The following is a 121,896-nucleotide window of genomic DNA, read 5'->3' as shown; positions in this document are numbered from 1 at the left end:
TCTCGTCAGTGCGGATCATAATTTCCTATACTGTAATTTCTACTAAAATGACAGTTCATTTTTAGTAGAAATGAAACTAAACCCCTCAAAAAAAAAAAGAAAAGAAAAAATTATCATCCTTTACTCTCTATGATGTCATTCCAAATCTGTTATATGGACCAAGGGACATTTTTTAAATTAAAATCTTCAAAATATTTTCATTTATGTTCCAAAGACGAAATAATGGCATACAGGTTTGGAACGACACAATAGTAAGTAAATGATGACAGAAGTACCATATTTTCTCTTTAAAAAAACAGACACAAATGTTGTCAGAAGAGCTATAAAATGAATGATCATTTGTTCTAAGAAGATTATAAATCTTTGATGTTATATCCAGACTTCTGATTTAATGTCTTGGATACCTTAACAGTTGGAGACACTGTTAAGATGTTTCCTGAAACGCATGCAAGGTCTGAGAATCTCACTGCTGTCTCAGAGAAACGACTGAGATATTAAGAAATGATTTATCTTTTTATAAAATCCAGGTGTCCAGAAGAAGTTGAGAGAGACTTAAAGGTAGAGGGAGATCCTGGTAGAGAGGAGGAAGGGGAAAGTAGGAGGGACAGATAGAGAGAGAGCGAAAGAGAGCAACTGTGTGTATCTTTCAAGAGAGAGGGTGGGTTGGGTTAAACTGGCACTTAAAAGAGCCGACTGTGGTTGCTCTGTGCCTGATTATCAGGGGAAAGGGGGAAGGAAGGACACAGATAGGAAACAATCACAGGACAGGAGCATCCAGCAGTAAGAGTGTCAAGACGGCTCCTCTGGGAACTTTCATTCCTGCACTCTTCCCATTCCTCACGTCGCAGCTGTGGTCCATTATGTACCGGGCAGTGGTGCTGCTGACTCTCGTCAGCACGAGCGCGGCTCTGAAACCCGAGTGGATCCCGGAGGATTATCATATGACAGAGGCAGGGGCTGATAGCTTCGTGAGAGACTACAACTCAACCGCCGAGGAGGTCTTCTACTTCAGCACAGAGGCCAGCTGGAACTACAACACCAACCTGACAGATCACAATGCGCAGCTGCAGGTACTGTAAACGAACGGTTTTACAGACACCCATTAACACTGCTTGTAGTCTGACAAGCTACAACTGCACAAAACTTGATGTAACACGATCCATGATTGACTTGTATGTGGAGCGGTTGAATTCAGGCAGCGTGGTTCTGCTATAAAGCCTTTTTTGCATATAGGACTGATAAATCAGCCATTTGGACAGCCTGTAATAAAACAGCTTAAGACAAAACATCACAATTACATTCTTACATTACATTACATTACATATCTTCCACTGGGTTTTATTGTGGGTATTACGATTATTAATAGTAGACAGTTTGAGGACTCCTGGAAAGTTTCACTAAATCGAGTGAGCAAGAATTGTGAGATTATTGAGTAACATTCACTTGTGTTAAAAGGACATGACTAATCATTACAAGAATATATACATGTGTCATAATTTCCGTGCTCTTTCACAGCTTATGAGAAGTTGGGTAAAGTTGAGTAAAGGATCTAAATGCAGCAGGTATTTGTTAAAAAAACAAAAGAAGGTAATCAAAGAATTCCTAGTAATCCTAAAGGTAAATGCACACAGTCTTGTACACAAAGACGACTGACAACTCAGTGAACAAACTGTGCTATTTATTCACACATTGGAATAAGTAGGAACTAAACGAGACACAAGTGTAACTAATCACAAACCACAAAAACAACCAAAGACAGACATACTGTATAGAAACTAAGAAAACAAGAACTAAACCAAACCAAACCAGACATGGCGTAGTCAGATGTGTAACACCAGTAAGGAAGAAGTGGAAGGGAAAGGTGATGACGAAACTTGGTCCATGTGGTGAAACGTGGTCAGAGCTGGAGACCCCCATGGAGGAGCCAGCAAAAGAGAAGCCCATGGTGGAACCGGTGGAGTGGATGACCAAGGCAGAGCCATGAAATCGGAAACCTGAGGCAGAGCTGCTGGTGGAGACCAATGAAGCCAAGTACCAGAGCAACGTCACAGGCTCGGAGGACTGAGGTGAAGCCGGTGGGACAGAGGACAATGGTGGAGCCTAGGGAATGGAGGACAACGGCAACACCAAGGAGCAACCTCACTAGCTGGACAGGCTTAGCTGAGAAGGAAGGTCTAGGTTCCCAGACAGAACCGGGGAGTCTAACAAGCCAGACAGAACCGGTGGAAGAGGAAGGGCTTTAGGAGTGGGCATCGAGATGGGACTTAAATTCAATATGGACAGGTCAATATCAATGCTGTCAAGGAGAAACCATTGAGATGTTGAAATCCCATTTGGGACTTTCTTTCCTATGGAATGTCAAGTGCTGTGCATTTCATAGTGCAAAAGTCCCAATCAAACGCAATCAGACGCAAGTTATGCAATCAGATCATATTTCCAATTTCCAATATTGATAAGCCAATAATTATTTAATGGACAATGTTATGGGTGATTAAAAAAAAAAAAACTCAATTCTAAATAAATTATAAAACACTATGTTGTCTAAATTAAAAATAAACTGACAACACCAATAAATTTAATAAAAAAGGTCTAAAGTTTCCATTTTTTAACATTAGTTAACTAGATTTGTTAAAATGAACTAACAATGAAAAATACTTCTGAAGCATTTATTAATATTAGTTAATGTTGAGTTCAACATTTACTAATTATTAAAAGCAATACATTATTAATATAAAAAGTACTTTAATATTATTTAATGGACCTGAGAACATGAACTAACAATGAACAGTTGTTACAACATCAACACAAATAAAAACAAATACAGTAATAATTGTATTCATCACTGATAGTTAATGGGATAGTTCACACAAAATCAAACATTTTGTCATCATTAACTCCCCTCATGTTGTTCAGAACCTGTATGAATTTTTCTTCTGTTGAACACAAAAGAAGATATTTTGAAGAATGCGAGTAACCAACAGTTGAAGGTCGCCATTGACTTCCATATTTATTTATTTAATTGCATACCATGGTTTGGAAAAACTTGTAGGTGAGTAAATGACAGATGTTCCTTTTTGGGTGAACTATATCTTTAATGCATTAACTTACTTAAAATAACTACTGGGAAAAGTTACCAAAATATCAGCCAATAACATACTGTATATAGTATCAAATGTTATTCATCCCTATTAGATACTGGTAGAAAGACAAGCTTATAACATCTCAGCATGGTTAAAAAAAAACTGCTTACTGAATCTGTTTCTCCATCCAATTTGTGTTTAAATGATAAAGGACTTCAATTCAGTTCAACGCAGAAAAACAGAAGTTGATATAGACTGTGAACAAAAGTTTGACCGGATGCCAGTGTGATGAATGCAGAGGCGAGGTGGTCACACACACACACGCTCGCCTCCTTCAGACAGCTGTCTCAACACGGTTTCACAGCTGTCTCAACACTCACTCACAGCTTTTCAAATGGGTGCTGGCACCGCTAACAGCTCAAACTCGCTGCTCAACATCTGAACCAAACCTCAACACAAAAAGCTGTGAAAAGAGTTGATAGAGAGCTGGGCAGAACCCGAGCGATGCCTGGTGTGATGTCTATTATTTCAGACACATCAAACGAGGTGATCAAAGAGCCTCTGTTTTGGGCATCTCTATTGGAGGCGGCGGGCGCGAGGCCAGGTTGTTGCTGTGAGCGGGACTCACCCTGACTTCGTATGAAGATAAAGCAGCACTGTATGAAAGCAACACACCCGTCGCACTCATTCCACAGAGACCGGCGTCATGGTTGCTGGAGCAGGTATTTTTGGTTTCGCAGTCATCATGACCGTAGGCATGTTGGTGGTGTGCATTCAACAGATGGTTGATGGAGGTTATGCTAATGCAGCATATGCTGATGTGCCTTTCAGGCACTGTTGATGACTGCAGCAATTTAGAATAAAACAGGCGAGAAGTGTCTGCAAATCAAATTAGATGAGAAAGTTGAAATTTCCAACTTCTATGCAGCTTGGAAAACTTGGATTTCGTAAATTAAAAACTTGTGTGGAAAGCCACGACCCCAAATGAACCATGATGCGATGCATGACGTCATGTAAACATGATGGCACCCATGCAAATAATGACTTAGTTTGAAGAAAATAAAATGCATCAACGAGTCAAAATTGCTGCATTACATTATTATGATCAAATCGTTTCGTAATGTTTTAAAATGAGCTTTTCTGTAGATAATTCTCAAAATGTACGGCATAAACTGACATGGAGAGTTATAGAACATTATAGAACTGTATTTTTTCTCTCTCTCATCTGGCAGGCACTTTTATCCGAAGCAACTTGAATTTAATTTATGTTTATTGCATTTATGTTTCCTGAGGTGCACCTGTAATATTTTATGTTTCAAAAATAGGGGTGTAATGGTTCACAAAATTCACAGTTCGGTTCGTTATAACACAGTGGTATCACGGTTCGGTACGTTTTCGATATGGGGGGTGGGGTAATTGGATACGTCACAATGTTGGAAATAAAAGGCAAGCCAATGGATATCACACAAGCAACCTGCAAACTTTGCGCAAGATTTATGCCAGTGAACGTCTTAATCTCAGTCAATTCAAAAAGTGAAAGTAAAAACGCAATGACGGAGTAACTTAATGACAGAGAGACGAATCTACTTGAACATATGCTGATAACTGTATATAGCTAACTGTTTTAATTTATTCCCTCAAAATTTCTCTTGTGGCCAGTACATAGTTAAAAACAAAATGAGAACAAACGCATTTCATGTTAAGCAGGTTGTTTTTGAAAGTCGGTGCTTGAAATAAAACTTTTTAGGCTATTTCACTGATTTTTATTGATGACTGCAGTGTTAATATTTTAATTATATGCCTATAATTCATTGTATAATAGACATGTTTTAAAAGACCTTTTTAAAACATTTTAATCTAGGAATAAATAGCCTAATCTTTTAACCTTCTATGCAGCATGGCAGTTATGTGGTAATTATTGCAGTGCAAATTAATTGTAATCTTAAATTAATAATAAAAGTAACTTCATAATAATAATAGGCAAAATAAAATAAGAATGTAACAGGTCTATATTCATTGGAAATGCCAAATACTCTTAATACTGCCAATATCAATGTTTTTGACGATATCTCTGGCTATCGTCGACACAAGATCATCATCTTCGACGCAACCCAGCAAGGGGAGGTTATCGTGGGGCCTTTCACAGCGTGTGCCCTACATGCCCATCCACTACGCCACTGGCACAACTGGCGCAAAACACGTTGCCTGTTACGTAGCTTGGGCTTTCGGTAACACTTTATTTTGATGGTCCCTTTTGAACATTCTGTTGACACTAAGTAATGTTGCAACTACATGTCAACAAACTCTCATAAGAGTATTAGTACACTGTTTGCTTCATATCTACTAACTCCTTATTGTGTTGATCTCCCAACAGATATTCTACTGACTATAAGTAACTTTACAAGAACGTGTCAACTTAATCTAACCCTAACCCTACCAGTCAACTAATACACTACTAACACTCTAATGAGAGTTAGTAGAAATGTAGGTGCAACATTATTTATAGTCAATAGAATGTGTTAAAGGGACCATCAAAATAAAGTGAAACTGGGCTTTCTTGTTGAGCGCAGTGGTACTGAGAAGATTATATTTCACACACTTTAAGCACATACAGTCCAAAAAAAGAATAATAAAAAAATTAAAAATATAAAAAAAATACAAATTAAGAATATTAATATGGAATGGGTATTGATTGTAGTTCTTTGTCTTCTCCATTCTCAAATATTTTGATTGAACTTTAACAAAACATATCATTCATTAGTCACATACTAATTTCTATACATAAAATTAGAAAACAGGTTAGACTAAATTAACTGCTGGGTTTCCAATTTAAGTGATATTCAGAGATTTTATTATGTTACTTATTATTGTGACACTTGCAAAGACACTGAATTATTATTTAGAGAGTGCAGCAGTAGAAACACATTTGAAATTGGCCTAAATCAGATGCCAAAAATCTGATCTGTGCCAGATGTCTGTAAAAAAAAATCTAAAATGTTTATGTAAATGCGTCCCTAGAGTCTTCCCTAGAATTCCACAATCCGATTTACTGCCGTGCCATGCCACTCCCATACATTAGAAACACTCTTTATCTCCGCTCAATTTCTGTGGCAGAGTGGCCATGTGTAGCCCATAATTTCATTTCTGCTTTGAGTGAGGCCAGTCAGTGCATCAGATCAAACAGCAAAAGAGGCTGGAATCAGTCAAGAGGTCTTTTAATTAGCCTCTAAAAATAAAGCTCTCAGAAAAGATCCCTTTAAAAACAATTTAGATCCTTCAAAGACACAATGAGGTGGAAAACAAGTACAATCTGCTTGGAAAACTCACATTCCATACCCATCAAACATCTGCCGATTAGAGAGGGGGAAGTGTTTAGGGAGGTCTGCAGGGATGTTTCAGAGCCAAGCCAAAGCACACCAGACTGAGCTCATCACGTTTTTTATGGTGTCAGTCACAAGTCGTTATGAGGTTGCTGTTTAATGTCAAGCCATGAACCTTGTACTACGTTCGGACTTATCATCACATTCTTGCATAAACATGACAGAACAAATGGGACCTTGGAAGAAGAGGTGAAAAAACAAGAAGCTAGCCGTCTTTGTCTCTGAGGAAAACCGAGTGTGAACATGCAAGTGAAGGATGAGAGATAATAGAGATAAATGCACGTGTCACCAGCTTGTTAATCAGTGATGGAAGCTCATCTCCACTCGGGTCAACAAAAGCATCACCTCATGAACTAATGAGCGCAACCGCTGTGACAGGGTCATCGCACCCTGTGGTTATCATAACAGAGAAGGGATGCTGGGGTCAAACCTCCACAGCAGGAACGGGTAAAACGTCAAGAAAGAGTGACGCACCCAAGTCCAGGATACAATAAACCTTTAGGAAGAATGTACACTAGAAATGTAAGGAATTTTAACGGAAAATAATGTAAAAATGCTATCTTAAACCTGCTGTTGCTTTAACATATGTGATAAAATAAAATTAAAAATAATTTAAAAAAAACATACATATAAATGTACTGCTATAATTTTTTAAATAATTGTTTTATTTTATTCTTAAAAATCTTTTTTATTTTTTATACCTTTTTTGGAAGTATTTGGAGTATAAACCACCTTTAATTTACACCAAAATAATATAATATTTAAATAGTTATGTATAGTTTGTTTTTGTGAGCATTTATGCTCATCATAGGATGTTGCATTTTATGTTGTTTAGTTCAAGTTTATTGCACTATTTTAGTGTTGCGTGTCATTTCTAATGTGTGTCCTGGAGAATCTTGTTTTTGAACAATTAGTCTGTAAAAATCTTGCTTAAAAAAAGTTTAACATCCTGAAGTAAACGTACACACTACAAGTTTCAGGAGTGACAACTGCATTTAAATGCTGGAGTGAGTCCCGTAAATTATCGTTCCAGCAGTCACTCCCACATTTGTAACCATTGCAACATTTTGGTGAATAAGAATTTAGTCATTTGGTATCCGCCATTTTTTTTTGGCTAAATACTCTTTTTGTCCGTCGATTTTAACTAAACTACCGCTGATAGACGTGCTGCGCTTTGTTTATGTTTGGGAGGCTGCTTTAGAGAGTGCTGTCTTGCTGTGTTGCCATGTCCTCATATTTACAAGCGCTTTTAGGCATGTTGTTTGGTCTTAGCTCATAAAGATTTATGGAGTTAATAAAGTGGTCTGTTGCGGATAGGAAATATATAATTTTTTGGCATTTGGGTTTTTTAGTGTTTTTTGTGCTTGTTTGTTGTTTTCTAAGAAGATCTGGCAACACTGACACTACCACAGGGCTCATGAGCGCAACTAGTCCTGTGTCAAAATGTGCTAAGGTTAAGACTTCTATCGCTGTTATTATCTCACATACAGACGAAGATTTGCATTTCTGATGCGTGTTCAAATACGTCATTAACAACTAGTTGTTCAGTTCGGTTCCGCACACACTGCGTAGAATTTCGGTAAATGCGGTCGTCACTACCTGTATTTTTCGGGAGTAAATACGGTTGTCGAATGCGGTTTTCACTCCCGTATTTTAGTGAATTAAGTGTGTACAGAATGCGATTAAGGAGTAAAAGGTGAACTGACAACTGAATTTATCTGCAGTGTACACGTGACCTAAAAGTAATGATAACTCAGTTCCGCAAATGAATCAGATCTTGATTCATTAAAGGGATAGTTCACCCAGAAATGAAAATTCTGTCATTAATTACTCAACCTCATGTCGTTTCAAACCCGTAAGACCTTCAGAACACAAATTAAGATATTTTTGATGAAATCCGTGAGCTTTCTGACCCTCCATAGACCGCAAGGGTCCTACCATGGTCAAGGCACAGAAACGGCATGAGGGCGAGTAATTTTCATTTTTGTGTGAACGATCCCTTTAACAGCTCTGGCAGGTTCGTGACTTCATTTAGTGAAGGATTCATCAGATTCATTCAAAGAATCAGTTGTACGTGAATTGGTCCAGAATGCTTGTTTTTCAGGCAAGTTCACAAGAACAATTCAAATAATTAATTGTTTCTCATTTGGACGCAAAATCACGTCCACAACTTGGTAGTCATATATGATTTATTTGGCGATGAAGCACCATAAAAGCCATGCATGCATGAGACATTGGTTGAATAGACTAATCTCCACTTCAGAATTTTTTTTTAAAAGGGATGATTCACAAAAAAAAAAAAAAAAAAGAAGTGAATTCTGTCAACATTTACTCACCCTCATCATTCTAAAACATTATGACCTTCTTTATTTTGTGTAACAAAAAATATACAGTATATTTTGAACAATGTTTTGGCTGTACAATGGAGGTCAATGGTCACCAAAACTGTTTGGTTTCCAACGTTCCTCAAAATCTTCTTTTGCGTTCTGCAGAAGGAAGAAATTGTACAACATGAGGGTGCGTGAGTAACATGTAAATCTTTGGTGAAGCTTTGAAATATCCCATCACAAATGACATACATCCAATTTCACCTCTATTTCCCCACATCCCTCACCCAGCACATGACCCAAGTCTTTCAAATACACAGAGTGTGGAAGAAATCATTGTCCCTGACAATATAGCCACATTCTCAGCTCAATGATGTCTAACTGACTGAAATTTAATGGCTAAAAGGGTCTCCACAGGCACACTAATGTTTTGTGAGCTAGCAGGTGCCTTATATCTCAGTCTGGAATGTTTCAGGTGCTATTTGTGTTCCCCAAAAGAAATTATTTCCTGTCAGGATCCAAAGAAAAAAACTGATGGATGGTGTGAACTCAGTCACCTCATTTCATCCCTTGTTGCTACAAAAGCAATTCAAGGTCTTATTGAAAACATAACAAGAATGAAAGAAACTCTTAGAGAGTTCTACACTTGAGCAAGAGCCAGAAATCAGATTATTAACAGAGAATGAAAAAAGAGGACTGAAAATCATGGGAAGAGAAAGAGATACGGTGACATTGCACAACTATATAAAAATACTCAAACGTCAAAGCATCATGTTAAGTCAGAGCACTTGTAATAACTGCTAGGACTACATGCCAAGACTAAAAAATAAAAATAAAAAAACCTTTTTGATTTCCAAACAAATGGCTCTTGTGGGTCAGTTCTTTTAAGTGAATCAAAAATATACAATGCATGCTGTGAATTATGATTCACAAACAAATGACTCTTATGAGCTGGCTCTTTTTAGTGAAACCAAAATATGCAGCATAACTAGTCTGATTCTTAAACGCATGACTCTTATGAAGCGGTTCTTTTTAGTGGATCAAAAATATACAGTGCAAATAGTGTAGTCTGATTCCTGAACAAATGACTCTTAATGACCAATTCAATCAATAGTTCAAAAGATGAGTTTGAATCAGTCTTACAATCTTTTACTGAACTGAACCAATCAGAGCAACATCAACATCTGCAAGTTAGCATTGGTATCAGAATTGAAGTTTTGCATTAATATAATTCAAATTAATGAAGAAATACAGTTTATATGCTATATAACAAATAAATATGATCAGTTTTCATTTAATTAAATTTCCTTAAAACATGAAAACTGCTTTAATTTACTTCAGATGAGAAAAATCCATGCTATGGATATTTATTTTATTTAAATTTTTTAAGATTTAATGACAGTTTGTCTCACTAATAATGATTTGGGCCATTTTGCATAGAATAATCAGACTCTCCTCATTGATTCCTTCAGGTTGCTGCATCTTTGGAGGAGCAGGCTTTCACAGAGGCATGGGGTCAAAAAGCAAAGGCTACCTTCAGTGATTCGGTCATGGAGAGCTTCACTAATCCAGACCTGAAGAAAATCATCAGTAAGATCAAAGTTCTGGGACCCGCCAATCTCCCAACCGCAGAGAGAGAGCGGGTGAGTTGACCACTTGGGCTGAGGAAGAAGAGCTCTTGACGACGCATCAAGATGTGTGTTGATCGCTCTCTTTGTTTTCTTAGTACAATACCATTCTGAGCCAGATGGACAGCATCTACTCAAAAGCAAAGGTGTGTCCCCCTTCAGAGGAATGCTGGTCTTTGGAGCCTGGTGAGAAACGCTCCCAACACTTTGTTGATGTGTGTCAGTAAAGGTCAAAATGAAGGTGAAAATACACATGCATACGCACAAGGAAGTACAAGGGCTTGTGTTTCAGATAAGCTCGATGCTTTAAAATCTATGCACGTGGATCAAGCTAAGAACACTAATCACAACTGAGAATGAAAAATTAGTGATAACACCTTTGCAGACAGATTATATTTAAAATAAAGAACATTCAAACATTTTTTACATTTTTTACATTCTGCAAAGGGCAATTTTGCAGCTTTAAAATATGTTTATTTGTACCTAAAGTTGCTTTTTATGCTATATTCAGGACAACTGCCTGATTGCGAGTATGATATTGCTTTTACACAACAGTTAACAATAAAAAAAGAAGTTAATACTTAGTAACTAATTGTTCAGCCAACAAAATATCTGAGAAACATACAGTAGTGAAGGATTCAATGACTCACTGAAAAAAGCCATTTGTTTTGCTCCTTGTTTTGCTGAGGTCACATTTACAATAGTTCGGCCAATTTTTTGCAAGCAAAATGCAGTAATTACAATGAGAATCCAAGCAATCTGGAATTTCACACGAAAGATTTCCCGACGCAGATTTCGCAACAGGTTCAGATTGGTCAAATGAATTTGCAGCGTTGACCAACAGAAAGCTTCTGGGTTTGAGAGTGCTTCATACATCACTAGACTATCGAGAACCGACAATGAACCTTTTTTGTCTGCGAAATTAGCAAAAGTGTCGCTAATGTGACTGCATCTTCAATAACTTGAAGATTCACTCATAAAAACTTGTCACACCTACAGGTATAACTTTGGGTAACACTTTATATTTAAGGACCAATTCCCACTATTAACTAGCATGCCTATTACTAGCATATTGGCTGTTTATTAGTACTTATAAAGCACATATCAATGCCTTATTATGCATGCCAATATTTTAGATCCCTTAGTCCAAGCCCATACCTAAACTTAACAACTACTTTATTATTAAGCAGCAGGAAATTGAGGCAATTTTATTGCGTTTATTGAGGCACAAGTCTTTGTTTATAGTGAGAACTGGACCTTAAAATAAAGTGTGACCTAAGTTTGTAACCTGCTGAAAGAATTCTTGTAAAATCCCCACCACTTGACCTCATTTGCCTTATTCTCAACAATTAATTTTACTAAATATTTGTTTACATTAGCACTGTTAGGTTTATGTTTTTTTCCCCGAAAAAGAACAGAACATTGCACTTGCAGTTTTTAGCTAATCTTAAAAGGTTGCTTTTATCTGAAGAGTGCATTACATTACATACCGTGTCACAACAGTTTCGTATTTGCTAATAATATCATTGATCTCTATAACATTCAAAATCCAAATGCTTATTTGGATGAAATCGCATGTTTGTTCTCACAGTGTTTCATACATGTGCACTTGCTTATATCTGCAGCGGATGTGTGCTTTTCCCATCGCCAAATACATCTACACCAAAAAAGCCACAAACAAACAGCAGTAAATCTGACTCTGTATGAATACACAACTCTAAATTCTATCTGATGTCCATTAACTCTTGCCTACAGTTCCTGTCCTCCACTTCATAGATCCAGTCATATGATCCAAAGCTAAAATCAACATGTACAGTATTGTGTCCTGTACTTCCGTTCAAGGCTCTTCCTGAGAAACTGCACTGATTTAGCTTCTATGGACCACAAAAATCCGGAACACAGTTGTAAACAAACGCCCTTTCTTCATCTGGGGCTCATTTGCAAGACTCAGCAAAACCTAAATCTTGAACTAGAAGTTGTTTTACTGCAGAGTTAGTATTAGTAATAGTTCACTTAGAAATGAAAATGTGCTCCCTTTCAGGCCACCCAAGATGTAAATGAGTTTGTTTGCATTTGTTATTTATGTGTTTTTAGAGCTCACAGAAATCATGGCTACCTCAAGAAGCTATAAGAGGCTTCTGTATGCCTGGGAAGGCTGGCACAACGCCTCAGGGGTCCCACTCAGATCCCTCTACCCTGAGTTTGTGGAGCTCAGCAACAATGCATCTCGGATGGACGGTGAGTGAGTAATTCTTGGAGAGGGGAGAAATATAAAGAAAGAAAGATTTGACGCCCCGTTCTTCTTATCTGTTCTCCCCAGGCTTTGACGATACAGGCAATTACTGGCAATCCTGGTACGACTCTCCGACCTTTGAGCAAGACCTAGAGAATCTGTTTAAACAGCTTGAGCCTCTCTACCAAAACCTGCATGCTTTTGTTCGCCGAAAGCTCTACAACTACTATGGTCCTAAATACATCAACCTCAAGGGTCCCATCCCCGCCCACCTCTTGGGTAAGTCGTTAGATTGCGAAAAACACAGATTTGCGAATGACTGAAGATGGTTTATTATTACTGATATTACACAACTAGTTTTACAAAGCCAGATTTTGACATAAAGCATAAAATCTGGTCCTCATTTCAATATATTCTGGCCAAAAATTGCCCACTTAGACAGGAAAATAGATTCAGACTGCTTACATTTACTGTACAATTGTGCATTCAGCAGACACTTTTGTCCAAAGCAACTTACAATAGAGAGGCATAAGTAATTTGTCACATTGGTAACACTTTACTTGAAGCCTGTGTAAGGGATAATCAAAAGCTAGCTGTGCATTAAACAATTTGAATGCACAACGTGGAGGCGAAGAACCACCCGATGCGCAGCCTCCGCGAAGTGCATTCAAATCGTTTAATGCACAGCTAGCCGTTGATTATCCCATTTATGCCATGGTCATTTGCCAGCATTCACATATTAAAGATGTTAATAATATTTGTGCTGCAATATTTGACCGGAACGATAAAAATGGTTATTTTCGTCTGTATTACTATTCAACTGTAACTGTATGTTACTATGGTTACCAATGTTTATAGGAAGTGCATTAATATAGAACGTGATTAAACTGACCTGGAACTACCTGTACAGTTAAACAAATTTAATCAACACCTGCCAGCCAATCAGAATCCAGTATTCAGACAGACCATGGTATAAATATATATAATGCATTATAAAATGATTATTAATGCATTAATTATGCTGTGTAATGCACCTAATAATGCATGGGATGATCTCATAAATAACTGTTATAAAACATAATAAAACTATCCTAAATTAAATTATAAAATCTGTATCTATATAATGCATTGAAACACAGCAAACAACCAATTTCAGATGTAACAAGGAATATACAGGTAATATAATGCATTTTAACTTCGGTGACAATTGTTTATGAAAAGATAAAGAATGAACTAATATTAAGTAATTAGACCTCATTGTAAAGTGTTATCATTTAGCCTTATTTTTACCAATAATGTTAAAATGGTATAAATTCTCACCATGATATTAGACAGTACATCATTGGAGATATAAGCAAAATTGCAAGTTAAATCACACAAATCTGACTTTGTAATATAATAATGCAATTTCATGTATTATACATACAGGCTTCAAGTAAACTGTTACCACCTTTTCATTTTCTCATTGTGTTTGGTTTCTGTTTCAGGCAATATGTGGTCACAAACGTGGAACAACATTTACAACATGATGATCCCTTTTCCTGACAAGCCCAATGTAGATGTGACAAACACCATGCTTGCTAAAGTAAGTGAACAGAACTATATCTTGATGAGTGAATAATATCCTGAGCACTCCAGAGACTGATAAAGTGATTTGCACCAATAGGGTTATAATGCTACTCACATGTTCCGGGTGGCTGAGGAGTTCTTCGCCTCTCTGGGTTTGCTCGAAATGCCTCCTGAGTTTTGGGACAAGGCCATGCTGGAGAAACCCACTGACGGAAGGGATGTGGTCTGCCATGCCTCTGCCTGGGACTTCTACAATCGCAAAGACTTCAGGTATGTTAATCGTATTCATCTCTAATCTAATAATCAAACGTTAATATAGCTCATATTGTTGCACAGTAGCAATCCTTGTTCTTTTTTTATTTAAGATTAATAAATACTGTAACAAATGTATTGCTCATTGTTATTTCATGTTAGTTTAGATAATGCTAGGATTATCTAATGTTACCTAATGAGGCATTGTTGTAAAATTTATAATTTAGCTTTATCAAGAGTTATTTCAAAAATGTGAAAATTTTCACCATGGTATTATTAAACAGTACATTATCTGAAATATGGTGGGAATTACACTTTGTTTTGAAATTTTCATCACTTTAAGAATAAAAATAAATAATTCTACACAGATGCATCTACATACACTTTTGTTAATGGATGAATTAAACTAGTGAGAGTGTGCAAAGTGTGCTATATATATTTTTTTTTAATAAAAATGTTTTCCTAACAAGTTTCAAACAGTCCCTCTAATCTGCTATTGTTTAAAAAGTACTCCAATCCCAAACTCACTCTCTCAGTTGTTTGAGGCAGTGTTGTTATGTCCAGCATAGTACAGCCGCTCAAACAAACATTATAATTTAGTTTGGTCCTGCAAAAACATAGAATATTGATTTTCCCAAACTCATTCCATCAATAGTCAATGCCTTATAAAAGTGACTTTGCAACTTTCATCTGATAATTTAGAATTTTTAAACTTAGAATTGCAAGTTTTTATCTTGCAATTGTTACAAATTCGTCATTGTAAATTTACATCTTGCAATTCTGTTTTCTCAAGTTATCAATTGTTCGAGTTTACGTCTTGCAATTCTGAGCTTACATCTCGCAATTTGTATGTTTTTTTTTTCAGGAGGTAAATTCACAATTCTGACGTGTATAAAATTCTACAAAAAATAGAATTGTGTGATAAAGTCACAGTGACGATTTATTCTATTATTATTACTATTTATTTTATTTATTATTTTAATTCTGTGGCGGAAATGAGCTTTCATAGTGTCAGATTGATCAGGATCATCAAATAAACAGAATAATTTCAAACTATAATGCTTTGTTTCAATTTATAATGTAATATAGGAAGGGATTGGCAGGGAATTACACAAATCACCATCAAAGATATTCTGAAGTAATATAGCAAAATGTGTGATCCTTGACAGAATCAAACAGTGCACCACTGTGACTATGGAGCAGCTTTTCACCGTGCATCACGAGATGGGCCATGTGGAATATTACCTCCAGTACAAAGAGCAGCCTGTCAGCTTCAGGAGCGGAGCCAATCCTGGCTTCCATGAGGCCATAGGGGATGTGCTGTCTCTGTCTGTGTCCACACCCAAGCATCTCCACACCATCGGTCTCCTGGACCAACTGACCGATGATGCTGGTAGGTCAAAGACGTTCAGAATGATACTCATCGTGTAAACCCAAAATAATAACATTATGACGACGTATTTGAAATTCTACAGAGAGTGACATCAACTACCTATTAAAGATGGCTTTGGAAAAGATCGCCTTCCTTCCTTTTGGATACCTTATTGATCAGTGGCGCTGGGGTGTGTTTAGTGGACAAACACCGCCTGAACGTTACAATGCAGAATGGTGGTACCTCAGGTAAAAAATAAAACAAAACAGGGTCTCATGATGTGGGTCAGCAGTCGATCGTTTGTGCCATTATAGCATGCCTGTCCTCTACTTTATATACTTGTATATTTTTATATACTTGAAGTACACTACAAGCACACATTTAATTAAATTAGGTGCACTTCTTTTTCACAAATGGTGGCTTATCTGTTTAATATTAAACAGGTTGTGATAGTTATGCTTAGGTAACCTACCTTTTTTATTGATAGGTAACCTATCGATTTTATTTATTTTTTATAATTTAAAAAAAAAAAATTCTGCTTACTCTACAATCTATGGAAGCCCGCTTCCACCACTGAATAAAAAATGAAAAAAAGGTTACTGTGACTTTTTATCTCACAATTCTGAGTTTTTTTCTCAGAATTGTGTGATATAAACTCACAGTTGCGAGTTATAAAGTCAGAATTATGATTTATAAAGTAACAATTGCGAGATTAAAACTCGCAATTCTGACTTTTTTTCTCAGAATTGCGTGATATAAACTCAAGTTAAAGTCCAGTTTTATCCCACGAGTATCCCACAATTCTGAGAAAAAAAAAAAAGTCAGAATTGCGAGATAAAAAGTCGCAATTACCTTTTAAATTTTTTATTCAGTGGCAGAAACTGGCTTCCATAACAACCCCTACCATTACAAAGTTTGGGGTCAGTAAAATTTTTATTTATGAATTTATTTTAAGAAATTAATACTTTTATTCAGTAAGGAAATATTAAATTGACCAAAAGTGACATTTATAGTGTCACAAAAGATATCTGTTTTAAACTAATGCTGTTTTATTGAACTTTATTACTTAATGATTCCTGGAATATATATATATATATATATATATATATATATATATATATATGAAGAGTTCAGATGCAAAAGCCTCTAAGTGCCATCTGAAATTTTCATCTAAAATGAGCATTTTTATCAGGCTGCTATGTTTAGGTTCAGTAATTTTACTCTAATGGCAATGTATAGGTCCTTTTCTGTGCAGTTAAAGTAAAATAACAACATAAATATAGGAGCCTGATAAAAATGGTCATTTTAGAAGAAAATTTCAGGCGGCATTTAGAGGCTTTTGCATCTGAACTCTTCATATATATATATATATATATATATATATATATATATATATATATATATATGTGTGTGTATATATATATATATATATATATATATATGTACAGTATAGAGAGAGATCATGTATTCCATAACAATATTAAACTGTGATAATAATAAATGTTTTGAGCTGTAAATCAGCATATTATAATGATTTCTTACTGTATTTTTGATGAAATTAATATAGCCTTGCTGACAATGAGAAATTTTTTTTTTTTAAATTCTTACCAACCCCAAACCTTTGAAAAGTAGTGTAAATACAAATTAAATCTCTTGCATTTTGGTGAGGGTTTTTTTCATGCTATCAGTCAACTAAGATAAGGTATTTGCATTTAAATGTAAATCAACAGTACTTTCTTGAATTGAATATGAATATATTTCCTTTTATTAGGACAAAATACCAAGGCATCTGTCCACCAACCAGACGTACAGAGGAGCATTTTGATGCTGGAGCGAAATATCACATTCCTGGAAACACACCGTACATCAGGTGGGCTTATCACCATGTGCTGCCCGTGCTAAATTAGCAATCAATAATCAAAACTTATGATGTACACAGAGAAGATAACTATTTTTTCTCATTTAACCTCTCGTAGATACTTTGTGAGCTTCATTCTGCAGTTCCAGTTCCATCAGAAATTATGTCAGGCGGCTGGACATACCGGACCTCTGCACAAATGCGATATCTACAGATCAAAAGAGGCTGGAGCTGTTTTAGAGTATGTATTGAGTTTAAAGAGCGACTGCTGGGGGTTTGAATGAAACCACTGTATAATCATGATCAACGGAAAGTCTGTACACTGAGATTAAGTGCTACTTTATTCTGTTTGGAAGGAAAGTCTTGAAGGCTGGCTCTTCAAAGCCTTGGACAGAAGTGCTACAAGAGGCCCTGGGCACTGACAAAATGGACGCCAACCCCCTGATGAGCTATTTTGAGCCAGTTACTACCTGGCTGCAGGAACAGAACGCGAAAACGGGAGAGACGCTGGGCTGGCCTGATTTTAATTGGGTGCCACCAGTACCAGAAGGCTACCCTGAAGACATCGGTAAGAACGTGTGCAAACTATTTTTTATTAGGACAGCCAGTTTAGCTTCATAATTGAGTTAATTATATAAAGAAAATAACATAACACGTTACAAATAACACATTTAATCATGCCCCCTGACCTGCACATAAATGCACCCGGTGGAAATGTTGTGTCTCTTAGCTGCAGAGTTGCCAAATCCATGCTTTTTTTTAAGCTTTTGAAAAAGAAGTGTGCTTAATTGTACTGAATATATGGTACTTGAAACCTTAAAAGTATATATATTTTTAAATGTACTTATAATGTGAAATTAACAAAATAAAATGCCACTTAAGTGTAACTGAGTGTACTTTCATGACTAAAGTTCTTAAAAAGTGTACTTTGTAATAATGTAAAATTATAAGTATATTAATGAATTAATATGAACTAAAAGTACATTTTAAGTCGTTATGTTTCAATAATATTTTTAACATTTTGTTGTGTTGGATAATATAATCTCTTAAGTTAAACTAACTGCATTTCATGTAAATTCAAACTATAATACATTTAAATTAATTGAAATGAACATGCAATTAAGCGTCCAACAACATCACATTTAGTTTGCACTTAATATATTGTTTGATTTCCTTAGTGTCACATAGCTGAATTACAAAAATAAAGCATATTTTCAAGCAACCTTTGCAAACATGCACTTCTATAACCAAATATTAATTTCCTTGAGGGAGATAAACCCATTATAGTAGTAAATGAACAATAAGCTAGTTTAAGGGAACGTATTTTGACAATAAATCTCTTAAACTTTCATCTTTAAGTACTCTTGCATTTAATAAGTACTCACAACTTAATAAGTACTCCTCTTTTTTTTAAACTACACCAAAGTGTAGGTTGCGCATGGTTTTTCCATAGGGACGATTTTATTTTTTCCTCTTTGAAGTGAAAGTTAGACATGATTTTGTCTTTATCGGCCTTGATTTATTTTTTACGATTCTGTTTTTGATATTTTAAAATGCTGCTACCTTATATATTAGGCCTACAACGCCTTCTCAGTGTTTTTTGAATGCCTCAGGTAAAATAACAGATGAGATGCTGGCCAAGCAGTTCTTAGAGGAATACAACAGCACAGCGGAGGAGGTCTGGAACGCTTACACTGAGGCCTCCTGGACCTACAACACTGACATCACTGAAGCCAACAAGCAGATCATGGTGAGGCCCGGCCTGCTCTCTATTCTACAACGCCACTCATTCTCAGAGTCTCATGCTGCAATTTTTGGCTTTAGCTGCAAAAAAACTTGGAGATGGCCAACCACACAAAGAACTATGGACTAGAGGCCCGCAAGTTCGACACCAGCGACTTCCAGGACGAGTCGGTGAAGAGAATCCTGACCAAACTGAGTGACCTTGAGAGAGCTGCACTTTCTGAAGATGATCTTATAGAGGTAAGACAAACAGACAGATGACAGACAGACAGACAGATTTTACATACTGAAAGATCAAAAAGAGTCATTTTTGACTAACATCTTACATGCTGACTGTGGTAACTTACAACAGGTTACAGTTGTTTTTGTTAGAGCTGAACTTGGACTTTTTGACAGACTACATTATGACTTCTCATATATTTTTCATGTCCATAGTACAATAATTTGCTAGCATCCATGGAGACCCTGTACAGTGTAGCCACAGTCTGCAAGGATCCATCAACTTGTCTGCCTCTAGATCCAGGTGAGTTCAATTTTATTCATTTTTATATACTGTTCAAGTTTGGGTGAAGTTTTATTATTATTATTATTATTTAACAAGAATGCATTAAATTGATCAAAAGTGACAATAAAGAATGTTACAAAATATATATATTTCAAATAAATGCTGTTTTTTTTTTTACTTTTTATTAACCAAAAAAAAAAAAAAAAAGTATCATAGTTTACACAAAATATATATTAAGCAGCACAACTGCTTTCAACACCGATAATAATAGAAAATTGAGCAGCAAATTAGCATATTGAACTTTTTCACATTTCTGGGTTCTCTAGTTGTGAATGGGAGAAATATAGTTTTTGTGTTTCCAAATAGCCCACAACAGTGTTTTCACCAACTTTAAAAAGAGGAAAAGACTAGAGTAAAAGGTGCTTACATTTCATCTTTGCATAACAGGAATAAATTATACTTTAAAATGTTTACAGTTCCTTTAAAGTGGAATAATATTTTGCAATACTGTTTTATTTTTGATCAAAAAAGGCTTTCAAAATTTTGAACACGTTTAGACAAGATTTTTAAGATTTTTTTTTTTTTGATGTTTTAAAAGTTATGCATACGCTGTGCAAAAACTCAATGTGGCCTTTTCTGCCTTTTGTTAGTTATGCTAACCGCAAACTGTTCGTAGTGGAACAGTGAACAATGAAAGTGCTTACAGAGTCTGTTTTTCATATCACAGCCTGCCAAATTGATTACTATAACCCCCTTATGCTGTTTTTGATGTGTTTGTGTTTTGTTTTCCAGATCTGAATAAGATCATGGCCGAGTCCAGGGATTACGATGAGCTGCTGTTCGCCTGGCAGGGTTGGCGTAATGCCTCGGGCAGAGAGCTCCGCAACAGCTACAAGAGATATGTGGAGCTTGCCAACTTAGCTGCAAAGAGCAATGGTAAGTGCCTGAAAATAAAGCACTTTTTGTATGAGTATCTCTTGCAACACGGGACAGCCGGAGAAAAATATTTAATTTCTTTCTGTGAATTTAATTTTCAGGCCACATTTTACAAACTTATTCCAAGTGGCAATAAACACTGACTCACATTAAGAATAGTTCCTGAGAGCTTTTAATGAAGCTCTAATGTTGATTGTTTATCTAATATCAGGTCACACGGATAATGGGGCATTCTGGCGTTCTCTGTATGAGACCCCCACCTTTGAAGAGGATCTGGAGGCCTTGTGGAAAGATCTAGAACCGCTCTACCTCAACGTTCATGCCTATGTGCGCAGGGCACTGTACAAGAAATATGGACCAGAACGAATCAACCTTAAAGGACCCATTTCAGCTCATCTGCTCGGTGAGAGATGAAATATACATAGTGTAATACAATTATTTTTTAAGATGCTTTGGTAAATAAACCAAAAACACGATTTACACGATTAACTGTAATCTAAACTCAGAACTTAAAAATTTGCTCCATTTTACTTCATGGGAATTGAAATTTGAATTAGGATCAGTTTTTAAAATAAAAGTCAACACAGAAAATCAATCGACAGAGAAATTTTGCTAGAAGCAGGTTTTATCCCAAACTTGTGTTTTGTGACGAAATCAGCACGATCTCACTGGAAAACGTACTGTATCTATTTTACAAGGTGGCGTTTTCATGTTAATTAATCATAAATTTACAATTTCTAGACAAAAAGCAAGCATGAAGGTCCACCTTTAAATATAACTATCACTGGGGAGTAAGTAAGGAGATCATATGAAAATGTACGAATAGGTCACCAATTTGCCAAAACGTGGCACCGGTACCTGATTTGGTAGCGCTGGGTGGGGAAGGTGGGGAATTCGTTTTTTATAATCATAAAGACATTTACATTGCTGCTCTTTTGCATTAACAAGTGCAGTTAGTAATAATATTACGTTTATTTGTTGCAAATGCACAACTTTTAACAACAGTATTTACTTTGTGTAATTCAGCCACAATGTGAAGTACCTTTTGATTTGCATGAGACTTTGTGAACTTCATACTTCAGTGCAAAAAGTTGATTGACAAAATTTTTTATTTCTTGACGTTTTGATATTAACAATCTACGCATTGGGTTGTGAGCAATGTTAGATCTGCACTTCTAAATTTCCGCTGGAAATAGTAAACCATCCAGAAACATTTTGGATACTCGTTACTCAAATAATGCTATGATTTGGGACACACTAATTCTAATTTTAAAAACTTTTTAGGATGGATAGTATGTGAATTGGGACACAGCAACTGTTTATGATTTATGGAGAAAATAATAATTTTTACCATAATAGAGTGGCTGTGTATACACACCTCGGACACACAATAATGTTCAAAAAATGTGTAAAAGTGAATGTTGCATAATAGGTCCCCTGTGAACTGACAGCAGCCTTATAAACCTGCTGCTGTCTGTCATTAAAGTCAAACAAAGAAAAGGGGAAAATCACTCAATGCTTTAATAAAAATATTTAATTCACACAATGAAGACAAGTTTACAGCATTTTATTTGTACACTTGACTATTCAGCAATACTACAATCCTTGAGATATCATTTTAATTGTTTTCATTTTGTTTATTTTGTCTTGCCATTTTTTGTCTTGTCTGCTCTGAGACATGATATATTCATCCATCAAGCAGTTGATACCATTTAATTAATTAATTAATTTATTGTTTGTGCACTGAAATACAATTTCTCTCATATATATATATATATATATATATATATATATATATATATACACACTGTAAAAAGCCTTTACATTATGATAGTCTTATCCATCTCATTTTAGAAGGCTTTGTGTCTTCACACATGCTAATAGAGGGGTACTAATGTACATGCGGGAAAACTCAGAGCTGAGTGAATCAATTAAAGTTTCAAATTGGTGCTCTGATCTGCTGCTTCTGTCAGTCTTTCTTTTTCTTTTACCGCCCTGTTTCTCAGTCTGACCGCCTGCACTTGGGTCTGAACTGGATGCGTCTCCATGTGGTGCTGGAGGGTGAAAATCAGGGTCTAATTTGATCTTTTTCCATTCACTGCTCACTGTCCTGCCATAATTCTTTCTTTTTCTTTTAACACCCTGATCCAGCTTAACTGGGCGAGATGTTCCAGGCTGTTCTTCATCTATGATGCACCCTTTCATTGGTGATCGTCCAGGTCTGACCTCACTATTGTTGAAGTGAGACAGTCCTGGCTGTTCTTCATAATTTCTGGAGCCCTTCACAGGTGATTCTCCAGATATAACCTCACTATTGTTGAGGTGAGACAGTCCTGGCTGTTCTTCATAATTTCTGGAGCCCTTCACAGGTGATTCTCCAGATATAACCTCACTATTGTTGATGTAAGACAGCCCAGACTGTTCTTCTTCATTTCTGGAGCCTTTCACATGTGATTCTCCAGATATAACCTCACTATTGTTGAGGTGAGACAGTCCAGGCTGTTCTTCATCTTTGCTGGACCCTTTCATAGGTGTCTCCACACATGCTGCTGGTGGGGTACTAATATACAAGCAGGAAAACGCAGAGGTGAGGGAATCAATCAAAGAATCAGATTGGAGGTCCAATCTTTTCCTCTTCCGCTCTACACTCTCTGATCTGCCAGATTTCTCATTTCTTCTTTTAACACCCCGTCTCATCTCAACCTGACTGCCTGAGCTTAGGTCAGAACTGGATGCAAGTAGTGCTAGTGAAGAAAAGCCTGAGCTGAGGGAATCCATTGAGTAATCAGAAGCAGAACGATGGTCAGATCTAATCATTTTTCGTTCTCTGCTCTCTGATCTGCCAGAATTCCCTCTTTTTCTTTTAACACTGCATCTCGTCTCAATCTGACGACCTGTGTTTCTGTCAGAATTGGACGCGTCTCCAAGTGATACTGGAGAAGAAAAGCGGGAGCTGATTCTGTTAGCCATCTGAGCAAACCTACTGGTTCTGGTAATCTACTGATTAACCGCAAACTGCTAGTTCATCAGAGGAAGTCTGATATTCTGTCTCTGCTGCTATGAGCGACTGACCAGGATGCTCTAAAGCTTCTAGAACGCTGATTGTGATGTCATAGGTGTGATCATTTGAATAATCCCTGTTTAAAAAACAACACCTGAACAGCTGTGCATGTTCTAATGCTCTTCTGTGAAGGTGTGTGTATTTAGAGCTGTGCAATATGTAAGGAATAATTGACTCCGATTAACTTGATTAATTTCTTCCGCATCTCATCCATCGCCTCTGTTGCTAATTCCAAAACGTCATTTTAGTCCTAGTAACGAGGCTTGAGCCGTTGATAACAGACTAATGCAGTTAATAACTAAGTTATTAGAGTGAGAGAGTATTATATAATTGTTTGTTCCTTATTTATATAATGGACAATGCTTTGGCAATACTGTGCAAGTCATGCCAATAAAGCTCATTTGAATTTGAATTTGAGTGAGAGTGAGAGAGAGAGAGAGAGAGAGAGAGAGAGAGAGAGATGTGTTCAGTTCTGGCATCACCTCCACCAATCTGATCCTGATTCAGTCCAATATAAAGCCCTCCTCGCCAATGAAACCTCAGCAGAATCTCATCCTCTAAACACGCTCGCTCTTCAGCTAGTCCATAAAACCCGGCTCCTCACCAACTACAGCTTCAACCCCAAAACCATTATTAAAGAAATTGACAAAAATCTAAAAGACACTCATATGATGAATCTCTAAAAATACACTTTGACCTTCAAAATAAACTCCAATGCTACTGAACCCTAAACAGAACCACTAAATTTGCCAATTATTTATTGATTAAACCATTTAAAGAAAGACAAATCCTCTTCAAATACAGATTAAGTAACCATGATTTAGAAATATAAAGACAGAGCAAGAGCAGAGGATCTGTAGACACTGTGATCTACAGCAAATAGAGAAATTCTAAATCATTTTCTATGTTGTTTTAATGCTTTGGCAATACAAAATGTATGTTTTTGTCATGCCAATAAAGCTTTATGAATTGAATTGAATTGAACGAGAAACACTTCCTGCTGATTTGTCCTAAATATCACAATGTGAGGGAAACATTTCTCAGATTTGAAGCACTGATCCCATCATTTACTGAACTTCGTGATACTGAGAAAACGCCCTTCTTACTTGGAGAAGATGATAACACAGCTGCACTAGCTGCAAAATATGTATTAACCATTCACAATGTTACATGTTAAACATGATTAACTTGAAGCTGACTTACTTTATCTTTTCATTTATTTAGATGGATTTATTATTATTTATGTTGTTGTTATATATATGTTAATGCTTTGGCAACATTGTGTTACACAGTCATGCTAATAAAGCTGAATTGAATTGAATTGAGAGAGAGAGAGAGAGAGCATCCCTGCGTCCCAATGTGCATACTATCCACCCTATCTGCCCTAAATAGTATTGAAAATTACTACTATTACTTAGAATTTAGGATGGATAGTATGCACATTGGGACGCAGGCCAATTAGCCTACATCTGTGAGTCTGTGCGTCTCTCCAAAGTGTTCGGCTAATGTCTCTTAACGTTACTAATAGTTCATTTTCTCCACGAACAGCGTCGTTGTTACCTCGCTTGTGAGAAGTCATAGTTTGTAAGTTGTTAAACTTACTGTTACTACTGATAAAATCGTCAGAGTAGCGCTTACAACATTAGCGCGTATATGAGCAAACTGCATGTACAGTATGTGCGTGTGTGAGGGAGAGAGAGCGGGAGAGATAGCGTATGTGCTTTCCGTACATAATAAAACTTCATTTTGTGGCAACAACATGGAAATGATCTGTTGTTTTTGTCATATTGCTTAATATTTATTTGTTTGGCCAGTGTGGGTTTTGGTTATTTTGCTGTTGTAAGACCTTTGAAATAACTGAAATCATTTGGCGAAGTGATATGGACATGTAATGCGGTCAAGAGCTGCCTGGAACTACATTCACCGTGCGCTTCCCAGAAAATAACTGCACACCCTAGTTCGTCTGACAAACAGATTCAAGCATTCAACGGCCCCGTAGTATAAAGACAAAATAATTACATTTCCATTATTTTCATGGCTATTGTAATTTTATTTGCGATTGTGGTATTTGTTTTCTCTTGTTCGCGTTACATTCAAATTTGTATTTCAGTGTACAGACCACATGCTTGATAAATAAAACTGAAATGTCATGTCTCTAGAACAGACGAGATACAGAAAAATACATTAATATTACAAGACAAAATAAACTAAATTAAAGGTTTGTAGTATTGCTGAATTATTAAATGTAAAAATAAAATGGTGCATAGTCATAATTGTATGAATTAAATCTACATTCATTTTTATTAAAGCTACTGAAGTTAAGTCAAAAGCAGTGAGTGATTTTCTCCTTTTCTTTGCTGGTTTGATGAACATTAGGCACACAGACAGCAGCAGCAGGTTTATTAGGCCTAATCCGATACCCTTGGGATTTCCTTCCAACTGTTTACATTCATTCAAAACATAAACAAATTTTTTACTCGAATACTCTCTATGACGGGCATGTTTTTTCATGGATTATTACGTTTAATAACTCTTTTTAGCATCAAGCGTGTCTCTCTTTTGATTTTCTCATTCATGCAAGTTTCTTTATCAGTCTAATGTAGATTACTTTGAGCAGTCCTGTGCTGGGCAGATAAAATGTCATACTGCAAAATAAACGATATAGCAAACCATGACAACAGCCTCAAGCCTTTAACTTTCAACCCTAAAAAGATCCAAAGAAAAATTATTTTTCTTAAAATTTATGTTTTTATCTAAATGATATAAAACTCTTAAAAGTCTTATACACCTTCCATAATTATTAGGCTCCACATGAAACTAAAAGAGGCGTTTGGAAATAAATAATACATAAACTTTATATTGATATGTTGTGGTCAACATAATATCCAGGCCATTTTCAGTGATTTTAATCGTTGATAAATTTAGCTCATTTCAGTAAATTCAGCAATGAAATACATTTCACACGTCAGGGCCGTTTTTACAAGAAAATTACAAGCTTTGTGAAATATCTTAGCCAATTTATTGTTCAATGTCTTATTTGACAACAGCTCATCATTTGCATTTAAAGAGACAGGCTCGAAAAACAGCGTCTTTCTGCTTCCACATTTTTGAACAACATGACTTTGTAAATGATTACAAAATGTTTATTCTTTGGGTTGAACTCTTATTTTCAGCCAAATTTGAGTTCTGCATCCATATGCATCCTTTGCCACCTCAATGCAAATACAGCAAATTATTTGATTTGAACATTTTCAAATCTTTTTCTAACCATGCATCCCTATATAATTCTTTAAACCCAAAGTTTCTTTCAAAGAAGTGGTTAAACATGAACAACTAGACAAAATCTACATAATTTCTGCTAAAAAAAAAAAAATCACTGTGTGAAATGTTTTTTATTGCTAAATTTATCAAAGATTAAAATCACTGAAAATGGCCTAGATATTATGGAGCTTTTTTTCTGCTAAAAAGAAAAAACAGTCCACATCTTTTTCTTTTTTCTTGAGGGTTTACATTGATATTCTGTAGTTGTTTGCGGCAACTCCAAAGCAATCGACAGGATTTAATGTGCTTTCAAAATCATCAAGCGTGACTGTGTGTGTGTGTACATATCAGAGGCTACATTTGCACGTTTGGGAAACTGTGTGTACTTGTGTTTGTGTGTAAGCAATGGTTCCACATGGCTGGAGATTAAATGGCTTGGAATTCCAAGCCCAGTGGTTTCCTCCAGTGCCATTGGTCAGAGATACTACATCTCTCACATCCTGCCTTTTAGTTGGCTGATGTTCTTCTCTGCTCGGTTTTTCTCAGGAAATATGTGGGCCCAAACGTGGTCTGGTATCATGGATCTTGTCATTCCATACCCTGATGCCACACAAGTGGATGCCACACCGGCCATGATTGCTCAAGTAAGATTACAACTAAAAACACATTCTTTAATATATTTCTATTCCGAGAGTCTGATTTCTTGGAAAAAGCCCCATTTTCTGAAAGCAGTGGCTGTTTACATTAGGTGTCACAGAAGGTAGATGCTGTTTACACTGAGTGCAAATAGCGGTAGAGACTGTTTGCACCAAGCCTAAATAGCAACAAATAGCATCTTGTTTGCATGGAGTGCAAACAAGTATGATAGACACGTTTTATGCCTCTGTGTGCATTCAAAATCTCATTGGATTATTGAAATACAAACATTGCAAACAAATGTTTGTTGTATGTTGTAAATGATATATCGTTTGATGAAGGCTTTGTACAATGGCATATGAAGTACATAAATGGCACTCATACCTGTAAAATGTGTGCATGTTGTCCTCTGATTGTGAGGTGCTCTTTGGTTCTTCAGGGTTGGGACCCTAAGCGGATGTTCGAGGAATCGGACCGGTTCTTCACTTCTATAGGTCTACTGCCCATGCCTCCAGAGTTCTGGAACAAGTCCATGCTGGAAAAGCCAACAGATGGACGTGAAGTTGTCTGTCATGCTTCTGCTTGGGACTTCTACAACCGCAAAGACTTCAGGTACAAGCCTCATATCACAGTAAGATGGTCCATACTAGGGCAGAAGAGGTTTTATAGCTTAGAGTGCCCCTATTATGGATTTTTGAAAATGACCTTTCATGCAGTGTGTAACACAGCTCTAAGTGACTGAAAACATCCTGCCAAGTTTTAAATCTGAAAGTGCACCGTGTGTAAATTTATTGTCTCTCAAAAGAAAGAGTTGACTCTGAATCATTGAAACGAGTCATTTTTAAAACAAATCCCAAGCCATGTTGACATCAACATGAAGCATTAGCATATTGCCCGCCCACTTGTTGGTCTTTTCGCATTGGTCTGAATGAAAATGCTGTACACAGTGGACAGTCAGTTATTCAAATCAGATTCCATCCGGATATGCACAAAATCGGATTTGGGCTGACAGTCTGAACGAGGCTTTTAAAGCAGCACTGTGCTCTCAAACCCTGCTTTATCAGGCAGTACAGACGAGATGAAATGAAACTGAGACCAATCGGACCAGTCACCGCAGATTAGCGTCATACAAAGGAAGGGGTTTGGAAAAATGAATCGTTGAACGAATGGTTTGGGAGTCATTGAGCAAATAAGGTAAAAATAAATGCATATTATAAGACAATGAAAGTGTTTTTTGGCCTTGCATACATGTCAACCTGTTGTTGGGGACTCCCAAAACCAAAATATGAACCTTTCATAACCCATAATAGGGGCACTTTAATAACGAAGGATGTGATACCGTTTGTAAAAAAAACAAAAATGATGTGAAGTTTGTCCAAAAATCTATCCAAGGTAGCAGAATTGTTTAATATAATTAAAATGGATATACACATGGATATTGAATGTGCATTTGTAGTGTACTTCAAATTATAAAATTATATATTTTTTTAAAACTGTACTTGCAAATAATATTAATGAAATCAAAGGTCACTGAAAGAAAGTACACGTTTATAATTAAAAAGTGTTCTTAGTAATGTCAAACTTAACATTTTTCTTTTTACACTGGTTTAATAATATTTTGTTGTGCTTTAAAGTACACTTATTTGGATGTGTTGATTAACATACTACAGTACATGTAAAATACTTGATTATAAATTTAACTTTAGTGTTATTTTGATAATTAAAGTTAGTGTGTTTTAACTGTAGTAAAGTGCAGCTTAATTACAAATTAAATGGCATACAAGTTTCACTAGAAGTGACACTAAAGCATTACATTCAGTTCACACTTATGTATATTGTTTTAAAGCATAAAATTAGAAAAATTAAATTGTAAAATATTGTTTTTCTGTACAGTACAGTGTTTGTTTTTTTCTTAATTCTGTCACTGTATAGACAGTACACAACAAGGCAGCAAGCTAGTTTTGGACTGAGCCTATTTCTCATGAACTGTCCTAATATGTCTCCCTGCCCAAACGAACCCTAATTTCAACCACTCCTGTTGTTTGTTTTTATAAAGAGAGGATGCTAGAGCTGTCTGAAACAACACATTTCTAGCCTTTTCCTTTCCACGTGTTATCTTGTGAACCTCACTGTTAACTTTTCCCATCTCAAGGATCAAGCAGTGCACGGTGGTGACCATGGACGACCTCATCACCGTGCACCATGAGATGGGCCACGTTCAGTACTTCCTGCAGTATAAGGATCGACCCATCTCTTTCCGCGACGGCGCCAACCCTGGATTCCACGAGGCCATCGGTGACGTACTGGCCCTGTCCGTTTCCACACCTAAACATCTCCAGAGCATTGGCCTGCTGGACAAGGTGGACGACAATAAAGGTACAGCTCATACATCTACAAAGAAGCTACTACAAAACACATAAAGTGCTAGTTCAAACCCTAAGTGTCTTACTGGTCTGTAGAAAGCACCATCAACTTCCTGATGAGCATTGCCTTGGATAAGATTGCCTTCCTGCCTTTTGGTTACCTAATGGACCAGTGGAGGTGGAAGGTGTTTGATGGAAGGATCTCAAGCTCAGAGTACAACAAAGAATGGTGGAACCTGAGGTGATCCTTTTTCCATTAATCAAAAACTAACTTTATTGTTAATAGGGCTCTATGATTTAGGTAATGAGGAAAACGTGGACAGACAAAATGCGGATAAATAAATGAAAAGTAGGGCTGTATACTTAATCAAATCGCGATACGGACTACTGTCTGTGAATATTAAAGCACAAAAGACTGCTATTTAAATATGAAGTCAGCGCCGCAGTTTTGTCCAACGTTAACTTAACGTACAGATTGAATCACGCGTGACGCTCGTGTCTTCTCAGCCTCTGCAGTCTCACCATATGAGGCAAGGCTCGAAATTGCGACCATTTTGGTCGTATATGCTCCCATAATTTAATCTGTGCGACCTCAAAATATATTTGGGCGCATTTGTGCGAGTGCATATAATTGTTGTAGTGCGACCTGTTTTCATTTCTCTAAAAACGTTTACAGTTATGTGCCTTCTGTGTGCTTACACGGTCTGCGGTTCTATCAAACGTTACATAATTTCATCTTTACGTTCTTAAATTTAATGCAGATTTTAGATTGGTTAATATTAGCTGTCAATCACTCAGTCACTGCTTTCCGCTATCATGGGAGCTAACTACCGCGGGAAATGCAAAGGGCTGAGAGAAAATGAAAGGAAACACTGACAGATTTCTTTTGTAAAATACCTAAAGTTAAAAATAATGGCGCTGGTGATAGCGATCATGTGGTGAATGTTGACCCAGCAGCCGAAAAGAAGGCGTGGTTGAAAGACTTCGAGTGGCTCCGCTATTAAAATGCACTGTGCTCTATGCACTGCATTCACTGTGAAGCCTGTGGGACGGAGTTTGCAGGTAACACTAACAGCATTCGCCACCGAATCTACACATTTTAAGCTCGAGAGCTTGGTTAAATACAGAGAGTGCCAAACACAAGAAATGCAGGGACAAGTATGTGGCAAAATGTTCAGGATCATCAGGTTCAATCGTTTCAAGGCCTTTAATTGTCAGGATGCTCACGTAAGGGGCTGCGATAATATCGTAATTGTTGTTTTAACGATGTGCGATTTGACATTAAAGAGTATATTGCACAAACCAAACCAAACCAAACCAAACACCTACAGAGAGTGCACGCATGCATGACGTGATGAAGTCTAGTAGGTTAGACTAGTGCGCGTGCGCTTTCACTACATGATTCAGCCTATTAAAATGCATAACAAAATTCAAGATATGGGGGCTTTATATCATTTCATATAGTTAATATCACACGAACAGTGCCGTTTTTTCCTCCAAAAATATGCATATTACAAATGTGATATTGATTTTAACAGTTCAATAAACAATAAGTTAATATTAAGAGACTTGCGTTGTAGACGCCATATTTCCTGTTTTTGCTCCATTTCGACAACAAAAATAATTCCAAACAAAGCCACAGCACTATTTCTCGTCTCTGAGCAACATGACGGCGGTTCGTTTCGTTCCTGAATGAATCAACCGTTTAAATGATTCGGTTCAGTCGCAGTGACTCACTTATTAACAGTGACTTGATGCCACCTGCTGGCGATTGTAATTTCACATTTAAAGTATCTTTTTTTTTTTTTAATTTTAAAAATAATTTCAAATATCAGTATTCAACGTTTTATGTTTGCAGTATTAAAACATTATATATGCATGTGTAACTGCAGGTTAAATTCAAATTCAAAGATGAATTTTGTTGATACTGATTTAATTTGCTTGATAACAGCCCAAATGTCTTATTATTCTAATTGACTGATTAAATGTAAGAATTTGACTCAAATGATGATGCACACTTTTCGAAAAAATGGCTTAATTGTGAAAATGACCATAAAAGGTAAAAATCTATTTAAACTTATTGGAAAAGATTAATTTCTATCACTGCTGTGAACTGACCACCACACAGAATATGAAGAATATCAAAATCAGCTGTCCACGGTAGTCCTTAAGACTACCAGCACAATAACACAAGCAAAATATCGTCCAATTCTCGTTATCGATAAAATCCTAGAATATATCTAGATATAATTTTTTGTCAATATTGCACACCCCTAGCTGCCAGCCGTTCTGCGCAATTGGCAGAGCTGAATGTAAAATTTAACACGGCATACACCACCCTAACCCTCGCCAAAGAGGAGCTCTCTCTCTCTCTGTTTAACCAAACTCAGATTAACTTCGGTGGTTTACGAAAGAAATCAGTCAGTGTTTCATTTCATTTTCTCTCTTCTTCAGCCCTTTGCATTTCCCGCGGAAGTTAGCTCCCTGTCACCTGACAGCTAATATATTAACCAATCTGCATTAAAGTTAAGAATGTAAAGATGAAATCTGTTAATATATAATTTGTAGTTATGGTGCTCATTAATTTTTGGTGGGTGCGCCTAAATTTTTGCTGGTGCTCCTAACTTTTTAAAGTTGGGAGCACCAGTGCTACCAAGTAAAAAAGTTAATTTCGAGCCCTGTGAGGACATCAACAAATGAACTTCATTTCCAGACCTTCTCTGAAAGGTACTTTACCAGCATTTCACCATCAAAACTATCGTCAGATAGTGACGGGCGCGTTTGAAGCTCTGCTTCGAGAAGCTTCGAAACCTTTGCGAATCATCTGTTTTCGAACCAGTGGTTCGGAGCGCGTATCAAACTGCCAAAGTCACGTGATTTCACTAAACGATGCTTCGTTACGTCATAACTGTTTCAAAAGTTTCAGAATTTCAATGGTTCGTATTCTTCATATTTAATTTCATGGTATTTAATGATTTGTTAATTGCATTTAAGATATTATCATTTCAATAAGACGTTTGGTTTTTGGGTTTGTAAAAGCCTGTTTTTGTTGTAGTTACACAGTTTTGACCAACAGGCGTCGCCAGCATGTGGTGTTTTGATTTAATTGATTCGAAGCTTTGAAAAGGTTCGTTTCTGCAATCTTTCTAACGGTCTTCGCGACAACCCTTTAAAATAAAAGTTCGGATTAGCTTGAAGAAATTATAACATATATTGTACAGTAAAATGTACCTCTCAAAATAATAATAATAACAACAATAATAATACAGTTCATAATTTTTTTTTAAAGAATATTAGCCTACATTAATTTTCATCCATGTTTTCCAAAAAATACATAGAAAATAAATAAATAGAGCAAGCCGTTTTAAAAATTAAGTTGTTTAAACTTTTCAAATATTTAATGACAGTTCAGAGGCAATGCAGATGTATCAAACGTGAGTGTCAAAATAAATGTGCATCTTAAAAAATACTGTATATGTTTTTTTTTTTTATCGATACATCATTTAACTGATGCATTGATCTATATCGGTGTATTGTTGCACCCCCAGTTGTTACTGTTGTTTGTTAATTAGTTATATTAACATCAAAGCAGTGCAATATGAACGGTTATACCAGAGCTGAATTTGTGTATTTTATACTAACAGAATGAAGTACCAGGGATTGTGTCCACCTGTACCGCGCACTGAGGAAGACTTCGACCCTGGTGCAAAGTTCCACATCCCAGCTAATGTGCCCTACGTCAGGTAGACAATAAAATATATCACTAATGTGGAAAGATCTTGCATCTATCATGTTGCACAACTCATGAAATCAAATAAGACTTTGGATTGACCGGTTATTTGGTTTGGCTCCAAAAGGTACTTTGTGAGTTTTGTAATCCAGTTCCAGTTCCACAAAGCCCTGTGTGAAGCCGCCGGTCAGCCAGCTCCGCTCCACAACTGTGACATCTACCATTCCAAAGAAGCAGGGAAACTCCTGGGGTCAGTAAACCACTGAGAACTGTTTCCAGTTTTTACAAGCACTATAGGAGCAATAAAATAGTAAGATTTTATAGATTCTCATCATTTTTGCTTGCGAGTAAAAGAGCTCTACTCCCTCCTCCTCAGTGATGTGATGAAGATGGGCTTCAGTAAACCCTGGCCCGAAGCCATGACTTTGATTACTGGCCAGCCCAAAATGTCAGTCCAGCCTCTGATGGAGTATTTCCAACCGCTCATCCAGTGGCTTGAAGAGGAGAACAAAAAGAACGGTGATGTCCTGGGATGGCCAGAGTACGATTGGACGCCTTACAAAAGTAAGCTTGAATCGTGAATCGACACTCAAATGTTGGTTTACCACTCAATTTCCTGTGTTTTATTGAAAAATAAATGTGCTTCAGCTGGGAAACTGGGATGGATTTCAGTCAAATTAATTGGAGCAGAGTAAAATTTTAATGTTAGGAAGCCAATCTCTATAACTTTCCAAGATACTGAAGCTCCAACTCAATTGTAAACCACTGGATTTGGGTGATTATTCAAATAAGGAAAGTTTCTTTTCTTTAAAAAAGATGTCATAAGAACTCAGAGATCAAATTTTCAATTAACGTACAGTATAAACAAAAGTATATGTTTATGTGCAATTTGATTATTTATAACAGAATCTCTGCCCCCAATACTGCTGTCATTACTATCACACCAATAATTTGTATAATATAATATATATTTATAAAATACATTTGTAAAAAGATGTCTTTAAGAACTTCATAAGGATCACATTTTCACTTAAACTTGGTACTGTATATGTACAATTGTATTATTTATAACAACAGAATCTCTGTCCCCAATATTGCTGTCATTATCATCACACAAGACTTTGTATAATAATATAAAATGTATAAAATACAATTTAAAAATAACTTAGTAAGGATACAGTTTTCAACCAACTTACTGTATATGCACAATTTGTAATATTTATAAAATAATCTGTCCCCAATACTGATCACACCAAGAATTTGAGTATCATTCCATTCCGTTCTGTTCTATTCTACTTATGATGGAAATGACAAGTGACAGGGTCAGAAATGTCATTAATATTAGGATTTTAAACTTCATTTGAGGTTTATTATAGTATATATGAGGTTAAATATAGTATATATTTATTCAGAAACAATCTTTTTTTTTTCTGTAATTCGAAGATACTTGTCTGCTAAGCAAGCACAAAAGTTAAACTACCTTCAATAACAAAAATCCAGACCATAGCACTTTTTAACACTAGTAAAATGCTCACACACTTCTCACCTGCTTGTTTCAGTCACTGCAGTGATGGAAGAGAAGCCGAAAGCAGTCAGTTTCCTGGGTTTGAGTGTGGATGAGGCAGGCGCTCTGGCAGGACAGTGGATTCTCCTGGTTCTGAGCATCGTCTTCCTGCTTGGCATCATCTATTTAGTCTACAGATACAGGAAGACTAAACGCTTACAGGACAAATCAATGTCTCAGATGGAGCTTAAGTAAAATCCTTAAAAAGGAACACATTCTATTCTTACCATGCAGTCATTACTTTTTGACAAAATCCACCTCTTTTTGAATGTATATTTATTATTTTTGGTCAAATTTGTTTGACTATGCAATGAAAGGTGACTTGTAATTTATTTGTAAAAAAAAAAAAAAATTAAATGTTTGACTGCTGTTTTCAAGTATTTGTATAGTCTTAGCTGTATGCAATTCTGATTGATTTTACTGGTAAACCTTTATAGAATATAAAGAATTATACAGACGTTCTGGCTTTGTGTATTGTCTGAGTGCAGGAACATTTTATAAAAATGAGCCTTCAATTTTTAAAAAAACATTTTAATATCAGTACAATATATATATATATATATATATATATATATATATATATATATATATATATATAAAAGACCTTACAGACCATCATGTTTTGTTTTTAGTTTTTTCTGTGAGGACATACAGTATATTTTCTCAACTCTATACCCAGGTCTGAGGTATACAAGCATTTGCTCAGAATGTAATGAACTTCAGTGGTTTAGTATCCAACTCCCCTCTAATAACTAAACGAGTCAACCAATGTGGGCACTCTAATCCACAACTTAATTATATTAAATTCCACTAAAATATAAAACTTCAAGCAATTAACCATGTGAACATTATACCATGTGAACATTTTCAGTATTCCCATTACTGAAAGTGGACTGATCTGAGCTGAACTGAAACCTGCAACAATCCTTGTGGTTTGGTAGTACATGTGCATCTTTTTTATAGAAATTATAGCATTTGTTCAAGCATAAAAATCAACATTCTTCACTTGTATGATGAATCGCACCAAAACAGTAGTTTCTAGTAGTCGCTGTTCTGCACAAAAATAAAATAAAATAAAATAAAATAAAATAAAAGGGTCAATACAATACTATTTGAGTAGAGGGTAAAACAAAAAGACATATTAATGTAAAAATCTGAAATGGACAAGAACAGAGTGACTTGTGTCATATTACACCACAAAATCATACAACAACAAAAAGAAAAAAAAAAAATTCTACATTGAGTCATCAAACATTAAGTGAAGTTTGGGGCAGGGCTATATATTTTATTGACCACATCAGCTTTGATTTTTGCTCATACAATACAAATGGTTTTTTTTTCTGCATTGCAGTAATGAGAATTTAATTGTGTGATGTATGTGTGTGTGTGTATATACACACTTTATTTTTTTGTAATTTGAGATTGACCCAACTAATGCTGACAGGAACATGATGGTTTGGGTAAACATTTTACTTAAACACTGTAGTCTCTCTCCATGGGAGGAAGCAGCTGGAAAAAAAAGAAAAATGGAGCAGTTCTTACACGGTTACAAAATTAGCGTCCAAAGACAAAACAACTGGAACTTGAAAATCAACTAGTTCGTCAGTGCTGTTTGATCAGAACTGGTTTCAAATCAGTTATAGCACGATGGAAAAGATCTCCTTGTCTCAATGAGTAAAATGACCCAAGGCTCTGGAAAGGGGAACTATTATAGTGACATAATTTTTTTTTACAATGAAATGAAATTTAAAATGCAATGAAGCACACAAAGCATATTTACATGTTCATGAAGATTTAAAACTAGGAAAATAAATCAGTTGCTCATTACTAAGTCAAGAATGTCCCAGACAATGCTCTGGCTTTGTTGAAAGCGGTTTAATGGTCTACAAATCATGATATTGCACACGGACCAACAAACATTTCAAAATGTTCTCACTGCGTGAATGGCGGCTGCAAACGCCAGTGTCCAGTGTCTGTTGAGTTGAGGCGGGGTTAATAAAAGATATCCTCCAATCATCACGCTCCCCTGGCTCTGGACGGAGAGAGGTGAAGAGGTCAGTAGTAATATTCACGCATTTCTGTCCAGTTGGTGACCCAGAGTTTCTTGCTCAGTTCTTGCTCGGGCTGAAAGGCCAAGTTATAGCGTTCCTCTTTGCTTACTTTCACTCCATGGTACTTTGGCATTATCCTGTAGTAAACGGTCCTTTTGAAGAAACCGCACTGCTCGAGACAGACAGAGAATCAAAGAAACGTCTCAGGTAAGAGTGACAGATATGCTTTGTAATGAAACTTTAAAAGTAAAAAAAAAAAAATAATAAAAAAACCTAATAAGATTTTAAATGTTAGCTTTTATTAACCCTCAAGACAACCCTGTAGCTCCATAAAAGCATCATAAAAGGAGTTCATAGGACTTGTGCTCTATATTTCAAGTCTTCTGAAGACATTTGATACATTTTACAGCTACATTTTCTCATGTTGTTTGTTCAAACTTGCTGCGTTGTGATTGGTCATGTGACGAATGAGAAAAGCTGTTTGCTAGCAAATTTTATGGTACAGATGACACATGAGACTTTAAAGATTATTTTATGATGCTTTTTTTTGGTAATTTTTGGAGCTTTGCAGTACTAATTTAAATCCACTTTTCTTGAAAAACAGCAGCATGAAAATTGCTTTCGGTTTGACAGAAGAAAATAAATAAAATGGCAAAAGGGTAAGTAAATGATGACAGAATGTTAATTTTTGGGTGAATTATTTCTTGGAAGGAATAGTTCACCCAGAAATGAAAATCTGCTCAAAATATACTCACCCTCAGGCCATCCAAGATGTAGATGAGTTTGTTTCTTCATGGGAACAGATCTGGAGAAATTTAGCATTACATCACTTGCTCACAGTGAATGGGTGCCGTCAGAATGAAACAAATCGCGTTTTAACATTAAACTGTTGATTATTATCTATAATAATGCTTCCTCCAGTGAAAAAGTCCATCCCCCATTGTCTTTGCTTTTAAACATTGCTTGATCTGTGCATATTTCGCTGCAGATTCAGAGAAATGTCTTTTTTCACTAGATAAAGCAATATTATGGATAGAGGATTCATGTTTTAGCCGGTTTGAAGTAAAAATGTCTTAATGATGGATTTGTTTATCACAAACACGCAGCTTTTCACTTCACTAAACGTTAATTGATGGACTCAATTCATGTGGATTGTGAGGTTTTTATCAGCTGTTTGTACACTCATTCTGACGGCACCCATTCACTGCAGATGATCCACTGGTGAGTAAGTGATGTAATGCTGAATTTCTCCAAATCTGTTCTGATGAAGAAACAAACTCACTTACATCTTGGATGGCCTAACATGAGTAAAATGTCTGGCAAATCTTCATTTTTTTGCTGAACTATTGCTTAAAGCACTGTTTAAAGGGTTGCTCCACTCCAAAATGAAAATTTTGTCATTAATCGCTTACCCCCGTGTCGTTCCAAACCTGTAAAAGCTTCGTTCGACTTCAGAACACAATTTAAGATATTATGGATGAAAACCGGGAGGCTTGTGACTGTCCCATTGACTGCCAAGTAAATAACACTGTCAAGGCCCAGAAAAGTATGAAAGACATCGTCAAAAAACGCAATGTTATATGTCAAAATTACGTCACCGCAATTTTACGAAGCTACGAGAATACTTTTTGTATGCAAAGAAAACAAAAATAACGACTTTATTCAACAATGTGTCTCCGCATGTCTTTCATACTTTTCTGGGCCTTGACAGTGTTATTTACTTGGCAGTCAATGCGACAGTCACAAGCCTCCCGGTTTTCACCCAAAATATCTTAAATTGTGTTCTGAAGACGAACAAAGCTTTTACAGGTTTGGAACGACATGGGGGTAAGTGATTAATGACAAAATTTTCATTTTGGGCTGGAGTAACCCTTTAAATGCATAGACATTAAAGAATGGGGAACAAAATAATCTTCATGCTTCAATTAGGATTAGTTGAAATTAGTGTACACAAACCATGTAAAATCATTCCATTAGTGGAAAAAGTGCATTGAGATTCCCATTTGAGCTGTACTTCTCTGGAAATATTAAGGGTTATTGAGCAAGACAGACAGAATGAGAAATGAAAAGATTGTTATTTGACTCTGGCAGGGAAGGAATTACGGAGGTAAGCCAGAAAAAAGATTTGCGAAGTGAAAAGGCGGAAAAAAGCGTATGGTAACTAGAGAGATCTCCAGAGTCTGCTTTACCGAAGGGCCCTAACAGTGCTGCCATAGCGGCCCGAGGGCCCCCGCAGGCTCAGTATTCCTCCGTCAGCCTCTCTGTCTCAGAGGGCTGGATCTTTATTTCTGCTTTCTGGGATTTGGCCTCATACATCTCCCTCCTGCTGGCCCGTCGGAAGAAACCGCACTGTGGAGGAGGGGCGGAGCCCAAGGCGGGACATTTATTACTGATTTAAATAACAAGAGGCAGTGACATTTCACATCAAGGGTGCACTGGGTCAAATTGAATTTCATGGACTGCAAGCATGTGGTTTAAATCTGTCCTTCCATTTGCGTTTATTAACCGTCCCTGGTTAAGTTATAGTTTAAAAAACTATAAAGTGCCCAAAAGTGGGCAGTGTGACCAAAATCTAATTTCACGCTATGAGTAATTTTATGTAATGGTACTTTTCAAAAGTTTGGGATTAGAATGAGTTTTTATTCAGCAAGGACACGTTCAAATCAAAAGTGACAAGAGATTTCTATTTCAAATAAATGCTGTTCTTTTGAACATTCTGTTCATCAAATAATCCTGAAATTATTTTTGGAGCAACAATGATCATGTGACACTGAAGACTGGAGTAATGCTGCTGAAAATTCAGCTTTTTTCACAGGAATAAACTTAAAACTGTAGTAATATTTCACAATATTACCATTTTTACTGTATTTTTGATCAAATAAATGCAGCCTTGGTGAGCAGAAGAGACTTTTCATAAACATTAAAATCATCTTACCAACCCCAAACTTTTAAATTGTAGTGTATATCACAATATAATCATTTGTTCAAATAATGTGCTTGTGCTCCTTTTGGATTAACCAGTGAATTAAATACTTAATCTTGTTTCATTATTTTCTCTTTTGTTTGAAAACTAAATGGATGCAAACCACAACATAAAATTATTTATAACAAAAAAATCTGGCATCAGTGAAAAAACAAAAACAAAGCTTAACCCAACATTATGCAACACTTGACTTAAAAACAAAATAAAACCAATATTATAAAATGTTGAACGTAAAATAGCTGATGTATACACGTTACCACACAGTGGAATTTTATGGTAATTTTTAATATAATAAATAATTGGGACGCGTCCTGATCTGTATCTGATTCTGCACAAACATACTACTGTATGCTGGGCTAGTGGAATTCCTTCTACGATCATAACACTTCCCAGCCCAATTGTGACCTGGATTTCAGATCATTCTAAACGATGGGAATTTTTTTTTGTAAAATTTTGATTTGATCTTGATGTCGATCAAATATGAAAGCGCAAATACCTTCCACAGAATGAGACTGATGATGCCTAATAACAGTATCCCTGCGACCGCTGCAACAATGATGATCCAGAGAGGAACTTCATACGGCGTCTCCTCTCCCAGCACCGGATCAATGTTTACTGAAAACTACAGACAATTCAATTAGATGAGCTTTCAGCAAAGCCATTAGCTGTTACACTGAGAATATTTAAAAGGATTTGTTCATCTAAACTTTAACAGTCTGCCATGATTTGTTCACCTTCATGTCATTTAAAACCCATGGAACACAGAAAAAAAACGATTAAGAGTTCATAGTGACTATATGCTTTCAAGCTCTGAACAGGACAAAAAAAGTAGTTCATATGACTTGTGAACGATATTACAAGTATTTTGAAGTCATTTAATCATGTTGTGTGAGGAACAGACCAATTTATGTCATTATTTACTAAAAATCTTCATCTTTTCATAGCTCTCATATCAGATACGGTGCCACTGGCACAGCTAAATATTAGTAGAATCAAACCTCATTGGCTCCTTCATGTCAAAATTAGTAAGTAATGACTTATATTTTGCACTGTATTTTACAGTTATCAAAACGGTTTCAGAAGTCAAGTTATTTTTATACACTTTGCACTTTATACAAAAAAAGCTTCCAGTAATAAACAGGAAAATACCCATTAATGTTGTAAAATTCAACAGTTATAAACTGTAAAACAGCGGTCATTATTCAGCTGAAGTGTTGACTCGGTTCACTAACATTGTTGATGTTAAATGCAAAGTTTATCAATAATCAAATCAAATTTCTTTCACAGCAGCTCTGCAGAAGACAATAGTGTCACGGTTCAGCTTAATTTGGTTCAATATTGATTCAGTTCAGTGTTGATGTTGCAGAGTTCATCAATTATGAAACAACTTCAAATTCAGCTGTGAAGCAGCTCAATAGAAGACAACAGTATCATTATCCAACTCGAGTTTTGTTCTTCTGATAGTGTCAGTGCAGTCAAAGTGATACTATTTCTGAATATTAATTGCCTTTTAAACCCCAGTTCATATGACTTGTGCACTAAATTCCAAGGTATTTCAGAAGACTTACAATACAGCGAGTTAAAGTCATCTAGACTACTTCCGTGGTGATTTACGGTGCATTTCTGGAGTTTGACAGTCTGTGGAGATTATGAACTATGAAGTAGATAAATCATTATTGGGTGAACTTTAATGCGAACAGCTCTGACCTCTCTGATCTGGTTGTCCATTCTGATGGCCGGTTTATCTGTCAGCAGTCTCAGCGTGGCCTGGCCCTTCACTTCCACTCGCAGGGCATTGGCGTAATCCTGCCAGAAAACCACAGAGAAGCATCGAGTCATTCAGTGAGCAGCATTTAGTGAGTACTTCACAAACAGCTACTAATACAAACCTCCAGCAAGGTGCTGTTCCACACGCGAGACCTGACTCTGATCTCCGCCTGAGTCGACATGTTGAGCAGCGGGCAGGAGAAGGTCATGCAGCGAGCCGTCAGCTTTGAACACTCCTGAACAGAGATAAAAGCCACGCTTTTTGACATTTGACATTCGGGTGATGAAAAAAACTGGTGGGACAGCATGAAAATCAGAGCAGACGCCTCCCTCACCAGCAAATGGGACACTTTACGAGGTGCCAGGACGGTGACAGAAGCTTTTGCATGGGGATATCCTGACTCCAGCTCTCTTTTGGACCGTTTGGTAGCTCGATCTGACAGCTGCAAGAGATGTTGTAGGTCGACAATTGAATGGAGTGAATGAAATTGGAAATGAGTTACTGTGGGCTGTTGTATTTCCTCAGACTCACTGAGAGGTTGAGAGGGTTGACAACCTTCCCCGGTGGGACACAACGCGACTCTGACGCTCCTTTGATCACTATCTCTGTGAGATACAGCAGCCATTTCCCATTGGTTACCTCATATGGCCATTCAAAGTCAATCATCAGCGTTCCCAGATCTCCCAGAGGTTCTCCCAGCACGTGCACCTGGAAAGTGGAAACAAAGAACATTTTTAGTGTTTTAACACTTTGAGCTGTTTAAAAGGAGCTGCTTAAAAGGGATAGTCCACCCAAAACTGAAAATTCTGACATTTATTCACCCTCAAGTCATTCCAAACCTGTATAACTTTCGTCTGTGGGACATAAAAATATATTTTGAAGAATGTGGGTACCCAAACAGTTTTGGTGACCACTGACTTGTATGTATGAACAAAAAACTTTTTTAACTTGTAATAAAATAATTTACTGTATTTTTAATAAAACAAATGCAGCCTTGGTGAGCATAAGAGACAAAAATCGGATTTGTAAAAATATTTTGCTGTTCAAACTGCAACCAGCTAAACTGATTTGAGCCTGATATCCCAAAATAAAACACATTTTAGGTGTGTGTCTGAAGAAAGCTAAAGCCACACTCACACGAAACACAAACTCCAGCGGACTCCCCACATCACTGGTGCTGTTCATAGCAGATTCACCAATCACACTGCCAGTGAACGACGTGTCAATCACTTGCTTTTCTCTGCACACGACAGAAAGAGAATGAGAATCACAGAATCAAAATAAGAGTTTTATCATCAGAACTGTTTTTGCTGCAAATTTGGAAATCTGGAATCTGAGAGTGCAAAAAATAAGAATATTGAGAAAATTGCCTTTAAAGATGTCCAAATGAAGTTCTTAGCAATGCATATTACTAATCAAAAATTAAGTTTTGATATATTTACAGTAGGAAATTTACAAAATATCTTCATACTTAATATCCTAATGATTTTTGGCATAAAAGAAAAATTAATAATTTTGACCCATACAATGTATTTTTGGCTATTGCTACAAATGTACCCCAGTGACTTCAGACTGGTTTTGTGCTCCAGGGTCACATATGTTTGATTCAGATTCAGTGAATTTTTCTGTCTAACATGCAAAGATGAATAATTTTTTCTTCCTTGTAAATTTCCAAATTTTTTCAGAATTTGAAAAACGTATATAAGTACGTACAAAGAAAAGGTAGTGAGGACCGTGTTCTTCACGTTTAGGGTGACAGGAACAGGATTCAGATCCTTCTGCTCACTGATGCTAAAGACAAACACAAACACCATTCAGTCAGTCACCATAAAAGAAAAGACCTGCAGTAATAACTTCAGGAAACACATTAGTTCAACACTGTGCACTGAGCGGAAACTTACACTGTAGAAACAAAAAAAGCATTTTAGTGAGTGCAGACTTACGTGGAGAGCTGAAGCTGAGATTCAATCTGCTCGGTGTAAAGCGTAATACCAGAAGTCTCAAAGATGATTATGAATGAGGCCTGTGGAGACGGAAATCAGGGGTGAGAGCAAATTAGCAAATCATATCAGCTGTCCAGTCTGATTAGCCAAGTTCATTCAAATGGCCCGTGGAAAAGGAGTCATCGGAGATGCTTTTTTTAATTAACATGCAAATCCTCAGAAAGGTCACACATTGGACATGTTTTCAGTAAGAAAACAGACTGCTACCTTCTGATTGCTTTTAAATGGGTTTCCCAGATCGCATATCACAGTCTCGTTTGCGCTGCACTCGATATCGAAACCAGACTGTAATAAAGACAAACCAAGAAAGGTAAGAACAGCATAAGAACAATGAAATGATCTAATTGATGAGTTACTAGAAAGGAACTCTAATTCAGTGTTTGGTAAGCTGCCAGTGTATTAACTGTATATTACAACATTATATAATATAGTATTGATTTATTAAAACTATACAACTTTTTAAACAACCTTTACATACAGCATTTCATTTTATTTTGATTCCATGAGCTGCTTTCATTTCTTAGTAACTTGCCATTACTTTATTTTGCAGTAATGACTGGCTATCTATGCATTACACCATTAATATAATATAATATAATATTTGGCAATTTACCAATACATTTTGCAATAACAACTGTACATTACACCATACATATAGTATAAAATAATACAATATAATGTAATATAATATAAAATACCTACAAATAAACTATTTTACTTATGAAAATAATGCATTTGAAGTTATATAGCAAAATTTGGTACAAAATAAACCCCAAATCAAAGGAAAATTTTTTTTTACAGGAAATACAGGAGAAGTGATCTCAAATGTTTCTCTTTTATAGCTCAACCAAGCACAATTGATTATTTGAGATATAACAGAGATCTTTGTGATTTTTCTTTTCTGTGGAGGTGAGATGAAGGGTGAGAGAGCGCCTCCGTGTGGCTTCACCTGAGGGCGCACTCCTGAGTATTTGAGTGAGGGGGGAATGGTGATGTTCAGCATGGCCTGATGGGCGTCCTCGGCCTGCCTGTCTCCATCCGGAGTGTTAGTAACTTCCACCATCATCACCAGCTTCTTAATGTTACTGGTGAACTCCATAGTCTGACTGTAAACAAACCAGCACATCCCATAATTCCCATGTGCATTTAAACAATAGTTTTTGAGGAAGACAGCAGCTTGTAAAATAAAATAAATTTTATTTTTATTGCAGGTGCATGCTGTCTGGATCTCTGTAGTGGGTTTTTTATACTTTTCCAATAAGTTTCCAATACTTTATTTTGCAATACTATATAATATAATATAATATAATATAATATAATATTGGGTAAGTTGCCAATAGTTTATTTCTGAAAATTGACATAAGTGTAAAGTAATACACAATAACAATATAATATAAGTTTTAATAATTTAATATATTTTTAGACTTCATTTATTAAAATTATTTAACCAAATAAATTGTTATTAAGTGGCCACTATATAGTAAACACTATACTATTACCAGTACTATTCCACTCTGATCATTGTTTTACATGGCACGTTAGATTTAAAAATAAGCCTACCAATATGAAATGATAATAACTGAATTCACTCAAAAGACCTCTGAACTTAAATATGAATAAACGTTCATCTGTTTGTGTACACATTTTCGTTTGTCCACATTCACCAGTTTTCATACTCACCTGGGGAAGGGAATGTGATTGTCATCAGCAAATGTGGCCTTGAGCTGCAGGTTACTGCTGCACCGGTTGTCATCTCCACACTCCTTATGAAAGTTAATCTGAGGACAATCACACCAGAGCTGTGAGCAGAGGTTTCTGTTCAGCTGGGATGGAAGTGTGAAGTGGTTTGTACCTCGGTTTTGTCGGTCAGGATCTGCTGGCCGCTCAGCACAGGGAAATCGTCCAGACTCTGGAGCGTTTGCTGTGCTGCTGCCTTCTGCTGGTTTAGAGACACGTTCAGAGTGAATGCTATGGGCTGAAGTTTGTCCCTCACAGGAATCTGTAGAGAGGAGAAAAAACAGCTTCTTTCAATCCTGTTGCTTCTTTACATCCACTAAACCTACATTACTGGATCAGAATGGCACACTATTGTATCTTATCCTATGCAAATCTTCTATGTGTGTTAAGCACATGCATTATATATGTTGGCTAGTGTCACAGTCATGGACTTGTGTTTAAAGTATAAACATAAGTCATTTACCTGTGTACTTAAGTCCCCCTTTGTCAGAAATTTAGTTGCCGGTTATTGTATGCTGTTACCCTGTGTGTGTGGATGTTTCCGTCATCATTCCTTGTGGATTTGTTAAAAGAATTAAGATTACCGTCTTTGTTGCACGCTCTCTGTCTTCACTCCAGCACGTACCTTGAGAGCTAGCCTCATCTATTATTACCATAAAACAATCAATGTACTATCAAACAAACTGAAAAAATAAAAAATAATAAAAAGGTAAGTTGCCAATACTTTATTTTCCAATAACAACTGCCTAACTGTACATTAAACTGTAAATTATAATATAATGTAATATTTTTGGGAAGTTGCCAATACTTTATTAACTGTACATTAAAACTAAAAATCTAATTGTTTTAAGTGTAGTAAACACTACACGGTAAGCAGTACTATTCTACTCTGAACATTGTTTTATAGAAGTATCTTATCCTATATGCAAAAGGTCTATATGCATTAAATACGTGCATTATATATGTTGGCAACATATATTATCTAACTCATGTATTATTATTATTATTATTATTATTATAATAAATGATCAAGAATATAATATAATATAGGTAATTTGCAAATACTATATTTTGCAACAATGACAAGCTAACTGTACATTAGACCAATAAATATATAATATAGTATAATATAATTTATATAAAATATAGTTGGCAATACTTCATTTTGCAGTAACAACTGTTTGTTTATTTCTAAATATATATTTGTGTGAATGTATAGTGTATGTCTACCTGGTGTTCCTCGAGTTATGGGGACCAAATGTCCCCACAAGGATAGTAATACCAGTAAAAAAAATGTGTTCCCAAGAGGAAACAAGCTTATAAATCACACAGAATGTTTTTTTGTAAATCTAAAAATGCAGAAAGTTTTGTGTCAGGGGTTTAGGGTAAGGGAATAGAAAATACATTTTGTCAATGGACTGTCCCATAAAACATGGAACCCTGTGTGTATATATGTGTGTGTGTGTGTGTGTGTGTGTGTGTGTGTGTGGTGTGATCAGGTGGTTTCTCACATTAACAGTAAGTTCCAGCTCTTGACATGCGGGAGCGGAAAAGACAGCAGGCCTGTAAATGTGCTTAGCTTGTTTTCAAGAAAACGGACTCGAGCGCCACGGCGATTCTGGTCAGCGTCTACTGTGTACTTCACAGCTGAAGCAGAGAGAAACAAACACACAGTTAATGGAATAAAACACAGAGAAAACACTCCTGAAGCAGGCGTACACTTACTGATGGCCTTCCTGAAGGCTTTGTTTCCATTGCTGAGAGAGTAACTGAAACACACCTTCACCTTTATGCTAGAAAAATAACATATAATGAATTACTTTAAACAGTACTACAGGACAAGTATAATAAGTTTATGACTAATTCATACTGAAAAATCAAATGCATGTGCCTGAAACATTTGTTAGAACAGAAATATGTGCACCATATCCTCTTACCAGGAACTAACACACTGGCTTGGAATCACAATCTTTGGCTCTACTGTGAAGTTTCTGGAGAGGTGGATGACCGGACGAGCCCTGAAAAACACATCAAATGTCACATTTTGAGGTTAGCATGCAGAATAGACTGATATAGTGAAAGTTGACCACTTTAAATTTAAACAAATATAAACAATATAAAATACAATATGCACATTATTTATTTATTTATTTATTTATTATGTATTTGCAAATATAAATAAATATAAATTAAATGAACATAATATACAAAATGTATAAATAAACAAACCATAATAAAAACAAAACAACAACAAAAATAATAATAATACAATACATTCTATTATTCATTATATTTATCATTTATTTTATTTAATATATTATTTATTTTATTTGCAAATATCAATAAATATAAATTCTATAAAAATATACACAATTAATAAATAGACGAACAAAAATAAAACAATAATAATACAATTTGTAAAGAAATATATAATATGAACATCTATAATAATAATAATAATAATTATTATTATTATAAATTTATTTTACATTAATAAAGAAAGATGCATTATATAAATTTATTATTATTCAATTAATAAATTATATAAAATAAAATATAGCAAAAAATAAATAACTATTATAATAGTAAGTAATAGTAATAATATGTTTATTTTTTATTTATTTAGAATTATAAATAAATATTTAAAAAATACAAAATGTATAAATAAAATTGATTGAAAAAAATAATTATTAATAATCATCATCATCGATTTTGTAGAGAAATTCTTGGGCACAAAAAATGCGCACATAGGCACAATTTATATTTGTCTATAGAGAAAATTCCAACAACTAAAAAGGTTTTTAATATCATGAGAAACAAACATTCAGTCAAGTGTGTCCAAACTTTTGATTGGAAGTGTATGTGTGTATATATAAAATCTGTATTTGTATATTCATGTGGTTTTTGTGTTTGGGAAAGAATCGTTGAATATCCCTCTGAATAATATGAACTTCTATAAATGGCGCAAACTGCTGAAAGACTGAACCTCAAGAGAGCGATGCGGTCATCCATGGAGCCCACCAAAATGTCAGGATAATCATTTCCATCCATATCCATTCCTCCACTGAGAGAGTAGCCGAACGTCTGAAAGCCACTGGGACTCAATGATTTCCCCTCGATCACCTATGACAGAGTCATATTACCCGTTTAACATACAGTAAATGACTCTATTCTCATGGTATCCAATACAAGTCCAGATATGTCAGATGTGGTTAATATATGTATTGCTGCTTCATTATCAGTGACATGGAATGGAAAGTAATTGTAGAAACATTGCCCAAAAATCTTAAATAAATAATTCCATACAAATCCCAAAATGCTTTGCTTCACCTGGCTGGGTTCTTTATTTATTCCATTTTTACTTCCCATCCATATATAGACTTTCCCAGAGTCATGGAACGGAGCACCAACAGCAAAATCTGAATGAAGAAACCAAGACACAACACCATTAACCCTCCATGGCCTCCAGATGGCAGCATTATGACATGAAAGACATTTCTGCATATACTCTACCACTGAAAAGTTCTTCTGCTCATCAAGGCTGCATTTATGTGATCAAAAATACAGTAAAAACAGTAATATTGTGAAATATTATTATGATTTAAAATAACTATTTTCTGTTTGAATATATTTTAAAATGTAATTTATTCCTTTGATGCAAAGCTGAATTTTCAGCATCATTACTTTAGTCTTCAGTGTCACATAATCCTTCAGAAATCATTCTAATATGCTTCTTTGCTGCTCAGGAAACATTTTGTTATTGTTTTTCATGTTGAAAACAGCTGTGCCGCTTCATATTTTTGTGGAAACCATGATATATTTTTTTCAGGATTCTTTGATAAATAGAATCAATAACTTATTTAAAAATTTAAATATTACTGACTCTAAACTTTTGAAAAGTAGTGTATATATATATAAAATGTATTATAGTATTTTCAGCAATACCTTGAAATCCATCCTGATTGACGTCCCCTACCGCAGCAACAGCAAATCCAAACCCTGAGCCTTTTTTACCCTTCAGAACCAAGCTGGCTTTTTCCTGGAAGGATCCGTTCTCGTTCATGAAGATGTAAACCGCTCCTCCCTCCTCCTTGTAGCGGTCGAAGTAGAACGGAGCTCCAACAATCAGGTCGTTCCAGCTATAACAACACACAACCGCACAAATGACATGTTATGTCTAAATTACCGCTGTTTATTGTCATAGAAGTCTTTCATAGCTTTAATAAAGAAGGAGGAACCTGCCATATAGAAGCATTCAGCCGTGTATCTGTTGACATGCTTAAGTATGAAGCTTAACAGGATCTTTGCAAAGGCTCATGGGGAAAGTTAGACATGCTTTGGTCCACTTGCTTTGAATTTACTTTCAAACTCAGTGAAGTGTGTCACAAATCAGTCTCTGTGATGATAATGGATTATTGGTTATGAAAACAGTGATGCTGGCAAGTTACACCAATAGTTACAAAGCTGTGTAAGCAATATTATGCTTCTTTATATACAGTGATGCATTGGACCCCATCGACTTTTCTTGTACAGTTCTTTTGTATATTTTTTCTTCTTTTGAATATATTTTATAAAATCCACTGAACATCAAATTCTAAGAACACGTTTTAACAGATTAGCCAGTTACAGCATGGATAATGATTGAGTTACACAGTGACTTACTCATCATTGTTGAGGTCCGTCACCGCCAAGCAGCTGCCGAAGTACGACCCTATTTGTTCCCCTGGGATCGTCATCACTGGGTTAAGGAGCAAATCTTGTTTTTCTGCAAGGATCACTGAACCTTTGAAATTGTCTCTGGGAGCCCCCGTCACCACAGTGTTCTTAGAGCGATCCAGTAACTTTATGTCCTCCAGCACAGAGTAACCTGAAGAAAGAGATGAGGATTCTTAAACGTCAGTGTGTGACCAGCAGTGAAGCTACTTTGAGACTGTAGCTTGTCAAGATACTAGAAAGTTTAATCACAGTAGAATTGACTAGTTAAAAAGTGGAAAAAAGTTAGCTATTCAACATTTATTTATTTATTTTTCTGATAGGAAAAGTGGGAGAGAGAGAGAGAGAGAGAGAGAGAGGGACAGGATCAGGAAAGGACCACAAGGTGGGATTCGAACTCGGGACACCCGAAGCGCAACGAGGTTATCGGCGCCAACTTTATTTTATTTTATTTTATTTATTTTTATTTTATTTTATGCAGACAGAACAGTATTTATCTGGCAAAAAAATCTCAGTTAGATTGACAATAGTAAACAGCATTTATTTAAATGCAAATTTAAAAAAGTAAACATACAAAACTTATTAAAAAAACCCCACTACAATTAATGCATAAAAATAATGTTTTTGGGTAAGATTACTTTATAATGCTATTTGCTATACAGAAAAAGACGTAAAATGCCATGACAAAAAAAAAAAAAGTATTTGATCAAATTATTATAAACAGATAAAACTATCAAATTAACACTTAATATACAATGCAAACAACAAAAAATTACAACAATTTTTTAATAATAATAATTTATTAAAAATGACTGTTAAAATGATCTTAAGAATTAAACATGCCAAATATGCAAACACTGACCATGAAGAAGGCTATGTTGTCATTCAGTTTAGTAGTTAACAAAGTCATGCTAAACATTCATAAGAGCAATGTTCTTATCCATAGCAATTCTTATTACTAAAAACTATTACAGTAACAAGTATTGTTGCATGAGACTGTAAATTGCAAAACACGATCTTAAATAAAACACCTTTCACAAACATCTAGATGTCTGTCTCTTTTAAAGTTTACTAGTAGTGTATATAATGAATTGCATTTGTAGATGTTATATCCAGGGATGCATGTAAGTTTTGGTTCTGGTTCTCATGAGAGCACCTGGAGATTCAGTTTGGTGCTCACCCAGCACGTATAGTGTGACACATTAAATATACCTATTAAAAAAATAATGGTAATAATAGTATTATTGCACATTTAGTTTTTAAATAAAATAAACAAATTTTTATTTTGGCGGCTGGCAATACATTCCAGGACGTGATTAAAAATGTCTAATATAATTTTTTCTTTGCTACTTACTCCCAAAATTAAAAACTGCACTCGAAAAGAAAACAAGATGACTTTGAATAGCATCATTGTATAGTTGTGTTAGGATGAGCTGAGCAAGTCTTGTACATGTATTGCCTGGTTTGAGATTAACTTCCTGCTTGACGAGGAAGTAATGGATACAAAAAAAAAAAAAAAGGATGAGACATGCTGTCACGGTGCACACAGCAGGGAGGAACGAGGAACACGCAGATGAGGAGTGACTTCAAAATAATAGTCTTTAATGACGACATCAGGGCAGGGCAAGACAAGGCAAGGTTGAGACAGACAGGAACACCGGGGAATAACGAGTAGACCAGACCAAAACTAACTAAACAGGCAGGAACTAATACACATGACAATTACTGATAATGACTAAAACACAGCTGGACAAAACTTCACTAATAATCACACTAAACAAGGACAGGAACGTGACCAAATAAGGAAACAAGAGGCGGGAACACATGACACAAAGGACAGAGGACTGACATAACTCCCCCCTCCCGGAAGGCGCGACCCGCACCATAACAGTTACACCAGGGAGGAAGGGGGGGGGGGGGGGCCCTCTGGAGGCCCCTCAGGACAGACATGGACAGGAACACAGGACAGGGACCTCTAGAGCGGAACAGACAGATGGAGGCCATGGCAGGGCTGGGAGCTCAGGCGGCCATGGCAGATGGTCTTCATGGCTGTGGCCACATTCCTCGGCCCGCCCACCCCACCCAGAGCTCTACTACCCAAATTTCCTTGGGGAATCTAGGGGTTATCAGGAGCCCTCCGGGGCTTAACGAACAGGACAGGACAGTGCACTGGCCAAACACACTGGACAGGACAAGACAGGATAGCTGAGGCTTTTTCTGGGCATGACAAGGAGTCAGGGGCCCTCACAGGGTCCCTCAGCAACCGCCTCCACTTCCACGACAGGAGGGGCATGGAGTCCATGGAGACTCGACAAGGTTTGATTAAAATTGCTCCTGTGGGCACAACAAGATTAAAAACGGCACTCCTGGCCGTGACATGTGGACTAGATCCACGGGGACCCAGCACTGGACTGGAGTCAGCGGCGGCCGGCGGGCAAGAGGGAGCCGTGGACAGCGGCATTGCTTTTCCCGCGAATGGCGGGCTGAAGAGAGCCGCGGGCGGCAGCAGACTGGAGGCTCGCGGCCAACGGACTCGCGGCACTCGCGCCACTTGCTGTGGGCTACGGCGGGATGACGAGCGGCGACTTCCATGCCGCGGGACAAACAGACAGGAACAAAAAAAACAAAAGACTTTTAAAAAAGGAAAACAAACGTAGTGCTGTCTTCTGTCACGGTGCACACAGCAGGGAGGAACGAGGAACACGCAGACAAGGAGTGACTTCAAAATAATAGTCTTTAATGACGACATCAGGGCAGGACAAGGCAAGGCAAGGTTGAGACAGACAGGAACACCGGGGAATAACGAGTAGACCAGACCAAAACTAACTAAACAGGCAGGAACTAAATACACATGACAATTACTGATAATGACTAAAACACAGCTGGACAAGACTTAACTAATAATCACACTAAACAAGGACAGAAACGTGACCAAATAAGGAAACAAGAGGCGGGAACACATGACACACAGGACAGAGGACTGACACATGCATGCATATGAGTGTGAAGTATATATATGTGAAAGTGACAATATATGAATGTAGGTATGTAAGAATAAAGAATATATATGTGTGGAAGTGTAAATATGTGTGCATGAATGTCAGAAAATATGCATGTGTTGAAAAGTAAAGTATGTGTATATATATAGAAGAAGAATGAATGTATGTGTGTGAAATAAGTAGAAATATATGTATGCAAAAGGAAAGAGTAAGTGTGTGAGAGCAGCAATATACATACTGTATGTGAAAAGTGAATGTAGGTGTGTGAGAGCAGAAATATATGTATGTGAAAGGAGAATGTATGAATTATGGCTTGTACAGCCCCTCATAAAAACCAAAATAATGTACATACCTATATAGATGTTGAGTCTGTCCTCGCCTAGCTTTCCGAATGTTATTTCATTGGCATCTCCAGCAAAATCTGAGTTGGGGTCTCTCTCTTTCATATGGACGGTTCCTATATGAACAGACGAACCCCTTTTATTAACTATATGACCCTGAAGGATGATCTGACACAGAGCTGACGCACCAGGTTTGGTTGGTTTTCCCGTACTCACCCTGCCACACAAAGCTGCCGGGCGTCCCAAAGTACACGTCATTCTCCGTCATGCCCCCTGAGATGCCCATGTTACACATGCCCTCCAGGTTCTGATCATAGTTGAAGTCGCAGAGCTCGTAAGTGTCAGACTGCCAGTAATCAGACGGGTCGTAGGTCAGGTCGTTGCCCCGCACATAACATTTGCCCACCATACGCTGCTGCTCTTCAGCACCCAGCAGTTTCTTTACATAGCGATGACCACACGCCTGCCAACATGAAAGAAGAGATGAACATAAGGAATTCTGATTAGCGTCTGTTTTCATTTGAATTTTTTAAATGATTATTTGAGTCTTTAAGAAACAGACACCAAATTATAAAGCCTGTGCATTCAAAATTATAATGTCAAAAGTTTGGAATAATTACGATTTTTCATGTTTTTAAAAGAAGTCTCTTATCCTCACCAAGGCTGCATTTATTTGACCATAAATACAGGAAAACGGCAATATTGTGAAATATTATTATATTAAATATAATAAATGCTTTCTATTTGAACATATTATAAAATGTAATTTATTTCTTTGATGCAAAGCTGAATTTTCAGCATCATTACTCCAGTCTTCAGTGTCACATGATCCTTCAGAAATCATTCTAAAATGCTGATTTGCTGCTAAATTATTAGCAACTATTATTGATTAGACATTTTTATTATTATTATCATCAATGTTGAAAACAGTTTTGGCTGATTCATATTTTTGTGGAAGCCATGCAACATTTATTTTTATTTTTTTTCAGGATTCTATGAATAGAAAGTTCCCAAAAAAATAAAAATAAATCCTGTTTACCCCAAACTTTTGAATGGTGTGTATCACAGTTCCCACAAAATTATCAAGCGGTAAAACTGTTTTCAACATTTATAATAATCAAAACTGTTTCTTGAGCATCAAATCAGCATATTAGCATGGTATCTGAAGGATTATGTAAAGACTGGAGTGTTGAAAATTCACAGGAATAAATGTGACCCTGGACCACAAAACCAGTCATAAGGGTCAATTTTGTGAAATTGAGATTTAATAAGCTGAATAAATAAGCTTTGATAAATAAGGTTTGTTAGGTTAGGAAAACTATTGAGAAAATCGCTTTTAAAGTTGTCCAAATGAAGTTCTTAGCAATGCATATTACTAATCAAAAATGAAGTTTGGATATATTTATGGTAGGAAATTTACAGAATATCTTCATGGAACATGATCTTTACATAATATCCTAATGATTTTCGGCATAGAAGAAAAATCGATCATTTTGACCCATACAATGCATTTTTGGCTATTGTTACTTACTTGACTGGTTTTGTGGTCCAGGCAGGGTCACAAATGACATTTTAAAATATATTCAAAAAGAAAACTGTTATTTTAAATTATAATAATATTTCACAATATTACAAGAAGTTTTACTGTATGTTTCATTAAAATAAATGCAGCCTTGGTGATCATAAGATATTTCTTTCAAAAACATAAAAGAGCTAAATTATTACAAACTTTTGACGAGTAGTGTAAAAGTACATGACAAGCCATGAACATTGTCCCAGCCCACATAATAAAAAGGTGGCCCACTAAGGTAATGAACTCTACTCCTAAAGACAGCTTCAAGTTTATTATCAACCAATGACACCTAAAACGGCTAATCAAGGTCTTCAAGATTACTTCAAAATGACAGGCAGGAGTGTAAAAGCAGGGTTTGAACTGCACTGAAGAACAGTGGCCTGAGTGCATCTGACCCTCTCATTGAGTCCAGAGAAGGGATCCAAACAATTTTGTTTGTCGATTTAAAGTGATGGAATTGCCTTTGCAAATAAACAGTTTATTATATAAAAAAGATGCATCTGATCTCACCAGCACACGTCCTCCATGCCTCTGACTGGCCACGGTCACTCCCAGCCACATGCCCTCCACCATCTCTGTTGACTGCGCTGGAGGAGAAACACACTCAATCAGACAGCAGTGACTTTATACCTCAGTCTGCTCAAAAATATCTGAATCTGAATGATGAGGTAGCAGCATGCTCAGCTGTTGGCTTGAGAGAGATTCTCAAACAGAAATAATAACATAAGCATGCTTTTAAAAAGAGTATTTGTAATGGAAATAATATACTTCAAAAGAAGTGTGAATTGAATGGAATATTTTCGGACAGTTACACTGTAAAAAGTGATAAGTTGGCTTAACTTAAAAAAATTGAGGAAACCCGTTGCATTAAAATTATTAAGTAAATAATATTTTTTTTAAAAACTTGACAATTCACTTAACTTATTTTTTTTAAATTATCATTTACTTAAAAATTTTAAGGCAACAGGTTTCCTAAATTTTTTTTTAAGTTAAGTCAGCTTATCACTTTTTACAGTGTTAGCTGCATGTTATTTACAATGAAATGAAAATGCATTGTGGTTTAAATTGATATTAAATACAATTAGTTGAACTTAAAAGTGCTTTTTTGACCCACTTAAGTAGAATTAAAGTACATCTTTACATGTAATTTCATAATTACTTCTGTTGTCTTTCAGATATGGTTATGCTGAATGTTTTGACAAGCATTTATGGTAAATTAAAATATACTTTGCACTATAATACTATACTATCAGCATTTGATGTGGATCAAAAATGTTCATCAAAGTTGTCCTAAGACAAGAACGCATTTTGGTTTTAGGACAACTTTGATGAAAGGTTTTGATCCACTTCAAAAGTTGACTTCTGTACTTGAATTGGGCATGTCATATTTAAATAAATTGTAATTACACATTTGAAATGAAGTTTAGTACATTTCATTTTGAATGCAATATCAAATAACACAATACAGTTCAAATTAAAATGAAGTTCATTGTGGTTTATTATGTTAGTCAGCACACCAAAATAAATGTACACTGTAAAAAGTGATAAGTTAACTTAACTTAAAAAAATTGAGGAAACCTGTTGCCTTAAAATTTTGAAGTAAATGATAATTAAAAAAATAAGTTAAGTGAATTGTCAAGTTAAATTTTTTTTTAAATTACTATTTACTTAATAATTTTAAGGCAACAGGTTTCCTCAATTTCTTTAAGTTAAGTCAACTTATCACTTTTTACAGTGTACTTCTTTAAAATGTACTTTGAAGAGTTTTATAGCAAATATAATTTCCAGGAGTGCAATACTATTAAGCACACTTAGACACTTGCAATGAAAATTTAAATGCTAGCAATCTATATTTCCCATGAATTCAAAAGATATCATTTTCTGAGTGCTTTTGCTGAAACAAAATTTTGACTAGTGCTAAAGTTGGTGTTTTATGTTTTTTTTTTTGTATACTTATCCACCACACCAAGTACTACAGCTAAAAAGCTAACGAGTACTAAGCTAAGAAATGTTCGTACTTTTAAAGTGTTACTAAAATGCTGTAAACCAGAACTGTTCTGCGTCTGCTCAAAGTAACTTTTATGTTGCACAGACTCAGACTCAGACACTTCCTGTGCTGAACGTATCATGTTAATTCTGAAGCAAATACCTGCCTGCAACATGAGCCAGTCAAGCCGACCTGACAGAGGAGGGAGAAGGGCAGGCTGGAAATGTGAAGATGAAGGTCTTTTGAATAACATGGAGTGAAACAGCACTCAGACAGATGATTTTTATGGCTTGTTTTAACTTCCACTTATGTCTAAAACAGGAGCAGGTAATTTTGGGAAATAGATAGGACTGTCTGAGCGCTGATATGTGGATGTGGGACACATGATCTAATCTGTGAACCGAACGCCCTAAATTTGCCTTAGTGCTTTGATCTACGGCAACACTGTCGATGACATTTAGCTTCTAAAGTCCAGTTCAAACTTTTTTTTTTTTTCATTAAATTAATAGTTTAGAAATGAATACTTTTATTCAGCAAGGACATATTAAATTAAATACATTTATAATGTTACAAAAGATTTCTATTTAAAATAAATGTTCTTTGGTTTCCACCAAAATTGTTTTTAACATTGATAAAATCAGCATAGAATGATTTTTTAAATATATTCAAATAGAAAACACTGTAATAATATTGCGCAATATTTGTTTGATTGTATTTTTGGTCTTTGGTCTTAAGTATTGCACACTAGTGTATTTTATAAATCACAATACCATCCAGAGGTCGAACAGGTATACGATGCAAAACTATTTCTTAATCAGTATTTTTGTCTTGTTTTCAAGAAAAAAACAAAAAACATCTAAACATCCATAAAACAGTGCATTTACTTGTGAATAAAAAATGTAACAAACATTTTCAGAGAATAAATTATTTTTTATCAAGCATAGATTTCTGATAAGTCATATGAATACCTACGTGGACTGATGAGGTCCATCCTCCTGCAGTCATGCTGGTCGATGGAGACGGGACAGTAATACACGGCTCCGGTTTCATTAATGTTAAAGTTGCTGAGTTGGGGCTGGGCTTTTTCTTGGGGCGCTCCGACTAAGAGCCTAAAGAAGAACGGCAAACACTCAATAAAAGAGTCAGATCGATAAAATTACAATTAATCTAATTTCTAAATACATATTATATTGTGAACAATTCACCAGTTCGTATGTTTCATTTAAACAAAAACTGACCAGGACTCCTCTGTTTAAACCACAGCTCTACAAGCGTGTGTTCATCTGCTAGCCAAGTAGTCATTACATGTACTCAGTTTGCAGAGTGTCTAGGGGAGGCAGAGAAGTCTTTTTTCAGAAGACTAAGAAACTGCTATAAAAATAAGGATATTACCAATACTGTAATGCAATGTGGCTGAGGATGCTGAATGAATGAATGAATGAATGAATTTATTTATTTACAGTAACTGACAGTATATTCTAGTGTGTGTTTACTGTATATTCAGTTGTTTGGTCTTTGAAGTTTTCTCTTCTAGTGCTTTTCATCTACTATAAGATCTCTTTACAGAAGTTTACTTTTCTTAAAGTTTATTTCTGAATTTTACTGTATCTGCACTCCTCTATTTATGCCGTATACTGTAACAGTCATTGACTAGCAAAAGGATTCCTGTTTCCTGAAATGATGTTTTTGTAACAGTGTTTTGAATAGATCTCACTAGTGTTCTCGAGACAGGAAAGTAGTCTGAGTATTTGACAGCTTTGTGTATCATCTGAGGCCAAAGTTTGAGTCTGACAAAAGAGAACATGTTTTTGACTAAACTATTTGATTTTGACCTGGAAGTTTGAAGTTTGCACAAGTTGGTGTGTAATTTTGAGATTGTGTTTATAGTTGTGAGAAAATGGTGAATTGTTTCATGAATTGTGTGTTAGCAATCGAGAAAAACTGTAACAATTATATGATAAAAAAAAAAAAACAAAACAACTGCCTTTAAATGTTTGTATACAACTTTTGAGTGCTGATTGTTATATCTAAAAATAAATAGCAATTGAATTTTAAAGTATGGACTTTTGTACCTACTGTATACCTGATATAAATGAATTTACTGTATATCAAATCAAATCAAGATCAGAGTCAAATCAAGAGCTTGTGAATCAGAACTGTCAAAACCTAGCTCTAAAAAATAGTAAACAAACAAGAAATAATGGGAAGAAACAAAGATAACTAAAATAAAGATAACTATATTAGCATTCACACCAATGGATAAAAGTGTTCTGTTTATTATAAATGCTATTTATGTGTCTGTCTTGTTTGTGAATTTTAAAGTCTGAACACCATGATTGGCTCTCTATGTATCACTCATCAGCTGAAAAAAAAAAAAAACATTGTTCCTCTGTGTCTTGATTCTTGTGGTGTGAACTTCCCCACTATCATACATTTGAAATGATTATGTAATTTAAAAACCTATTCATGTTTTTTTTTTTTATTAAAACATTTTGTTTTTCATTATGTGTAAAGCTTAAAAACTGAGTTTTTAAACAGTAAATTTTCCCTAAATATTTTCAATATTAAACAGTGCTGCTAACCACGACGTATAAGCCCTTGGAGCGAAGAAATTCAGCTTCTCTGAGAGCGTGAATGATGTCATGAAAGACGGGAGCTATTTCTGAGCCCCGGGGACACGCTCTATCACCAGATGTCAGTGCAGTGATCTTAGCAAGAATAGTTTGGACTTGCAGAGTTATTAAACTCGAGCCCATTCCTCATTGTTAGCAGAGGACAAAGCTTTTCTTAGACTATCAGAGCTGCAATATCTACTGTGTGAGACTGTTCTTTGCTAAAACTTTTGTTAGAAAAGCAGTAGTAATGTTGAGCGATCTTCTAGTGGACATCAGTGGAAGACATTCCATTCTGAGTATCACTCATATAGTGAATACAGCCACCATAATGGGCTGCAGGTCTTAAAGGAGTGCAGTTTACTCATGTTCAGACAAGACCCCCACAGTAAAATGGCATTACAGGAATTTTTCTCAGGTGAGAGTGCTGAACCAAACCTGCAATCAGTCATGACTAATATTTGTCAGTGGTTTTTGCAGGAATGACTCTCCTCCCCAAACTTAGAGTACCTGTCTCATACTAGCACCGATACCCTGCTGCTTACATTAGTGTTTACACTGAGCTAACCACAGAGGAGTGGGAGAAGCACTTACAGAAAAGAACTAAAACAACGGCAAAAATGCTGGCTACAACATTTTGGCAAAACTCCAAAAGAGTACCTGTACATACAATTCACTGCACTTACCAGCCAAAATTAACAATAGTGGTAGTAAAGCAACAAAATGTTTATTCATTTTAACACTGTGCAGATTATCCATCAATAAAGACTTCTTTTCACACAATACTATGTTATGACCTCAAAACACTTTTATCGCAGTACATGATTTGTAAATGAATACATTTGCATCACATAACCAGCTTATATTTTTGCCTTTTGTGACGTAGTAAACTTGCTTGGTAGCGCACCTGGTAAACCACTGAACTCGGGTTCGAGTCCAGTGAAACATAAGTCACAATGGTTAGGTTTAGTGTAGTAGGGTTTAGTTTAGCTACCTTTCTAAACGCAGTAGAGCATTAACCTTTTATTGCCACCCAGATATACAACAATCAACATAATAAAACAATGCCATACCTGCTTCCAATACATCTGTAACATCCAATATAAAGGCAACATCATATTGCAGAAATATTGCAACAGGCACGCTTTTCCAACGATCCTGTGCTTCATTTTCACATTAAGTTATTGGTATGCAGACAGTAACACTGTAAATAGTTTTTGTTACATAACCATGAAAAACAACAAAAGACTCACTGCGCCTATATTAAAAGGCCAAAACTGATTATGGTTTGTAGTTCACAAAAATCCAAACACACTACTGTTGTAAGAAAATATGCACCATTAATGTAAAATATTAGTAAGATTTTAAATTGTGCATTTCAGTTACAAGTGACCTTTCTCATGCCTGATTGCAATGTTAAATCAAGGAGCCATATTGGATGATATAAGTCACATGATCACAGTCACATGGCAAATCAAGAAACCTATTGAACCATGTCACCTGATAAAAAAGTCACATAACAAAAAACATGGTAACGTGTGGTGCTTTTTCCATAAGTATAAGACTAATCCAGCCTTCAAATGCAGCTAGTAGGCTCCTGCCTCGCTATGACACGTCACGCATTCAATTCAGACACTACAGAGTAGCCAAAACAAAGAGACAATGGACGACCTGATAAGCTCCTGTTACATTATTCTTTACATAAAGGGATAGCTCATGCAAAAATTGCATTCACCTTCAAATAGTCGCAAACCTGTATGACTTAAGACTGTATGAACACTAAAGATAATATTTTGAAAAACGCTGGTGTCCAAACTACATTGGAAAGCAATGAGACACTTTTGGTCCACAGAAGAAAGTAAGTTCAACAAGTTTGGAATGACATGAGAGTGAGTAAATGTTGACAGAATCCTCATTTTTGGGTGAAATTTATTTTTAATATTATTTAATACTGAAAATTGTGTTGTGTGAGTTAAAAAAAAAAAATCAAACTATAAGTATGCAATATTTCACTAACAGGCAATATCACTAATAAAAATGTACCAAAAGGTTTTTTAACCATGGTATATATCTTTGAGGTCTGATCTCATCCTATGAAAGAGAAAGAGGCCTTGGCTCTCAGGATCACTCACTACCAGCTTTATCTGAGATTCCACAGACACTCCCAGAGCAGGAGAGAATCACAGATATGGGCATCACAGCTATGTGTGTGTGTGTGTGTAAGTGTGTGAGAGAAAAGTGAACGGTGAGATGACTGTTCCCATACAGAAAAAAAGCACAAATGATGTATCTTTAATATCTCAATTGTTTCTCCTGGACAGCAATGAGATTAAATGGACAACTAACACAGATTGAAAGAAAAGTGGATAATTTCTGCGTCACTAGTGATACCAAACAAAACTGTAATAATAATGACTGTTTTCTCACAGGTTTCCTCAACACTTCCTGTATATCTGATTCATCTACTGAAACACAGCTTAAAAAGCCTCCTGTATGAACAATAGCAGAGCATCTGGGTGTAACCAAAGCATAAAATCACTTAATATACACTTCATACCTGATGCTATTTTACATTTTGACCCTTCTTAGCCACCATGAATGTTTTAGCACACGTAATGTTGTTATGAATACAATAGTGCAGATAATGTTTACATGGTTGTCAACGAATGGGATTCTTTTTTTTAATCTTCACTACATTTTAGCTTTAATAAGATTTCCCCAAGAAATATGAAAGAATGAATCTGCTGTCTTCATGATTCCTACTCTCTCCGACAACAAAGCACTTGAACATGTCATTCAAAACCTGTATTTTATTTTCTGGGGTTCAAAAAACAACAACAAAAAAAAACTGGACCATATTGACTTTCATTTTATAGACAAAAGAAGATCAATTTTCTTTTGTGTTACCCAGAACAAAGTACGTTGTACAGGTTTGGAACAACAGTAAATGATGAAAAGACTGCTAATTTTGTGTGAACTGTCCCTTTAAAGTAATCATGCAACATGTAACATCAATGGAAACTCCTGTAACTTTGGCAATCAACCACAGCAGTCTGTGGAAAAATTAAACAAAAAACATGACCTCAGTTTGTCCCAGTAATGCTGTGAGGAATTAGAGCAGGGCTGTTCAGTGAACTGTGAGACTGATATTAAGAACTGGCAACACTGTGACAAGCTTCAGCTTCACAATAGTGTGACTTTGTAGGACAAATGTTTGCTTTGTAGGACAATGTTAGGTGTTTTTTGTTAGTAGCAACTGAGTGAAGTATCAGTAGGTTGGAGTATTGTCAAAAATACTGATATTTCAATACATATTGATACTCCATGTGCATGTGCTGTTAGTTTAAAAATGCATTTGGGAATGCAATGTTGCAGTGACAACTTGTCGGTTCATGCTTATCCTTACTGAACTAAGCAGAGCAGACACTCAGACATATTGTTTGAGACTGAACACCCAAACAACCCGCATGGCTCAAAATCACTGATTCCACCACAGTTACGCTCACTTTAACCTGTGAGATGGGTCTGTAATCTTTACGCATGTATGGAGATATGATTGAGCTGATATCAGGTCATTCACACGACGCATGTCAGAAGATGTCAAAATGAAATAGAAAGAAATCATATTTCCTGAATATAATATATAGTATAATATAAAATAATGCAATTATTATTTTTTTTTGTTATGTGCAATATTTTTATGACATCCAAAATTTCACATTAATGTGGCTTGGTTTATTTCTTTTAACCTTTAATTTTCTTTATGTATTTGCATTATTTGATATTTTTGTATATTTGCTTTCACATTTCACACATTGAAAAAATATATTAAATATTATATTATATGTAATATAAAATATATGAAATAATATATTACGTATTATAATATTTAAGACATTATTTAACAGCCCTGATTGAAGACAAATTTACTGGCACAACAAGAATCAGACAAGACTAAAAAGCACCGTCACGCCAGGGCTTCTTCTCCACTCCTCTCTGATGTCAATTCTTTTCTATAAATAGATTGTTCAATGGATTAGATTATTGGTGATTGGATTATTCAGTGAAGTTCCCTGCTGACCAGATAATCATTTCGGTACAAATACCGTAAACAGGGTAATACAGCCACTCAGATGGCATATTGAATATGACAACACAAGCCGGGAACAAAGTCTTTAATCTATTTAGCTTTTTGTAAATGGCATAATTACTACTCTGAGCAGGAGAATCACAACCTGATTATGAAGCATCTATCAACATTACTGCCATTCAACTGTTCATAAATTCAGAAAAAAGTTAAATAGTACCACTAAGCAAAAATGCAGGTTTCCCCCTAGGCAGAGAAATATAATTGGTGTCAAAATGTCAGATATTTCTATCATTTCCATAACATTTTCATAACAGAAGATTACATTTTTTCCCCAAAATCTCTATATGAATGAATACAATACAACGAATCAACAAATGCAAAATGATGAGCTCTTAACATTATAACACAATGACAAAAAAAAAAAAAAAAAAAAACAGTAACTGCATCATTTATTCATGCTGCAATGCATGCTGGTAACTCACAAACCCTTAACTTTTAGGCAGTATTTCAGACAACAGTTTGACTAGTTGGGACAATATTTGGGGAAAATCTTTTGATTTAACATGGTTTTTTATTTTAGAGTTTCAAATAATTCGCATTTCTTAGTATTTGTGACCCAAAAGTCCTGTAACCTGGAAAATATGTAGTTGTTTTTTGTCGAAGTAGGAAGATTCTGTTATGAAAAAATAATCACTGGATTTTCCAAAGTTTACCATATTTAAGCATTAGTTACCTAGCATTAACAATTAGATGCCTGATATTTATATGACAGACAAATAACTTTATACATGGAGGCCTCATTTATACGTTACCAATGCAAGTTAACTGAAATGCAAGAACTATTTTCAGGATAAATAACTGGTGGGACAATATTGCAGATGATTATGCTTAATAGAAAAGCAAAATGCTATTAAGATGCAATTAGCAATATGCAGCCCTAATAAAAGTCATTAGTCAGATCATTATTGCTATCAACTATTTCCTACTTCATAAATAAAATATGTAAGCAATAAGGTACGAGATGCCCTGCTGTATCGTGAATAAATCACACCTGCAACCCCTTCAGCCGTGATTTATTCACGATACAGCAAGGCCTCGAGTACCTTATTGCTTTTATAAAACAGTTACCACACAATAAAAAATATTAAAACCCAAAATGTATGTATTGAAATGTTACTTTTTCAAGAGGGTCTGGCTGCAGACATAGGCGAGTGGAGCTCCACTCAAGAGCGGAAATACGTCACCTCCACGAGCGACGCGTCCGCCATGTTGGTCCGGGCAAGACTTCCTGTGAAAATACGTCACTTACACTAGCGATGCGGCCGCCATGTTGGTCCGGGCAAGACAGAGGTGTCTTTTAAACTGATCCACAGGTTTTATCCTGTCAAGTAATTTCTACAAAGGTTTAGAGCTGATGTAGAGCTATCGTGCTCTTTTTGTTTAAATGCTGATGAAACAGTGGACCACTTATTTTGGTCATGTCAATACACTCAGGAGTTTTGGTATGATATTGGTGCTTTTGTTAAGATGAAGCTTTTGCCAGAATTTTCTATACAAATGAGAAATATTATATTTGGGTATTTTGACTCAGACCCCACAAAAGAAAATATTTGTTTTATTATAAATTTACTTCTTTTCTTAAGCAAATTTTATATTCATAAATGCAAATTCTCAAATTGTAAACCTGTCTTTGTGGTCTTTTAAGAGACATGGAGAATTATATTAATTTGATTTCAGTATATAATAATAAGAAAGCTATGAATTTGCTCTGCACTTAAAGTTTTTGTGTAGGAAGTCTTATGTCAAACAATGACCCTTTATTGCATTTATTTATTTATTTTATTCATTTTCTAAAACTATTATTATTATTTTTCCTTTATTTATTTTTTACTGTTTTATTTTATTATTGTCTGTTCAAGTGTTATGTGGGTATTTTGTATTTTGTACTATTTTGTATGTTCTTGATTTCAGCAATAAAAATAAAATGTTGGTCCGGCAAACTTTTTAAAACGTCATCTTTTCATTTATTTTGTTAAAGCTTTCGTTTTGTAATATTTATTAATTGCTATATAAGCATATATAAATGGTGCTTTGCATATAGTCACCTCTTTGTAAGCAGTGTTGATATTTTCTGTACTTTTATCTTCGGAATAATAATAATAATAATAATAATAAACTAAGTTTTTACGGTTTATGACACGACAGCACTGTATCAGAATCGAGGAATGGAACTAACCGTTTTATAAAAATAAATACATACATGCATGCATGCATGGATAAACATTGTCAGTCTCAGGTCATTTCTTGGCCAGAATAGTCAATGTGGACCAGACTCTATGCCAACAGTCAGAAGTCTGGCTGTGCGAGACCAAGACCTGACCACAATGACCTGAGCAAAACACATTTCACGGTGACCTGAACATCTTCAGCTGCAGTTCTCTAATCCGTACAGATCAGAAGCTCCTGCTGAGGGGCCCAGAAAAGCACATCCAGCACCTCTCGCTTCCTCTGTAGGAGACTAAAATAGCTGCTGACCTGAAACTTGTTTAGCTAATAATTTGTGTCAGATGCATCATTGCTCATTTGGGAGTGTTCAGATGAATATGCTGAATTACCGTTTTTTTTTCAATTGCTAATATCCTTTTGTACAATCTGTAGTCACATTTTCAAAACACAATTAGCACAAAATCCGTCACAATTTGTGTTGTTTTCACACAATATGCAGTCAATTACCATGTTTCTAAAATGCTTACATTTTCTTTTCATACAAGCTTAACTAAAACCAAAATCATGTATCCTTTTAGTCATATTTACAAATGCTTAAACACGGCGTGTCAGAATTAAAGACCTAATGTTCCAAACCTTACAGTTTTTTTAAATTGCTTTGGCACAATTTTCACAAGCAATTGGTAAATTTTCAAAACTCATAGTACTAATATCACAACAGATCATCAAAAGTGCCTTTTTTTTCAAACATTTCAGCATATTTTCAATTGTGTTAGTACAATACACACAATCACAAAATATAATTTTCACTACACAAAATAAGTGTTTCATCTATATAAATGTTTCATTCACAGTAACCAAATGCACTGAATTATTTTTACAATAAAAGTGATTTATCTAAGATGATAACCACTATTTTGTATCAGATGAAGGGAGACAGATCAAATACAGCATTTTACATTACATTGTGCCATGTGATACTGTATAGTGAAGCATTACCATGGTAAAGACTGCACATTACTAGAATTCAGCTAGAATATAGATTCAGTCATATGGCACAGTGAGGACATTTACTGCATTGACAGTAAACTGTGTTCTAGCACAAAACGTTATGGCCATGTCATACCTTCATCACACCTTTTGATAACACACTGGATAAATATTTTACAAAATATAATTGATTTTATGTGAGATATGCAAGTTAGATCATTTAAGTGTATTTTCTAACATGACAATTATTGCCTTTATTACTGTAATTATTTCAGCAACAAAGGTGATTTGAAACATGAATCTTGCATTGTTTGCTCTTGAATGAACTGATTGTTAAAAGTACTAAATTGAAAGAAGATCATGCTGTTGTGTTTTGGTGATTAATTCAAATGTTCTCAATACATATCACAATGATCTTGTGTTTTAAAACAATGATGATGTGGAATGAAAATATGCGCAAGTACAATGAAATCATGAGATCAGGTTTTGAAAGAATGACTAGTGGTGTTACAAGTGTGATCAGTTTAATGTTTTGTTCTAAGAGTTTTGAAAATGTACACCTTACTTGTGAAAATACACTGTAAAAAAAAAAAAAAGTTGAGCCAACTTAAAATTTTAAGGCAACCGGCTTTTGAGATTTTTGAGTTCTCTCAACTTGTCGTTTTAATTTTATACAACAAAAATTTGAGAATCTCCCACAAAAATAAGTTGAGCAAACTCAAAAATCTGCTGAAGCTGGTTGCCTTAAAATGTTAAGTTGGCTCAACTTTTTTTTTTTTTTTTTACAGTGTAGTAGCAAACCAATTTTTTAAAAAAAAACTGTAAATATAGTATAAAGCTTCTACTTCTGCTACAACAGCAGCAGCTCAAAAGTATTGAAAAAAATCTCTCTATGTAAAATATTGTAGCAACTGATAAGCACTTTTTAAATTAACAGATCACTGAAATATTTAGAAATCGCTGATTCCAGTCTCAGTTGGAGGAATAGTCAGGTGTTGAAGCTCTTTCCATTACATCAACAGCATAAGAGTAAAAAATACCTCTTTGAATTGGTTTTGTGGATGCAGAACAACACAAAGAATCAGCAAGAGAAAAAATAATGCCTGGGAGAGGGAGAGGAGTAGTTGGATCAGAAAAGGGGAGAAGAGGTAGGGGAGAGGAGTGAGAATGAGTGTTAAGACTGTGCATTGTTTATGTTTATTTGTTTGTTTGTTTTTTCCCCATACACATGTGGAACCTATGAAATCTTATTTCTGCCATGGAATATAAAGGGTAAAGGGTAATTGTAACTTTATCTCAGAATTCTGACTTTTTTCTTGCAATTGTGAATTTACAGTATCTCACAATGCTCATAAAATCTGAATTGCAAGATGTAAACTCAGAATTCCAATATAGTTCTGAATTGTGAGACAAAAAGGTCACAATTACTGTTTTTACTTTTTTTTAATTCCGTGACGAAAACAAGCTTGCATAGTAACCAAAGGCCGTGTATGTTGGAATTTTTGTTGATCACTGGCATCATCTACCATCACAACACTCCAACACTCACCCACTGGAAGGTTCAAGGTTCCAATTGAATTTCTGCATAGGGGACCCTATTTTTTTCTATTGTACATTCTATAAAGTAATGACTCATTCAGTTTTAGATAGTATGTTGCCAAGAATGAACACAATGTAAAAATGTAAAAACAATGTTACAGTTTTTCTCGATTGCTAAAACACTATAACCAGGCTTTTGAACTAAAATTTTAAAATCATAACACCATTTTTCAAAAAGCACACCCATTTCCCTAAACTATAAACACTGTTCCCCTGCTTTGACACGCGAGTCAGATTTGGTGAACTGTTACTGCAAAACTCTACACACAAATCCCCACATTTCTCAGTGCTTACACCATGTGGTCATTTAGAAAGCACTAGCATTCAATATTGTTCATTCAAGTCTGCACAGTTTGAGCTCAATTAGCACACAATTACCCAAGTGGAAACACTAGGAGTCAAAATTTATCACACACCAATCAGAACCTTCGATGGAGATACAAGGGCAAGAAATGCGTTTAAGCAATCAAGAAAAACTTTAAAATGGTTTTCAGATGAAGGTAAACTGAAGGCTAAATTACACAAAATTATGGATTTTTATATTGTCTATAATGTGCAGGTAGAACTGAGACATGACAAGTAATGCCATTACAGTTTTCTCGATCGCTAACACAATTCATGAAACAATTCACCATTTTCTCACAACTATAAACACAATCTCAAAATTACACACCAACTTGTGCAAACTTCAAACTTCCAGGTCAAAATCAAATAGTTTAGTCAAAAACATGTTCTCTTTTGTCAGACTCAAACTTTGGCCTCAGATGATACACAAAGCTGTCAAATACTCAGACTACTTTCCTGTCTCGAGAACACTAGTGAGATCTATTCAAAACACTGTTACAAAAACATCATTTCGGGAAACAGGAATCCTTTTGCTAGTCAATGACTGTTACAGTATACGGCATAAATAGAGGGGTGCAGATACAGTAAAATTCAGAAATAAACTTTAAGAAAAGTTTACTTTCATTGCACTTCTGTAAAGAGATCTTATAGATGAAAAGCACTAGAAGAGAAAAGTTCAAAGACCAAACAACTGAATATTGTGACGGGAGGAGCCAACGACAGATACAGTGGGTGTGGCGTCAGGCCTCGGAGAGGCTTTTATTACAGTTTTTGCCTATTGCTTACACACTAAAACCGAATGCTTAGAACAAAGCCTCAATACCTAAACTTCTTGTAGCATACCTTAAACACATTGTCAGCTTTGCACTTTGTTTGCAATTCTATAACACACTTACTGCGAAACACTACGCACATTTTCTTACATTAGACATTTTGTTCAAAAACGAAATCACCTGTTATCAATGGGAAAACACTCTGATCAAAATGCAAAACTCATCTGGCAATTGTAGGCACTTACATGCACACCTGAAAACTCTTGCACAGAAAACAGAACACCAATCGGTCTGAGCCTTGCACTACAAATAGGCCTCAGGTAAACCATTTTGAGAACTTTGCAAGCATGGAGGCAATGAGAGTCAGAGTAAGAGGAGGACAAAGAGAGAGAGGAGTGGAAGAGGACGAGGACAAAGACGAGGACCAGTGTGGAGACGTGTATCAGATGACATCAGGGCTACTCTGGGCCGAGATTGGTTCAACAAACATAACCATAACCATTTCACACTTTTATACCTGCCTCCTTACAGCCCCTTCCTAAATGCAATCGAAGAATTCTTTTCTGCATGGCGGTGGAAATTATATGATCGGCAACCACACGCCCGCATGACTCTTCTGTAAGCAATGGAAGAGGCATGCAGAGACATTGAGGTGGGATCAATCCAAGGGTGGATTCAGCACACAAGGCGATATTTTCCCCAATGCCTAGCCTGCGAGGACCTCGCCTGTGATGTTTGACGAGGTCTTGTGGCCAGATCCGAACAGAAGGCGGGATCCATAAGCCCCCCAGCCCCCCACCACACACACACACAAAACAAGTATATGCCCCCCCCCCCCCCCAATACCAATTTATCCAGTAATTGTTTAGTTTCTTACTTTTGTTTTGTTGCTAAATTTGATGATTTGTGATTCTATTTTTCTTTATTTCTGTAAGAATGTGTGTTTTTTGTAAAAACTCATTTGATTACTGCAGAAATTCTACTTTTGATTTTTACAGAAGAATGAGTCTGAGAAAATGACAATAAAAATAGAAACACAAAGACTGCAGTGTTTTATATAAAGCCCATCAGTGTGTTGCTGGTGATATGAAAGAGTAATTCAAATGGTGCTTGCGTGCATGGTTTTGTTGCAGGAATTTCATTTTTAGAAAGGAGTGTTAAGTTTTGATTGCAGTGTTTCATTTTGGCATAGATGGGAGTTGTTAATCTCCAAGTGCTATGTCTGATTGGCTTGTGTGTAGAGTTTTGACATAATAAGCCAAATTCTGCAAAAAGTGTGTAAGCAATAGACAAAAACTGTAAACAAAAACAATAAAATAAAGTGTTCAAAAGAAACAGGGGGTCTGGTGTCCTCGTCGTGCTGCGGGGCTTGTGAAGGAGGGCAGTGCTCTGGAAGGGAGGGTCCAGGTAAGGGGCGGAGTCAGGAGGCCGCACGCGCTCCCGCTGGGGTCCGGGGCGCGAGGGGCAGCGGCTTCATTCTAGCGGCGGCTCTTCCTCTTCTTCCGCGGAGTCCGGCGGGACTTGTACGGCCCGGCATCCTGGCCCGGCATCCTGGCCCGACGACCGTCCGTGGGTGCGGGTGCGGGTGCGGGTTCAGCGTCTCACGTCTCCGGTAGCGCGGAAGTCCCTCTACGCTCCCTTCCTGGACCCACGAGGACACCATTTAAACAGCGGCGGTGATGAGGCTTCATTCAGTTCAGCTGTGCCTCATCACACGCCGCCAGCCCTCGCTGTTTCCACGCCCCTCCTCTCTCACACACCCACTCCCGTCGGGAGCCTGGTGAAGGTTGGCGAATAAGGGATGGGGTGGTGATGACAATAAGGGGGAGGGCAACCGACTCGTCACAATATACAGTAAACACACACTAGCATATACTGTCAGTTACTGTAAATAAATAAATAAATTCATTCATTCATTCAGCATCCTCAGCCAAATTGCATTACAGTATTGGTAATATCCTTATTTGTTATAGCAGTTTCTTAGTCTTCTGAAAAAAGACTTCTCTGCCTCCCCTAGACACTCTGCAAACTGAGTACATGTAATGACTAGGCTACAAAACAGTAATGAGTTTGGGGGTGAACAACATGTGCTACAGCATGTACTGTACATAGAATAATGAAAGTTGTCTCATCTGAAGTACTGCTGCTATGTACTGTAATGATATTGTATGTGTCAGTAGTATTGAAACCTTGTAGATGAGCCTGTAGGCCAACTTCCCTCACGGTCAGTCCATGCAGAAGAACATGGTCAACTATAGTGCTTTGTATTTCATCAGGAACAAATGACCTTTGACCTCATCCCCTTCATTTTTCTTTTCTCCTCCTATTCCTCTGTCTCCCACTACCAGGATTCATTTTCCAAAACACATAACCACCTGTGCTCTTGTTCATATCATCCTGAGATTCTGACCTGTGTGTCATCAGTTTTGCTACTGAATGTTCACACATGGGTAAATGTGCACTGTTTGAGATCATTTTTTGATGCTTGAGTTAATTATATTGTGTGTTTGTGTTTTCTGAATGAGAACATGGTTAAACCTTTGCAAAATGATGGTGTTTTTGTGTAGAGTTTTGCAGAAAACATTGAGCAAATTGGAGCATGTGTGAAAGCATGTGGAATGTGTTCAAAGTTTTGAGAAACGGTGACTTTGTTTCAAGAACTGTATGAATGGTTTGGAAAATTGTGCCAAATGAATCAGTTACAGTGTGTTAGCCATCGAGAAAAACTGTAATTGTTCTCATTTTGACAGTCTATGCACTATGATTGACTGTTTGTTGCTATTGGATAGAAAACCAGTGCCAATGTTTTGACCGAATGACTCGATTTTGAATCGTGTTTGCTGTGTTTTGATACAGTTAGTATATGTAGAAAAAGGTATTCAGCATTTTGAAATGTAGAGTTTCTATTTATTTAACAAAATGTGGTTTTGTCCAGAAAATCAACTAATTGACTAATTGTGTGATGTAGGTGTGTTGCTGTGTTAAGAGTTTAGAAAAAGTACTTTAAGTATTGGTAAACGCTTGTTAGCAATTGAAAAAAAACTGTAAGCCAACTAAAGACCTCAGCCCACACTTAAAACCCTATTTTTGCTTCTGCCATGCTGGTGAGCGCTCAACACAACTAACTGGAGATCACAAGGTTGCCTTTGTGTTGATTTGCATATACTTACATAGAAAGAAAGAAAAATATAGACGCGCTTGGTGAGACTTCCTGTAGCAGACCAGTCATCATGTGAAACCAAAGATGCCAAGCTTGAGGCTTATAGTGCGTGCTTGACTTCACTGACACCTCTGACTTTAGATATGCAAGCATGATCAAAATACAGCTAGATTTGCATGACGGAAATTTCTTGAAGGAAATAGCAGTGTTTACAAGGCAGCAAAGAATATACCTAAAGTTTACAAATCCAATCATAATTCAAATGACTGTGAGAAGAAAAAATAATCGTGGTTCATTAGCATTTTATTTTTAAGCTCAGCCATCACAGGATAGTGGCATGTCAATGTGTGATTTGCAAACTTTATCCTAAAAATGTACAAAAACCAAAGATACTGTAGATTAGACGCATAATACACTGTATCTACAAATGAACTTCCTGTTTGTTGCTGCCGTGTGTTTTGAGTTTGAGCTCCGTCAAGTTAATTCTTTATCGTCTATTTTTTTTAAATCTTAAATTCAGTTTTATACACCATCATTTTCGTTTCTATAACGTGTGAATATATCTCCTATCGTATTCTACAACAAAACCATTCAGAGTGCCTTGCTATCACTAGTTTTATTTTGATTTTCCGAGCCCGCTATTAGCTTATAGCCCATTAGCATCGCCAGCATGGTTGCCGCTAAAGTTTGTTAATAGTGTTCATCGTCTGTTTGATTACGTTATTAACTGATTTTTGCTGTACATTTCTGCCATATGTGCATCAACTTGACATAGTCACCACTGATAAGCTACCACTAAATATATTGTAAAAACTTAATTTCTTATAAAAGCTGCTTTGTAACGATTTGTATCGTGAAACGTGCTATACAAATAAACTTGAATTGAATTGAACTGAATGTTTGAATTCAGTATGTAAAAGTGAGTTTATATTAATTGTAAAAATTTTACTTAATCTGAGGTCACATTTACCATTTTATTTCAATACGAATCCACACAAATTGTGAATTCAGTGCAAGGGTGAAAGACTTCCCCACACAGATTTTGTAATGGGTTCAAATTTGTCATTTATTTGTGGATTCGCCATGTGTTGATGAACTGAAAGCTGCTTTGTTTGAAAGTGAATTCTGTGTGAAATGTTCTTCATACATTAATACACGACTAACAATGGACCTTATTGGCCAGCATTTTGCCGGAATTTCAGAGGTTTAGAACAAATCCTAAGCAGAATGTTTGAAGTATATCAACAGTTTTGTTAAAAAGCAAGCTCCTTTGAGGAAAGTACATAGCTAACATCTTAATAAACCATTATAGTCCTTAAATCATTTCGTTCTAATCAAATGTGGAACAAAATAGTCCCATAGTTGATGATGCATTTGTGTCGTGAGCAGTGTTTGCGCTCGGGGGAACTCTGGGGTCATTTCATTTGTATTCTCCTGTACGTGTTGAAAGGTGGGCCTTTTGAATTGCATTTCCTGAGAGCACTGAGTAATGATGAGCGAGGAACCAGACGTATCCAGCTCCCTGGGTGACCATTTTCACTTATGTGTGAGACACCTTCACTCCTTCTAATCTGACATAATCTGCTCAGGATGAGATATTAAAGCCAGTTCCCTGTGAGGAACTCATGGTGTTCCCAACAGGGATCTTTTGATGGCCAGATATTTTACAGCTCAGCTTAAGATGATCTGCAAAACAGACTTCAGCCCCAAATGTAAAGAGTCACTTAATGCTGTTAGGACAATTACTACTACAAAACCAGCAACATCCTAACACAATCCTGAGCACCCGGGCAACAATATAGGAACATGCTGACAAATTCTTAATAGACAAGCACAACTCTTGAATCAGAAAATTCATAATTCCTCTTAGGGCAACAGATGCTTGTCTGGTGATTTTTGTTATTTTGTAACACAAAATAATGTATCATCTTAGAGGACTGACATCATTCTGAATAAGATGAAAATAAACCTTCAGTCAACATAAAACCACCTGTTCACAACAAAAATGAAAACTATAACAGTAACTGTAATTTACATCCACACCAACATACTATAATGCTATGCCTATTCTGAGCTCACTGCTAGTTGTTCTCAGTGTGAACACTGTTAAAAATCAAAAGTTGAGAAAACTTAAAAGTTCAAGGCAACCAGCTTCAGCAGATTTTTGAGTTTTCTCAACATGTTTTTGTAGGAGATTTTTGAGTTCCCTGTCGATACTCCACTCGTACTGCGTCTTGATAAAGACACATATCCTATGGCGAGACGGCCGCTTATATAGCCATTCTGGCGGGCTCTGGCGGGCTTCGTTTCCATAGGCTCGTGCAGCTCCGCTGCCGACCTATTGGTTCGTTTTTTACACACTGCACGAACCAATGGTTGTGCAGTTTCACTGCGTGATTGAATAAGGCTTCAGTTCAGGAGAAAAAAGGCTTTTCCCATATGCATCTTTATCAAGACGCAGTACTCGTTCCGTATCTCAGGGAACCGAGGTTAAGACAGTAACCGAGTATGTTTTCACAACTTTTTGTTGCATAAACTGAAAACAAGTTGAGAAAACTCAAAAATCTGCTGAAGCTGGTTGCCTTAAACTTTTAAGTTTTCTCAACTTTTGATTTTTTACAGTGTAGATTTTGATTGGCTGTCAAAGTTTTTGCTGTTCATAAGGTGGAAAAAATCACTCTAAAATTTATTTTTGTGATATTGCTCTTCTGTATCGTTATCTAAAAATAAGTTATTAATAAAACATTTCATTACTTGAAATAAAATAAATATGAAATGTGATAATATATAATGTTTTTTCCCCCAGATAATTTCCAAGACAGCATTTCATATTTTTAACTATTTTTTCATAGTATCTAAAATAACTAAAACTAAAAATGAATGAAATAAAAATTAACAGACATATAAAAACCTAGTAAAAATGACATAAAACACAACAAATTACAAAAACTAAAATAAATAAATAATAAATAAGTGAAAAGGAAAATATATATAAAAAATCTAATACAAAATATTAACTAAAATTATTATATGTATCAGTAATATTAAAATAGTACTGGCTACTCATTTTGTCATGGTAATTATGTAAGACGAACATCAGATTTTTTATTATATTTAATATTTATTATATTTATTATATTAGATACTGCTGATGTCTCGAATGTCTAAATGATAAATGTCATTGTCGCTGCATTCAAATTCAACATTTTAATAGAGACCCAGGCTCATCAGTCAACAAGTCAGCACAGAATCCTACAGGGTATCATCACAGTACACAGCTGGAGCTTTCAAAGACCCACACCTGAATCAAACAGAGGAACGGCTGGGGTGAAAAACGAGAAGGCTGGAGGCTTGCCAAACCTCACGTATTCATGCCATGCACTGAACAGCTCATTCTCTGTTTATTCACGCATAAACAAAAGCATTTTTCTCGTTTAAATATAGTGACATGAAATTAATCTTGGGAACGTGAAAGTCCAAGCAAACATTTTCTCTAGAGATCATTCACTTTTCTATCTCATTGTAAACAATCAGAAAAAGGGAGGTACGCCAGTGAGGATTGTGGGAGCTGAGAATGCAAAACCAGAGAAAGACTATTTGAATTATTTATGGAGCAAGAGTGATGTTTTACAAGAGGGAGCTGAAATGTTCATGGAATGTTTAAGAGTTTCAACTCTCATTAACGGATTTATTTTGAGAGAGAAGATCATGTCTGTCAAATTAAAAAACATCGCCTTGAGCTATACATCGCAGACAGTTACAGTATGGTCTGGCTCAGCAACACATTTTCCTTCATTTAATTAAATGCGTGACTCAGAGGAATCAGACCCATTGATCTGATCGTACTCTCCATCAAAAAACACAAGTGCAGCATTTAATAAACTCTCTCTCTCTGAGGCAGAAAATGACTGTGCATGTCTGGTTCGCAGGCCTCTAATAGCGTTGTAATCCTCCTCTGCAGGTTCCCAAACGCCTCTGCCTCTCTTTCAGTCTTGTCCCAACCTGCAACCATGGCAGGCCCACTTGAGCAGGGCAGGATGAGGAATTCTCAGCATTCCACAGGGTCAGAGGACTGGAAGAACCAATCAAAGAGCCACTAGCTCCTGCACAGGAAGAGAAGATAAAGTAGCACTGGGCACTCCATGCTGAACGAGCTGTTTAAAGAGGTTGTAAGGGGGCTATATATTTGTTTTGTGCTCTGAAAGGCTGCCATCTCTGCAAAGGGATCAAGTCGGGATATGAAGAGTTCACTCTGGGAGGCTTAAAATTGGCTTGACATTAAATTTGACCCCTTTTACCCCTTAAAGCATATTCTTGGTCTTATTGTGCATGATTCATTGGTGCAGTTTATTCCAAAGATAAAGTGTTTGTCTGTGATTTAACTGAAGAATAATACATTTCTCTGACTTTCTGTAACCTCTTTTCTCCAGCACCTGTCAGAGACGACTTGTCATCATCCAAACAATCGAAATGAATAAAATACAACAGATTATGAAAACAAAATGAGTTGCAAACAGCTTTTCCTTTTAATTTTCTGGTTTGGTCCCATTTTCTTATATTTTGTCAGTAACTCAAAAGGATGAGAGAAGTAGGTCCAGTGCTATTTTAGTATCATTGATATGTTTTTATTAGTTTTATTTGTTTTGAATTTTTTTTAAATGCCTTAATTTTTTTTTACAATTTGTTTTACTTTTGTAAGTTTTTTTTTTTACATTTTTAGTATTAGTGTTTTTTTTATATTTGTAATGTTTTTAGTTTTAGTTAATGATAATAAATTAATAATGATATGTTTTTGTAAATATTTAAATGAGATATTTTTATATTTTCACTTTAGTTCAAGTTTTAATTATTTTGTTGTGTTTTTGTCATTTTATTATTATTATTATTTTTAAATGTCTATATAGTTTTATTATTTTATTTCATTATTTTAGTACATTATTTTAGTACTTTAGAAAAATGAGAAATGTTTTTTTTTCACAAGTAATAAGTTAATAATGATATGTTTTTGTCATTTTAGTTTTTTTTCAATGTCAATATAGTTTTAATTGTTTTTTTAAACTTATTTTAGTACTTTAAGTAAAATTAAAGAAAAATTTATAATGTTAATGTTTTTTTTCCAAGTAACATTTTTTTTTTTTTTAGTTTTAGTTAATGAAACTGCATTTTATTCCCTAAAAAACTATAAAGGTTCATCCTTCACCTCCCTTGTCTCTTTCAAACTTACACGTCTTCATTTTACGCACTAAAGCAGTGTTAATGCATGTTGTAAATGGGCAATCGCTCTTCTGCAATATTTCAAAGTACACACTCCTCATGTCAGCTTAATTATTGTCTCTGAGCTGAGAAAATGCAGACATTTGGTTTTTGGTTGACCAAAACATACCAGCAGTGAAAACATACAGCAGAAATGTATTTCTCTCTTTTCATTGAAAACGCTTCAGTTTGAGCCAGCACATTCCATCTCTCAGGATATGCAGAGGGAAGAGAGGGGTCTGTGCAGTGTCCTGCTTAGACAAACATGGCCTACAGTAAAGAGAGATTTGATTAGATCTCTCTCATAAGACGCATCAATAAAATGCCCTCATGCAGCCCAACTTCAATTCAGCTCTAAAGCACCTCAGTAACGCACAACTGAGAAAAGTCAACCATAAAGAAAACTATTTGTTTTCTTCCCAAATATGAAATATTGATGCACTGTAAAAAAAATTTCAAGTGGTTTCAACTAATTATTATTTAGTAACTAGTTCCAAAGAAATTTTACATTCAGTCAATTTCTGACTTCAAAGTGTTGCCTGAACTGTTATTTTTTAGTTGGCTCAACCTTTACTGAAATTTTATAGTGCACGTGCACGTGTTTTTATTAGTTGAGTCAACATTAGCATAGCTAATTGTTGACTGGATTTGAAAATAACCATTCATTCAATGTTTTTCAAATATATTTGTGTAGACTTAATATAATATGTCCTCGCAACTAAGGCCAAGCAATAAAATTAGCTCAACTTAAATATTTTTGCCATTCCAACATTTTGTTAATTTGATTTTTTACAGTGTGTCAAAAATGGTTTTAAATGCATATTTTTATTTTTATTATACATATTTCTCATATTTAGATATATTGTATAGTCTTTCTTATTACAACCTCCATAAGAACATTTTACCCCAAATTTGAATTACTGTACTGCAGAAAATAAGTACATTAACAAATTAATAAACAAACCTTATACTCTTCACTATAAAATAATCCTGTTTGGGCACAATAAAAAAATGAAATTAAAATTAAATTAAAATACAAAAACAAAAATCTAAATTAAATTAAACTAAACTAAAATAATAATGAATTAATCAAAATACATTTGATTATATTTTACAAGCAATCTATCTATCAATCTATCTATAATTATTTAATTAAATTAAACATTATTATTTATAATAATATGTAATATTTATATTATTTAATTAAATGTTATTATATAATTAAATAGTTTTATATAGTGACATACATGAAGTCAGAATTTAGAAATGTAATGGTAACTTTATTAATTTCAATAATTTTAAAGAATCTTTAGCAAATAATCCAAGTCAGCATAATTAAAATCAATTTCACAGTTAATTCTAAACAAATATCACCACTTTAATTTAGAAATTTTACAAAATAACATTATAGACATTATTATATATCTTTATCATTGTAATATATTATACAGGTTCACTGCTGACTTTATTAGCTGGCCTTTCACAAGCTGGCATGTACAGTTTACAGCATAAAACATCTTACAGGATGTTATTAAGTGGCAGATTGTTAAAGTGAGCACAGCTGGGTCTTCTTTAACCGTGCATCTGCCCATCTAGCTATCCTACACTCTCAGAAATAAAGGTACAAAAGCTGTCACTGGGGCGGTACCTTTTCAAAAGGTACATGTTTGTACCTAAAGGGTCCATTTTGGTACCTTAAAGGTACATATTAGTACTTAAAGTGTACAGTATTTGAACCTAATAGGTACAAAAGTGTACCTTTTGAAAAGGTACCACCCCAGCTTTTGTACCTTTATTTCTGAGAGTGTAGACACAGATCCTAAATACCATGTCTGTGCCAGTGTCCCCATCCGCCTATGAGCCATGACCATGTGGCCCCTCTCATGTTTCAGTGCCTGGACATTATCACGCTCCCCAGAGGGCACAGCATCCATCCCGTCCTTAACAATAACACTGCGTTAAGTGGCGAATTTATAACAGCCTGATGAAGCAGAGAGGTGAAGTGATTTAGGTGATTACTTTCAAAGCAGAGTCATCGACTAAAACATGCGCCAAGGAGATTCCTCGGTTCTTTGAAGTGCCTTCAGGGCCTGTAGATGAAACTAGACGATAGGCTCTTAATTAGCAGGAAATCACAAATAAGGAAAGAGCAGTTTGGGGGAACTCCCTACCATCCCACAACAGAGGCATAGCTGACAGCTTCACAAAATACATCAGCAACAATGATATACAGCACATTCAATCCATCTTCTCACTAAAGCGAGGTGCTGGCCCATATTTGTGCTGCTAATTCTGGTGCTACATGCTTTGATATATAGCGGCGCACCATTGCTGAGAGTTTTCCTTTTGAAAGCAGCCACCGAGAGGGTAATAGGTTTATAAGGAGCATAAACAGTCTGCAGGCAACAGGTTATACCGACACAGGATATGAGGGCATGACAAAGATCTGTCGTACAAAACCTGCATATCTTTGAAGATATCTACTTTAAAGCAAGAAAATAAGTCTGTGCACTTCTGATTACAGACTTTGTCTTATAACTGATATAAAAGCCTAAAGAAAGGATTATGTTTATATCCAATTGTTTCCTGTCTTTGAAATGAAAGCACAGCCCACATTCAGCTATAAATCCATGTCCTGAGGTGTAATTTTCTTTGGCACAGCCAGCGGCAAAAGTATACAGGTTCATCTGGACCTACATCTCATTTCTCATAACGGGGAGAAAGATAATGCAATGACCTCAAAGTTGCAGTATTCTACTGTCCTGTCTTTGGCTACACGGTTTGAACACAGTCCTATTGTTTTGACTGTTCCCGGCGTCTGTTGGCGTGTTAACACCCATCTTATTTCACCGGATTTGTATTCAAATGACCTCAGAGGGTAACTAGAAGACTGTAGAAACTGTAAACCGATATAGACCATAAAAACAGCTTACACACCATTTACAGTAAATAAAATGGTGCCATTTATAGTCATGTTAAAGTATAGCTAGAACAACTGTACTTAAATTAAAAGTAAACATAGCAGATCAAAAACCTATTGTGATGGTTCAGTTATGGCATCAGATGTCAGTATTGTGACATATACTGTAGCATAATGCTGAATGAATATCATATTTATGAAAAACATGACATTGCCCAAAGATTTTTGATTTTCCCATGGCAGTATCAAACTTAGTGGTAGGTAGCCTATATTCTGTTAGTGTTTATAGCATATTTACTTCAGTAGAACTTCAGTTAGGCTATAATATAAAGCAGAACAACTCAGACAAAAATAAAAACAAAAACTGCAGACGAGTAGCTAAATTGTGGCGTCTGCGCAGTTTGTGAAAGTTAAGGACTCACAGTGAACAGGTTGCGTTTCGGCGGTAGCGCTGAGATTCGTTTTAACCATTCGGTTCGTTTCAATGAACCGATACACTGAACAATCAATACTGATGCTTTTAAAGTTTGCAGGGCTGATATCAACAGCGGGTAGCTAGCTGATCCTTTGCTGGTCCAAGATGGTCTACCAGCTTTCACTAGCTAAGCTAGAACCTAATAATCATGCAGATACCAATGTGTCCAGTAGCCTATTATTAATGCTAATATTTAGTAGCCTACTCTAGACATTTTATAATGTTGTTATGTTAGATTTACTCTTGAATCATTCTTTATAATGTAGTGACTAGGCTTACAAACGCTTCTCAAATCAGTTGAATCAATTCAACAGAATCGGTTCAATAGTCTAAATGATTCGCGAATCGGACATAACCACAGCGCTGCAGGTGCGAAAGAAAGGTTGTTTCAGCTTATTTGGATGCTCAAAACTAGATATTACTTCATGTGAATAAATACATCCAAGGAGCATAAATATCTAAAGGTTTGTGATGTTGAATATGCGATTGCCATGTATTCCTCGTTCTAGTCTGTGTTAGACTAGCGCAGAAAGAAAGAAAAGAAACAAAACAAGCAACTTTCTACATAAGTAATATCATTCTGGTACTTACAAGTTCTTCTTGGTCTTTTCGGTCTGTTTGTGCAATGCAACAGAAAATCCAAATAAGCTGCCCTTGGTTTTTCCTTCTTTGATGACCGGGTACTGCACGTCAATGTTAAATCCAGTGTTCGTTTGAATCGCGCAAATCACGAATACGCACAAGTGCAGAGACTTTCCAGCCATATTTAATATTCCCCTCTCTCTCCCTCTCTCTGCCACTTGCACAACGAAAGCCAATGGGATTGAATTGATCAAATACACGCCATAGGAAAGCGTCTTCTTTCACTCTCTGGCACTGAGCTGTAAGGTGTTTCTTGCTGTTCTCGGTTCCCCGCCTCCACACACCCGCAGCAAATTCCAACCTGCCGTTATCCGCCACACTTCACCAGCCCTCAGCCCTGCTTCCCCAAATAGAGGACTAGATGTGTCCCACAAGTCTGATAAGAGAGAGAGAGAGCCCTTAAATGCAGTAGTGCGCGCTCTCGCTCTCTCTTTCTCTCTCTCTCACTCACACACACACACACACACACACACACACACACACACATGTCTGGTTTTCTATCCTTGTGGGGACTCTCCATAGGCGTAATGGTTTTTATACTGTACAAACTGTATGTGCTATTGCCCTACACCAACCCTACACCTAAACCTACCCCTTACAGGAGACTATAGGCTTACAAAAACAAAAAAATACAAAAAGCTTGTAATTTATAAAACAAGGAAAAACAATGGAAAATAGGTGTGGTCAATAGATTACGTCTTTATTTAAGGCATTTGTTAAGTCAAGAATTGTTGTGGAATTTAAATATTATAAAGCAATGAAAGATATAGAAACTTTTAAACTACAGTGGTGTTAAAATTCTATTTTTTTGTACAGTGGTGGAGGAGGAATTAATATTTGATCTTGTGTGAAGTTTATTATTTAAAAATCTCTCTCTCTCTCTCTCTCTCTCTCTCACACACACACACACAGGTTTGTTTTTGTGAATTGTGGGGACTTTCCATAGACTTTGTCTGTTTTCATACCGTACAAACCGTATTTTTTATCGCCCTACACCAACACTACACCTAAACCTACCTCTTACAGGAAACTTGTACTTTCTCAAAAAAACTCATTCTGTATGATTTATAAGCCTTTTGAAATATGGGGACACTGAGAATGTCCTCATAAATCACCTTCTCCTTGTAATACCTATGTCATATCCATGTCATTATACAAATTTGTGTCCTCATATGTCACAAAACACACGCACACACACACACACACACACACACTGTTACACACAAGCCTCCACTTGTTGTTGTGCTGCACATAAGATTTCATTTTTCAAGGTTTTGTTATTCAAATTTTAACGTGGTGTGCATAGGCGAATCCTGAGAAAACATGTCAAGGTCACATTTCACAACAAAATCTACAGGAAAACAAACATTAATGATTAAGTTACCCTTTTAGTGTCCTTTATTAATAATATAAGATTTTTTTTACAATAAAATCGGTATAAAGTCAGTACAACAAATGCTATCATGATGCATAAACACTTTTGAATTTAAATATGTAGGCTATAGAAATGTAATTAGGCTATTTTTGACATTACAATAATAAAGAAGTAATTATTTTTCTGAATTGGGGTAGCAAAATGTGCTTAACTGTCAATAAAATATCACAATGTAATGCTCCTAATTAGGTTTTATTTTTAAGCAAAACTGTATTTTCAAATAAAAAAGTGAAATACAAACAGTTCTCAATCAGGTGAATCATTAAACAGAATTGGTGCAAATGATTCACAAATCGGACATCACTACAGCACTGCAAGTGTGAAAGAGAGGTGATAATAAAAATGTAGATTTTTTCTTATGATTATTGATGTTCTTTGACAGGTTTTTGTGATTTACCCATTTACTGATAAATTTAACAAAAATGTATCCATACCCCCTAAAAACCACCTTTTTAAAATGGTCGGAAAAGCTTTGTTTTGGAAAGCCGTAGCATTCGATGCAAATTCTCATTAATTATCAGTCTGAGAAAGTGTTTGTTCAGCTCCTCATGAGAATCTAGACTCTTGACTCCCTCAGATGAGCTGATTGGAGCAGAACTGCCATCACACAAGAGTCCTGATAAGAGCAGTACTCAAAACAGATCACCAACAAACGACTGATCCCAGGTCATCATCACAGCATGAATCGACTTAACATATACTGGGGAAGGAAGCAGACTGAAATGAATCAGCGACCTCACATGAACTCTTTCTAACTTTCAAAATAACATTACCAGAGATTTATATTAGTTTTATGAATCATTTGACCTGTTTGTGCATTTGGGTCAAGGCTTGATTCCACTTGTGTCATGGAACCTTAACGCCACCACCCTCCCACTCTGATCTGCCTTGTCATGCCTTGGAGTTTCTCCTCCCTTTTTTCAGGAGAGGTGGGGGATGGAGTGGGGGGGCAATGCACCCACTGAACTAAAATAATAGCTTTGTAGATAGCAGATCACAGGAAAATGACAGACTGCCCCAGCTTCTGTAAGAGGGAGGAAGACTCCAACTCATGGGAAAACACAGAAGCAGATATGAGTCTCCAAGCAGATCTCAATCTATTAAAAAATGGTTGGAAAGGTTTTTTTTTTTTTGCTACTAAATTCATATTCCCTATAGATGTGCTTTTGGGACCTTTCAGGGTTTTCCTTAAAGCCTTGCACTGAATGCCCATGAAAATCATTAGACTGTTTTAGAATGATCCATTTAGGGCAATGCAATGAAAACACTAAAATATTTTGGGCAAAAATATAAATAGACTTGGTCTGCATTGCTGGGAACGCCCACAAAAACGTCATATCCGTTAATATGCTGTGGGGATGGTTATCATTAATAACCATTCGAATTAATGAGCGGAGACCTTGTTAGGCGCTTGATCTTTTTTTGTTATGATTTCGATTGATTTTTGCTTGGTGCAATGCCGAAAAGTTGCTGTGTGGCGTTCTGTACCTCTAATAAGTTTAAAAAAAAAAAACCGATCTGAAGATTTATAGCTACTGCCGAATAAACTGACGGAGGTAGACATCTAAGCGGGTAGCACACAACATCAGAACTCCGACGGCAGTTACGGATATACAACGTATGAAACATATCGAGCTTAATATTCATATTTATATGCACTCCAGATAGGCTAGACTACTTACCCTTCAATGACCTGTCATTAGTCCGTCCCCCTGCACCGCAACCCAGTTCTGATGGGGTTTACAGCAACCCTCCTTCACATCAAATAAATGTCACTCCCTGATATCGTTCTGATGTAAATGTCATAATCTATTAAAACATTTATTTCATATTATTATTATTATTATTATTATTATACACAGTCCCTTACGAAAATGAACATAGTAAAAGTAGGCTATAGTTGGCTAACCGTGTTTTGGGGCGTTTTTACTTCCAGTTGTAGCCTATAACCACAGTTTTGGTAAAACTATGGTTAGTGTAGCAAAACATGGTTAATTTGCTTTTACCATGGTTTACCTATAGTAACCATGTTTTTTTTGGTTGTAACCACGGTTAATTTTCGTAAGGGATGTTTTCGTGTTATTTTATATCTTTTTATTTTACGGCGTGTATTTGTGAAAATGATTAGGCTATAGGTTTAGCACACATAATGCTGTGCATTTCAAGGCACTTCAGTAGACCTTTAATGTTACCTATGTTTTGTCAATGTTAAAATTCTTTTTAATACATAGGCCTAAATAAAAAAGTATGACAGGCTTTTACTCTAGTCTTTATCACGTTATTAAAATTAAGCAAAACAAAACGACAAATGCTTACTTTCACAAGCCGTCACATATAGGCTTGTAGTAAGCTGTCTCTTGCCTGGAGACTCAATCAGGTAACAAAAAGTGTCAGGAAACGACACCTCTGGCCACTCCGTTGGGTCGTTTGTCCAGTCACAGATACCGTACGGACAGTCCGACCCAATACGGCTCAGTTTTTCGGCGTATCTTGCTCTGTCGAGCGGCAGAAATGATTTCATGTAGACCATTCTGGGTCAACACCATGCTTTTCCAATGAGGGGGAAAGGATCGTTTCCCCCACGCTGACTCCGGAATCAGTGGTCTGGCGCTTGCAATAGACTCCTAAAAAAAACACCTTTGCTCATGTGCAAACAAGTGCGCGCACAACCGCGGGTGATTTCATTTTCCACTCAAGTCGAGTCTGGGGTGTGGGATAATATGGTAAGTGTTGTTGTAATAATGTGCGTTCTGACATTATCAAGTAGGCTATATCACACACAAAGTGCACACACGTTGATTTATTAGTCTATTAAAACTCTAAATTCCAGGCATTCCAAATTGTAGACGGCAAAAATGCTTCTGTATGCATAGCCGCGGGAACATATTTTATCTGGGGGGTGATGAGGGGCGGGGCTTGATGAGGCAGGGCGGGGCCTTTGACAAAATCCTATAAACAACCCAAACTCTTATAGATTAACATACAAATTAAGATGTAGCCTATATGCAAACCAATGTATTTGTGCTTTTGTGATTTTATTTCAAGAATTTTTTCTTTAATATTTCTATTATTTAAAGGGATTTTATTAAATATTAACATCTCTGATACGCAAAAGTTTTGGTCAATGCACTTTATCGAATTCTCTCATCAGAAACGCAGATGTAGCCTACCTAGTGCGATGTAAGAGATTAATTCATTATACACTGCAGACAACATCACTGATTATAACGTTTTACACTCACGCTTCAGTATTCTTTGACAATGTAAATGTTCTTTGATCGCTGTATAATCTGTTCGTTGTTTGAATAATAGAGGACATGCGCGTTATGATTAAACTTAAAATGTATTTTTATTAAACGTGATCAGGTTAAATTCAAATTAAGTCTTATTAAAATATTTTGTCATAATATGGATAGCCTACTTGCCTAAAACGTTATGATGTGCGTAGTTAATAGATTACATTAGGCTACAGATTAGACTGCAGTGGTTTGAGCGCAATTAAAGAGCAGTGCTTATTGACGGTGGCCGTTTTGAGAAACGAGAAAGCTTCGGAAAACAGCTCATAAAAAGGAGGAGGATGTGATTGGTTTTTACAAGTCGGAATGTAAAATTACGGTAATATTACATGAACATTCACATGAAATTCTGTCAGTGTGAGGCGGAGATGCAGGGACGCGCGCCGCGAGGCGCGCAAGAAAAATACAGCCGCACTAGGCTATATATTTCTGGTCAGTTTAATAAATAATCACAACAATTAAGTATCTTGGGGATGATCGAGGGGCAAAAGGAAAATCTCAGACCCGGCCCTGCGGCGGGGGGTGCTGCAGCACCCTCAGCACCCCTAGTTCCCGCGGCCATGTCTGTATGCGTTTTATATTTATATAATTGAATAGGCTATAGTTAACTTAATCTACATCACACAAAGAGCACCGTTTTTCTGCAGATATTAGCATGATAACACATTTAATAATCATTTTATACAAGTTCAAGACTTACATTTTATACATAATATTGCTTGTTTTTGCTCAATTTTGCCAAACGTAACAGTAACAAACAAAGATCACAGCTCTGTATTGTGTCTGTGACCAATGGACCGTGTTTACTTATTAAATTAATCAGCTTTTTGAACGAATCGGTTGATAAAAATGATTCAGTGATTCACTCATTAACAGCCACTTGCTGCCACCTACTGGCGGTTTTAATTTCACATTTCGACTTTTTTTTCATATTTTAAATCATTTCAAATGATTATTCAACGTTTTATATTAAAACAAAACATTATTTATCCATCTGTAACTGCAGGTTAAATGCGTCCATGACCCCTCTGAGGTACATTAAACTGTGTAAATGCATCTTAAATACTATTTCAGAAGCAGATTCCAGAAATGTTTTCTTATGTTGGAATGAAAGACACTGTATCTGATGAAGTGCTTCTTATTCTTACCCAAAAATAAAAAAATGGAAGAAAGAGTTAAACTGAACACAATCTTGCTACTCAAGCTGTGTATGAAAAGTTTTCATATATATTTATTTGCTTCTTTTCCATTTTGCATTTACTTTTACTTTCAATAGTTAAGTACTTTTAAGATTAAAAAAATAATAATTTTTGTACTTAAGTACTTTTACTCAAGTAATATTCTAAACGGTGACTTCAACTTCTGCCAAAGTCATTTTCTGGTAAGATAGCTGTACTTTTACTTGAGTATGGCTTTCAGGTACTTTATACACCACTGCTCTACAGAAAATATATTTGGGGTAAAGATTTCCATATCCAACAGCTTTCAAAACCAGATTTAAATATAGACTGTAAATTAGTGGTGCTTGTTAAGACAAACATCACTATTATTGCGTACCCATTTTTTTTCTACAGACTTAAATGATACCCAAATTTAAAAACTTAACAACTACCTATTAACTATTAATAAGCATCACATTAGGAGTTTAATGAGACAAAAGCTGTAGTTAATAGTTCACCAAACTAGGCTATACTTTAGTAGACCAAACAAATTAGATTCAACTTAGCCACCAGTTATAAAATAGTTATGAATTGAAATTGTAATGAAATTGAGTTGTAAATATCCAATAGACTGCACATGAGCTATAACTAGAGATGGGAATATCCTAGAGACTTGGAAGGCACCACCTAACAACACCTAGAAACCATCCAGAATACCCAAGCAATGCCTTGGCAGCCACCATAGCATTGTGCTGGTAACTAACATTTTCCTCAGAAATCACATTTAAATCTTGTTTTAATGACTGTTTTCCTCCAGGTGGGATTTCCCCCATACTGGATCCTTTGGCTTTGCATTTCCAGTGTCTTTGTCAGTAAAGCATCTAGGCTTGTAAAATGCTCTCAGTACATCCCCTCCGGCTTCTCAGCGCACCTGAAGCAACCACACATACATATCTGCATCTATTCAGCCTGACAGATGATACCGTGAGCTCTGTAAATCTAGTTGGGATCTGTTCTCTCTATGGACACAGATATTACTCTTGTACATGACAAGAACATTTTTACATATGCATGAAGGGAACGCTGAGCTGGATCCGTGAGTGTGAATATTACACAGCAAATGAGACCTAGCGACACAAATGACTCGTGAATTAATTATGTAGATCTGTATCTCGCCTTTATTCAGTGTATATTAACAGTGCTGTGACAATAGACGTGTTAGTTGTATTTGTTTCAGGCCGAGACCCTGAGTAAACCAACACCAGCCTGACTTCTCATGGAAAACAAAGCCCCCTAGTGCCCTGAGGTTCACCACAGAAAGACCTTAGTCCAACCATAGTACATACTCACATGTAATGTGTGATACAGTATACACTAAAGCGCCCTTATTCCTTGTTTAACTTCTCTTTTAACTCAAAAATGATGCAAATGCAATAGAACAGTGCTATTTTCCAACAAATAAACAAATTAATTTTACACCTAAAATAAAAATATTTTGATTATATACCAGCAGAAAGAACACAAAAGTAAATTTTGAAATCATTTCATGCACAACAACAATTTAAAAGTGACAAAACAACACAGGCATGTTCACTCCAAGACGAATGTCCAGTTGCAAATTTAGAGCAATAAACATTTTATCGAATGAATGAATCTCTGTTAATGCGTTTATTCAGAATTTATTTTCCACTGCAAGAAATTCTGTCCACCCAATAAGATTTGCGCTTTTAGTCACATGGCCAGAGAGCTGCAGCTTTTACATAAAAGTACAACTTGGTGCTCAAAAAACAGACTGTGTAACCAAGATATTTTGCTTTTCAATAAGCGCCACCTATTGTTAGAGAGTAAAATTGAATTTTCATTCAGCCCACCTGCCATTTTTTGCTCTGAACAGACAAATTGCTTTAAAAAAATGAGACCGAATTTTCAGAACATTCATGTTTGTGTGTACAGACCTGAGACTTCTGAGATTATATGATTGCTGTGTTTGAGGAAGACACTCTCGCCACCTTCGCCACCTACTGGACTGGAGCGTGAAGTGACATCCGGCACCTCCAGCAAAATCAGATGGTGCGCGTACAGTATAGGCATACTATTCTGGTGACAAAATTTACGGAATGTGCACTATATGATCATGCTTATGTATGCATAAAATCCGAAGTATACTTTGGGCTTAAGGGATAGTCCACCCAAAATAAAGATTCGTTTGCAATGCTCAGGGCTTTTCTCAATCAGAGCAGCTCAGGCACTTAAAGGGATAGTTCACCCAAAAATGAAAATTTGATGTTTATCTGCTTACCCCCAGGGCATCCAAGATGTAGGTGATTTTGTTTCTTCAGTAGAACACAAATGAAGATTTTTAACTTAGACCGTTGCAGTCTGTCAGTCATATAATGTCAGTAAATGGTACCCACGGCTTTGAAAGTAAAAAAAAACATACACAGACAAAACCAAATTAAAGCATGCAGCTTGGAACGATACATTGAGGTGTAAAGACACGAAACGATCGGCCTGTGCAAGAAACTGAACAGTATTTATATTGTTTTTTTACCTCTGATCCACCGCCCAGTCCAACTGTCCTGAGCTCTTCACACAACAGCCGGCGCGTGACGTGTCTTCTTCTTGCTTTACGGTGGATCGCAGACTTATAAGTGAATTACCGCCACCTATCTCTCAAATGGACCATTGACACTCCTAATTGAGATTGTAGATAGAATGTCAATGGTCCATTTGAGAGATAGGTGGCGGTAATGCACTTATAAGTCTGCGATCCGATTGACTGACATTACATGACTGACAGACTGCAACGGTTTGAGTTAAAAATCTACTGAAGAAACAAAGTCACCTACATCTTGGATGCCCTTGGGGTAAGCAGATAAACATCAAATTTTCATTTTGAGGTGAACTATCCCTTTAAGATAAATGAACGTGAGAGGGAGAAATCTGATCTCAGATCACTTCAAGGCTTGTTACGCTGTTCTTAAACGGCACAGTCCTGTTAACTCTTGAACCCCACGGCCTCTGACTATTTCTTCAGGTCTTTAAGGGTTATCAGTTGTAAATCCTTTTCAGACTTTGTCAGTTGGCGTAAACAGACTGGGCAAACATTGTCCAAAGAAAAGAGCATGAATACTGACAAAAGCACTCGAGACTGAGCAATTATTCATTGCCTAAATATTTGAGAGAACAATATATATTGTCTAGTAAAAGAAAGACAGATTGCGGCTTCCTCAAACAATAATAAAGCAAACATAGTCTGGGTCAGCTGAAGAGCAAATAGCCTGCTTTGAATCTGCTTGACTTGTCCAGATCTTTCAAAGGCAAATCAGTGATGAAGTGCTGGAGAGACTATAATCTATTACTGTGCAGATTCACTGAGCAGATCTGCAGTGTGTAACGCTTTCGGGATTTTGGTCAGCGGCTTCACTCCTGTCCGCACCTAGATGACAAGGCCTGCCGTTGTCATGGAGACCCTGGTTGCTATGTGCGCAATGCTCTCCAAATGTGTGTCAGGGGAGGACGACACTGAGTTCTTTTAAAGCCCTGCCAAATTTTCCAGCTCTAGTGTGACCTTTACTGCTGCATTCTGCTGTATCACAGAAACAGTATGGCAACTTCTGGATAATATATAGGAATATATAATATGTTATTGTTAATATGATACACAGTATCATCTGTTAATAATAGTTTTTGTGGCCTAAATTTGTTACATTAAGATTGTTGCAAAGAAATGGTGGCTCTTAAAGTCTAAAAGTGATATCAAATCTAATAAGTACAATGAATTAAAGACAAAGGCTTTTGACTGATATGCATGTAGACAATGTAGAAATACTATAAAAACCAAAGTTGCGTTTTATTCTGAATTAAAAGATGAATTCTCACCTTTGATAGTGTGAATTTAATCTCAAAAACATTACCTCAGTAAATTGTTACGTCAAATAATTTTTTCAATGCAAATTAGTTTAAACAAACATTAATGAAATGAAGGACCAATTACACATTTAAATGAAGCATACGGGGAGATAAAAGTTTTTATTTATTTTTAAAATGAAAATAAGTAATTAATAAGTTAAATAGCTCTCAAATAAGCTTGCTCCTTGATCATTCTTATTATTATTGGTTTCCTGAATATTCAATCGGTCTGCTACGGGTCGGCCAGTGAGACTGACCTTTCCCAAATGTATGTCATTGATTGAGTCATTGCTTGTCATTGATTGTGCAGTTGTTAGTGCCATGCTTAACTGTTTGAGCAACTTTACAGGAACTGAGAATTTGATACCTCACAATTAATCCACGTGCACAACCATCATTTATTATGAGCACACAAGGTTTTGTTGATGGTACAGATCTTGTTCTGACATGTCTAATCCATGTCTTCCGGTTTAATTCATGCATTTATTTGTGAACAAAAAAGACAGTGAAGCAATGGCAAAATACAGACCACAAAAATGTCAGCAGTGTTTTCAGAGCTTAGAGGCTTTCAAAGTTCTGCATGGGGAAGATAATTCTCTATTTGGAAAATAGTTTGTGTTTTGGTTCAAACTGTCTTTATCAGACAGTTTTTAAGACAATCAAAGAGAAATGCTCCCATGCACCCTTAGCTGTGTTTCCTACAAAAGGAAAAAATCTAAATACACAAATAGAATGTTTTAATATATATAACAATATGCCATCTAACAATATAAGTCTTTACTATAACTTTTTATAATTTTAATACAACCTGTATTGTTAAAAAGATTTCTATTAATAAATGCTTAATTAAAGAAAAAGAATGTATTACAGGTTCCAAAAAAATAATGAATAAAAATAAATAAGCAACACAGCTGTTAATAAATTAGCATATTAGAATGATTTCTGATGGATCATGTGACACCGAATACTGGAGTAATGGTGTATGTATTTATTTGTCTGTGTATATGTGTGTGCGCAAAACAATATAGAGCCAAAAAAATTATTCATAAACTGCTATGTTGAAAATTATGCCTTTTAAGTTTCTTGACTATTCAAAAACTTTTTATGACTTAAAGTAAAAGGAGAGGTTTGTCACAATATTTTACATACAGATCTATCTAAACAGGTGGAGCTGGGGGAGGTGGAGGGTTTCAGAGGAACTGCACTGTTGGACTATTTAAATGTTGAGCAAGGAAACTTTGGCTGCAGAATCAACAGAGACCAGTCAGCTTGTGACATGTAGTAGTAACTGGTGTGCTTGCTAGCAAATTGCATCTAAAGGACCTGTCATCCTGCACCATCTAGAATTTAATGCCTGTACTAGATATATACACCTAAATTACCATCACACACACACACACACACACACACACACACACACACACATAGCCTATATATTAGGGGTGGAATGGTTCTCGGTAAAAAATCTAACCGCACGGTTCTCCACACACAGTTTGGCACGCACTAGGACCGTGGTCCAAATTAAATCTGACAGCGCATCTGTAATATAGTTTGTTATAAATAACAACACGTAGAACAAACAGGGTTCGGCTAATGTATGTTTCTGTTGATGAATGCGCATTCTGGCTTCCCAGTACATTACAACAACAGCGATGAAAAAAAACGTGGACAAACCATTCACTTTTGTTCAATGCGAATGCCGTATGCTGGAATATGAGCAGTCATTTATTCCATCATCGTGCTGATAGCGCGTGTGCACAGGTGAGACCTGAACAGCACACGTTGATATCTGTGTTTAAACTAAACTCATTTAAGCCTTGCCAGTTTAAACATTTAAGAGCCAGAAGTAGCTAGCTTGCGTGTGCAGTGAAAAGATTTGTGCATGCGCTCATCCGAAGCGTGCAAATATTAAACTTTCTCTGAGGTATTGTGTTTGAATGGACAAATTCACACAAAAATAATGTTAAAATGCCCGTTTTGGTAAGTATCCTATAGCAGACATAGCTGGCTGAACGTACTGTATCAGTGCACTGGATCAGTGCATTCTCTTAAAGTGACAGCACTTTCTTAATATTAAAGGGGTCATATGATGCGATTTCAAGTTTTCCTTTCTCTTTGTAGTGTTACAAGCTGTTCGTGCATAGATCCCTAAAGTTGCAAAGTCTCAAAACCAAATAGATATTCTTTACAAAAATTAAGACTTGGCCACACCCTCCTAAAAAGGCTCATTTAAACACGCCCCCACATGTCTATGTCACTGTGTGGGAAGATTTGCATAACGCCACCCAAATGTATACGCAAAGAAGGCGGGCCTGATTTTTATTCTCACTGTAGTATTGCTGTCGCCGGCACCATGTCCTGGAGATGCTGTGTTTCATTGTGGAAGCGAAACTACTTTGTTTTGGCTTCCAAAAGAGGACACAACTAGAAATCAATGGTTAAGTTGTATTTACAACACTGTTCCAGAACAGTTCAACCCAAATATTAAAGTGTGTGCAGCACATTTTACGGAGGATTTTTTTTTTGAACCTGGGAGAGTAGCCTACAATGCCATCTATTTCTATAAAGTGGGGCAATTCCAACTTTGCAAGGACAGTCTGGTGCTTATGACTCACAGCCTGTAAGTATGTTTTCATATTTAAAGAATTTGCCACTGACTATTCAAACGCGAGTTTTGAGCAGTGTAGAGTAGCGCTTGTTGTTTTTCGTTTCTCCGATCACAAATGCAGACATGGTAATGTTTATGCGGCGCGATGCAACGCGACGTGTAAAAAGACAGTATAAGTCATTATAACCAGTAATTATGTCCCCACTGGATGCAACAAATGCCTCGTTTATAATGGGTTTTATTGTTTTTGTCTCATCGTGCTGGGACACGCCATCACAATACAGTAAGGGCGTAACATTTCCGTCACATGGCTGAGATATTCGGCCAATCACAACGCACTGGATAGCTGGCCAATCAGAGCACACCTCACTTCTCAGAACAATGAGCTTTGTAAAAAATTTACGCGTTTCAGAAAGGCGGAGCATAGAGGAGCAACAATAATGTGCAGTATGTAGAAAATAATGTTTTTTAACCTTAAACCACATAAACACATTGCATTACACCAAATACACAAAATAATGTTTTTAGCAACATCATATGACCCCTTTAATCATACAGCAACAACAAGGAAATCACTCACTGCTCTTGACTGAATAGCTTTTGCAACTTTAATTGTCACAAACAGAGACGTGAACCAAGAATGAGAGGTGAACAGAGATGTTTATTTGCAGAAGGTATGATCAGGATAATAATGAGCGTGAGTGAAGAGTGAATGAAGTCCGTAAAGGGGATGAACTGGGTCTTCGGATAACAGATGATATTCCGATAGAGAACCAAGGAGCCTAGTAATCCATCGCGGGAATCACTGGAGAGACTAGGGAGAATGACTGCTGAGTAGCTGGAGAGTAAACACACACAGGTTAGCGTAAGGGAGAGCCAGGTTACTGTTCCGCATGTGAACCGTAGACCGGACGATGAATGTCAGAGAGCGTGGGTGCTTTATGGGAGTGCTGATGAGGGTGAGCAGGTGCAGGTGATTAGAATTCAGGTGACTGTGATCTGGTGATTGCTGGTGACGATGGTGACAGTGACTCTCTGACACTATACAGACACAGCCATACCCGATCCCCTGGGTGGTAAATGGGAGTGGGAGCGCGGCGAGCGTCTGCAAAGGCCTTATGTCTCCGCACTGCCCGTTGCAGGTGGATGTGCGCTGAGTCCCACACTCTCTCGCTCTCGCTGGAACCTCTGATGGCTCTCCCATCCACGGGAAGAGCGGTGGTTGGTAGCCAAGTATGCACTGGAATGGTGTTAGGCCGGTGGTGTTCTGCCGGAGGGAATTTTGTGCATACTCGGCCCACGGGAGAAAACAGCTCCATCTGTACTGATCTTCTTGACAGTATGCCCGGAGGTACCGTCCGAGTTCCTGGATCTTCCGCTCAGTCTGGCCGTTTTTCTGGGGATGATAACCTGAAGATAGACTCACTGTAACTCCCAATAGGCGGAAGAATGCTTTCCATACGTGGGAGATGAATTGAGGCCCATGGTCGGACACAATGTCTTCGGGTATCCCGTAATTCCGGAAGACGTTGTGGAACAGGTGTTCTGCTGTTTCCATTGCAGTGGGCAAGCCGGGGAGAGGAATAAGCTTGCATCCTTTGGAGAAACGGTCAACTACCACAAGGATACAGGTGTTCCCATCGGAGTCAGGCAGATCGGATACAAAATCAATTCCTATGTGGGACCATGGTCTACGTGGAACGGGGAGAGGAATGAGCTTGCCCACAGGTAGTTGTCGGGGAGTAGAAGACATGGCACAGACTGAGCAACTGCGGACGTATTTGGTGACATCACGGGACATACTGGGCCACCAGTACCGAGCTTGGAGGAGCGAGAGGGTCCGTTGTCTGCCTGGGTGTCCAGAGCCCAGTACAGAGTGCACTGAGCCCATAAGGGATTGCCGCAGGGAAGTAGGGACGAATGTTTTCCCTTCTGGGCCTCCCAGCGGAGCAGGCTCAGTGAGGGTGGCGGCTCTGATGTCGTCATCTATATCCCAGACAATGGGGTTAACAATTAGGGCTGGAGGGAGAATAGGTTCCGGATCTGAGGGCAAATCTGGTGAGTGGAGACGGGAGAGGGCATCAGCCTTATTATTGCGATTTCCGGGATGGTAGGTGATGGTGAAATGGAACCTAGTGAAGAATAAGGCCCACCGGGCTTTTCGGGGATTGAGCCGTCTGGCTTCACGGAGGTATTGGAGATTTTTATGGTCTGTAATGACAGTGAAGGGATGGTTGGCTCCCTCCAGCCAATGTCGCCACTCCTCTAGGGCTAACTTAATGGCCAGTAGCTCCCTGTTGCCGATGTCATAGTTCTGCTCCGCTGGGGTCAGTTTCTTCGAATAGTAGGCGCAAGGCTGGAGGCTGGGAGGCTCACCATATTGCTGGGACAGCACGGCCCCAACTCCGGTGGTGGAGGTGTCCACTTCCACTATGAATGGTAGATCAGGGTTGGGATGGCGGAGGATGGGGGCCATGCTGAAGGCAGAATTGAGATTTTCAAAGGCTTCGTGGGCGCTGGAGTCAAAGGACAGGGACTTGGGCTTTCCTCGGAGCAGGGTGGTGAGTGGTGCTGTGAGTATGCTGAAATTTTTTATGAAACGGCGATAGAAGTTGGCAAATCCCAAGAATCTTTGGAGCTCTTTGACTGTTTGAGGGATGGGCCAGTTGGAACAGCTGTCACCTTCCCCTGGTCCATCTGGATTCCCTCCTTACTGATGATGTAACCAAGGAACTGTACCGTGGGGGCGATGGAACTCGCATTTTCTAACTTGAGGTAGAGATGGTGTTGTCGGAGCTTCTTAAGGACCTGCACAAAGTGATGGCGATGGTCGGCCAGGTTCCGGGAGTATATCAGGATATCATCGATGTAAACTATGACGAAGTGATTTAGGAACTCCCGGAACACCTCGTTCATGAATCCCTGGAACACAGAAGGGGTGTTGGCAAGGCCATACGCCATCACTAAGTATTCGTAGTGACCGGAGGGTGTAATGAAGACTGTCTTCCATTCGTCACCTTCCCTGATCTGAACGAGGTTATAGGCGCTGCGCAGGTCCAGCTTCGTGAAGATGCGGGCTCCACAGAGTTCCTCGAGAGCAGCCGGGACCAGGGGAAGTGGATAGGGGAGCTTGACTGTCTGGGAGTTAAGGGCGTGGTAATCAATACATGGCCGCAAGCCCCCGTCCTTCTTACCCACGAAGAAGAAGCTTGATGCCGCTGGAGAACTGGATGGCCGGATGTACCCCTGTTTAAGAGCCTCCTGGATGTATTCCTCCATAGCCTTGTGCTCCGGGATGGACAGTGGGTATACTCTACCCTTGGGGAGTTTATACCCAGGCAGCAGATCTATGGCACAGTCGCATGGCCGATGTGGTGGTAACTGCGTAGCTGCCTGCTTACTGAAGACATCCTGGAACGCCTTATAATCAGATGGGATTGTGGGAACTTCAGCAGAATCTGAGGTTTAATGGGGCAGGCCTTGATGTAATGATCAGCTGACGCACAATAGAGACACAGGCCTGATGTTAACCGGCGTTCCTCGTTCTCTACTGGTGAGACGGGCTGTGTCTATTAGCATCGGCTCTGGTACTGGAGGCGTGGAGGCGGGTGAGACTGGCTGGTGTGCGGCTTCGGGGATATCGCAGGCGGAGAGGCGTTGATAGATTCGGTTGGCTCGTTGCATAAATCCTTCCAGTCCCAATGAATCGTCATAAATTGCCATCTGCCTGCGAATCGTAGGTTCCAAACCTTGTCTGTAAGCGCTGATGAGTGCCGTCTCGTTCCATCCACTAGAGGCCGCCAGAGTGCGGAATTGTAGCGTGTACTCCTGAGTAGAGGAAGTGCCCTGACGCAGGCGCAGAAGTTGATCCGACACCGAGAGCGCTACGGTAGCTGATCCAAACACCTCCTTGAAATGACGAGTAAATGCTTCATAGGAATTAATTATGGCAGTATTGGCGTCCCATATGGCTCTAGCCCAATTTAATGCTCGACCGGAGAGAAGGGAAATTAAAAAAGCTACCTTGGAGCGCTCGGTGGGAATCTTTTGTGGTTGCATTACCAAGTAGAGAGCCATCTGGAGTAAAAAGCCGCCACACTCAGCCGAATCACCCGCATAGGCAGCTGGCAGTGCCATGGGACTGGCAGAGGCAGATTGGGGTGCTGGCAGTGGTAGTAGTGAGGCCCGCAGAGTGTTGACCAGCTCCTGCAGGATCTCCGAGGGTGACGAGGGCCGGGGATCCATGCTGGTGACCGTGTTGGTCCGGTCTTCTGTCACAAACAGAGACGTGAACCAAGAGTGAGAGGTGAACAGAGGTGTTTATTTGCAGAAGGTATGATCAGGATAATAATGAGCGTGAGTGAAGAGTGAGTGAAGTCCGTAAAGGGGATGAACTGGGTTTTCGGATAACAGATGATATTCCAATAGAGAACCAAGGAGCCTACAGTAGTAATCCATCGCGGGAATCGCTGGAGAGACTAGGGAGAATGACTGCTGAGTAGCTGGAGAGTAAACACACACAGGTTAGCGTAAGGGAGAGCCAGGTTACTGTTCCGCATGTGAATTGTATAATAAATAAATAAATGGTAATTTAGTTAGGAAAACATGGAAATTGTCTTTTTTTATTCTGTTGTTGGTCATATATGTTTGCTTGAAATAAACCTTTGAATTAACTGAAATAATTTGATTTGTAACTGTAATGTGGAACTAATTCAAAGCTGTAATTAAAAATAAATTGCACACCCTAAAACGTTTGTCAAACAATCAGAATCAAGCATTTAGCAGCCCCATAGTATAAATATATATGCATATGTGAAATCATAAAAATCGTAAATCACGTTAATCATATAGTCACATGTACGTACTGATGTTTTGGTGGTAACTTGGGCTAGCAGCCGAGGCTGTATAGCTGTTTCCCACCGGCTCTCAGCTCTGGGTGTGTGCTACATGTGTTTAACATATAAGATATTGGACAATTGGGGCTTGTTATGTGATACATGTTGTAAGAACTGTGTGAGAAAATCACATCACACTGTTTCAACCCACTTTTTGTACATTTACGACTCAACCCCCCTCTCTGTGTAATCAGCGCATGGGTCTTCACTTAGAGAGGAATGCAGGCACTATGAAAGACATGATCTCATACATAATTTGATGTAATCCGCCAAAGCCTCAAAGACCCAAGTTTTTTTCTGAATATTTTTTTTTTTTACATTAACAATTAATTATAGTCATTATCATTTAATATGGATTGAATGAGTGGGAGGATTGACTTATTCTCTTTATTTTAGTCATGTACAAAAGATTTTAATTGCATTTCAAATTACCCATCATTATTTATTAAATATGATTAAATCTAAATTCACATCTAAATTAACTGGTTATATTCAAGTTTACTATATTATTTAACAGCACTGAATCAACATAAATATATTCTTTTATACCAAAAAAAAAAAGAAAAAAAAAAAACTACTTTTTATGAGTCTTTTTATTTCGGGTAGAAATTGCGCTTTATAATAACAATCGCATGTTAGCACATTTTACAGTGTCAGTACTGGGGCAAAATAATATAATCTTGAGCTAGGTTATCTCATGTTGTGCGCATTCTATTGTGTTGATAACAAAGGCGACTTTGTCTGACCTTCATATACAAAAAACAAAGATTAAGTGCAAAACTGAAGTGTTGGTGTCTTTGCGGTCTCAGATTTATAAAAACACTTTTTGAGACTCTAGTTACTAGCACAGTTTGTTTTGACTTCATATTTTGTGCTCTAATTTAATTTGACTTATGTTCTGCTTTTTTTGTTAAATGTAGGCTTACATTTTAAAAGAAAAAAATGAAATAGTAAAAGGTACTGGTCATTTTCTGCCAGGACATTATCCGTTAAGTTTACAGATATTTACTTTAACCACAAAACATGCAATGCATAATTCAAAATATGAGTAAAACACCTGTTAAAATCTGTGTGAAAGCTATGTCCTAAATTCAATGTGAAAGCTGTGTTCTAAAGAAAAATGAGTTAAGAATCACTAATGTAGATCACTGATCCTTAATAGTATGTCCTTCCAGTCCATGTGCTTGTCCTGTAATAAATCAAACTGTAGTTTCTCAATGGAGTGATCGAGTCACTCCATTGAGTGCTTCACTTCATAGAAGAGCTGAAAACAGGCCCTTTGAGTGCTGGGACAGTAAAGGATGATATGCTTGTGACTGTATAATGGCAAAAGTGATTTAGGAACAACTCCAGTGATAGTATTGGTGAAATAAAAGCAGAAACATGCTTTCGACATTAAGCCTAATTCCCTGAAAACAGTTCAAAACTGCTTGCTTCTGACTTCTGCCAGCTCTCCTGCATTATCAACAGCTGTCTTTATGTTTCCAGCGCTTCTTTCTGTGTGTTGTCTCCAGGTATCTGTTGCACTGCTTACCTCTTCTCAAGCGGAATAGTTCACGCTTTGGAGCAGAGTTCTTGGCCAGGCGAACTGGATTCTGTTGCGAACCGGCTGCGAATTGAGAAACGTGCCGTAACGTAACGCTGCTAATAATTGTTTATTAAAACAAACATTGTGCCGTTAAGAGAAGAAAAGTCAGAATTGTGAGATATAAACTCGTAGTTGTGAGGGGGAAAAAATGTCAGAATTGTGAAATAAAAAGTCTCAATGACCTTTTTTTGGAAAAATTTAAATCATGGCAGAAACAAACAAACAAAAATTACGAGGTGTAAATACAGAGACAAAAATTCAGAATTGTGAAAAGTAACTGAACTCAGAATCGCGAAAAAAAAAAAAGAATTCTAAGAATTCTGAATTCATAGGCTTCCTCACAAATCTGAATTCTTTACATCTTACATCTTACAATCCTGAGGAAAAAGTCTGAATTGTGAGGTAAAAAGTTGCAATTATTCATTCATTCGTGTCAAAAACAAGCTTCCATACAAAACTCTCTGTTCAGGTCACCAGCTGAACAATTTATTCTTCCCTGAATGACCCTCAAATAAACAAAAGCTGCAGATCCATAACAGTATGTTATTTATCATTTACATGGGAAAGCTACTGTAGATCTCAACTCATCTTTATACTTCTGCTTGTTTGTGCTGAATAGAAAGTGTCAAGGGTGGGAGTTTAAAGAATGTGTGTGGGATGTAAAAGCAGGTATTTGGCTTTGTTTTGAAGTGGAACAATTCCATATTCATCAATATAATGCTTGAGGTAGAATTTCAGTGAAAGATTGATTTAAGGTCTGAGAAATCCCAAGGATTTTGAAGTGCTTTTAACAAAGAAGGAAGGAAACGTATTAGAACGGGTCTTTGTTCTCTTTGAACAGAAAGAACAGCGCTCCACAAACCTGCATGTTTCACACTCAGTTGAATCTCTCATTCAGATCATTATGTCCATTCATTAGCACGGGAGAACAGGCCAAAGCCTGGCACAAAAGCAAACACAACAGAGCAGTCTGAGAGGCCAGACGTTACACTCTACAAATAACACATTTGATTATCTTTAGCAGGAAACTGACAATTCTTTAGACTGTATGCAAAACTTCCCCATCTACAGCTGATTCTATTACAGGGCAAATTATATGTCCATAAATATCTAAATGTGCTCCAAAAAAAAAAAAAAAAAAAAAAGAAAGAAAAATCGGTAGCATGTCAGTTTAGGGACATATTCTCACTATTAACTAGTATGCACATTACTATCATATTGGCTATTATTATTATTATTATTAACATTAATATTAAGCATTACAAAATATTTATTTTGTTTTTATTATAATTTCATTAACAAAATCAACAACTAAATAAACACATTAATGAATGAATTAATGAATTTATTTATTATTATTATTGTTATTATTATTAACCATGGAAAAATGATTATTCATATATTTCTATCTGGCAGTTTTTATTTATTTATTTAGTTTTTGGCATTGTATCTCCTGTTCAGGTACCAAAACAGACATCTCACATTATTCATATGTATTTCATTGTTATTCTAGCTATTGATTCACTCACATTGGTTTTGGTAATTAATTAATAAAAAATGTTTGAGCTCTTAGATCTTCAATATAGCAGTTGCTGCACATAATGCCACCATGGTAGCTGCTGAGGGCTTGAGAGGCACTGAAGAATGAGAAGAGATTGAATGCAATGATGGAGTTCATTAAGAGAAGAGGGACCCCCTTCACTCCCACCACAGCTGTTCTGTCCAGCAGTTCAGAATAAGTCTGTCCTGCGAAATGAACACATTCCTGTGAAGCCTGCTCCCGTCACCCAGAGAAACCAGCTGCCTCTGTGCCGCTTATTCCTACAGACACCAGCTGGAAAACCAGAGAATAGAACAGACGTACATAAGAGCTTCAGAGAAAACACAACAGATCCTATTCTTGCTGAAGAGAGGCAATGTGATATTTATTAATAAACAGACTCTCAGATTAGATGCATATTAAATATCTTTAAATAAAATTTTGAAGGCATGTGGAACACCCTTGAGTTGGCATTTTAAGCTCTGTAGTTATAAAGCTTTTTTTTAATTTTTTAAGAAAAGAAATATCACATATATGACCTCCTTAACATGTCATTTGTTTCTCCTGGACAGTAATGGGAAGCAAATGAAGTTTCTCAAATCTGTTTCTTAGATTGAATTTTTCAAGCTAATAGTGCATGTAATCTCACAACAATCTCCCAAACTCTGCTCAGTTTTTTTTTGTATTCAATATTCTTGAGTTCTTTATATGAACTCAATTCATTATCTGAGCTATGTTATATAGCTACATTCATTTTATAGCTTTTTCATTTTGTCAACAGTTACACATTTTTGAGAGAAACACCTTAACAAACTTGATGCTCAAAGAAATAGTTCACCCAATTTTGTATTTATTTACTTATTTATTTTTGTACTTTTTTATAAACAGTGCTTGATCTGTGAATATTTCTCTCCTGATTCAGATGAGACCATTTGGAGAATGGAGCAATATTATGGATAGAGGACTTATATTTTAGCTGGAAGTAATGGTTTGAAGTTAAAAACCTCTTAATGATGGATTTGTTTATTACAAGCATGCAGTTTTTCACTTCATAAGATGTTAATTGATGGACAGGAGTGATGTGGATTACTTGTGGATTATTGTGATGTTTTTATCAGCTGTTTGGACTCTCATTCTGACGGCACCCATTCACTGAAGAGTATTGGTGAGCAAGTGATGTAATGCAACATTTATCCAAATCTGTTCTGATGAAGAAACAAAATCATCTACATCTTGGATGACTTGAGTGTGAGTTCATTTTCAGCAACTATTTCTGTAAATGAAACAAACAAGTCTCTGGAAAGAGCAACCAAAGAAGCACATTGTTTCTAAGGCGTAATGGAAATGCACCAAAAATGAGAATTTAAAAAGAAAAATCTGTTTATGCTCTTAAAGAAGTGAATATAGACTCTAGCTGAGTGATTTATTGTTGCAGAAGCACATGCAGCAGAATAGAGTTGCACCTGCTGTGAACTGGGCTCCTTCGGTGCAGAGGATGTAAGGCTAAAGGTCAGAGCTCAGCTGTACTTATGAAGGGGGTAAAGATTAACACATGAGATGCGGAAATATCCCCAGAAATCATTAGCTTACTGTAAACAGATGGTAAACGCTAGACATTTTTCTTCATGTACGTGCTTGTGGGTAAAAAAGCAAAAGAGGGTTAAAATAAAAAGTTGGAATCAATTTTGCGGCATCAAGCAAAGGCTTCATTCACAACATCCAGCCACAGCTGGCAGTCATTTGCTAACTGACTCCTTTGACAGCTGTGGTCCTCTGGGAATGAATTACTGGGGGCTTTTAACACCCCATGCACTGAGCTCATAACCCCAACACTGCCTCCCACAGCAGCCTTACAACACGCTGGGAAGACTCTACCTTACAGCATGAATGAAACAAAGACATCAGTAAAAGGAAACCGAAAACACACAGATATTATTTGTATTTGGAAGCACAGCTGAGATGTCCATGTCAAACACTGAAAGACTCTCCTCCCACATTAAGTTTGTCCCTTTAATAAATATATATATAGTAAGTATCTAAAGTTTTTTTTTGTGGTGGGGGGTGTTTCTAATGCAAAGGTGAATAAGTTCAATAGCATGAATATATAATATAAAATATTGAAGTATGTGCATGTTATATTTTATATTTTCATGCTCATTCCTATATATAGTGCTAAGCAAACATTAAGTATTTGAATGTTTAATAATAATGTATAAAATATTTCTGACTGAATATGAGCTCAAAAATATAAAATATAATATATATTTGTGTGTGTGTGTGCTGTATATATTTTGAGTGATTAAACATCTACTGACAGTAATTTAACAAGTTTAAAAAATTGGAACATGTAATTATTTTATTGTTGTTTAATGGCAAACATTATGTGAAATATAGTATTTACCATCCAATCTCTTTTAACTGACCAATGGTCCACAATTTCACAATTTTATGTTCTACGCACGCACACACACACACACACACACACACACACACACAAGAGTTTATTTGCAAAAACAGATAACTCATTTTATTAATTTTCATAAATCGTGTTTTTTATTGTTATCATGTTTTTAGTGTGTTATATTGTGTTAGTTAGCTGTATTTGTTGTTGTTGTTGTTGTTATTTAATCAAAGCAACCCAACTGCAGTTTGACTGATATTAATTGGAATGCATAATAAAAAAACAAACAAAAAAACATTATTTTTGAGCATAAAATATGTTTTAAAAAATATATTTTAAAAACGGAGTTATCTCTTTTTGCAAATGAAGTCAAATATACTGAATATATATATATATATATATATATATATATATATATATATTGAGAGACTGAATAAATAATTAAATTTCTATTAAACATTAGACAAAAATTTAAACATGCAATATTTGAATGTTGTTTTCTAATTGGGTTAATTCATTTAAAATATATAACATATTTTATATTGTATAGATTTCTCAGATTTTTTCATAGCTGAATTCATTAATGCTAGCTCAGAGATTGAAAGATGCCTCCCTCCTGAGAGCCTCTGAAAGACATGCAGAGCTCCTGATGTTCAGTCTGTGTAGAGAACCTTGAACTTCATTATCCCAGAGTGCTCTCTGATGTTTTCTCAAAGAAACTGAGTTGGTTTTGCTGCGCACAAAGAGAGAGAGAGAGAGAGACAGAGAGAGAGAGAGAGAGACAGAGAGAGAGAGAAACACAAGTGGGACGGCTATTGTTGACCGCCTCGCCAACCTTAATGAAATTCCAAACTTCCTCCCATCTCCCTTCATTAGTTAGTGTGTGTGAGCGATGTAAGGAAGAACAAGTAGGCTACACATTTATTAACGCATCATATAGGGAAATTTCGAAAAGCCAGACATAAAAATATATAGGCTAAATACAGACGTATGTAGAAAACATTTACATCTGCCTAACTAAAGCGTATTGTCATTGTAATCCAATATATTTCATGCATGTATTATGTACTTTGGAGGAAGTTTTATATTTCTAAAACACTCAGACACCGTTACAATGTTTTCTTCTGAACATCACAGCTTAATTCATCAACAATTTAACACCCATTACCCGCCAAAGGCAGCGTGTTAAGCCGCAGCTGCGCGCATTTTCCGGCGGATTTGCGAGCGCTTAATGGAAATTACGCACTTTGAGGAAAGACGGAACCATTTGTAATCGTCACAACAAAAGTCTGCACTCAACCTGGCTGACCAGTGGAACTGTACACTCATCCTGTAATTGCAGGCTTCCCCAAAGAACTTCAATGCTTTGACCAGGCCACAAATGAGAGGTTTAAACACTTCCAACATCAAACAAAGAAGGTCTACAAGAGCTCCCATCAGGACTTTCAAAGGAGTCCGAGTCATTTTTAACATGCTGAAGCCTCTGACTGTCATAGCTCATGATCTATCAGAGAAATGCCCAGCGCTGATTTCCTGAGAAAGAAAGTGTGAACAATGCATCTTTAATCCTCTGCCAGTCTCATTCCAGGCGTGCGTGTGTGTGCGTGTGTGTGTGTGTGTGTGTGTGTTATTCACTATACTCAGATAACAGCCACAATGAACCGATGTGAAGAAGGAAAGGAAACTTTTTTACTCATGTTCTTACACGTAATGGAACAAATAAGTCAACAACAGAAACAACCATTATGTATTAATAGCAAAAATGTCCTTAAAAAGGAGCATGCACTCTTAAGCAAAAAAAATATATATATATTTATTATTATAGTGGTCATTAATCATTATTTATTAACTAAAGCATAATGTATAGTTCCTGAATTAAAACTGAAAAACGCTTACAATAAAACAGTGCAGGTGAGGTTACAGAGAAACTATGTTACTGGCGCCACCTGCTGATTAGAGTATTACATCACACTTTTTTTTTTTTACAATCTACATATAGAAACATTAGCAAAACCCCCTTTGAGACCCAGCTTAAATACATAGTTAATTAAATAAATAAATAAATTCTATTTGTTCTAAGCTTATATTACTTAAATTATTCATTTCCCTTTTTTTTTTAGGTGTAACAATGTACACTGAAAACTATTTGGTGTAGGATTTAATTTAAATAATTGTAACTCAAAAATGGTTAGTAAATTTCACAAATAATTACAAAGTAATGACAGCCTACATTAAATTACACATTACATTTTGACATGCAAAGAAATCAATAGTATTTTCCAATAATGAACTCTAATGTTTTTTTTTTTTTTTTTTTTACTGCTTCAAAAACATCTGTTTCTGTCAGTGTTATTTTTGCATCATTGAGAAATATTTTAGTTTTTGTTAAGATTTTGAATTAATTTTTATTTTTGTATTATCCATTTTCATTTTCAGTTAGCTTTAGTAATTTTGTTGTGCATTTTTGTAGTTTTTACTAATTATTGTTAGTTTATAACGTATATATAATTTAAATTTTTACTTATTTTACATACAAGTTAAACTAAATGAAAATGAAAAATGTTAAAATAAGTTTCTTATTATAATTTACTTAACATTTATTGTATTTCAAGTAACAAAATATATATTTTTATGTTTTTAGTTTTACCACAATAACCTTGGTTTTTACTGTATAGTAAGGTAGATTCAGTCTAATAAAATAATAATAATAATAATAATAATACATTTAAAACCAGTCAGTGAATGCTTAGGACATCATTAACTATTAATAAAATAAATAGGCTATAATATTAAAATAATTAAATGTAGTAAATTAAAATATGACGTAATAATAATAATAATAATACATTTTAAACTAATAAGTGAATGCTTAGGACATCATTTACTATTAATAAAGATCATTCTTAATAAAGAATAATAACTAGGCTATAATATTAAAATAATCATTAAATGTAATAAATTAAAATATGACGGTAGTTAAAAGACTATGCCTATTGATTTTAAAATCAGGACTCTCCTGCAAATAAAGGCCTTTAGCAGAAACGGGATATTTCATACAATAATTCAGTCTCCTTTACTTAAGGAGGAATATAGTTCTAACTAATTACCATCTGGTAACTCTAACAGTAATGAATTATTGCACTATAGCCATAAGGAGGCAGTATCACACCAAAAACTACCACAACCCTGTAACATGCCTGGACCCGTAGGACTTTGAATTGAAAACACAGCTGCCACAAAGCAATATTAATGTCACATTATGTATCAAATGAATTTGAGACTTTACTGTTAAACGAGAATGTATGCAAAGGCTACCAAATTCAAATAAAAACAGTAGGCTAATGATTGGTCTGTTGATGCATTAAGCTCCGCAAAGCCGATCATATGCTTGACTGACTAACTAAAAAGCATTTATTTATTTATATAGCCTATCTATAATTTAATTTATTTATCATTTAATTTAATTTAGGCCTAATTTAATTAATTAATTTTTATTTTATTTTAATAAAACTACCAGACCACCAGACACTGACATCGGACAGAATGTCCCAGATCTCAAGAATGGTTTGCATGTCTCTCAAAAGACTTTATGGAATTTGACTACAAGCCACGACTGTGCACATCAGGTATGTGACAAACCGATGTCTTGCGGCTGAAGTTCACACATGGAGGAGCACGTTTACCGTCAAGCAGTGCGTTCAGGTGCACAGCATTTGCATATGCTACCGACAATAAAATAACGAGCAGCAGTAAACAGGTCGGCTTCATCCTCTATTCCTCGTTTACATTTATAGGACGTGGCTGATAAAGGTTATTTGGGTGCTAGAGGTTACTTCTGGTAGCTACCACGCCTTGCCCTAATAAAGAGGGCACACAAGTGAGAGCCGCAGGGGTGATCGGTGGGGTAGATAAACTCCTCCGACCTCTTTCACCAAAGCCATTCGGAATCAGAAAAGAGCGAACTGATGAGATCAGAAAATCTCCAGCAGTACAGTGATTTTCAACCATGGTCAAACATTTGTTACATTTACAATTCAATTATTGTTTGTATTTAACATTTAAAACAGCCACGTCTGGCCTTCCACATACGCGATTATAATATTATTGAATGGTTCTTTGCAGCAGCTTTGGTTCAGCAAAGAACCATTTTCTTGTCAAGAACTAATTTAAGCTTCTCAAGTTAGCTGGATGGTTCAAACGTTACATTACATTGCATCTTCAGATAGCCTAAGTATATTGCTTTCTTGGTTCTTTAAAGCACTAGTTCACTAGTTTGATTCATATAGCTGCTTGTTGTGAAACTTAAAACAGTTCTTTTTAAGTTTTTGGTTCTAATTTGAAGTGTCATTCACTTAGGCTACCGTAAACTTTCTAACTTACAGCCAACAAAAATAAAAATAAAAAAAAATAATAAAAAGAAATAAAAGAAATAATAATAATAAAAAAACGTATGGGATGTAACATAATGTTGATTCAGTCATATTAAATAATATAATGCACTTGAAACTGACGTTTATTAGAATTGAACGATAAAGGCTATTTAAAATGAATTTATAGTTCCGTGTTTACGCTATTTTAATGTGGTTTTTTAATGCAACCAAAAAACATGCGTAATTCTGTTGTACTAACTTGCACAGACGTTCAACCTACTTCACTGCAACTCTACCAAAATGTCTGCAACATTTCGCATCTTCATTATACTATAACAGCCAAAATCCCCAAATGCTGAAGTTTGGAGACATTAAGGCGCGAGGCGGAGAACAGTTTTTGCTTCGCCCTCAGGGCTGGAGAGAAAAAAAAAAAAACAGAGAAGCGAGGAGCCAATAGGAGCCAATAGCGTCCACCCATGTGCCCTATAATTCAGAGTTTCTCATACTAGATCCCTGCCATTACCTTCACTGCTTCAACCGAGGGAGTTAGAGAAAGCAGCTCATCGAGGATTTTGTGTTACAGACAGCGTCCTGAACTGAACGTCTGCATGTTTTGTTCAAGTCTGCCCTGGAAATAAAGTGGACGATCGTTGTTGTTTTGTTTTCCCCTCTAAAGGATGAGTGGACCGACATATGACAGGAAGATACCCGGTATTTCAACCGATCTTTCAGGCTCTATGAGTTGCCATCCGACTTCTAAGGACTCTCCGACTCTTCCAGAGTCATCGGCTACAGACATGGGTTATTACAGCAGCCATCACGAATACTACCAGAGTCCTCCATACCCTCAACAGATGAATTCATATCATCAGTTTAATCTGTCTGGGATGGGGACATCAGCCGGACCTTACCCCACAAAGACAGAGTACCCTTACAATACTTACAGACAATACGGACATTACAACAGGGACCTGCAGACGCCACCACAAAGCGCAGGTGAGAGATTGAAATGGGCTGTTTGTTTATTTTTTTATTTTTTTAAATATGCCAGAGGTATGTATATGTATCTTTAAATCGGCAGCATTTTTCTTCTTAATATCGGTATAAAATAGGAATCTTCTAAAGATGATAGAATTGTTTTGAGCGGCTCGATTCCTGAGAAACCTAAGTTCGCGTTTCTCTTGCGAAAAAAAACAACAACAACTATAAATTATTTAGAGTTCTTTAATTGTTTTGAGCATTTTACTCTGTATTATCCCATAAAGACATTTATTTAAAGGATTGTTAAACATAAAATATATTAAGTAGGGTAGAAAGCTGCCTCTATCACAAGAGACTTGCGGTCGCTGTAAAACAATTATGACATTTTTATTGCATCTCTAACGCGATTAATCATTATTACTCAGTGCTGATTCTAGGCTAGATATCATGGTATATTTCGTTGTTGAAGTAGGCCTACAAATTTCAAGATACGGCCATTCCTACAAACTTAAAGATGATTTAACTATAGCGTAGGCTATTTATTTCTCAAATTGACATTTCTTCATCTGATACTGCCTACCACAGCTGATATACATTTTATTGTACTCATATAATGTCGCTTGTATAATTTTTAAGAAGCAGATTTGTTTAATGTATGGATTCAGTGACTTTATAATTTGCGTCACAATCCTAAAATGAAACCAGTCGGCTTTCGGTTTTCTTTTAGGTGCTGTAACAATCTTCCTTTGCCTTAACGTGCTCTATAATTTTATTCTTTCCAGTCAAAGAGGAACCAGAGACTGAAGTTCGGATGGTAAACGGAAAACCCAAGAAAATCCGCAAGCCGCGCACCATTTACTCGAGTTACCAGCTCGCCGCACTGCAGCGCCGCTTCCAGAAGGCGCAGTATCTGGCGCTGCCAGAGAGAGCCGAGCTCGCCGCACAGCTGGGGCTCACGCAGACACAGGTAATACTGGAGCTCAAATTCATCTACAGTTCTGTTAACATAATTAATTACTGGGCTGCCGCTTGACAATGCGTTAACAGCTTCGAGAGGTTTCTTAAACTTCTATCGCTGACACCGAGCACACTGAGATAAGGATAAGTAGCAAGCTTATCAGCTCATAAACATTGCTCATGTCAGATGTGTTGAAATGTTATTGCTCATATTTTTACCATCGTAACTAATAAATTAATAATGATTATTTATTTGCAGTGTTTGCAACAAAAATATGTGCAAATCACTTTATTTCGTTATGTTTTCAAAAGATATCGCCATGCAAAGTGTTATAGCCAGGATATGACAAATCGACATCTTATTTTTGTCTGAACATATGGGCTATGTGTAGGCTACTGTAAAAAGGGTCATCATTATAGTTCTAATAACATCTTTCTTTTTTCTGTACATTTTAAGAATATTTTCATATCATTTTTCTACATAAATGATTTAATTCAAAATGTCAGCGTGTATACATTATACAATGACTATTTTAAGTAATTTCGGCTTTGTTAAGGATTTTAAAATTATGTTAATTATATGAATGTAGCTTAAAGGTATTTTCGTGACGCAGTCTGTCGAGACAAACGTCACATATCTAAAAGACTTTTAAACACGAAAAGGTTTATCATATATTAGTGATGCAAGTATAATTATGTTACATACACGGTCAAAAAATTTCAGAAGTTGTTAAATGGTTACCTCCTTGAACGTCTTTTCATTATTGTCTACCCTATTTATCGAAAGGTGAAAATACGTGCTTTGACATGTAGGCTAACTTGTAATCTATATTATCGAAATACTACTAAAATGATCAAACCATGTTGTTTTGTATAGATATATGTACAAATAAACAATAGCCTAATACATAGGTCTATATGTACCAAGACCTCCCGTCGTTTTGTTTCTTTGCGGAGGTTTAAGCCCCTGATCCCCCAAACCTTTCGTAACCAGTTCAAAGTGAAATGTTTTTTCTTGTAAAAATGTAAGGCAGCAATTAAATTGAAGCGATTCATAGCGAGTTAATATTGTTTTCAGTGTCCAAAAGAAAACTGACGTGAATCGTAATTTTTTTTTTGAACAGGTCAAAATCTGGTTCCAGAACCGGAGATCCAAGTTCAAGAAACTTTACAAGAACGGCGAGGTTCCGCTGGAGCACAGCCCGAACGCCAGCGACTCCATGGCCTGCAACTCGCCTCCATCCCCGGCTGTTTGGGACAGTAACGCGCACTCTAGCCAGGTCAACCGGGGGCAGATCCCCCAGCCACCCCTCAGTTCCACACCCCCCTACATGGAAGATTACAGCAATCACTGGTACCAGCAGGGATCACATTTACAGCATCCAGTGCACCACCCAGGACCACCACAGAGCGTGGGGGCCGTGTATTAATAGACACTGATGGAAGAGTTTAATATAAGAGGGAAAGGACTTTTGAAAAACTCAATATAAATAAGCTGAGAGATGCTCCGCGAGTATCTGGAGTGGAACAGCACACGCGTGTTGGCATTTTGTGGACTGTTTAAACGCATATATGTCGAGATGAATGCTTTGTGTTGAAATAACAGTAGTGTCATTTTAATAATAACAATGTTTCAATGTGTCCCGGCTACTCAGACCTATTTGATATGCACATAGGTGTAGGTTAAACAATGTAAAGGAAGTTTAGAGTGGTTTTAAATTATTATGTTTTATGACTTCCTTTATTTTCATGGTTTGTTCATTGACAGCTGAATATTAAAAAATGTTTTAAAGAACGATTGAACCCCAATTTGTGTCGTTATCAGCCTCACCACCCACAATGTGGGCTGATGTTGCGCGCGTCAGAGACTCAGGACATAAGTTATATAGACTTGTACAAAATGTTGAAAGCTGTACATAATGTGTTAAAATAAAGCAGAACCACTAAATTCGTGTTACTTCGAAAGACAGAGACTGCACGCTGGTGCTCGAACCATTTTATATTCCTGTAAGTAGTTTTATTGTTATTCTGTCAAACTGAATAAATGCGAATTGAAAATATTTCCTCGTTTGCTCTGTTTGCTTTCTGAGTTATGAGTTGCAAAATTCCGTTCGAAATTATTTACAGATCTAAGGTTTGCAGTGATATCGCACTGTTTGGACTCTTAGGAAAGGGTTAAGTCAGACAGATGTTATTTCGTGATGTGTTTGCATGCATAAGCCTGGTAGGGCTGCGTGCAAAGAGGCTGTAGGAGGCGACAGGCGAGCAGACATGTTGGAGTCACTGGATTTTATTAGTATTCTGTTGGCAGATAACAAGATAGACTACAGCGAAGGAGGGGGTGACTACTGAAATAAAGCCTTGAGCTTTAAGGATAGTTGGTCACAACAAGAATCAACAGGGCAAACAAAGGCATCAGACGTAGGCCAAGAAAAACCCCAAGAGGTTCCTACAGGTATATGCAAATTACTGAGCGACGGTATTTCAAAGCAGCATTTAACATGTCCCCTCCCAGATTCCACCTTCCCGCGGTTTTGGTTTCTTTTTCATACCAATACATATTATTGGTCTTTAAGACCGTGTAATGACTTTATGTAATAATGCACGTAGAAAATCCACACAAATAGCCTGTAGGCTAACACATTTAAAGTTCCTGTCCATTCGAATTTAGAGTATTTTTTTTTCACTCGACTTTCACGTGGCAAACCAATCAATAGAATGCGTCCGTACGTTTTGTTTATTTTACGCTTTTGTCTCTTAGACAACAAATTCAATTAGAATGTGAACAGGTCTGCGCGGTCTCAGGTAGGCTATGTCTGCTGGGCTGGTGTGTTTCTGGTGGTCTGGAGTTTACCAGCATCAGATGTTTTCTGGAAGAATTTATTTCCTGTAAGTCCTACTGAAAACATGTGTTGTTGATGTTTATTCAAGGAAGTTGGCTAGAAATCGTCCAGAAGATGCCAAAGCATCACGCAGAAATTAGGTGTGAAAAAGAAATATTATCCGTCACGAGGGTTTAATACAAAGGCTTTTAGGTGCCAAAAATCAGATGGAATAAATACAATGAAACAGTGAAAATAGACAATGGTCGTTTTATGTGCTCTTTGATTTACTCATAACTGACCATTAAAGTTTTGGCTAACAATTTATAGTAGACTAATTTAAAGAGTGCATGGTGCAAACGTTAGCCTACATAAGGCTACAGTCATTTATGAAACTGTAAATTGGTTTTATGACTTTTCTGTGACTTTTAATGCGGGTAATGCTCTGTTAATAATCGCATAATCAGGGGCGGATCTAGAAAATATTTTTTAGGGTGGCAAAGAGGTGGCATGGGGTCTATGAGGGGTGGCAACACCAAAGCAAGCATGCATAGTTTTTGGGGATTTATTGTCTGACGTGCACAGTTGTGTTCACAAATATTGCATTATCATTAATTAATCATCTATACTGTTTAAAATGAAAAATAAATAACATTTCAATATCCATCATGGCACCAAGTCAATACACAATATAAAAAACTTCAGAAGGTTATAAATGTTTCTGAGCTTGTATCATTAAAGAAGACATTCTGTTATTACCAGAGGTGGGAATGTCTACAATCACCCAGAACACTATCAATAGTCTAGCAACACCCCAGCAACTGCATAGCAAAAGCCTAGCAACAATCCAGAATATCCTAGCAACCAACTAGCAACACTTTAGCAAACATCTAGAACATATAACTGACCAAACTATATATGTTTCTTAAACAAGATTTTAAGACAAGCCAGCATAAATCTGTCTTTCAAACTTTCCAATCTAGTAATTACAGGTATTCTTAAATGCTTACAATTCAAATACACAGATGATTGTCCTGCCCAGTGAACACTCATGAGATCAATAACACTTAACAAAAAACTCTTATTAGGAGCCTATTAACTGTCTATTACAGTATACAACATAAATTAAATTACAGATAATAATAACAATCCAGCAATGGACTTTTGGGAACAGATCATTTTCATTTTACTACTGTAAAGTAATCTTGCCGTAGGTGAAAAACACTAGAAACGTTCAAATACCAAATAATTGTATATGAACTTGGTATGCACCACAATACAGTACAGTACAAAATAAAATGAAAAAAAAAAAGTAAATTCAGCATCCTCTGCACATTCGGTCAAATTTAATTACAGTGTACATATAGCAGTTTCCTGGTCTCCTGACACAAGACTATATCTCTAGGCAGTCATTTCTCAGTTCTGCAGACATGCAGTACACATAAAAAAATGGTTACAAATAAAATTTGACAGTCACACGTTTGAAGGTGTATAACATGTGCTACAGTTTACTGTACATATAGAAGAGTGAAATTCCCATCATCTAATGTACTGGTACTGTACTGTAATTATACTGAATGTGTAAGTATAAAACCCATGTATATTATTTGTTCAGCTCTCTCCTCTCTCCGTTGTTAGGATGCAGATATTCTGATTGGTGTCATCAGTTTTGCTACCTAATGTTTAACTTACTCATTGTTAAACTTTTTGAGAAATGTGTTTTGAGAACTGAATGAATGATTTGGGAAAATGGGCCAACTAAAATCAGTTATATTATGTTAACAATCGAGAAAACTGCAATACAAGATTCTTACCTAACTCTGCTCTTAGGTTTTGTGAGCGGCATCTTCTTATTGATTTCATGTTATTGTTTCGCAATATATGGTATGATACGGCAGAAAGGCCTCTATATCCACGATGAAAGTGGAGCGAGCGGTCGGAGAATCGATCACCAAACAATTACGGGATGAATCTCAGACATACCTGGATAGGATTCGATTTCTCAGAGGACTTCTGAATAAATCGAGAAGCTGTATCTGAATCACGAACAAATGTAAAAACAATTCGTTAGTGAGTGGGCTGCGCTTTGTATTTTTGACTCAAAAAGAACCGGCTCATAAGAGTCATTTGTTAACGAAGCCGACTACACTGGGCGCGCTGCGTGCGCGTGCAACCATCGTGCACCATCGCGCGCTGTCATCGCCGAGGCTGAAAAGTAGCACATGAAACACTGCTTACATTTATATTTTATTGTGTGATAATTCTGGCAGGTGGGGTGGCACAGCTTTTTCTTAGTGTGGCAGTTGCCACCCCATGCCACCCCGGTAGATCCGCCCCTGCGCGGTATAATGGAAAATTGGTTCATGTTAAAATGATATTATTGTGTAAAGTGTTACCCTGACTAAAATCGAAATGATAAAGAGGGCATGCGTTAGGCCTACTTAAGCGTCTGTGCGTAGGCCTATAGCACGTAGTGTTCCGTAAACATTATTCATTGTGCTTTTAATGTCTCAGACAGCTTGTTTACTTTCGTTTTTTTTGTATTTTTAATTACAACTGTCAATTAAATATAATAAAAAAACGGACGGTACGCATATCAGACCTTCAGAAAATTATAATTGTTAGGTGTTGTCTGAACACCTTGTGCTTTATGTAGTTTAATTAACCAAAATGCCACTTCACAGAAAAAGGGACGGTATGATGAAAGACATAAAAAATCTCGGCTTCTTGTATCATGACTGTGAACAACGGAAAACAGACTTAATTCAAGATTGTAGGTCGTGCAACCTGCTCTTTGGTTTTACGTTGAATGGGCGCAAAACCATAATTTGAACCACAGAAACCATGAATAATCTGGTTTCATGCAGAAATCCTTCGACTAACCGCTAATGTGGTTCATCATTCAACCCCTTACGCGGGCTATGACTAAAACGTGATCCAATATGAAAATAAGTTGAATTTTCATGACTGGAATCCTAAATAGCGCTATTGGTATATTCAAATAGGCCTATCGCCTATATTATATTATTTTTATTCATCAGTGATGTATTTTAGAACAAACTTTTCCCCCAAGATTGGTTCTACGTATTTATGGCAATGTATTTTCAATGTCTCCTATAAAGTAGGCTACGATATTGGAATATCAATGTATCCACCATTCTCTTGGGAATATGAATATGGAGATGAGTAATTTGTGGGCACTCACATGGACCTCATGGCAAACACAGTGCTTCTTTAGGACAAAAAGTTGGGAAAAGCCAAATATTCTCTTAAAAATAAAGATTCTTTATTGGCATTGGCAGTTCCATGTAGAACCTTTATGGTGGAAAATGTTATTGAGATTTTTCAAATTGTTCTTTTAAGAACTTTTCACTGAAAGGTTCTTCAAGGAACCAAAAAAGGTTCTTAGAAAAATGGTTAATTTAAGAACTTTTCAATGAAAAGGAATCAAAGGAAGGAATCAAAAATGGTTCGAAACCCAAAGTGGTTTGGAATTTTATGGAAATAAATTAGTTTGAATGCTTCCAAATATTCAGAGATGTTTCACACGGAAATCTTCATTCTGTTTAACAGCAACCGTTGTAGCTTTAGTAACAAGAAGCATAAACAGTCCATCTGCGTGACCAACACTGTAAATCTTGCATCCAAAAATACCGCTGTGATATCCAAAGCATAGGTGGATGTGGATGCTGATGCTGACAGGGATGAAAATAAAAAACGTGACATGCCACTGTAGTTAGATTAATAGCCTAATGGATGGAGATGGTTAAGATGGTTGGTTGGTTAACTGTGAGTCATTTCTGGGCATTTCATAGCTATGGAATTAGTCATGAAGGTCTTATAATACCCGCCTCGCTGTTGCATGCGATTGAGTTACTCTCCTACCTCCAATAGAGAAGAAAGAGTCATATTCACACCTAAAACCTGTCAGGCCACTTAGTTCTCCTTAAAACATGATAATCCCGTCATCTGTATACAATGGCCATAGCTCAAACCCTAAGACATTTTATCCCCTCTAATGTGTTTACCACTTTCATGTGAGGTAGTTATGCCATAGGGTCCATAAAGAAACGGCTGCTATCTGTTTGATACAATATTTGCAGTTGTAGTTGGGCCATATGTAACGTATCTGTTTTCCATTGGGCTTGTTCGTGGTGTGTGGCCTTCAATTACGGGCTATGATCTAGGTGGCGTCGTCTTGGGACACATCGCTCACTCAGAGGAACCCGTAGCCAAGCTGGGTGTGTGGGCTGACATGGTCACCTCGGCCCCGTGTGCTCCGTCCGTGCCTGAACTGTTGAACTTGAACATGATACTACGATTCAGTGCACCACAACACCTAAATAAAGATAGGCAGGGCCAATCTTTACGCATTTGACGAGAAACCGTATCCAAAAAATGGCACCGGAGGCCTCTGGGGTGGTTGAACAGGAGGTCAACTGTGGTTGGGACATGCATGTGTTGCCATGTAAAGACAGAGGGCAGCTGCCTGACACCCGCTCAAAGCCCGGGTCCGCAGGCTTCACTCAGCAGCATCGTTCAGCTCCAAATGTAAATAAGATCAAATGAGAGAGGTTTTCTTGACAGCTGTGAACCACTGAACTCTCTTTCACCCCACAAACCAGAGAAGATTTCAGGAACCGGTTTCGTTGTCCTTCAAATCTCTTCCAGGCCTCGAAATCCATTCGCTGAAGATTCATTTCCACAAACACTGATGCACCACAATTAGAACTCGCCACACACCTCGAAGTGCTGGAAATCTCTTTAAACCACTATCAATCCATCCCATCACCCTTTAGTGCTCTCCCAAATCAGCTTCCCACGTAATTGCCCTGTTTGAAAGCCCCTTTTCTCTGCTTGTCCGACTTGAGCACCCATTATTCTAATCTCGAGATGTAAAATTGCCCATAATTTCCCTTGTGAGGGCTCGCTGCTTCATTCAAAAACACTTGTCTTCTCTTCCCATGACTGTCATCTAAACGGAGCAACATAAACTCCACAAATCAAACTCTGCGATGGGAGTATATAAAGAGGTGGATGTTAAAATCATTCCGTACTTTAAGTGCAAGAGAGATGGTTTCTATTTACAGAAGCATGGTGGATTTTTAAGCGTGGTTTGTAACCTATCGAGGGAGAGCAGGTAAGTGACGCTGTGCTAGTGATTCTGACTAGGACTGTTGAAGTAAGCAAGAAAATACTGATTGTGGGACTGTAGAGTCATCGCAGTCAATCTCCCACAGATGTTGCGGAGGCTCATAAAGGCGTATTATTGTACATGATATTAAGAGTTTCGTGCAGTAAAAGGTTTTGGAAGAATTTTGTCATTATTGTTCTGTGCATGAGAGCTGCATGTGGCAGGCATTATTTTCTCTTATAATAGGGCATATAATAAAATCCACTCAGCAATTTAATTTACATTATTTGCAGTTTGTGATTGATTAAAACAGATTTATTTCAAGCTGAAAAAAAGCCCCACACCATGCTGAATTGTGTTGGATCTGAAGAGCTTGAAATGACAGAGATGCTTTGTAATATGCCTGTTTAAACAAGGCTGTTTAGACAAGACCCTGTTGAGTGAGCTGGGTCAAAGTCAGGTCAAGTGGACCCAGCATTCCTCCAGGTGGCATCTTGTTACAGTGGAACAGAGCAAAATCTGCACCCTTTATTTTGTGGCAGTGCATGATCTTTATTGATGCATTTTTGCTTTGCAAAGGCCTAAAAACCTGTACTTAGACATATATGGGTAGCTGACAAATAAAAATTGGAATGTGTCCTATGGTGTGACATAGCAAAAATGTAGAAAAAAAAAAGCTTAACATACAAATAACATGAGAAAAATGTATCTTCATTCTTAGAGTTACAAATAGCATGAAAGAGGTTTATCTTCAATGTTAGAGGTTATTATTATTATTTTTTTTTACAATTTTGCTGTCACACTACGACACATTGATACGTCAACTACCCACCCACCCACCCACACACACACACATACATATATATAAGAGTTTCGTGGATATATATATATTTCGTGGATATATATGTAAGATATATATATCCTACAAAATGGTTATTTTTAAGAACTTTTGACTGAACGGTTCTTCGAGGAACCAAAAATGGAACTTCTATGCGAGAACCCTAAATAACAAAAAGTCGCGTAGTGTTTTTCTACCTCTTTAGACGCAAAATGAATGGGTACGAAACCTATCTCCCGCAAACAATCACGACAGGAAAAAGCACACCATAAATCACGGTGAATACAAATAAATGAGCATCAGTGCAATTTGGGATGCGTAAGTAACAGTTGAAATATCTTGTTCGAATATTTAGATAGTTTAAGCACTGAAATGTTCGTTTAATTATGTTTTCTCTCCTGTATTTGATTGAATGTCGTGGTGATTTATCGTGGTGGCATCACGACATCAATTCAATCAGTATTTTGAATTATTTAGAAAGAAAGGAGGAAAACAAGCAGTGGAAAAGCAGATGTTTGCTGATTTGTTACAAACGTCTTGAAATTCGATAACTAGCCGCGTATTTAGGCTATCATTGAATTGATCAAATTGTATTTCTATGATTCTAACTAAATGATATATTAAGTGTAGCCTATTTGAATAGAAACTTCAAAATCCAACTTTTCTGCTGCATTGAGCATCTAATTGTTATTGGCTATTCATAATTCAGCTGTTAGCTCATCTATCCAGCTGTTCGCGCAATTTCTTTCTGCAAAAAAGCAGAATAATTACACTGGCAATATTTCCGAATATTTCCAAAATTAAATTGATTTAAATCGGACCCTCTGGACCTGAAGGATTTTTGTGTGTGTGTGTACTTATGGATACAGCGTTTAACGTACTGACATTTTTGCTGTTTTGTAGGAGATAATATCAGAAATGTCTATACAAAACCATAGGATCATTTAAAACAAGTCACAATTCCATTCATTTTTAAAGTGAACAAGCGCTCAGAACTCGAAAAATTACGTGCTTCAGGTGACACAATATATATATATATATTTTTAAATCTCTTTAAATCCTAGTCAGAGCCGAATAAAAACTGATCGTCTTACATTCATCTGCCTTGATCATAAATAATTCATAAATCTCAACCTCTAGTTTTCCCACACCTGGACAACGGGATAAACGAAAATCTGTACGGACGCTGCCTGAACATCCGAATTTATAAGTGATGTATTG

The 121,896-nt window shown here is 36.5% G+C and overlaps 3 protein-coding genes across 3 annotated transcripts; 2 read left to right on the top strand and 1 right to left on the bottom strand.

Annotated features, from left to right (window-relative positions):
• The first annotated feature begins 681 nt into the window (after positions 1–681).
• ace (angiotensin I converting enzyme (peptidyl-dipeptidase A) 1) lies at positions 682–35,951 on the top strand. Its single transcript, XM_058792937.1, has 25 exons — positions 682–1,070; positions 10,260–10,430; positions 10,514–10,601; positions 12,510–12,653; positions 12,736–12,927; positions 14,136–14,233; positions 14,315–14,487; positions 15,639–15,862; positions 15,945–16,089; positions 17,613–17,711; positions 17,818–17,940; positions 18,056–18,267; positions 19,313–19,449; positions 19,524–19,682; positions 19,878–19,965; positions 20,740–20,883; positions 21,095–21,286; positions 27,752–27,849; positions 28,281–28,453; positions 29,994–30,217; positions 30,301–30,445; positions 33,849–33,947; positions 34,062–34,184; positions 34,311–34,498; positions 35,494–35,951. Exons 1-25 carry the CDS (start codon positions 861–863, stop codon positions 35,691–35,693), a joined length of 3,849 nt encoding a protein of 1,282 aa, XP_058648920.1. The 5' UTR covers positions 682–860; the 3' UTR covers positions 35,694–35,951.
• An 811-nt stretch (positions 35,952–36,762) lies between these two features.
• Positions 36,763–83,100, bottom strand: itga3b (integrin, alpha 3b). Its single transcript, XM_058794243.1, is given in 26 exon segments — positions 36,763–37,718; positions 41,029–41,154; positions 42,240–42,338; positions 42,422–42,535; positions 42,635–42,742; positions 42,832–43,008; positions 43,438–43,540; positions 44,014–44,091; positions 44,244–44,323; positions 44,511–44,588; positions 45,253–45,409; positions 45,984–46,081; positions 46,156–46,302; positions 47,552–47,586; positions 47,589–47,687; positions 47,766–47,833; positions 47,978–48,058; positions 49,027–49,163; positions 49,371–49,459; positions 49,986–50,179; positions 50,703–50,907; positions 54,105–54,209; positions 54,310–54,556; positions 56,177–56,253; positions 58,626–58,762; positions 82,688–83,100. Coding segments are annotated over 26 exon segments (3,177 nt in total). The 5' UTR covers positions 82,861–83,100; the 3' UTR covers positions 36,763–37,553.
• A 26,688-nt stretch (positions 83,101–109,788) lies between these two features.
• On the top strand, positions 109,789–113,924 carry dlx3b (distal-less homeobox 3b). The gene is made up of 3 exons (XM_058794052.1): positions 109,789–110,939; positions 111,707–111,891; positions 113,006–113,924. The coding sequence occupies exons 1-3, from the start codon at positions 110,621–110,623 to the stop codon at positions 113,309–113,311; spliced, it is 810 nt and encodes a 269-aa protein (XP_058650035.1). The 5' UTR covers positions 109,789–110,620; the 3' UTR covers positions 113,312–113,924.
• Positions 113,925–121,896: the final 7,972 nt, after the last annotated feature.

The sequence above is a fragment of the Onychostoma macrolepis genome, chromosome 12 (assembly GCF_012432095.1).
Source record: "Onychostoma macrolepis isolate SWU-2019 chromosome 12, ASM1243209v1, whole genome shotgun sequence".
In the NCBI taxonomy this organism is placed as follows: domain Eukaryota; kingdom Metazoa; phylum Chordata; class Actinopteri; order Cypriniformes; family Cyprinidae; genus Onychostoma; species Onychostoma macrolepis.
The sequence above is the reverse complement of the archived record's forward strand: the minus strand, read 5'-3'. Positions and strand labels throughout refer to the sequence as shown.

Bases quoted from the DNA above. Each gene is read 5' to 3' on its own strand.
- dlx3b (XM_058794052.1), top strand. From the start codon at position 110,621: ATGAGTGGACCGACATATGACAGGAAGATACCCGGTATTTCAACCGAT. The intron at 110,940-111,706 runs GTGAGAGATTGA...TATTCTTTCCAG, and splicing joins GACGCCACCACAAAGCGCAG to TCAAAGAGGAACCAGAGACT. The intron at 111,892-113,005 runs GTAATACTGGAG...TTTTTTGAACAG, and splicing joins TGGGGCTCACGCAGACACAG to GTCAAAATCTGGTTCCAGAA.
- ace (XM_058792937.1), top strand. From the start codon at position 861: ATGTACCGGGCAGTGGTGCTGCTGACTCTCGTCAGCACGAGCGCGGCT. The intron at 28,454-29,993 runs GTACAAGCCTCA...TCCCATCTCAAG, and splicing joins TACAACCGCAAAGACTTCAG to GATCAAGCAGTGCACGGTGG. The intron at 34,185-34,310 runs GTCAGTAAACCA...CCTCCTCCTCAG, and splicing joins GAAGCAGGGAAACTCCTGGG to TGATGTGATGAAGATGGGCT.